This window comes from Rhamphochromis longiceps, linkage group LG5 (assembly GCF_057381845.1).
Source record: "Rhamphochromis longiceps isolate RC_006_pf linkage group LG5, R_longiceps_female_GT1.1, whole genome shotgun sequence".
In the NCBI taxonomy this organism is placed as follows: domain Eukaryota; kingdom Metazoa; phylum Chordata; class Actinopteri; order Cichliformes; family Cichlidae; genus Rhamphochromis; species Rhamphochromis longiceps.
Window position 1 is genome coordinate 23646702 of NC_140561.1, and position 144179 is coordinate 23790880.

Sequence of the window (144179 nt, forward strand, 5' to 3'; positions counted from 1 at the left end):
ATACTATGTTTTAGCACAAATAGTATAAAAAGCAGAAATACTGTAATTTAGCAGAAATACTATATTAGGCACAAATCTTATAAAATAGCAGAAATAGTATTATTTAGCACAATAGTAATAAGTTAAACAGAAAAATTGGAAAAGCAAAATGGACAGCTGAAAAAATGCTGAACATGCTGAGGGTCCCTCAAATATACTTGTTAAATGAAAAAATCAGCAAAAAAATGCACAGGGAGAGAGAAGTAAGTTTCTAGGTCAGCCTGGGAGCTGCTGAATTTGAATCCACCAATCAGAGAGCCTGTGTACTTTTTCCCGCCAAAACATGTGCCTCTTTTTACACACGCAGCACAGAGAGGCACAGGATTATTGCAGCCTATTTCTCATAGTGAGGACTCCCCTCAAACAAATGACCATAATTTCTAAACCGTAGGGGCTAGAGCGGTCATTCTTACACCGTTTTGTTCAGAAGAGATGGGGGAATCTTCCAGTGTTTACAATTTATCATTAAAATATGAATTATTAAAGATATTTGACTTCTAATGCACCATAACTGAGTAGAGCGAAGCAAAAACTGCCTTGACTTGCCCTCAAACAACGCTTTGTAACTCGAAATCTATTTGGAGTATCGATATCATTCTTTCACCGTAAGAGACAGCAGGCTTTGGTGAACAGTCATGGAAATTTTCAGGTCTCTGTGGAAATCCAAAAAAAAGTTATGACGAGAGAAAAAAGTGGTTCATTTCCAGAGTTTGAAATCTGAAGAAATCTGAGCGAAGGACGAATTTCCTACCCTCAAACAAGTCCAACTCATTTCAGAACGGTAATAGGTGAGAAAGAAATTCTTGAATTGTGAGCGTCAGGGGTGTCTGAAGATATTCGGGGACAAGCCTCATGTCTTAAAGTCGCTTCGTTAAGGAGATATGACGATTCGAATATGCCTCTCATTACAGAAATCCAGCGATGATTTTGAACAAGCTCTCCATTGACTTTATATGGAGAGTTTTGAGACCTTGTGTTGGTCTGAGGAGATTTGCAAAAATTCTATAAATCCCACAACAATGATAGTGACATTTTCTGAAAGCCAGCAAAAATACCTACGTTTTGATGTATAATTTGTGGAAGTTGAGTGAAAATTGAGCAAGTAGCAAGAAGTTGTTCGGACATGAAGTGAAAATTGCAAAACCTTCAGTGGCACACTGGAAGCCAAGAGCATAGCAACCATAACAACGCATGTATTTTGTGAAAAATCACAATTTTGCAACTCAAAACTTTAAGAGGCATAAAAGTAAAACAGTAGAAGATTTGAAAAAGCTGAATCATACCTGAATAGCCCAATAATTTGTGAACATTTTAAAATTTGAATGGTTGTTCTAGGTGAAAATATGAGGAAGTAGTTAAGTTTCAAAAACAAGCAAAATTTAGCAGAATTGCAGAAGTTTCCCATTCATTTCAATGGGACAAATTAAAGGAAAAAAGCTTAATATTTTAAAAAGTATAATAGTTAAAAATAGCAAAAATCGTAGCAGGAATTAGCAAAAATAGCAGAATAGTTTAAAATTTGAACGGTGAAAATCGGCTGAAAATTGTGGAAGTAGTTTAACGGCGAAAAGTGTACGGAAGCAACTAGAATAATAATAATAAAGAACTAGAAAGATTTGCATTTCCTGCGAAAATGCAGTGTGGATGCTTTAAAGCTGAAGCTGTATGCAAAAACTAGCTGAAAAAGCTGAAAAGTTGCAGAAATTGTAAAAACTTTGCAGAAGCAAAGGAACTTTGCTAAAATGGAATAACTTAGCAGAACTGCAATATCTTAGAGGAAACATAATACTTGGCAGAAATACAATAGCATAGCAGAACTTAGCAGAAATATTGTAACTTACCAGAAACATGATAACTTCTCAAAAATACAAGAATTTAGGAGAAATAGTATAAGATAACAGAAAGAATATATTTAGCCAAAAATACTTAAGCATTACAGAAACACTATGATTTAGAAAAATAGTACAACAGAGCAGAAATACTGTGATTTACCAGAGACACTGTGATGAACTATGAATATTGTAATTTTAAATCAATACTATGTTTTAGCACAAATACTATAATTTGACAGAAATACTATATTTAGCACAAATCTTATAAAATAGCAGAAATAGTATGATTTAGCACAATAGTAATAACTTAAACAGAAAAATTGGAAAAGCAAAATGGACAGCTGAAAAAATGCTGAACATGCTGAGGGTCCCTCAAATATACTTGTTAAATGAAAAAAATTGGCAAAAAAAATATAACAGCCACACAATCACAAATATGGACACATATGGAAACACACATGCACAGAGAGAGACACACACAAGATCCAATTCAGTCAACCAGTCTAAATATATTGAATTTGAATCTTACAATGAGATCATCCCATAAAAAGGCTTCCTCTCTCTCTCTCTCTCTCTCTCTCTCTCACACACACTCACACACTCACACACACACACACACACACACACACACACACACACACACAGAAGTAAGTTTCTAGCTCAGTCAAGCAGCCTTGGAGCTGCTGAATTTGAATCCACCAATCAGAGAGCCTGTGCACTTTTTCCCGCCAAAACAGGTGCACGCAGCACAGAGAGGCACAGGATTTTTGCAGTCTATTTCTCATAATGACGACTCCCCTCAAACAAATGACCATAATTTCCTAACCGTAGGGGCTAGAACGGTCATTCTTACACCGTTTTGTTCAGAAGAGATGGGGGAATCTTAAAGTGTTGACAATTTATCATTACAATATGAATTATTAAAGATAATTGACTTCTAATGCACCATAACTGAGTAGAGCAAAGCAAAAACTGCCTTGACTTGCCCTCAAACAACGCTTTCTAACTCTAAATCTATTTGGAGTATCAATATCATTCTTTCACCGTAAGAGACAGCAGGCTTTGGTGAACAATCATGGAAATTTTCAGGTCTCTGTGGAAATCCATTAAAAAGATATGACGAGAGAAAAAAGTGGTTCATTTCCAGAGTTTGAAATCTGAAGAAATCTGAGCGAAGGACGAATTTCCTACCCTCAAACAAGTCTAACTCATTTCAGAACGGTAATAGGTGAGAAAATAATTCTTGAATTGTGAGCGTCAGGAGTGTCTGAAGATATACTGGGACAAGCCTTATGTCTTAACTTTGCTTCGTTGAGGAGATATGACGATTCGAATATGCCTCTCATTACAGAAATCAAGCGGTGATTTTGAACAAGCTCTCCATTGACTTTCTATGGAGAGTTTTGCGACTTTGTGTTGGTCTGAGGAGATTTGCCAAAATTCTATAAATCCCACAACAATGATAGTGACATTTTCGGAAACCCAGCAAAAATACCTACGTTTTGATGTATAATTTGTGGAAGTTGAGTGAAGATTGAGCAAGTAGCAAGAAGTTGTTCGGACATGAAGAGAAGACTGCAAAACCTTCAGTGGCAGACTGGAAGCCAAGTGCATAGCAACCATAACAATGCATGTATTTTGTGAAAAATCACAATTTTGCAACTGAAAACTTTAAGAGGCATAAAGGTAAAACGGTAAAAGATTTGAAAAAGCTGAATCATACCTGAATAGCCCAATAATTTGAGAACATTTTAAAGTTTGAATGGTTGTTCTACGTGAAAATATGAGGAAGTAGTTAAGTTTCAGAAACAAGCAAATTTTAGCAGAATTGCAGAAGTTTCCCATTCATTTCAATGGGACAAATTAAGCTTAATATTTTAAAAAGTATAATAGTGAAAAATACCAAAAGACATAGCAGGAATTAGCAGAAATAGCAGAATATTTTAAAATTTGAACGGTGAAAATCGGCTGAAAATTGTGGAAGTAGTTAAGTGCCAAAAAGTGTACGGAAGTCCCAAGAGGAACTCAATAGTGTGGATGCTTAAAGCATCCACACAATAAAGAGAAACAGGAACTCAATAGTGTGGATGCTTAAAGCATCCACACAATAATAATAAAGAATAAAGAGAAACAGGAACTCAATAGTGTGGATGCTTAAAGCATCCACACAACTAGAAAGTGCATTTTCTGAAGAAACTGCAGTGTGAATGCTTGAATCTGAATGTATGCACTGAAATGAATTAATTGCTGAATTTTGAGTTAAAAATTTTGAATGAGATAAAAAAAAATCCGAATTTAACGTGAAAACAAAAGTGCTGAACTGCTAAAAGCTGAAGGTTACACAGAAGAAGAAGTTGGAAAAAAGCTGAAAATGTTTTAATTGTAAATTAGAAAAACCTCAGAACTGAGAAAAGAAAATTCAGAGTCAGAAAACATCTGAAAGAACATTAAAAGTTCATATTCTTTGAATCACTGAATGACTAAAATGTGATCCCTCCGCTTGGATCCACACAGTTTAAAAAATGTAAAAGTCTGAGCTTTGAAAGACAATGTTGGAAAGAGAACAACGATGGTGACATTTTGAGGGTAAAATGATGGCTGTAACACTGTGGACACAGCAGCAGTTGAAAGAGAAGTGTTTAAGATGAATCTTGGCAGAGTGAGAGAGAGAGCTCGTTAAGCAGGCAGGTGTGAGCCTGGTTGCTATAGTGACCGCACCCAATGGCTCCATACACACGTACACAGACATGCGCCTCACTTTTGCTGCTTAAAATGAACAGAAACGTCAGCCCTAAACAAATCGCTCCCAAATGAAAAGTATAGGTCGTATTGACAAAATTCTTTCACCGTGAGCGGCAGCAATGTCCAGTCTACCAAATTCTCAGTTTTCATGCCTGTGGAGTTTATTATATGGACGTGGTGACAGTGGAAAGACACCATGCTCTTCTGATTTTCAAACGAACCTTCTGAGCCATTTTAACATTAGAGTCTATGGAAGAGTTGGAGGGAGGAGGCTGTGCATTGGTGACATTTATGAAAGAACCATAACACCTAGTACAATAGTAAACACATTGGATGAAAGAGGACAGCGATGGCTACGTTTTGAGGGTAAAATCATACCTGTAGAGCAAACGCTGCGGACACAGCAGCAGTTTTAAAAAAGATTTTAAGATTAATTTTTTTGCTCCTCTCACTCTAGCAGTTGAGCTGTCTCACTCTAGCCCCAACATTCCGTCCCATACACACCCATTATAAACTTTGAAACGGGTGAAAAAACATCATGAAACTTAAACTGGAACTGAAGAAAAAGTATAATAGATATTGAAAAGATAAATACAAGTTGAATAGTTGAATGTCTTGTCTTCGTTTTAAAGTTTGAATGGAGGCTCTATGTGAACGTATGTTGAAGTAGATACAGTTTAAAGAGGAGGAATTTGAATGAGAATTTGAAGGGTCTCTCCATTGAAATACATTATAAATTTTTGTTAAATAAAGTTGAATAAAATTAAAAATATAAATGTTAGAAATGAGAAAAATAGAAGCAGTCATGTCCAAAAGAATAGGAATCTAACGGTGTTTGAATGGTTTTTCTAAGTTGAACGGTTTTGAAGGAGATAGATTACAAAAAACGTACGGAATACAGAATAATAAATAAAATAGAATAAAGATTAGAAGAACAATACTGTGAATGCTTTTCAAGCATTCACACTAATAAAGATTAGAAGAACAATACTGTGAATGCTTTTCAAGCATTCACACTAATTAGTTGGACCTTATAAATATAACAGCTAAGCACCGACAGTAAAGAAAACATTTTAAAAAAAGTATATTTTCCTATGGGGAAAATAAAATACAATAACTTTATTTTGAGAATAACAAAATAAAGCTACCATAGCTTAAAAAACCTTTTTATTAAGATGAATAAACTATGAGGTACATAAAAAAATGTAATGTATTTCTTTATTTGTCTGTTTTATTTTAGGCACCATGCACAAAATACATTCATCACATAAAAGGAAAAGATGCATTGTAGCAGATCAGCTCATTTCCAAATTTCCAAATTCCTGGGCAGATACAAACAAACAGATACAAACAAACAAACAAACAAACAAACAAACAAACAAACAAACAAACAAACAAACAAACAAACAAACAGTCAAATCCAGTTAGAAAAGGTAAAATACAGTTAAAACAGTAAAATGTAGTTTTAAAAAATCAGTAAAATGCAAAACAGGAAAACACAAGAAAAACAATAAAATGCACTTAAAAACCGCAAAATGCAGTAAAAAACAAACAAACTGTAAAATACTTTAAAAATAAAAATATTTGTAGACAGCCCAAATCTTGTTGTGTTCCAAGAAAATCAGAAACTATAGAAACAATCAGTTCAGAATGTTCAACAGCTTTGACCTTTGACCTTTAACCTAGGCATATTTCTCATTTTGACCTGTCAAGGCTGGAGAAGCACAGCTGCTAGTAACAACATTAACAGTGACTTTTTTTGCGTAAAGCGTCTCTGGTAAAATGTGAAAGAGCGACAGTGAGTGAGAAACCTAAATAGCAAGACTTTAAAATAGCTACATGGAATTCAGCTATTTATGTCCAACTGACATTTTTCCTACTGTGACATGTCAGAATATCCTGTGCAAAAATGTACTCTCTCTGCCTTTGTCCTCATTTCTTTTAATCACCTAATCTTCACACCCACTCGCTACCTGTTTTTAGTGACCTTATCATCAGTTCCTCATCATGTAAACCAGTCCCGTCTCCATTGTTTCCACCGGACCATCTGTTAGCACGTCAGCTTTCATGTTCTGTCCTGTCCTTCCTGTCGGGCTTCCTTCTTTCCTTTCTCGGTATGACCTTTTGTCTGCACTTTAAGATTTATACTTGCCTTTTCCTCTTGCTTAACACGCTGCTTTTATCCAGCTCACTGTGAACTTTGCTTTCACCTTACCCATTTTCCTCAGAGTTGTACATTTGAGCCCCCTGCCTCCCACCTACCTGGTAAATCTGTGCAAATGCTTTTGAAAATCAAATGCAAATTAAAGACCTCAGCAGAAAGAAGAGCACATAACACCAATGTGCTCACAGTGTATTCACAAAGTGGAAAAAAAAAAACAACCTCAGTACAAAACAAGCTGCTGGAAGTTATTTTATTAGTGAATAATTAGGAGGTGATTATTTTTTAATCATCTGTTATTTGATCCATGTCCTCGCTTTATTCATGAGTTGCTCCTCATTAACCGTTTGAAATAATCAATGGAAAAAAAATCAGTATCTTTTCAGTCATTATTGACTATTACAGCATCAACTACTTATTTTGTCTCAAGTTAAAAAGCACCATACTAAAAACCTTCTCTGCCACTCATCATTTCCTATCATTATTATTAATATTTATATCCCAGCTGATATACAGTCATTATTTATTGTAGTAATGGGGCAGGAATTAAACAGCTCCAGTGACCCAATACAGGGTCAGTAGAGCTTACTACAGCTATCACAGCCGGAATAGACCATCAACAGGTCACCAATCTATCGCAGGGCTAACAAACAGAGACACTTCACACTAATATTCACACCTACAGCCAATTAAGAATCACCAATTAACCCCATGCATCTCCCTGCAGGGCAGGGATAGCTCAGTAGGTAGAGTGGTGGCCCCATGATCAGAAGGTCGGGGGTTCGACTCCACTGAACAGTTACCCTGAGGTACCCCTGAGCAAGGTACCGTCCCTACACACTGCTCCCAGGGCGCTGCATTGGTGGCTGCCCACTGCTTCACTGGGTGAATGGGTTAAATGCAGAGGAACTATTTCCCTATGGGGACTAACACGCACACTTTACACTTTAGACTGTGAGAAGAAGCTGGAGTACGGACAGAACCCACACAGACATGGGGAGAAAATAAATTCAGATTTCACACAGAAAGGCCCAAGCCAGCATTTGAACCCAGAGTAAAGTGCAAATTTGTCAGTAAAGGTAATTTCCATCAAAAGACAAGCCTAGACTCGACTTGAGAAGTCGTGCTTTGAAGCGCTTTGGGTATTTCGCTGCCAAACCTAACCATATTTGGACAAGTTATCATGGTGCATTCCATTTGAAGTTGGAAGTTTACTACGGAGCAAAACAAATGCTATTTTTCTTCCCTTTTCCGACTTCACTCAGGAGTGACGTAAAGACATGAAGCATCAGTCAACAGTTGCAAGCCTGGTTTAGAAGGAGGCATCAATTTAACTCACCAAAGCATAAACTTCTTGGACAGGCTGTAAAAAACGGCAGGCCTTACTATTCGCCTGATAATTTCATTAAAAATCCACCAAAAGGCACCGACGGCACAAACACAGTCAAGAGGTCCAGTTCCAATTAGTCACAGAGAAGCATAGGAGTCAGAAACCTAATCATGAAAACTTTAATCCTTACTAAAATTAATGGGTGAGTTATAAACCCCCCACCCCCGCATGTAGTTGTCAAGGTTAGAGGTCCTATATTAATTTTTAGCACTGTCACGTTGGGTACATTTGGTTTATTCCTCTTTTTTTCTTCAAGTTTCTTATTGTACGTGAGAACGTTTTTGCATGATTTAAGATTTGTCGTTACAGTGTTGAACAAATATAAGACTCCTTCACCCATTGCGCTAATTCCCAAGGTCAGCTCTCAACTGGTTAATTCAGGGAGAGAAAATGAGTAATTTTTGAGTCAGTGTGGTCAGAGTAATTTTTAGTCTGGGGCTCAATGGAAAAGAAGCTCTTATTTGATGCGTAGGTGTTCATCAGACCTATTTCTGGCTTGAGTGCCGACAGACAAGCTCAAGTGTTTCCTCTGTTTTGTCATTCACACACACACACACACACACACACACACACACACACACACACACACACACACACACACACACACACCAGTACTGAAATCCTTGCATATCAACACTCACTCGGGGTGAAGTGTGACAAAATGCACACACACATACAAATACAGAGATCAGTTCTGTCACTATGGCAACTGGGGCTTGGCAATTACCACTGTGGTGAAGTGTGAGCGTGTTTATGTGTGAGAGTACCTCTCCACACGTACATACTTGTTTGTGTACATAAACATGTGCTTATTCGTTTATGTGTCTGCGCATGTGTGATGTCAGGATTGTCCTTTGTGAACGCACACTGACATCTCACCTCTCAATGGGAGCTTTTCAGTTTTCATCAGATACTCCCGCAGCTACTGCAGGAATCGTTTGAGCTCTACCAAGAGTACAATGATGAGAATTTGCAACATCTGCAGTTTTTTCTTCACAGATTTTGAGGTTATTAGATATGCCCCGTGCCAAAGATAAGCTTAGAAACATTTTCGTTAAAAAGGTCTTAACTTTTTTCCTGCATGTCAAAAACTTAAGTGCATCATTTTTTTTAATTGAATGGTCAGTGGATGCTGTTTATATATACTCCGAGAGTTTCCACTATAAGCCACATTAATCCATTCACAAAGCACTTTTACTACCACACAGAAACTGTTTTCACACGTGTTCTGAACCCCTGAACTTTTTTGGACATTACCCTCTGACATTACGTGAGAACACGGCTGTCTGGCACGGTTAGAAGTTGGTCAGAGTTCACAGCGGCGAGTGGGCGTCATGTCCCCGGCCTCCTGTGCGCTCTAATCAGGCAGCTCCTTTGCTGAATACAGAATTTATGGTCCCCTGTTGGGGTCTGTTTTATGCAGATTTACATAGAAAGAGGGATTGTTGGAGTCTAACCTGTGCATAGGCAGAGATGCAGTTTTATGTAGTCTTCCAAACAGCCAACAATGTAGAGTAGAAAGCTGACTGGTTAAAAAGATTCCTTGGTCTTAAGTGTAAAGTGTAATTTGTGGTCTTGCAAATGTGTCTGTCTGCACTGACATTTCTTTTCGGAAAGGGGGAATAGAGGTGGTTTTCACCCACCCCAGATGTGGGCCTGAAATGGGAAGGGTGTTATAGCACAGTTCATCTTGAACAGGAGCACCTGTTCTGAGTTACCATATTTTTTGATAATTTATTTTGTGACTATTTTCTGATTTCTGTTGCACATTTTACATCAATAATTTCTCTCAACTTTCTTTCTTCCTGTAGACGGTGTTTATAATCTAACTGTACTCTTGCTTATTAAAATTAGATTATTAAATTACCTTTATAGAGTATTTTACAATTGATGTCACTGAGAACAGAATTTACATAATTTCTTCATCACCTGCAAGATATTTTTGACTAATGGTGACTATACCTGGCAAACAACAGCATGTTAGCATTAAGATTGTGAGCATATTAATCATTTGGGTCAAAGTAAATCTGATAAACTTTACTAATCAAAAAGGGAATTCATCAGCCAGTGGCAGTTGGCTGTTCACATGCACAATAAATGAAACATTTGCTCTATAAAAAGAACAGGAGGTTAAAAAAAGAGGTGCACTGTGGGTGATGTAGTCACCAGCTCCTGAATGGAATAAACAAGAAAATATATTTGTATTTTCATTCTGTTTGATAATAGACAATAATAGATGCTTTATACACACACTACTGTCAGAGTTTGGATGTGCCCTCATGTAGCATCACCATTTCTCAGAGTTAGTCTTGCATGTAATATGTAATAGATCTAAGTTAGTCAAAATTTAAAAATACAGCCATTAAATAAATGTTTCTTAGTCTGTCTGTTCCTTGATTGCATGAATCTTATTCCAAGTGGATGATTCTCAGCATTTGCAGGACTTCCTACAAGCAGTTCAGAGGACAGCTACCTCATTTTTCATGAGGTCTCATATTACACCCATCTTGATTTCCTTGTATTTACTGATTTAAAGTGAAATAGCACCTTCACTCAGGGCTGCTGCTAACCCATCCAGTAGCAACTAACAGCGTTGCAGCTCAAAAGTCGAATCAGCATTACAAAAAGAGACAACTGTAAATCTGTTGACTTGTAGTAGTTAGTAATAATAGTTACTGTTCTTCCTCTGTTCTCATAGAAGCCATAGTTTTATGTAACAAAGCAACTTTATAAGCATGAATTGAATGGTAAATTATGTCTTCCTGTTGTAAAGTCTATGATTTCAGAGATATATTAGTGCAGTGTGTTCACAAAAAAGTCTTTCAATCCCATGCCACACAACCAAGTGTCCATTTCTATGCTTCAAGGAGATTTTCTTGCACTTTGGAACAGTAAGGTTATACACCAGTTCGGATGTGCACGGATCATTAAAGTTAAAATAGGTGAGAGTACTGGGTTGCAAGGGGCTCTCCCTGCTTCGTTAATAATTCACAAGAGACCAATTCACCTCCAGACGGCAGGAACACTAACTAACCTCAGCCGTCTTCCTCTCACCATTCAGAGTCTACCTCTCGATGCCCATCTCACATGTCTTTGGGTGTTTGGGTCTACATTTTGCATCCTTGTGTGTGTGTGTGTGATTTTCCTTCCATAAATGACCTCCAGACAAGATAGGATGTTTCGTCTAGAGGTCGGCTGTGTGAGGTAGAGAATGTCTCCTGTTTGTTATTTGCTTTGCATTAATTAGAGTGAGGCTGCTGTTTGTGGCTTTACTTCATTCATGACACATTTAATTTTCAAATATGTATGGCTGTTTGAAAAGTATGTCATGTTTATGGCATTTCTCAATGAATGAAAATTAAATTTTGTTGGTCATACCATTATCCTGGCCATAGGCAGGCATTGGTGGTCAATGCAGTAGCAGTACAAATCCAGGACTACCGGTAGTAATAAAAATAACAAATGTGGCAATTGTAGTATTACGGCTATAGCTGTGGCATTAAAGAAAGTAATTATAATTGCAGGGACCTAAATTAAGCCAGAGACATTTTTGGTTTCTGTAGCTCATTTCTTCATGACAAGTACAGAGGGTTTGAGTATTTTTTTTGTATTGCTATTTTCAGGACATTTTTACTTAGTGCTAATTGACATGTGTGTCCATGTGATTCATTCATAGTCTGTGACCAAGATCACGCTCTTATATTCAATCTATGACTATTAACCATACAAGAAGTACCAAAAGTAGTGAAACTGTTTTGAAATAGTACATACAGTTTACCTGCAGCTTACATTATTGTTTCAAAGAGTAAAGTCTCCACCCAGTACTTCTGTTCAGCCAGGTAGATTGACTGTCACTGAATGAGATTCAGCTCAATTCAATTTATATGCAATTTATATAGCACCAAATCAGAGCAGTAGTCACCTCAAGGCACTTTATATTGTAAGGTAAAGACCCTACAATAATATTGATGAAACCCTATGATCACACGATCCCCTTTGAGCAAGCACTTGGTGACAGCGCGAGGAAAGCAAATTCCCTTTTAACAGGAAGACAGACCCAAGCTTGAGGAGAGGCATCCATCTACCAGTTGGGGGTAATGATAATTACAAACTGAGCCTGCTAGTGGGTTGAGTGGCAAGGAATATGGGACTGATAAACTTTCAGTCATTTTTTTGTCATTAAATTAATTGAAAATATTTGAAATCAATTAACTTTGGTTAGGTGAAAGTGATATGGCTCTGCAGTGGTTCACAGATTTGCCTAACAAATTTAAGCTTCCCAGTTTAATCCTGGAAGGAGAGACCATTCCTTTTGGGATTATGTCAGGAAAGGCATCAGATGTTAGCTACCCCCTGTGGTGACACCTGGTGAATAAGGGAGCAGCCGAAAGTAGCTTGTGAGGAGGTGAATGCTGAGGTTCTGTTAGGATTTGGGGCAGACTTGGTGTGTTCTCTGTTTTCTCAATCTCTTTGCTCTCAGGTGGTGAGGTGGGCAGATTACTTGGGCCTGCCCTGTTCAAATCCTTCTTCTGTAAGTTCTAGTCAGTAACCCTTATGTGTTGTCTGCTCTCTGGTATCTGCCTGGAGTTTCTGCCCCATTTTCTGAAGAACTTACCTGTTTCCTACTCTGGAGTCAAAAACTCATCGTCAGTATTCAAGTTTTGGGATTTTCTGTGGAAAGAAAGACTTATCTGAAACTCAGCTCCCTGTGCACTCTCCACTGAGCCACCTACTTCATCTGGAAGCTCCAGCTTGTCAACCAGCTACCGGTCTCACGGCTCATATATCCACAACAAATTAATGGCAGTTTAGTCTGTAGGAACAAAAACTATATTTGAATAAGAAATAAAGGCTTTTTCTTGATATATTTAAGGATTTAAATCACTAGTTATTAGCATTATTACTTCCAATACAACTACAAATAATAATGTTGAAGGTAAAATGCCATCCAGAGTGATAAATCTAGACTGACAAGCTATAATATTACAATCAAAAAAGTTGTAAGCTACCAGAGTGCTCATGACACAATTAAAAAGAATAACTTAAAACAGTTCCTTCTGTCATAATCGATGGCTCCATTTCATTGAATTAGATTTTTACAAAAGCAGCATTTAAAATCAGTTGTTGTTGTTTACAAACACATTGCTTGGTTTGAAGGTGCCCTGGTCTGTAACATCACACTGGGCTGAACCACTGCGGAGGCATGGGTGAACGGATGACATTAACGATTAATGGCCCGGGGGTTGGTTGTTGTCGGTGGCAGATCGCCTGATGTCTCTCCAGACTGGCAGAACGATGATGTCATGCTTTAGAGTATTGATTAAACTCTCCCCTCTTACACATCACTTTGTCTCTCTCTTTTGCTGTTGTTCCCCACGTTTTACTCTTCACAGCTGCCTCCTCTCTTGCCATATGGAAAAGCAATAGTGAAAACTTATAAAAGACTTGCATAAGATGTGGCCTACTTCATAGAGGGAATCATATAAGGCTTATATGATTTACTCATGAAAGTGGCCACTTTCTCATTACTTTCATATATTGTTTTAGTAAGTATCCAAAACATACACGTTTCATTTATATACTTTTTAAAGGGATCTTATATCTGTTTTCACTCTTGTATGCTTTTCATACAAGTTTTACACAAGACAGGTACAAACTTTATAAGATTTATACAGTGGGGCAAAAAAGTATTTAGTCAGCCACCGATTGTGCAAGTTCCCCCACCTAAAATGATGACAGAGGTCAGTAATTTGCACCAGAGGTACACTTCAACTGTGAGAGACAGAATGTGAAAAAAAAAATCCATGAATCCACATGGTAGGATTTGTAAAGAATTTATTCGTAAATCAGGGTGGAAAATAAGTATTTGGTCAATAACAAAAATACAACTCAATACTTTGTAACATAACCTTTGTTGGCAATAACAGAGGTCAAACGTTTACTATAGGTCTTTACCAGGTTTGCACACACAGTAGCTGGTATTTTGGCCCATTCCTCCATGCAGATCTTCTCGAGAGCAGTGATGTTTTGGGGCTGTCGCCGAGCAACACGGACTTTCAACTCCCGCCACAGATTTTCTATGGGGTTGAGGTCTGGAGACTGGCTAGGCCACTCCAGGACTTTCAAATGCTTCTTACGGAGCCACTCCTTTGTTGCCTGGGCGGTGTGTTTTGGATCATTGTCATGTTGGAAGACCCAGCCTCGTTTCATCTTCAAAGTTCTCACTGATGGAAGGAGGTTTTGGCTCAAAATCTCACGATACATGGCCCCATTCATTCTGTCCTTAACACGGATCAGTCGTCCTGTCCCCTTGGCAGAAAAACAGCCCCATAGCATGATGTTTCCACCCCCATGCTTCACAGTAGGTATGGTGTTCTTGGGATGCAACTCCGTATTCTTCTTCCTCCAAACACGACAAGTTGACTTTATACCAAAAAGTTCTACTTTGGTTTCATCTGACCACATGACATTCTCCCAATCCTCTGCTGTATCATCCATGTGCTCTCTGGCAAACTTCAGACGGGCCTGGACATGCACTGGCTTCAGCAGCGGAACACGTCTGACACTGCGGGATTTGATTCCCTGCCGTTGTAGTGTGTTACTGATGGTGACCTTTGTTACTTTGGTCCCAGCTCTCTGCAGGTCATTCACCAGGTCCCCCCGTGTGGTTCTGGGATCTTTGCTCACCGTTCTCATGATCATTTTGACCCCACGGGATGAGATCTTGCGTGGAGCCCCAGATCGAGGGAGATTATCAGTGGTCTTGTATGTCTTCCATTTTCTGATGATTGCTCCCACAGTTGATTTTTTCACACCAAGCTGCTTGCCTATTGTAGATTCACTCTTCCCAGTCTGGTGCAGGTCTACAATACTTTTCCTGGTGTCCTTCGAAAGCTCTTTGGTCTTGGCCATGGCGGAGTTTGGAGTCTGACTGTTTGAGGCTGTGGACAGGTGTCTTTTATACAGATGATGAGTTCACACAGGTGCCATTCATACAGGTAACGAGTGGGGGACAGAAAAGCTTCTTACAGAAGACGTTACAGGTCTGTGAGAGCCAGAGATTTTCCTTGTTTGAGGTGACCAAATACTTATTTTCCACCCTGATTTACGAATAAATTATTTACAAATCCTACCATGTGGATTCATGGATTTTTTTTTCACATTCTGTCTCTCACAGTTGAAGTGTACATCTGGTGCAAATTACTGACCTCTGTCATCATTTTAAGTGGGGGAACTTGCACAATCGGTGGCTGACTAAATACTTTTTTGCCCCACTGTATATATCTTTTCCATATGGGTTGTGTCCTCTTCTCCCTGCTCCTCTTCCCCCTACAGTGACCTCATCAGGTCCATCATCAGAAACCAGAAGTGGCCACTAAAACAATAAAGCTCCCCTCCACAGAGTCATAAAACACATCATAATCAGATGGTACATGCCAGGATCAATATTTTCCAGCTAGACCCAGTACCCTAGAAGGCTGTTTTGGAAGCTTAGTAGGATGCAGAGGGGGCTGATGATTGATGGGGGCTGGGAGTTGGGTTACAGTTAAAGTGCACCAGAGAATCGATAGTTTGTGGAGGCCCTGGCACGCAGTCAGAGTTATGGACCGGTCTCTGGTGGGATGGTGAGCACACAGGCCCTGACAAAAACAACAGATTGTGTTTCGCTTTCAAAAAGCATTACACGCGTCATCAATTTGGAATCAGCAGTATTGTTATACAAATTGTGTGCACCTGCTTTTATTTATTTATTTATTTTTGTTATGGTCAGTGGTGGAAAGTGTAGAAATACTCTCATACAAGTACGCAGATTTACCATAAGGATGCACTGTAAACGAAGGTGCGTGTTATGGTGCGTTGGTCATTTCAGAATAATGTATTGTATTTAGTAGAACACACTTCTACACTTTAACTGTGATTATTTTCATTAATTTCCATTTATATGCTTACAAAGCTTTTGGATCAAGAAAGTCTTACCTCTTAATATATAGTACATTGCATTGTGTCTTTGTACTTACTTTTAATCACTCCACATCTTGTGATAATAGGAGCTCAGCATTCTTGAAAATTTCCAATCTAGCTTACGCAGAAACCAAAACAGCTATCCTTAGAGCACAGGTGTCGAACTTCAGGCCTCGAGGGCCGGTGTCCTGCAGATATTAGAAACAGGGTGATATCTAAAACCTGCAGGACACTGGCCCTCGAGGCCTTAGAGGCTCCAGTGACACTTTGATGTGAGGCGATGCAGGCAAATGTTCTGCTTTTCTGATCTTGGACATGACCTTTCCCTTTGATACTGTTTACCATAGGCTCAGATACTAGGTGGGTGTAATAGGTTGTATTTTGGAGTGGTTCTCATTTAAATCATCCTTTTCTGTGGTTGCTGATAAGTTCAGATCCTCTTCTCTTGCCTGTGGTGTGCCACAAGGTTCTATTTCGAGTCCCTTTAAATTTCTGTTGTGTCTGCTCCCTATATATTTAAGGACAATTCTTGTCACTGCAGATGACATTTAGTTATATATCTAAGCTACAGAACTCACATAAGTTCCTAGACTCTAATAAATATTGAATTGCTGATGATGTAATCCATCTTAAAGAAGCAAAATCAGAAGTCCTTGTTTGTGCCCCCAACAGCTTTGACCTATGATAATGGAAATTCTAGGTCCCTTTGCCACATGTGCTACATTTTCTATCAGGGACTCTAATGTCTTTTGACTGATCTTTCACTCTAGATAGAAACATTTAATCCATGGTTTGCTTTTGCTTTTATCACTTAAGAAATATTGATAAGTTGAGTTCCATTTTACGATTCTCTTGATTTGGAAATTGTTTTTCATCTTTATTTTGTCAAGTCTGGATTATTGTAATTCATTGTTCACTTGTCTTAACAAAACTTCTTTGGAACACCTACAGTACAGGTTGTTCAGTATATCACAGCACTTCTGACAGTCTTGTCAGGCCTCATTTAGACTTCTGCAGTGAATCTGTGTAGCACCTACATCATAACCTATAGAGAAATAAAGGAGACCAAGCTTTGGCAACAGTGGCCCCCACTGTGAGTGAAACTCACTACCAGTGAGCCTGAGATCTGTGCACTCTGTGATCCCTTTTCAAAAACCGCTAAAAACATTTTAAACTTGCTTACCTGTAATGTTTTTGTTTGTTTCTTTTGATGTTCTGGCATTTTTTTCTAAGCACTGGGATCTTTATCTTGAAAGGTGCGATATAAATAAAATTTATCTTACTAATATTAATTTACTGATAGCTTTTTAGCCTGTAGCATTGTCCTGTCAAAAGCCTCTTGTATCAATAACATGAAAGTGCCAAAACAGGAGCCAAATAACTGAACTCCATTATATATAGCCACTTATCTATCTAAAAGGCTACAGGGATGACACACAGAGTGACACAACCAAAAGATTCACACTTACCGGCAGTTGAGCCACCAACTAGCCTAGCCTGGATATCTCTGAACTATGAAAACTGAAACAGGCAGTGGAAACCTATAGGCAGAACAAACTCTGCATTTAGTAATGTTTACATACATGTAGAAAATTGGTGCTTCAATGCTCAATTGATGCCTCAATATTTATGGAAATTATAAACAAAGATTGTCATAATATGATATAATCATTGACCAATGTTTTTACTATGTAGGAAAAAAAATTAGATCATTATTACTCATCGGAATCAAGGATTTCCTAAATTGCTTCTTTTACTGTAATTTTTACTAATGTTTCTTCAGTTAATTAGGTGAGGCATGCAAACATTTGCACTTAAAAATCCTTAACTGCATAAATAATTATAATTAATTATAATTAGTGTTTTCTTGTGACAACACTGCACTGCACTGAAATAAAAATAAAGAATAAAGAAAGAAATGACAATTCTTTATTTAGGCCCTACCAGGGAGAACAAACTCCCTGTGAAATGTTTGTGCTTCAATCTTTGCAGTATTTATTATTGAATGAAAGATTATTGCACACTAGCGGAAGCTTCTTAGTCACTTTGGCCAGTTCTATTAGGGTATGTTGTTTACCAATTTTTTATTTTTGCCATAAACCTGCACCGAAACAAAAAGACAAAAAAAAAGAAAAGAAAATGTATTATGTTTTCTCCCATGTGAAGGACTATGGCCTCAGGAAGAAAATCTATCTCTGTCCATATTTCTCTCACATTCACAGTTTAACCTCTAAAAACACACCAAAACCCAACACTGTAGCCTTGCGAATTTTGCTATCCCTGAAAAATACAATTTCTTTAGTTTTTTTCTTCAGTTCAGAGGTTAAACAAACAAGGTATCTGCTCAAGGTCTACTTGGATCCTTATAACTGAGACCAAGTTCAGGAGCTGGTCTGGTTCCAACCAGCATGCCTCCTTTAGTTCTGAGTGTGCCACGATGACAATGCCCCAGTGGTTGTTAGTGGACTCAGTTCTGGTTAATTTTTTTCTAGTGAACATCACAAGATCACAGGATGTTTTGTGAGACAGAGGCAGTGCCCAGAATTTCTCACTGCTTACTAAATAATTCACGACATTTACTCCCTGCCATTATATCAGTGTTAGTGTCCAGAAATAAGAAAAACATCCAAAAGCTCAGGAAAGGACAAAACAAAACTGTACAAAACAATAGAAAGCTAGGTAGCACTTTCTATTACAGCTCAGTAATAAAGTGGTAATAGTAGGATAACAAGGAAAACACAAGGACATAATAATGTAAAAAGGTTATTATCACTCAATTACCCATGGTAGTTTCTGTGCAGGAAACAGAGCTGCAAAATGCAAAAATGCCTGTTTCTCTTTAATAACACATTAATAACCTATGAAAGCTAATTTAAAGAAATGTGGTTATCACCTGGAAATATCTTGGGTAGTTTCTGTGTAATAAGCATGTCCACAATTTTACCCATGTATTGTGGCCCCTATTATCCTATTACATTACATAAATCTTAGGGTAATATTACTCAACTGTAGCCACCATACCATACCATAATATTACTTAGGATATTACATGGTTATTACTTTGGTAATAGCAAAGTAATAACTTAGAAAGGACCACATTATTATCCTCTTGTTTCACCCTTGTTACCCTACTCTTACCCCTTTATTACTGAGCTTTAATTCTAGAAAGTGCTACTGAAATCTATTCTTTAAAGTTTGTCTGAATTTGCTTAAATTGTAAAGCCTTTTTCTTTTTAATGTTTTCTCACTCTGGCCTCTGCTGGAGTACCAACAACTAGTGTGCGTTTGTCAAGGATTCAAGGAGGATCAAGTGATCATGTGACTTTTCACAGATCACTGTGTTTCATTGAGGATGTTTAGACACAGCCAATGATTCTGCTCGACCACACATACACTTACACTTATACACCCTGCCCTGCACTGTCGATCGAGCTCCATTCATAGTTAATCAGTGAAGAGGAAATGTTGATGGTAGATTTTAATTATTATTTGAAATGGCCTATTTCCTCGTAAATCCTCCCCTGTTTTCATGATCTTTTTTATCCTTCACCCACCTCTGTCTCGACACTCCGTTTCCCACTTCATTTCACCGCCTCTTTCATATAGTTTTTCTTCCAAATTTATCGCATATCGCCTCACTTCATCTCTGTCAGCTTCACTTTTCTGCTTCATTCCCTGTCATTCTCCTCATCCCGCCATCTCCACCACCAAGACACAATTTTTGGTTGAATGGCATTCAAACAGTAGCTAGCTGCTGAATGGGAAGGCTTTGCTGACACCGCCTCTCCCCTGCTCTCCTTCTCTATCTCTCTCTCTCACTCGCATACACATATACGCCCATCCATATATCACTGAGTAATGTGCAAGAGGGGATCAAAGGGAGCATTAATTCCGCAGCACTCAAAATATACACACATTTGCGCACACACACACACTCACTGTGCTGAGAGCTATTCATTCATTAATAGAGTCACATGCTGCACATCTCAGTTTCACACATCGCTGGCTGTTAGTGGAAGAGAGGGAATGAACATGCCTGTGTTCATGCATGTCCGAGGATACTCTCAATGTGTCTGGTTTTTGTTTTTTTGGTACATGATCGTGATTTTGTCTGCACAGGAACATAAGTGTGTGTATAGCTACAGTAGGTGCTAAAGACTGTTCACTCTCACACTTCGGGAGATACATTAGCAAATCATAAATGCATGTGTAATTATGCATGCATACTCTTGTGCATTGTTGTCTATGCACTTGCTTTCTGTCGCCTGCTTGCCTAGATCTGCTGTCACATGGCTTTAGCTCACTATCACACGAGACAAAAGCGGTGCACAGGAAAATAATTGTGCCTCACATTGCTAGGGGTTTTTTCCACCTAAATTCTGCAGGTTGGAAACATTTTAGTGTTAGAAGGCTCTTGAGTTTAGCTCTGAAACAGATTTTCTTTGACACTAACCATGAGATATTTTTTTCAGTTGTGTGGTTTTGATAATAAAACAAATGAAAACCTCATCAACCATAAATGTCTTGGCTATTATATACCTTTTATTTTAAACAGTCCCGCCTGATTTTTGATCAGCCCTAAACTCTTGCAAATGTGTCCCATCCACAACACAGTGTTTTCTGTTGGAAATCTATCTGCCTGTAAGAAATTACACACATGCAGCCCTTATGGATTACTTTCTGCTACGGGACCTGAAATTGGATAAAAATGTCCCTGTTTCCTCGATAGTTTGTATGGTTTCCCTAGCAGCAGATACAAACCACATGGTAACATGTCTGATTTCCGAGAAGCAGTGATAGGGTTACTCTTTACAGATCAGATGTGGATAAGAGATGGCAATTTATTCGGTCGCTGATATTTACCAGCTGCAACAGCCTGGCTGGTATTGCTTTCACCTCACATGTATGTATGTGTGTGTGAGTGTCTGTTTCTGTCTGTGCGTCATCAAGGCAAAATGCGGTCCCATGGCACCTACTGTAGCAGGAACTACAACAAAGGCAGTTTAAACGGGACAGCGTTTGTATGTCTTTCTGTGGACAGATTTTTTTCATATAATAACGTCACAAGTCACAGGTGAGTGTGGTTGAGAACAAAGCACTATGTTGCAACCTTACTGTAATATGGTTCTTAAAACGCCTTGAGGCGACTGTTGTCGTGATTTGGCGCTATATAAATAAAATTGAATTGAATTGAACTGAAAACTTAATTTTAAGAAAGATAGAATGTATACATTGTTACTGTATATAATGTACATATGACATTACTTTATATATGGTTCACTGGAAGGGTATGAACAGATTAAGCTACGACCGTCATAGCTGAAAACTGAAGCAAACGCAAAACAACAAAAAAACTGCTGTTTCTCTAGTTGCCACTTGATGCCAGAAGTCAGTTCCCAAACACTCCAATGTTAAAATGCCAAACTTTACAGCATTAAAAAGCATGTTTACAGCTTTGGTGAATTTTTTAATATTGTCATTCACTTTCCTGGATAATTGACTCAGGGGCATGGCCCTGCTGATAACCAGATGTACCCTAAAGTCTGTTAGGCCCCATCCACTACTTTGATTCATTAAATTGGACCTCTTCACTGTGTGTGTGCTGTTTAACCCTTTTGGAGCATTTGTATTGGATTTTCTGACTGTGGCGTGCTCTGTGATACAGACCATGGGGTGACTGTAGCTCAGGAGGAAGAGCAGGTTGTCTACTAATTGGAAGGTTGATGTGTCAGTCCATGGCTTCTCCAGCAGAAGCTGCTCTGATGCGTTCAGCTGTGAGTAAATGTTAGCCACTAAGTATTGAAAATAGTGAGTGTGTGATTGTGGCATGTTGTATAAGTGCCTCATAAGAACTATTCCATTTATCATGCAACAAATTTGTGTTTCATTTTTGGTGATTGAAATTCTGATATTTTATTGATCTGATACTAATTAGCTGATATGTGCGTCTAGTATATAGTTTGTTGGGTGCAGTTTGCTAAACAAGCTTAGATATCTATAGCCACCTCTCTCTTTTTTTACTCTCTCTGGTAGAGACACCGCTGTACTTAAGTGAAATCTTTGGCACCGCCACCAAAATGTTACTCAATCATTTCTGGACATTTCATCTAGGAAATATGTTGTCAGTTTTCAGTAAAATGCTTTATCACCTGTCTGATTTTTTTTTTTGCATCATTGCAAAAACCCAAGTTATAATAAACATCACTCATTCTTTAAATGTGCTCTACAGATACAAGATTCCTAGAAGATACAGAAATTCAATAATGACACAGGAGCCTTTATTCCTCTGAATATTGAAAAGTTGAAGTAGACTACAGTATTACTAAATATAATTTTCTGGGATATATATAAGCATAATATATATATTTCAGTTATAACATTGACACTTCAAGTTCTCAGACAACACCGCCATTGTGGGCCGGATGTCGGAGGGAAACGAACTGAAATACATCAATGACTTTGTCAGCTGGTGTGAACAGAACCATCCTTGCATCAATGCCAGCAAGACGAAGGAGCTGGTGATTGACTTCCAGGGTTTGGACATTGAATTATTGAATTATTGGATTATAAATACCTGGGTGTTCACCTCTATAACAAACTGGATTGGTCCACAAATGCCCTTTACAAAAAGGGCCTAAGTCGTCTTCACTTGCTACAGTGTTTGAGATCCTTTGGGGTGAACAGGACTCTTCTAAGGACGTCTTACGACACTGTGGTAGCGTCTGTTATGCTGTGGTCTGCTGGAGTGGTGGAATAGCAGAGAGGGACAGGGGGAAACTTAACAAATTGGTCAAGAGGGCCACCTCTGTCCTGGATTGTCCACTGAAGTCCATCGAGCAGGTTGGGGAGGAGAGGATATTGTCTAAGCTAACATCCATTCTGGACAACACCTCCCACCACCTGCATGAGACTGTACGAGCACTGAGCAGCCTGTTAAACTGTAGACCTTTACACCCACAGTGTAGGAAGGAGCACTACTGGAGGCAGCTTCCCAGCACCTGTCAGAATCTATAACACAGTTTAACATGGTTATCTTACTCATCACCTGTTTAACTGACATATCACATATTTTTAATTGATGCTACTCATTTGCAGCTTGTTTGTATATTTCATCAGGATCATTCCCTACAGGGTGAACCTACAATGGCTACAAATAAACCAGATACACAAGTCTATAAAATAGGAATTATTTTAGGGGTTTAAAAAGAACAAGAAACTATAGGAGAAACAATGGAGTGCAAACAGACAAGTAGACAACTGTAGAAATACAAATATCCAATCCACACACAGGGCTGATACCCGTGTAAATAGGGATTCTTCCCCACAAATGAAAATGGTGGTGTTCCACAGTATTCTGTGCTGGGATCAGTGCTGTGTTAAAACTAAGACCTCTTAAATTCAATTCTAGGTTTTTTTAGTACTTTTGTTTCCGCATAGTTCCAAACATTTCTAACAGAGCACTGTGCTCAGATTCCCTCTACTTTTAAGCTTGAGAGTAAAACTTTCCTTTTTGATAAAGATTATAGTTAAGGCTGTGTTAAGAGAATTTTTATTTTAGTTAAATCATTAAAGTATAATCAAGTAGAAACAAGTATGCCTTATAATCAAGTGTTTATATATTTTCACACGGTAAAGCTTACTGTTGAAAAGAACACAATGTATTCCTTGCTTAAGTGTGTGAGATGTTTGACAAAGACAGGACATATACATGCATTCTTTACTTCAGTGTCTGCGATGTCAGATAAGCATGAATACTGCTGTGTCGTTGTTTTTCAGTTTGTGTGCAGAAGTTAGATAGCTAAGACAATGCCTGAGCTCTCCCCTCTTCAGTTGAAAGAGGAAGTATTATGTAACCCATTTTGCCTTATAAATAAAGCGAGTAAACGGTGCTCGGTGTGTTAGTCTGCTCAGAGACTCTCACCCGTGCGCACGTCTTTGAAACTCTGAGTCGGTCTGCCAGTGTCTCATTTCTCTCTTACTGTGTTTGAACAAATTGTCAACCCTTGACATTTAATTGGTCCTTCGTAGCCGGAGAACTGACTGTTATTTTAACGTCTAGTTTTCCACAGACGGTCTCCATCGGATCCTGACGTCGTGACGCCTGCGCTGGAAGAAATCTGATCAGTAAAACGAAAAACCCGGGAACGTGAATTCGATCTCCGGTCAGCGTTCGGCCTTCACGGCTCCAGGACCCGATGAGCACCGGATCTTAAAACGCAGCGCCACAGTAGAGGTGAATATGACACGCATTCCACCAAGCGCTAAAATACGTTGATATTGAGATTTTCCTTTAAGTAGTGTGTAAACCTAGGTACGCCGACAGATCTCAGTGTCCATGCGGGACCAAGAAGACGACAGGCAAGAGCGAAATTCTAGAAAAATCGCTATTAAAAGTTCCGGTCGCTCTGGGAGTGGCTGCAACGGAACAGGTTTCCGGTCACTCAAGAAGAGTGGCTGAAGGTGAAGGTGTTACACAAATAAATAGGCCTACGGAAAATCTCAATAAAAATCATAGAAACGCGCTTTGTTTGTGAGGAGTGAGTTGTTTTTACGACCCAATACGCGGTCGAACCACTTCTCAAACTGTTTTCCTGTGTACACTCACGTATTGGTAAAGGTGGAAAAAAGGGTTGTGCTTCATCACGTAAAATTGATAACCGCTCTCTCAATTAGTGGGAGAGTAGAAGGCTGTTATCGAAAACCCATTCTCACTTTTTCATGCCAAAGAAGGTGTCACAGTTCTGACGTAATTAGTTCAAAATGGGTAACTCTAAAACTAAAGTAAAATTAACAGCAGATGAAGGATGGTTGGAAAAAAACTGTCCAAATGCAGGAAGAGTCAGTGCAAATAGGTGGAGAAATCCACATAAAATTTATTGCCCAGCCTGGCAAGGCAAATGCAATCAAGAATCAATAACTGCTTTAAAGGCTGCTTTACAAAAAGAATTATCTGAGGAAAAGAGCCAAAAGAAAAAAGCAAAACGCTTAGCAGAATGGCACCTTTTCAAGGCGTGGATGGTAGAAAACGATAAACGCATTGCTAAACGTGCCCAAAAGCAGGAAACTAAAGATAAACAGAAAACTGCAGGAGAAGAAAAACCGTACCCCCCCTCCTTATGCTCTTCAGCCTGCACAGCCTGCAGCAACTGCACCTAACCTTACGTCAGCACTTCCTGTAAGCTCTCCTCACAAACCTTTTGTTTCAAATCCCTATATGGAGGCCAGACAACAACTTGATCTTATGACTAAGCATGGTCATTCCAAAAAAACAGAAATTGTAGGTCAGTTTCCAATGGTAGCCTTATCTAACCCCAGGTACGGTCAACCCACTGGTCCCCCAGACGCCCAAGGAGTCATACCAGTAGACGGTGAGCCTTTAATTTATGCATTCCGACCCTGGTCTCATAAAGACAGAGAGAATGTACTAAAAGATGTGCCACCCCTTAAAGAAGGCTTCCGGCCGTGGCGAGATGCAGTGGAATTGATCCGTCAGGGGTGGGGTTTAAATGGTCATGAGATGCATCAAGTTTTTCAAGATTTATTAGGTTTAAGTCTTCCTAGAGCTAGAGGTCAATTTACAGGAAATGATTTAAACGGTGACGTGTTGGGGCCAGACACTCCCCAATTAATACAGGAGCTTAATAACTTGTATGGCAGAATAGAAGTTATTTTAGCCCCAAGGCCAGATTATGGAAAGATAGGAGAGTGCAAACAAAAGGAAGGAGAGACAGCATCAGACTATTTGGATCGCCTACGCCCAGTTTTCAGACAAAACTCAGGGCTAAATTATGATGCCGATCCACTGTCTGCTTTTCAACAACAATTAAAAAATGCCTTCCTAAATGGTCTACTGCCTAAGATAAAAGCACATGTAGACAAACACTGGGTCACTCAAAATACAGGAACCTTGCCTGAAGCCCTACAATATGCTGAGCATGCAGTCAAAATTCAAAAACAAAAAGAAAAAACAGAAGGAGTTTTCATGATTGATCCAGAGACAGGCTTTATAGCCTTCTCAGGACAGCAACACACGGCAGGTTTTAAGCAAAGTAGGGGAAAGCAAAAAGCAGGACAAAGAAGAGATAGAAGAGATATGAGATGTTATAACTGTGGTAAAATCGGGCACTTTGCTCGAAACTGTAGAAATGTAAGCCAAGAACAGGAAGGTGGAGATGACAGGCGCAGACGCCGTGATGAATGACTAGCACAAGAAAAGGGAAGTGAAACAAGTGAAGGGGAAGTTTACAACATTGAACAACTGCTGTTAGGCTCAGAAGCAAAGCCCACCGTTATAGTGCACGTTAACGGGGTCCCAATAAAATTCCTTTGCGACACAGGTGCTTGTAAAACTGTCCTAACAGTAGAAGTCCCAAATTTAACCTCTTCAAAAGATACCTTAATCGTGAAATCAGCCTCAGGACATGTGACAAAACAGCATCTAACCGACCCCCTTTTTATGTCACATAGAGATAGTGGCCGTGCCTGCAAAAATCAGTGCATCTATGATCCATCTTGTCCACTAAATTTGTTAGGAAGAGATGCTTTAACAAAATTAAAAATAGGAGTTTTTCCTGAAGAAAGTGGCATGAAAGCCAGACTCCTACTCTCTGAAAGTCAGAGCCAAACTGAAGATATTTTTGTTTGTGAAGGTTTAGGTGAGCCAAATTATTACTGGGCCTTAGATTTACCAAAACTTGAACCATTAGAGGCCAAAGCTAATATGTACTTACCTGAGCACTCACATAGACAGGACCCAGCAAAATATCACAACACCTTGTGGTATAAATATGTCCCAGGTCCAGACAAAATTTATGATCAACAAGTGCACAGACTAGGACCGCAAAAACTAGTCCTACAACACCTGTATGTGACACAGAGTGGTAATGCAGTATGCTCAGTGTTACAGACAGATGCAGTGCAGCGCTTAAATAAGATATGCAACCCTCATGTATCTGTTGCACGCAACGACCAAACGCCTTGGTCTGAGTTAGGCACAGTGCTGAGAAATGTAGAAATGGACAGATATGACAAAATAGAGTGTGAGGACTGGCAAAAAGGCCGTAGAACTGGGTGCATGAGGCTAACGCTGTGTTGGCCGGTGACAGCCACACCAGCCACACATTTAGCCACAACAGAGCAAGATGAATGACAAGTATTAACAATTGAAGCACATCCAGAACTAGAGAAGCTGCCACAAACATTATGGTCTCAAGGACCCACGGATGTAGGCCTAATAAAAGGAGCAGATCCAGTAGTGGTGAAAACTACAACCTCATATAGGCCTGTAAAACCACAATATCCCTTGAGTGCAGAGGCAAAAGAAGGTATCAGACCAGTCATAGCAGAGATGCAAAAAGCAGGTATTCTCGTGAAAACTAATGAAGCCACGTGTAATACACCAATTTTTCCAGTAAAAAAGGCTAATACAGGAAAATATCGCTTAGTTCATGATCTAAGAGCAATAAATGAGGTAACAGAGCAAATACCTCCAGTGGTTGCAAATCCACACACAATTCTAAATCAAGTAACACCAAAAGAACGGTGGTTCTCTGTAATAGACTTGTCCAATGCCTTCTTCTCCGTACCTCTGCACCCTGACTCACAGAAGTTATTCGGATTCACCTTTGACAATCAAAAGTATACTTATACAAGGTTGCCTCAGGGATTCCAGAATAGCCCAACTCTGTATGCAGAGGCTTTGAGAAAATCAATGTCATCTTGTACGCTCCCTGCCCCAGGGCAGTTCTTGTTGTATGTAGATGATATATTGATCACAGGCCATACAAAAGATGAGTGCAAAGAAAACACATTAACAGTTTTGCAACATCTCGCAGAGCAAGGCCATAAAGTGTCACAGCATAAACTGCAATTGTGGAGCCAGGAAGTAACATACCTTGGCCACAAATTGACAGGACAAGGCAGGCAGCTGTTAGAGAGCAGAAAGATAGCAGTCCAAAATGCCCCAAAACCAGTAACTAAACAACAAATGATGAGTTTTTTAGGACTGTGCAATTTCTGTAGATGCTGGATTCCAGAATACGCATTACTAGCTCAACCACTACAGAACCTCATTTATGGTAAAGATCTAGCATTAAAAGACAAAGTACAATGGATTCCAGAAGCAGAAAAAGCTTTCGTTGATTTGAAAATAGCACTGCAGACATGTACCGTCTTAGCATTACCAGACTATGGAAAACCTTTCGTTCTCCATGTTGATGGTGCAGGAGGGTATATGAAAGCAGTCTTAACTCAAGCTTTTGGAGAAAAACAACGTCCATTAGCTTTCTACTCATGCAAACTTGACTCTGTAGCTGCTGGATTACCTACCTGTGTTCAGGCATGCGCAGCAGCAGCAGAGGCAGTTAAAAAATGTGCAGACATTGTTCTAGGACATAAATTGATCATCAAAGTCCCACATGCAGTGACCTCTATTTTGCTCCAAGCGAACCTCTCTTTCCTCACGCATGCAAGACAACTTTCTTATGTGGGGATTCTACTTACACAATCACACATAAAAATAGAGAAGTGTGGCCAGCTAAACCCAAGTACACTTTTGCCGACTTCTCTGGACGGAGAACAACACTGTTGCATTCAAAAATTAGAGGAAGATACAAAACCTCGCACTGATATATACAGCTCCCCCCAGAGCAGTTTCAGTAATGTTTTTGTGGACGGCTCAGCGTCAAAAGACATTCACGGTAGAAATTGTGTGGGTTATGCGGTCACAACTGTTGATAAAGTGATAGAAGCAAAAGCTCTCAGCTCCTCAAACTCTGCTCAAAGCGCAGAACTAACCGCAGTCATCAGAGCATGTACTTTATATAAGGGTCAAAGTGTTAATGTTTACACAGACAGTCAATATGTCTATTCAGCAGTTCATCATTTCGCTAAAATATGGCATAACAGAGGAATGACAACTTCCTCAGGCAACACAGTTCAACATGCAAACCTTCTAAAAAAGCTATTAGAAGTAATAACGTTGCCAAAAGAATTAGCACTATGCAAATGTGCAGCTCATCAAAAGGATGACACAGAAATTACGAGAGGAAATAACTTTGCTGACAAAGCAGCAAAAGCAGCTGCAGAAAAACAAATTGATGTTTTAACAACAGAAACCATAGATCTAATACCTTTAGAAATACTAGCAGATGCACAGAAAACAGCATCGCTGAGTGAACAAAAATCTTGGGTGAAAGATGGAGCAGAATTAAAAGACAACCTTATGATGTGTAATGGCAAACCAGTGCTTCCAAAATCTTTGCATAGAACTGCTGCTTTAGTGACACATGGGAAAACTCATGTGTCATCAGGAGGGATGATTAATATTCTTAATAAACAATTCTATACAAAAAATTTTGAAAGTTCAGCACAAGAGTTTATCAGAACATGTATGATTTGCCAAAGACACAACGCACAGGGAAATCTACGTCCAAAGCGAGGGCATTTCCCTATACCACCGCATCCATTTCACACTGTCCACATGGATTTCATAGAATTAAATGAATCACAATCCTCCAAATATGCACTTGTGATAATTGATGTATTTTCCAAGTGGCCAGAAATATACCCAGTGAAAAAAGCAGATGCAATATCAGTAGCAAAATGTCTATGTAATCATTTTATTCCAACGTACGGTATTCCATCTCTGATAAGATCAGACAATGGCACACATTTTGTAAATGAAGTAATAAGTAAAGTTTCTGAAGCTTTAGGCTTCAGCATAAAACATCACTGTTCTTATCATCCACAAAGTGCAGGATTAGTCGAGAGAACTAACGGCACAATTAAACAAAGGTTGAGGAAATGTATGGAAGAGACTAAAAAACCTTGGCCTGAATGTCTAAGCTTGGTTAAATTATGGATGAGAATAACTCAAGGAACAGGTGGTCTAACGCCATTTGAAATCGTACATGGCAGACATTTTCCACTCCCCATAATGAGTGAGCCAATTAATAAATCTATTGCAGAAACAACAATGGCAGAATGGATGACAAAACTATTTGAGAATAAAGAAGTGAGATTAAGCAATCAACTGCCGAGTGACTTTTCTTCAGTTTCTTGCAGGTTGAACCCCGGTGATTGGATTCTGATTAAAGTCCTCCAGCGGAAAAACTGGAGTGCTCCAAAGTGGGAAGGTCCCTTCCAGGTGCTACTTACCACACCCACAGCGTGTAAGATAGCCGAACGAGTTTCGTGGATTCATCAATCCCACGTGAAGAAAGTGTTTGCACCACAATAAGACGCCGGTTCCCCTGACTCTTACGTGAACCCCTGCTGGAGGACAGGGCTGAACGGGTTTCCCGCCCTGTGCTTCCTCGGCAGTGCTACTCACGTGGGAGCTCGGGTGTGCCTGGTCGCCCTGAAGATCAGACTGACCTATCCCACCGAAGAGCAGAACCAATAATAACACCAGGGACGCCTGAATAAAATCTCAACAAGATGACTGAGGAAAACAACCTGATAAATCCAGAAGAAGAACCAGCTTCAGAATCAATGCTAGCACCAGTTCCAGCCCCAAAGCTGTTGTGCTTGGGCGCTTGTGACATCAAACGAAAACTACTCATGTGCTACATATTCTGTCTAATGGCTATCCTCCATGCCACAGTGTATGGAAAACCCCCAACCAAGGCTGAAGCACTCTGCATATATGACAAAGCCATTACCGGGACCTGCTCAACACCAGGAAAACCTGTGATGGTGATAGGTGGATCCATAAAGGACCAAAACAGCAACACATGCCACAACACTACACAATATATAGTCCCACAGAGTGTAAAGTCTTTAATCTACAACATAACAAACTGCACCCACCAGTACCCAAATATAAACTACACCTGCAATGAAGCCTACTGGGTGCATATAAACGTCAGCCATAGAAAACTGAAATCATTCTCAGTTGTTTTGCCACCTGACATACAACACCCAGTGTGCTTTAACTTCACAGGAGCAACCGGACAAACAGGTACGCCCCAGGGTCTGAAGAAATTAGGACAAAACCGAAACTGCTCCATGATCCTGGCGGCACCAGATTGGGATGGCATCGGCTCATCGACAGGTACATACTGGGTACAGGGCGCAGCTTGGGCGTGTGGCCTGAAAGTCTATTTCATGCTGCCACCAAACAGCACCGGACTCTGTGCCCCTGTTCTGGTATCTGACCACACCTTTAAGATGTCAGTGAACAGCAACACCAGAGCTAAACGTAGCACAGGCCTCAAGCCCCATGATCCATATCTTGGTTCTGATGTACCAGATGACTTCAAACTCTGGACCAAGAGCCAGAAGGTAATACACGCTTTGTTTCCATGGATAGGAGTAGGGAAACACGCACTACGGATAGAAACCCTGGACTATCGTTTTGGATTATTTTTAAATGCTTCAACCCGCATTAATCAAGGACAGAATGAAGAAATTGATGCAATTCGCATCACTGTCATGCAGCACCGAGTGGCTTTAGACATCATTCTCGCAGAGAAAGGTGGTCTCTGCGTATTGTTTAACACTACATGTTGTACCTACATACCTGATAACATCCATTCATTAAACATGACAAATGCTTTGAATGTTTTGAAACAACTGAGAGACGCTCAGCAGCAGGACTACGTTACCGATACTCAAGGTTGGTGGGACTGGCTGCTGAGCGGCTCTTGGAAATCTCTACTGATTAAAGGCCTGTTGGCCCTTTTCAGTGTGATGTTACTATTTTGCCTTTTCATTGCTTGTATTATCCCATGTCTGAGAAGCATAATGACAAACATGTTCAAGCGTATGTTAGGAAACCATGTCTTGGCTCAGTCAGTTATGGAGGATCCCTATCGTCAGTATGGTATGCTGAGTGTGGGAGAGAGAGAAGAAAATCTCTATGACAATCTTGACAAGCTTGTTGTTTAATTATTTCACTGAATGACGTGCAAGTTGAAAATGTGACTAACAAGTGACTATGCATTGAGTAAAACATGTGAAATATATTAACATCAGGAGGGAATGTTAAGAGAATTTTTATTTTAGTTAAATCATTAAAGTATAATCAAGTAGAAACAAGTATGCCTTATAATCAAGTGTTTATATATTTTCACACGGTAAAGCTTACTGTTGAAAAGAACACAATGTATTCCTTGCTTAAGTGTGTGAGATGTTTGACAAAGACAGGACATATACATGCATTCTTTACTTCAGTGTCTGCGATGTCAGATAAGCATGAATACTGCTGTGTCGTTGTTTTTCAGTTTGTGTGCAGAAGTTAGATAGCTAAGACAATGCCTGAGCTCTCCCCTCTTCAGTTGAAAGAGGAAGTATTATGTAACCCATTTTGCCTTATAAATAAAGCGAGTAAACGGTGCTCGGTGTGTTAGTCTGCTCAGAGACTCTCACCCGTGCGCACGTCTTTGAAACTCTGAGTCGGTCTGCCAGTGTCTCATTTCTCTCTTACTGTGTTTGAACAAATTGTCAACCCTTGACAGGCTGAGTCAGGTAGCTCTGAACCCTCTCTTCCTTATGCTGCTACAGGCTCAGACTGTGCTACATTGTTTCTTTTTCACTCACCTCTTTTAAGTATTAATATAACATTGCTGCATGCACCGTGCTGTCTCCTGAATCAAAGGGAACCAAAACTGAAAAAATGTTTAACAGAAATGATGGAGTTGCAATGATGGAGCTGACCACAACCTCAATATCAAAATCCTTGAACAGGCCTGTAGCTCCTGCTTTCCCCTTTTTACCAATGTGCTTAATCAACACCTTCAACTTGCAGTGAACTGCATATGTGTGATTAACCAGAAGAGAGACCTACTTTTTCCTCATCACACAGACAGCACCGGGGTTTCAGCTGTAAGCACTGGTCTCGCTCTAAATCCAGTGTGTGTGCTTCGACATGTATAGGCCAACCGCTGAACAGCTTCCACTGTAATTAGACACACACTTCCAGAAGATTAATTCATGCTATGAAATCGGACAGAGAAATGAAGGGAGAGAATAAGAATGAATCAGCCAGAGTGGAGTGACTTAACAGGTTATGGCTGTGTTTCACAACTAATATGTTTATTAAGGTGTAAGCCATTATAAAAACTATGTAGACCCTACTTCTATGAAGTGTGTGTAAATCTTTAAGTGATTCCCTGTAGATTTTGTAAAAACTTGCCTATAATTGTTATGTAATTGCCTACAAACACGCATGAATCTTCTGAGACACATTTCTATAATAGTAATCATATGAAGTAGCTATAAAAGAGAACAACAATGATGAAAACATATGTTTCCAAACATGGGCTTTATGTCATGTAGAGCAGCTGTCTAAACAGGTTTGCCCAGACCTCCATCTCCCCAGCCAACGCCTCCGGCTCTTCCAGGGGTCACCAAGCCATTACCAAACCATCAGAGATATAATCTCTCCAGTGCATCTTGAGTCTGCCTCTTAGGCTCCACCAGCTTGGACTGAAAGCCTGAAACATCCTAGAATGCATTCTGGTCACATGTCCAAACTTCATCAATTGGCCACTTTCCAGGCGTATGTGCAACAGCTCTACCAGAGAGCCTGTCCTCATGCTACCTGTAAAGTGTGCAATCCAAAATGTTATATTTTATGTTATACAGATTTAAATATTCTTTTATTTTATCTCCTATATTATCTCATATTATCTCCTTAAAGTTCGTAGTCAGTAACATTTACTGTATATGATGGTCTACTTGGGCTACTTTATTAGTAATGCTTGTTTAGTTTTGTCATATCTGGCTCTTTAGCAGCTATATGCAAAACTATGTTCGCCAGCCAGCTGCCAACTTTGTTTGTAGGGTTGTGCTGGTAATGACGCTCCAGTGTTATTGGAGCTGTAAAACACTGATGCTTAAAATAGCATAGAGTTGGCCGGCAATTTTCTGTAAGTTCACCAATATGCAAAGGTAGTTTCTGACTAGATAAGTCAACCCAGGCTTTCTCAATCTGATATGTATAAACTTTCACATAGAAGGAGTCGGGTAAAAAAAAATACCACCTGCAAACAGTGACCAGTCCAACAGTAGCAGCTAATTTTAGCAGCGATAATGTGAAGAGGTTAAACACATAATACAGGTTAGAAACAGCACAGCTGCTGCAGCTAAAGCAACAGTGTGAGTCTAATTGGACAACCACTTAACACCTTATCCCTATACTACTAAAAAAAACAACTCTATGAACATGTGTGTGTTTTGGTTTGTCAGTAATACAGGAAAACTCTAGTCCAAATAAAAAAACCTGACAAACAAATGCAGCATATAGACTTATCAGTATTCCTGCCCCGTCATTAAGACACAGATGATCTGACTACAATTAGACCTGCATATTCTGTTAGACAACTGTGTTTTTTAAATGTATTTCTAATCTCCTGCAGTTTTCAGCTTTTCTTTTATCTGAAGTCTTGTTGGTGTTAAGAAGTCCAAGGAAAAAAAATAGTACAAAGTGTTTGTTAAGTTTAACAACCAGGAATAAAAATGCTTTAAAATTGCTTGCAGAAAAAACAAAGGGTTTTTCAGTAGGTGGTAGTACCTGGTCCCAGGTACTTTTTAAGTACCTATTTGGCTGGGGCTGGCCAGACTGCGTACCACCAATTGGCCAGTCACTGACATCTCTCGGTGACTCATGAGCAACTCCTTCAAAAAAATCAAAACCATAATTTTTGAAAAGCAGCAACGAGGGAAATAGCTACACGAAAACCATCAAAGTGGTCCCAGAGCCTAACAAAAAGCCACAGATCGAGCAGCAGGTATACTATTACCTGTTGTGTTGGGTTGTGTTTGTGTCACATACAAATGACATCATGAAATATGACCCCATGCACATGGACGAGGTTCTCAATTGCAATGGAAAATGACTGAAACCAGTAGAGTAGATCTCACAAAGTTGATTCTGTTAATCTGGACGCAGCGTTTTCAGTGGGAGAAATGTTTCATCACTCATCTACGTGACTTCTTCAGTCTCAGCTGACTGCAGGTTTCCCTAACATTATAAACAGTACATTTGCACAATGACTGACACTAGCACCACTGACTAACAATGGTCTCTGAGGTCAAAGACCATTGATCAATGCCAACTGATAAATAACCATGAGTGCCATTCACAGAGAGTTGGGAATGGCTGCAATCATAGCATTGTAAGATGGTGAAAGATGTACCCTTAGGCCTCCTTGACTCCCCGCTTAAATCACCGTTCCTCCTTGTCCAGGGAGGAATTGATCAGTTGACTACTGATCAATTGTAATTGATCAATGGCCTTTGATCAGTGGTTGTTGATCAATGGTCATGCCAATTTCATAATAATGATCAAGAAACTAACATCAGAGCTCATTGTTTGCCAGTGGTGCTACTTTCAGTTTCTCCCCCTGAAAACGCTACGTCCAGATGAACAGAATCAACTATTTGGGGATTTCCTTACCTGGATGACTGAGCATGCATCAAGACAATTAAAGTGGAGTCACGTTGAGTAGGTACTAGTGGAAAAGAGGCTTACGGTCTGAGGGATCTTCCAGGAATAGTGACACTCTTTTCCAGAGAACTAATTGGTGAGCAGGTGTTTCCTTTGTGCATAAGATCTCTTTTGTTCAACTTAGTCTGCTCTGGAGCAGAAACTTTCCAGTACTAGTTACTCCTAAAAGACTCAGGGTTACATCTGAAATCACCTTGGAGCGCTCTCTTTTATGCTTTTGGTTTTGCAAACAGTGACACACAAAGCTGATCAAAATTAGTTTAAAATTGAATGCTGTGTACAAATGAAAAAAACAACAGATGAACAGCTTCCTGGCACAAATAAAACTATTATATCTATTTATGTTTAATTACCTTGCTTTTCCAGAGTATTGTTTTTCTCCCTGAACACTGATGTTTTTCTCCCTTACATAAATAATGTTTGGGGGGCATTCAACCTAGATAAGACAACATTTGTGGATTCCCTAAAAGCCAAGGTAATTGTGATTCGTTTCCACAGTGGTTTGAACAAATTAATTGGAAAAGGGTTCAGTATGTAAGTCCTCATTGATGACTAAGATTAAATTATTTGAAAACCACAAATATACAGCTGACCAATCACGGGTGGTTTGGTCCAGCCCTGAAGAAAAGAAGCAGGATAATAATCAGAACAAACCCAGAGCAAACAAGTGCATCAATAGACATGACTCAACCCTCTTTGGAGCCTGTCCCTCTTAGACCACTGTGTGTTTTAATATTATTATTATTACACTGTATCTCTTTACAGGGCTTCAACAAAAAATACTCAAGGTTAAAAACAACCAAACAAGACCATCATAGATTTCAATATTAGTGCTGTTTTTCCAGTGCAGAAAAGTAAGGTACGGTCTCTACATAGAAACTGAAAGTGAACAACATTTAGAGTAAATGAAAGTGATTCATAGTATTAAAGCTGTACAGAGGCTTAACATTCATCCCAGAGCATGAAACATGAATTTATTTTCAGTTATCCAGCCTTTTGGAGCACGACCTAAGTCAGCCATTTTCTGTGTAAAGCATGATCATGACAGATGAAATAACCTTTAGGATTGAGAAAAGTAGGTGGTGAGTTGAACTCAGCCCCACTCAGCTTTCTGGCCAGTGTAGTACTATTGACAGCCATGATGGAGTGGTAGCTCTGAATGTTCAATACTCTGACCAATAGTCAGCTACAAACAAGTGTGCGATGAGCATTATGGGGACTGGGTGTCAGGATCTATTAGAAGAAAGTCAATCTGCTGATATTTAAACAAATAAACAAACAAAAAACTGTGGGAAGCTCTGTGAAATGTAAGTAAAAACTGAATGCAAATCTCGTGAAACAATATTTTATTCACAGCAAAACATAGAAAACACATCAAATGTTTAGAGAAATATTTTCCCATTCTCGTCTGCTCAACAGCCCTGGGTCTTCTTTGTAGTAGTTTTCACTTCAAGATGCCTCAAATGTTTTCAGCTGCTGAAAGATCTGAACTGCTGTTCACCATCTGGACATTTGTCTTCAAAGGCCATGCTGTTTGACAGATGCAGTATGTGGTTCAGTGTTGTTTTGCTGAAAGGTCCTCCCTGAAAAAGACTTATAGATGAGATCATACATTGCTCTAAATCCTGTATATGCCATTCAGCATTGATGGTGCCTTTCCAAATGTGCAAGCTGTCAATTCCATAGGCATCAGTGCATCCACAAACCATCAGAGATGCAGACTTTTAACGTGAGCATTAGATCGTCCCTCTTCTCTTTAGTCACATTTGCCAAAATAATTTGACATTTCAATTAGCCTGACCACAGAACAGGTTTCCACTGTTCCTCAGTGAATTTTAATAAATATGCTTTGGTGTAGTGAAGACATCGGTGTTCCTCTTCTTTGCGTGATAGAGCTTTAACACAGTGAACTGTGTTCGCAGACAATAATTTAACAAAGTGTTCCTGAGCCCATGCAGTGATTTCCATTACAAAATCACGCCTGTTTTTAATGCAGTGCTGCCTGAGGACTCAAAGATCACAGGCATCCAATACTCATTTTCAATTATTTCTCTGGCTCACACAATTTTCTCCAGATTCTCAAAAACATCTGATGATATTTAGTATTGCAGATTATTAGATATCCAAAGTCTTCACAATTTTACATTTGGGAACATTCAGCACAAAATCCATAACACATATCCAAATGTTACGACCCACAAAAGTTAACACTGATGCAGAATAGATACAATAAATGCATCACGCAATATCAGCTGTTCACTTGGATCAGCTGTTCACTGCAAAATAAACATGTTTTTTATTGTGATCAATGTCTGTGAAGGTTCTCAGTCATCCAGGTCATCGTAGTCTAAGGAACTTGTAAAGAAAAGCATCTGGACTTCTTTAAGTAGCTTGAAGACGTTTCATCTCTCATCCGAGAAGCTTCTTCAGTTTTAGGGTCAAATGGTGGAGAGTCCCAGATTTAAGCTCTGTGGGAATAACCCACTAAGAGGGACAAAGGACTCCCTAATGATCCTCTACCTAATCACAACAGAGGAACCGCCTCTGAGTGTGTTGCTGGGTCTGAAGTATACTGGGATGTCGTGTTTGAGAAAACGCTCCTGAGTTACACCGGCCACATAGGGGATGACGACGAAGAAGCTTCTAGGATGAGAAGTGAAACGTCTTCAAGCCACTTAAAGAAGTCCAGACGCTTTTCTTGCCAAGCTCCTTAGACTATTATCTTCAGGTAAAGAGCTGTGCCAGACATGCAACACAACATCTTATTTTGTTATCTGTTTTCAATTGCACACATGATATTTGCTGTTTGCTCAATTACCTCTGGCACCTCTCATTTTTCTTTATATTACAGTACTTTGCAAAAGTCTTGTGCCAACCATTTCTTTACATTTTGCTAGAAAAATGGGAAATAGGTAGAAATACAGTATATGAGGCAAAAATATAGCTTGTACACTTTCAATACAGAAATTTGGTATGCCCACTTTCATTCTTCAACACAGCCTGAACTCTCTTAGGCAAGCTGTCTGGAATTTTCTTTAAGTAGTCTTCAGGAACATTTTTCCAGGCTTCTTGAAGGACATTCAAAGCTCTTCTTTGGGTGCCGTTTCTTTCATTCTCTATCAAGATGATCCCACACTGCTTTAATAATACTGAGGTCTAGGCTCTGGGGAGGCTGATCCATCTTTTTTTTTTTTATCCTTGTATGCTTTTACTGCACTGGCAGTGACTTTGGGATCAATGAAGCCACTGCCAACAGAACATTTTACAGATGGTATTGCATAGTGGATTAAAATCTTACTGCACATTTCTGCATTCATAATTCGGACAAAATCCCCAGCACCACTGGCTGAAATGCAGCACCAAATCGTGCCAGTGCCTCCACCGTGATTTCAGACGGCAGCAGTCTCTCCCTGTTGTACCTCTTGACCTGTTGCCACTGATTTTCAGTCCACTTCTAGTTTAATTTGGCATACCCGAGCCTTTCTCATTGTTTCCCTCCCTTAACAATGGCTTCTTGAAAGTCATCCTCTCACTGAGACCATTTATTACTATTTTATATTCTTTTTCTGACGAGACTTTTGGCAAACAGTAGATGGATCAGCTGGAAGTAAAGATGTATCTCTTATTTCCCGCGTCAGGTCTTTAGTCAAGGAGCTGGATGGGGTTTTTTTTTCCCACCTTACTCTACAGGAAGGGTTTATTATTTATACAGATCTCTCAAAACAGTACACAGAAGGCTTGGTCTGTGTTGGGAAGGGAAAAGGTGGCTTTTAGCTGGAGTTAAAAAACTGCTGTGATCAAGTGTACTTTTTTCATATTAATTCTTTTACATGTTTGACTGATCAAACTTGTGTTCTGCCATCTTGCTTTTGCATTCACTTTCACTCTCTCTGGTCTCTCTATAAATACAGGAGGGGCCGACAGTTTTGAAAGAGACGACTCACATGAATGCGTTACTGAACCAGCCACCAAAACATAAAACAGAGAACAGTGCTTGTTTGTGAGGCTAGTATCTTCCCAATGAGACAGAAATCAGGTCAGTTTGAGACTGACTGTCCATGAGATGCATATTGTATAACAGGCTACCCAACAACACTGTGTCCTAAAATACCCAGTGCTGAGCTGTAAGGTGTCCAAGTGTGTGCATGTGTAGGTGTAGGTGTGTTGCGAAAACGCAAGCGTGTGTGCGTGCGATAAATATGTGTGTGCTGAGTGGATAAAGAATGAGTGAGTCACCAGAATATGATTAATACAGTTTCTTTGCTTCACATTTATTGCCTCTGATTTAACCAACGAACTGCTTCAACTGTTTCAATTCACTGATTGATGAATCGATTGAGCTGTGCCACCTATGATTACAAGGAGGCGCTTCTTTTGATACAGGTGCTCCAAATAGGAAAGATTAAATCCTGATTAAACGATCTACTGAATCACATCTGTCGCCAAGATAATCAGTAGCTTTCAGCGATGAAGTAGCTGGTTGCTGAGACTGGCATTTCAGCTCAGCCACAGGTTAAAGTATGTGAACACTCATAATCTAATAAACCGGGGTGCTGAGCTCAGCTAGAGTTGAATAGTGCTGGTGTTTTATATGCTATTTTTATTTTGATTTAATCTGTCAGTTTGGACTACAAACAGACGCTACATATTCCTAAACTAAAATGAAGCAAAAATCAGTGATAATCTAAAATGGGATGTGGTCATTTATTTTTGCACTGATGACAGATCACAAATATCGGTTCCAAGACTTGCACTTCCTTAGGTGGGTCGTTGGTTTATTTTTACAATATAACTATGGTTCTAAAGACAGCAAACAGAGGAAGGATCTCCACCTCTGTTTATGCTCAACTAGCAGGGCTAGAGGCAGAAGTTATAAGCAGAGAAAGATGGTGGGTGACATTACTATCCGGTTGTTCAGTGATGACGCGACGAATCCTACTTCCGGGTCTAAAGTAGTCTGCGTTTAATATGGCTTTTGTGTTGTTAACATGTTTAATGTTATGTATTTTCTTCTATTTGATCTCAAAAAGCTCCTAAAACAGTCAGTAATCCCTGTTGACCTCCCTCGGCTTTTATTACCACTAATCATTTATTTAAGCTCAGTTTTTAAAACCTTAGGATGTAACTACAGCCCAGCCCATGCAACAGTATATGAATGACTAACCTCGTATTGTGGATGGATTATCTCAGTTGTTCTCCTGGCTGAAGTTTGGTCCTTTTACAGCATCCTGCCATGCGATTACATTTGTTTCTGACCACCGAGAACACTCACGTTAACTTTTATCGAGTGGAAAAAAGGTTAGCTTGTTTATATTATGCTAACATAGCTGTGTCGCTAGCGGTCACGTAGCACATCATTATACCAGCTAGCCCAACTTCAGTAACCCTACAAGCGTCACTGCTGTTTAGTTTTCTGTCTTCATTTATGCTGGAAGTGATAACAGAGCTGTACGTTTTAATTTGTTTCCAAAACCCCGCAGTCAGGACATGCTATATTGTATTTAGATAGAAGCTAGCGAGCTAACTCCCTGCTAACTTCTAACTCCGTTAAATGTCATAAATTCCGTTTTCATGGATGCCTGGATGTTAAACTCAATTGTTACACCTGGTAGAGCAGAACGCTGATCATTTTATTAAAGATGAAAGACTTTAGACAGTTTTTCAACTCTCAGTAATGCCACAGTGATCGTTTGATATATGGACCTGCAGCGGAGTTTAGACCCAGACACGGCTAGTGACGTCAGACTGAACAACCGGATAGTGATCCCAGTCTAGCTCCATTACATTCAATAGTGACTTGTGTTTGTGCTTCTGAGTCACTTTGTCTTTCATTCAGGTTTAAGTTAGTTTAAGGATCAATGTGTGGTTTTCACATTCAGGTATGTTTACTGCGATTTTTTTTTTAACATATTTAATATAGTTTTTTATGCTTTGCATTAAAATTTCATTCCTCATACACTTGCTGTATACTGAATGAAGGAAAAAGTCTGCCTTTACCCTCTAACCTTAATTACTGCATAACCATGACAAAGACACTCTAACCTGAAGTGCTTTTTTAAACCAGGTGTTGTCAATGTTTTGATGACTGAGTGACAATTTAGGAAGCTAGTATCCAGGTGAGAGTGGGGAAAGAAAAAGCAAACATTTACTTTTTGAACGTTAAGCTTCCAGAGAAGCACAATTGAACCTTTAGAGTGGCGGTCACATTCCTAACCTGGCAGCGAGGTGTCACATTGTGCTTTTTAACACCATAGTAATAAGCTGGCTGTAGTGGCCCATCTTTCCCATCATGCCTGAAATGGACTGAGTGGACTGTACTCCACTGTAATCTGTTTCAGGTTTCTGTTAAGTTAAAGTTACTTTTAATTAAAGGACGTTGAGCCAGTTTTTTTCCACCCATCTTAGCATTGCACATATCCTTAAGATACTTGAATTACTGCCTGTGTAGCAGCGTTGCAACGATTCAAAAATCTTAGAAACGAATATAATAATTTTCAAATTTTATAGATTCAGTGAACGAACAATTAGGTGAAGTTATTACAATTAACATCTGTAGCAGCAGCGCTTTACTGTGTGTGTATTTTAAAAATGGTATACATACAAATGCAGTTATTTTCATTCTCACAGTATTTTCCTGTATACTTACAGTTATGTGATAGTAGAGAGCCGAGCCAAAGTGAGTCACGGGACTAACCAAGGACAGATATTCGTAATTCATGTAGAGTACATTGGTATGTTTACATATACAGATAAATGACAAATATTCGAAGGTTAAGCTTCTCAAATGTGATGAATTGCAATTTGTATCATAAAAGATAAGTAAATTCAGTAAAATACTGTCACCTGTGTAAATCTATGAATGCCACTGCTTTTATTTTCACTGATAAAATAATTAAGCTAAAAACAAACTGGTTAATAATAATGTAATAGCACAGATATAAGCTCAATGAAGTCTTATCTCTGTGGCTGTCCAAATAGAGCCAGAAGTAGCCGAATTTACCTGAAATAGGAAGATAAAGCACTCCTTGTAGGGAGAGCTCAGATAACCTTTAAGCTGGCAAAAATAAATTGGTGTTGAGTCTCAACTGAGTTTCCAATAATGAGATACCCCGTTTGATACCCTGACATTGCCAAGAAGCTACGATATAAGGCTCAATGAGCATGTATCCAGTGCTGAAAGTTGATATATTGTGCAGCGATGCAGTGCGTGCTTTGGTAGTTAGAGAATAGAGCCAGTGACCAGAAACAGAAATACTGCCTTCAGTTTACTAATATTGATTTTCTGGCTGCTGTGCTTTGAATTAGTTTGAGATCAAAAGCACTTAAGACAGCTATATTGGCAGGGATAGTAACATGTCTTTTCTAGGTCACATAAATGTGGTGGTTCAAAAAGAAGACGACTCAAAGTCCACGACTTTATTAACAGTATTGAAGTAAACAGAGGGTGAAGGTTTCAGAAACCAGAGAGCAATTAAACTACCAAAGGCAAAGATCCAGAAAAAATGAAAAACCAAACAAGAAAACATAATAGGAAAAATTAGATAAGGAATGGTCAGGAGTTTATATATTCAAGGGAACAACTGGATGACTGAATTCAAGTGATGCATAAAAGAGAGCAAATAAACATAGAAGAGAAATTTCAAAATACAACAGGAAATGACTTAAAGAACCCACTAAATATCCAGAACTGATCACAGGTATATTTCTAAGAATATAGTTTAAAAAACTGATATTTGGATAGTGATCATGTGTTCCCTTAATGTTCAAAAACATGAACATTAAGGGAAATAATAAATATAATGTGATTTATTATCAGATTACATAAGGATAATGCAGAATGAGAGCTTTCTTTTCCACATCTCCTCACTGTTTATCTTGACTTTGTTCTGTTTGATTTCCATGAAGGTTTTCATTGTTGCAGGATTTTATGGCATAGATAGTACACTTACTGGCATTTGCATCTCTCTGATGCCCTGGCCGACTGATTAATGCAGACTGATGTCTGTTGATTCCATTTGCCAGAAGCAAATGGATGCACAAAGTCAAAAATTTATGTCCAAAGTCAAAGAAACAATATGAGTGATGGGCAAAGAACATAAATTTAAACAAAATTAAAGGGTAATATATGCTACTCTACATTTAAAAATATGTGTTTTTCATTACATTATTGGCAAAAATATAGAATGCAAGGCTCCTAGGAAGCAATCACAAGCTACATGCTAACTTTCTAATATAGACAGACAGACAGACAGACAGACAGACAGACAGACAGATAGATAGATAGATAGATAGATAGATAGATAGATAGATAGATAGATAGATAGATAGATAGATAGATAGATAGATAGATAGATAGATAGATAGATGGATAGATAATGACCTCCCTCTATCTCACTTCCCTTCTCCTGTCATCCCAGTGCTATTTCATGCTCTAATTCCTTGTGACATGTGGTCTTCATTCAAATCTGTGCAGTTTCATTCATCACTCCCCGTTAACCAATAGGAAAGCTCGATGTTAGCAATGTCTGCCCACCTCTCTCCTCTGTCTCTCCCAGAGCAAATGCATACACTCTGCTGCCGTCGACTCCTTTCTCATTCGTGTATTTTGCCTTTCATTTTCATACACTGGTCTGTGCCCTTCAACCACAGTGAATGAAGACAGCGCTGCAGAGCGAACATGGTGTCAGGAGCCGTATGAGGAGAAAGATGAATAGATGGAGAGAGCAACAAGGACAGTATGTACAGAGAATAATTGGCCGTGCTGCAGGGCAGGCGAAAAGGAAGCTCAAAAACTATATCTGCATTAAAACAGGGTTTGACGGACATTTAGGACACACACACTGATGCACATAGCAAAGCTGAAAGAACCACTTAGTGAGTCGTTGTCAATGGCAGTTTGAAAGGGACAGACTTTAGTGTAATGTACCGGCGATGTTCTCTGGTGGAGGACGGAGTTTTGTGGCAAACTAACACATGTCTTTTTTAATGTGAAAGAGGACTTTCATAACAGTGTGCAGTGTTTTGGAAACTGAGGCTTCACATAAATGCACACCACAACTTCATCACATTTCTCTTACTGAGCGGCTCCACTTGAGCAATCAGTTGTCTCATTGTGCTGCTTAAGATATCCTTTCTATAGAAACTGAAAATACTGAGAAATACAGGATATTAGTATTTTTTTTGCTAAAGTTTTGAGCCACGCTTCATGTCTTTGTATTTCACTTTCACAAAACCAGACTGTCTTGTAATAATTTAAAGTGGTTATGGGTAATATTTCTCCGGCCTTTGTGAAGTTCTTTCAACTGGCTGCTTTTTCAACTTTTTTCAGTCCAGCATGCCACGTCTGCCATATTCAACCTAATCACAGGAGTGTCATGTCATTAAAATGCTGCAGCACAGAAAAAGTGACAGATTTACTATCACACGCTCAACTGTACAAGCTCTTTTCCAAACAGTCAGGGCAAAAACTGAGATCATAGAAAAGCCAGTTTTTGAGTGAGGAAAAATGTAATAATTATTAGAAAAACATTATATAAATATATATATTTGCTATGAACAACATCAAATATAGTTATAGTCAATTATAGTTAGGCATGCTCAAAATTCTTATGTAATACATCTAATTTTGAATTTCAGAGTACATTTTCTGAGATACTTACAGGATATTACGCCACATTGTACAATATTGTGCAAAAGTCATGAACCACCCCTCATTTCTTTGTAGTTTGCTTCAAGGATTCTGAGTTTCTTGTCATTTTTAAAAGTGATTTTTTGAAAATCTTTCAGAGTTTTTATTTGCACACCGGCTGCTTTTTCACTCGTTTTTATTTAACTTCTCGCACCTGATCATTTTCAGAAGAAAGGACTCATATTTATGTGCTGCAAATTCTCATTTCAAACCAAAATAAAGCACACATTACATTTTCACAACCAGCAGGTTTTTGTCTGTTTATTATATTCATTTGCACAGATGTATGTGAAAACTAATGGATCATGCACTCTATTATCCTACATATAATACCTCCAAAATCCAGAGATATAATGAGCCGCCTCTTTCATGTGTTGAGCTGAAGTGAGCCCTTGGAGCTTGGGGGTGAAAGCAAGATTAAATAAAAAGAACAGGACAGTGGACGAGAAGGAGGGGAAGGACATTCAGCAAAAATGAATGCAAGTAAAGAAGGAAGGATGTTATATTTAAAAAGCAAAATACAGTCAATCAGCGATCAGATTTTATTCATGCAGCAACATCACTGTGTGGAAATATCACAGTGTTGTGGGAAGTTTGCCGAATCTCTTGACAGATTTTCAAGTACCTGCTTTTCTTCTCTACCCCTCCAGGTTTAACATTTGTAGTTTCTAGTGAAGTTACTGAGAAAAATCGATTATACATTCATCGAATGCTATAACACAAATATCTGAAAATATGACTTTTCCAAATATTTAAATGAAGACAGGATTTGCTTGTATTGCAGGCTTTTTTTAATGATTTGCACATTGATATTAGCACATAGCTTAAATTTGCCCTATTCCCATAAAACCTCAGTCATGCAGGCCTAGAGACCAGTTATTGACCCTTTATGAGAAATTAGAAATATATTACATATAATCATTGTACTACAAGTACTCTACCCAGATCATGCTAAATGCTAAACTTTCTGTTATGACAACATATTTCTCATAACAGCATTTTAAATCAAGATATCCCATATAAATGGATCATGACTTGATTGGAAGAAGCAAAAGTAATAGATTTTCATCTGATTTTTTCAATATCAGGAAACCAATATAGCACCATGTGTAATAAACATAAACAATTATAGTAGTGCATATGTGGAGATTTTTTGCTCATAAGGGGAAAACACTTCCAATTAGACCCTCAGATAAGATCTAATGTCTCTGATTGGGTTAGACGGCAAGCAAGAGCTTCATATCCTGTAACTGTAACCAAATTGGTGTGACTGTTTTGTGGTTGTTGCTGTTGTCTGCGTATTTGTAGGTGTCTTTATAAAGAAGACACATATTTTTCAGCAGTTAAACAAATATATACATAGAAAAATTCCAGTATGAACCGCACAGTTCTCATTCCAAGCTGATAAAATAATGCTGACTGTCAAAGCTGCTTTATGTCTCAGTTTCATACAAGGTGTCCTTTATGGCTTCACTGAGATGAAGCCGTCTCTCTGAACACCTCGTTTTTTAACTAAGATTATTGTGGTATAATTTACCCAAGCGTTAATAAATGAGTGGTTATTAGTGCCTAGTGCCAGGTGAAAGAAAAAGCAAAATGCCAGTGAAAAAGCAGCTGAACAGTAGGCTGGAAAAAAGCTAAACCAAGTGCAAAACAAATGGCTAAAAGGGAGACAAATCATGGCTGCTGCCATCCCTACAGCCTCTTTAAGCAAACTTTTTAGCTCCCTATAATCGGGCTAAAATCTCTCAGCTGCCAAAATTACTGTAACCAGTGTGTCAAGACACCTTGCTGTACATAACGGTGAGACACAGGAAGCATCTGTGCTTTTCAGTTCTAAGTAAGAGTAGAAACATGCTAGTACCAGTCCATTTAATTTGTGCCATGTAAGTAGCCCTGGTTTTACTTACATGGCACAAAGCTGGGCAGCCAACTGCTCACAGACATGGAGCTGCACATACAGACAAAAAATACTTTAGGGAAGGTTTTTCCTGCAGGGGACACACGAATCACTTTCGAGAGATTTTCTTTTCTTCCAGATGTTACCGTTTGTCGGGGGAATCTTCTCATTTATTCCCTTATTATGATCATTTTGAGTTTCACTGTAGCAACTGCGAGAATATAATCTCATTATTACAGAGAAAAACATTCACAGAAATGTGTTCATTTCACAGTATGAACTCACCACGGCACATAACGTGTTCAAGATAACAGAGGAAATGGAAACCAGTACGCACGCCACCACGATCAGATCAAGAAGAATGTATGAAAGAACACATGTAACCAAATCTGTAATTGACTGAACAGATCTGAGTGCTGCAGAGTGGAGTGTGGGGATTTGTATGATCAAATGGGGGGGGGTGTCTAAATATAGGATACTGCTGCATGATTTCCTCCGCTAGGCCTGGGATTCACCCAGCTGAGAAAGAAAGAGGACAGGAAAGGAAAGGAAAGCTAGGGCCACACATTACAAGACAGATACAAGGAGAGATGTAAGCTTAGTCACATGGCTCTGCATCCATCCCCATCCATTACAACACAGTGGAGTGCCAGCAGCACAGTAATCTCTGAGGATCTGTCTATTAATGCTGGCCAGTGAACAATCTGTCTATGGTCTCACCATGCTATGAGTTGTAGTAATCAGCATCTTCGGCAGGTCTGTCAGAATGAAATCTCATATAATCCTGGCCAGGCTTAATTCCGACTTTTGGCAACTGAGGATGATTTTCTGCCAAACAAACATGTCTTTAAGTGTTTTTTCACAATACTGTTGTCCACTGTTTTCTGATATATGTCTCGTTTTTGGGGCTTTTCCCCCCCATTTTTTGTTTTTCCCTATTAATAGTTAGTAAGTAACTCATGTGTGTTTCATCTTTAATGATAGAAACCCTATTTTTGTAGTGGGGTTTGCAATGCAGTTTCATAAGAAATTCAAGCTCTGGTGCAACCAGGTGCCACTCAACTGTGATCAAAATGCAAATTTTCACAGATCAATACATGTTGTGTAATTCATGATCCAGTTGAAAGCAAGAAAGTTTGAAGATTCAACAGCACAGAGTTACACATATTAACACAATTCGTTTATGTAATACACCAAATTTAAAAAAAAAAAAAAAAAGTCTTATTCAGCAGCTGGTGATAATAGACTCATCAACCAGGTCAAGGTTTTGTATGGGCTTTTTATGTGGGAGACAGAAAGCGGCAGAATAAAAGAGTTTATTCATTTTTTCTTCATATTATGTGCCTGTGGAACTTTTTTTGAAATTGATGCTGATAATGTATTTTAGAGTTGTTTTAATCTAGCGTAACAGAAACCCAGCCTTTTTAAGTTTGTGAAGCTTTAGAATTGAACAATTAAGGCCTTTAACTTACTGGTTGTCTTTTTTTCATTGTAACCTTCATTTTAAGATTTTATATTACAACATGACAAAAAAAAAAGCTTTAGCTTTAAATAACTTTAAGATGGTCTCACATTTGATCCTACAATACTTTGGTATACAATAGAGTTCTGATATTTAAAAGTAAGTAATATTGTGTATTTACTTTTTACCATGTTGGACATTAATTTCTCATTTTTCCTTTTATGGAGAAGATGGAGTTTTTTATGATGTGCAGAAGTACTAAAGGCAAAATAGTAAGTTCACTTAGTCTACTATAAAAATAAGATCAGGTTCAACCAGTGACTGTAGAAAACAATCTTTTATACAGTCATTGGGTACAACCAAAAAGTATACTTACTGAAAAAAAGTGGATTAGAATTAAATAACCTTAAATGTTCTTTCATTTTAAAGCGCCATCTCTGCACTTGCCCAAATGCAATATATCGTATTATTTTATTTGTTATCTTTTTTTTCCTACATCTATCTCTATGGTTTAGCGCCACAATAGACTGGCCACCTCTCCACGGTGTCCAACCTGTCTGCGTCCCTGAAGTGAAAATTTAAGAAAATGGATCGATGAATTTTATTTTGTTTGATAGTCAGTTTCTTAGAAATCATAGATATCTAAAGAACAAAAAGGCCCACATGCAGTATACATCTTTCTGTAAGGCAGGTATGAGAAACCCGTTTTTATACTGTGGGCCACAACAGCCCGCTTTGATTTAATTTATATAGCACCAAATCACAACCGTCACTCCCATTCTGTCGGTATAAGGAGGTTTAACTGCACATTTAATTATTTGAAGATATCATGGTATAAGTATATATCTGTCAGCATGACTTGGGTTTAAGTTGTGGGAAATAAATGTGTAAGCTCACACTCAAAACCATGCAGTGGACAAGACTGGAGTCTTTCCGTGGCTAATTCTGGCCCCTGGGCCTTATGTTTGACACACCTACTGTAAAGGTGTTTGAGATGGTTAACTTAATCTGCAGCAGTGTACGGGAGTGGCTGTACCTCAGGTGGTAGAGCAGGTCAGCTGCTAACCGGTTGGTGGTTCGATCCCAGGCTCCACCAGTCTGCATGCCAAATATCCTCGGGCAAGATACTAACCCCATGTTGCTCTCTGATGCATCCATCGGAGCGTGAATGTGTATGAATGTTAGATAGTAAGCACTTAACAATTTAGAAAAAGTGTTTGTGTGATTGGGTGAATGAATTAGTTGTATAAAGCGCTTTGAGTGCTCAGAGTAGAAAAGCGCTATATAAAAACCGGTCCATATACGACGGAAAAAATACCATGGAGAAAAAGGAAGTGTACATTCAACAAAATTGCATTTATATACATTTTGGCCTGTTTTGTATTTCCGATGCTTTTTTTCCCCTTTTATTTATATAGTTCTGCTCCAAATATATAGTTTCCAAATGCAAAAACAAAAGTGAAAGATTATGCAGAAGAGAATCAGTCAAAATCAAATCAGTGGGTCTTCTAGTTACAAGCAGACCTGTCACGTTTTCATTTGTGGAATAGAAAGGCTGTGAGTGACATCCAGTGGCTTGTCGTAGACTCCAGCCTGTTGTAGAAGGACCCACCAATCAGCAGGAGGCGCTGTCACCATCCACATCTGTTCTTCTGCCGCTAACTTCCTCTCTTGGCTCCACTCTTTATCTTTTTCTGCTCGCTCGGGTTTTCTTTCTCTTCCGGTTGTCGTCTGTTCGTGTGGCAGGTATCTATTTTCCCCAACTCAGGGACTCTTAAAAAATCCTCATCAATCTGAGTGTATTTCATATGTTTGCAAAGAAACAGACAGTGATTTAGATGAGGGGCTTTCTTAATGATGGATCCATGGCAGTATTGTTTAGATGGGATCCCAAATAAAGCCTGAAAATGACGTTCAAGGCGTGTTAACGCTCTGTGTAGCAGAGCTGTAGTTTCGCAGTAGCTTCCGACCACCAGGCAGTCTTTCTAAGCACAGCCCAGCCGCACAGTCATTTTTTAAAATTGTTATTTATTTCATGTGTAGTTTTATATCATAATTCTGTTGCTACCCAGAATTTTTTCCGACGGACACAGCTGGTTGAAATGAATGAAGCATCGTTAGCCACCTGATGCTAATCCAATCCCAGTTAATACTGATGATAACTACAGATTAAGGTCTGATGCGCATTTCTCCCTCATTTTCTCTACTTTTAGATTAACCAGCGTCGAAATGGCCAAGTCTAAGAACCACACAACCCACAACCAGTGTAAGTAACTGCTGAAGTAACTGTAAAGTCGTTTTACCGAGATGTGGTGCTGTTGCGTTAGCTTTGAGGTTTAGCTACTTGCCTGTAGTTAAATATTGCAAAGCTAGCTGCTTTGTATTAATTGTCGCTCCTTTTTATTTGAACAGCTCGGAAACACCACAGGAATGGCATCAAGAAGCCACGATCACAGCGATATGAATCTCTGAAGGGGGTGCGTACTGTTACAATTTTACATGTTTGTATCTTTGAAAAAAACAAAAACAAAACGGGTTTTGTGAACATGATCTGCAAGGCAAGCATGCAGCTCATGGTCAAATCCTCTGTAGTAAAGTGTGCTTTGTATAACTTTTGTAATGAAGTGAGTGGATGTTATTGCCTTAAAATGTAATATGGAGTATTTCTAAATTTAAAACGTTGCATTGGCGCTTGCTTGCAGCAGCATTTACAGTTACAGCGTTTTCTGTCAGCCTTTTCCAGTGTGCTACTGTTACTAGTGACTTTCTAATTTGGAGAATGAATATTTTGAAAGAAAACGACAGCAATAGTATTGATAGCATTATATGCAGTGACATAATTTCAATGTGTGGACAAAAGTAGCCCAGGCAGTGTTTTCCCTGACAATTTCCTGTGAAATTATAAAATGGCTGTTTAACAAATGGTAACTCATCAGGTGTTGTACATCTGGTCAAGCTTTTTAAAGAGTAGTTTAAAGCCCTGTTTTTCCGAAATGTAATCACAATTGTAACTACTTACATCCATCATTTGTTCTTCCTAGAGTTGAGGTATTTATTTACATTTGGATCGCAGATCAGCAGCAGTTGGCGTAGCTTGATTTGATTCAATAGTGCTTTTGCATGAAGTAGCAAATACCAATCAAAAGGACCGAAACTGTGAAGCAAGCTTTTTTTCTATGTTTAGTTGGAATAGTTTTTTGCGTATTTAAGTACTGGACCCTTATTAATTAAAGTTATTAATTAATTAAAGTTATTAATTTATTTATTTTCAAGTTGTTGAAGTAATTCCCTTTGGTAACAAATCATCTCTGGAGCGTGACAAGTGGTTCATGCTCTAAGACAGGCCCTACCTAGTCTCCTTGAGGTTTCTTCCTGTTGAAAGGAAGTTTTTCTTTAGCAGTTTTGCCCAGTGCTTGCTCATAGGGTGTTTGTTGGGACAGTAGGGCCTTTACCTTGCAATATAAATTACCTTCAGGTGACTATTGTTCTGATTTTTGGAAATCCAAGTAAAACAAACATATTGAATTGAAGTATTAGCAACGTAAAGACACACCTTTGCTACAGCTGTGGGCTCGAATCATCAGAATGTGCATTCATCAATTATTTAGCTACCGCCCACCCAAGCTAATTTATTAATTCCTTAAAATGGTTGCGTTCTGGATTGATGATTAATTCAGAGACCTGCTCCCAATCAGGCATAAACACAGTGACATGACAGGCAGGTTGGTTTGAAATTATATAGATAGGCCAGTTAATTGTCATATTTATTTACTTTTTTTTTTTTTTTTTTTTTTACATTAAAGAAATTGGATCACTGCTGAAAGACCTCCTGGTTATTATTATAATCTGGTTATTAAAGTGTGTGTGTGAATGTGCAGAGTAACAGAGAGGTCCTTGGTAATTTTGGATTGTTGGATTAGGTAAGGTTTAGGTTTATCAAAGTTTCATTTAGGTTAGCACTGTTTTAATACATGATACAAAGCTGCTAACATTACTCTGTCTGCCCAAAGCTCTCGCTAACCTGTTAAAATGAAATAATTATTTTTGCATTGTGTTATTAAAGTTTATTTTGCTTCGAAGAAAACTTTCTGAACTTTCAGTTCAGTGAACCTGCTAACTACTTGTTTACTTTGTTGCAGGTGGACCCCAAGTTCCTGAGGAATATGCGCTTTGCTAAGAAGCACAACAAGAAGGGCTTGAAGGCAGCACGGAAGGCCGCTATGGAGAAATAAGCAGCTAGCCCATCACCTCATGTCTGTCAGAGTCCATTTTGTGTTACCATCATCAAAATAAAGCTATGCTTTGTTAACACACCAACATCTGATTGTTCTTTATTGAGGTTCCTGCTTCTCTCTGGTTTTATAGAATAAATTATGTTATTGGTTATTAAGGGTTTATTTCTTTCTAATGTGTCTCTAGTTTGTTCATCGAAACTGAAAGTATGTAGAAAACTGGATAATGGTTGAGTTTGAAATATTGCAAAGATTGGGGGGGGATGGTTTTAATCAGGATAGATGAAGTTTGATTGCACAACCTCAATAGAAATAAGAACTTTCTCTAGATTTCTAAAATCGCTAACAAGCTGTGACAGAAATATATTCTAATAAGGAAGGGAGTTGAATAAATCAAGTTGACTTCTAGCATCTTTTTTCCCCTTTCCTTAATCCCATGCAAAGATTTGAAACACCATGAATGGAAGTCATGAAAGTGTGATATTACCATGTGAAAACACAATCATTGCACAGGTGTTATCACATGGGTAATAACTAAAGCAATTCAACACCAGGAAGTGAAGTGATGGACCTCCTTGCTGCCAGAAAAGCTTCACCTGTCTTGACAATGATATTTACTCATTTCGTGTTTTGATGATGTTGTCAGTCTTTAACATATGGCTGCCCACTGCTTCACTGAGTGAATGGGTTAAATGCAGAGAGGAATTTCCCCACGGGGATCAATAAAGTACACTTTCTTCTTCTTTCTTTCTTTCTTTTCTTTCATATTAGACCCAAACCGCCCATACAGTGGGGCTGAGATCTGATGACTTATAGCATTTTCACATCTTTTGTGCCCTATCCATGGCAGAGAATTGTTATTCCACAAAAAAAACCTGTAGAGGTGGAGTCAACTAGAGCAAATACCCCCCCCCCCCTAAAAAAAAATGCATAGAGGCTGAACATATAGTGTATAGTGTTTGTATCTTAGGAAGTAAGTTTACTGAAAATATAGGGTAGTCAAAATGTTTTAGTTTTTTTTAATTGAAAAAAAAAGTTTAAAACTTGTGGTCGATTTTTAAACCTTTAGTAGATGGCATATAGTCATAGGAATGAACAGAATAAAATATAAAAAGAAAGAACCAAAGTGGGAACAAAATATAATTTAGTCGTAGTAAAAGTTAGTTAGTAAAACAAGTAGATTAATAGTGTTTTTTAAAAACACGAATTTCGTTATTTAAAAAACAAATCACTGAATTTGAAGATAAGATTAGGAGATGTTTTTGTGGAGTTTTGTTTTTGTTTTGTTGTTCTTGTCTATGTAATTTAGCGTTTTATTTTTATTTTCATGCAACAACGTTGTTTGCCGTCCATTAGTCGTCACTTCCGCTCACGCTCTGACTCCAGCTTGCATCATTTCTCGTGTCTTGTCAGCCGGGTTCGGACAGCATGTGAGTACCTGCATTCAAACTTAGTAATGGCCTTAATATGAAGGTTTGGTCGCAGTAACACTGCGCTGTACGGCTGTCAGTGTGAGTGAGCGACTGAACGTAATTTTTAATAAACTTTGCGTTTCCTTCAGCTACAAGCTAACTAACTGAAGCGCCGACTTACTAGCTTAACCTTCCAGCTAACAACAAGGAGGCGTCATTTCTCGGATGCGAACTGACTGCTGTGGAAAATTGATTTATCAGATTTAATTATCACTTTGGTCAAATTTAGAGTGATTATATGTCGGAGGTAGAAATAACATATATCTAGGTTTGACTTCAGGGTTAAACATGATTCCTAAAAAAAAGGGACAGCATGTTTTGCTAAGAAAGTATTGAGCTCTGACAGGTTTTTGGCACATCAAAGAATGAGAGTCAGAGTTATTATAATTTTTTAGGTTTTGCATTTAGTTTACAAATTGGTTTTGCCAGTTTCAGTTTATTGTTTGAAAATGTGCTCGGTTTTAGTCCTTTTAGTTAGGGAAGTCAGTACAGGGTTACAATAAAATACAGAAGTCTGTGAGAGAAGTTAACTCACAGTGTTGCATACCTCCAAAGTCTCAATAAACATGACTCATCAGGCAAATTGTGATTATTATTATTATTATTTTCTTTTTTTTACTAATCTAACAAATACTAAAACTACTGTAGTTTTGTGTTATTATTTTTGTTAACTTTTTTTTTTCGCATGCAGCTTTAGATTTTAGTTTTATTTTTAGTTAAGAACCTTTATCAGAGGAGCGTGAAAGGCATTCATTTAGAAAATATGCTTACAGGTAGTTTCGTTAGGCGTTGGCTCTGTTTAGTTATTTGATCAGAAACTTTTGCGTAGTGGAGTCTAAAAGTTTTTACCTTGAAAGTGAGATTTAATTATTCACTTTTATAAAATAGGCATAACTAGGGATATTTTAATAGGTGATCCTTTATAGTTCTAGTTTGTTAATGCATTAAAAAAAATTGTGCATGTGATGATCTTGGCAGGAAGTACAAACTATAATTCCTGTTCTGTGAGTGTAACATTTGAGTTTTGTTTGTCCTCACAGACGCAATGGTGGAGCGGGTTCCTGAAAACATTAACTTTCCCTCTGAAGAGGAGAAGATTATAAACTTTTGGAATGAAAAGGACTGCTTCCAGGAATGCCTCAAACAGTCCAAGAACAGACCCAGGTAAGTCCAGTTGCAAATTTCCATGTTCTTCTTGTATCTGTATGGGTTTTCTCTAGGTGCTCCCATTTCCTAACGAACAAAACATATTTACACACAAGCTGTGAATAACCTAAGATAATACTGAAATTTGGTTGAAGTGTGTTTAGATTAAGTTAGCTTTTTGCTTGGAATGTGTTGGTTCGGACAATCTCCAGTATAAACGTCTAAAAATCCACCATTTATTATAACTTATTGTAAAACACTTACGAACAGTTCTTTTAAATGTAATAGTCATAGTATAGTCAATATATGACTTATAGCTGCTAACAATCTGTATTTGAGCAGACATAATTTTGTTGTATCGCTTTAATGCTGGGTGTTTTATAAGGATTGGTTTTAAGCGTTCTGGCAGCTGGTAACTATGGAACGCCAGGACTGCCATAATGAATTAATTAAATACACCATTAAATAATTAATTAAATGTGGCAATAATTAATTAAAATTGGAATTAATTAATTAAATAAATAGTTATGATATATGTAATTAATTAATTATTGACACATTTAATTAATTATTTATGTATTTCACGTTTTAATTAATTATTGACACATTTAATTAATTAATTATTGACATATTTAATTAATTATTTATGTATTTCACATTTTAATTAATTATTGACACATTTAATTAATTATTGACACATTTAATTAATTATTTAATGATATATTTATTTATTTCATTTTGGCAGTCCTGACGCCTGGCTCTCATCATGAAATAATTTTATCTGTCAGCCTCACCCATCAAACTCAGGGGGCGGGGTTAACGCTGATCGAGTCAAAACCATTGCTTTGGCCTGGTGGCCATTGTTTCTAGCACACAACAACCGGCATGTGGAAGCTAACAGAACTGAGCTTTGAAAAACCCTGTTTGTGTGTTACCAAATACCGTTTTAATATTTTTTAGCCGAGAATGTAGTGGTTTAATCTTCATGTGTCTGGTCGGTTTGTCAAGATACAGCCTCTTTGCAAAAGTGTTTCGATGATTTCGGAGATGTCGTCCCAGTCTCACGGCAAAGCGTGGGATAGACCCGCTCGCCTCGCAAGCAATCCCACCGACAAAGCGCAGGCCCCGGTACACAGCTGTAGTAACCCCCGCTGACTTCTTTTACTGAGGTTATATTTATCGGTGTTTTATTTCCTGATGTTCTTATGTGTCCTACGTGTTTCAGTCGCCAATTCTGAATTATAACTAACATTAAAAACATGTTTAAGGAGGAGAGAGAGCAAATAAATCTGTTTAACATCTGATCTTTGGGTTTTTGTTCAGTAATCAGCGTGACCTGTGTATAAACACATAAAAGAGATAACGTTGGTGTTTCCGTCATGTAGTAACTGCTGGCTTTAACTGTACAAAGGTTGTTCGACACTATGAAACACATACAGACTTCATGATGTTCGGCTAATATTTTTATTGTGAATATTAATCATGCTGACCTCGCTCTGTACACCACGCAGCGAGGTCAGCATATCCACGATATCCTCAGCTCCATGAGTTAACACAAAGTTTCCCAGCTGACTATCTAACTGCCAACTATTCCAGAGACGTGAAAATATACAGCATCGGGGCGATCGTGGCTCAAGAGTTGGGAGTTCGCCTTGTAATCGGAAGGTTGCCGGTTCGAGCCCCAGCTTGGACAGTCTCGGTCGTTGTGTCCTTGGGCAAGACACTTCACCTGTTGCCTACTGGTGGTGGTCAGAGGGCCTGGTGACGCCAGTGTCCGGCAGCCTCGCCTCTGTCAGTGCGCCCCAGGGTGGCTGTGGCTACAATGTAGCTTACCATCACCAGTGTGTGAATGTGTGTGTGAATGGGTGGATGACTGGATATGTAAAGCGCTTTGGGGTCCTTAGGGACTAGAAAAGCGCTATATAAATACAGGCCATTTACCATTTACCAAAGAAAAGTGTAAGAGACTCAGCAGCAGATTAGAATAACAGTTATACATTTAATAAATCACCAAATGAATCCAAGAAACGAGCAAACCTGTTCCGACAATTTGAGTTTGTATTCCCTCAGCTGCAGACTCGCTGCTGTTTAAATGTTTGAAAAGGAAGATTAGATATAAACAAACGTCAAACATAGACTCAGTCTGCCTTCACATTTGATATGAGGCCAGCACGTATAGTGGCCTCAGCAGGCTATTACTGAAATACACGTGCTATATCTTAAACTATGATATAAACAGGGAGGTCCTATTAACATGTTTAGTTTTAAAGGACACCTTCCTGCCTTTAGTCTCATTCATGAGCAGTATTCGTTTTCTTCTAACATCCAGAAGTCTGCACAATGTGTTTCATAGTTTGTAACAAGCCTTTGACAGGTAAACATAACATGACCGAAAAAGCAAAAAAAAAAAAAAAAAAAAAAAAGAGAGAGAGAGAGAGAGAGAGAGAGAGTGTTGACATAAGAAGAGAAAATGCTCTCAATTATGGAGACAGGCAAATGGTTCATTTATGTTTGATGTGTGTTTATTCCTCCCTAAATATCGTCGGTGAAGTTCGCCATGCACGTCAGATTTTCCTGCGCATTTTTATACCTCTGCCAACAGAGAGAGAAAAAAAATCACATTCTAACAGACAGCTGGTGCTTAGAATACAGTTGAATAACTATTAAAAAACAGATGATATTTAGATGATAGTTCAGTCTAACACATGTGCCAGTGAACCATTAAACGTCTGTGAAACTATGCAGTTATGAAACGTAACTTTAACCTCAGCCAAACCGATTTGCTCAGTTGTAAATAAAACAGCGAAGTAAACGTGACCCGACAGACAGAACCTGAGTGAATGAAGTCCAGCGTTTAACCACTGAGAGCTAAAACTCAGCTGAGGTTTGAAAGCTGTGTGCCGGTGATTGGACATCAGCCGCTGATAAAGCTGGTTCGCCTATAAAGTGCTCTGTAAGGAAACGAGCTCCAGCAGCTCTGCGCTCGGGGAAAATACTATATTTACTTATCTTGTGCAGTTAAACTGTGACTATCACCAGGTAACTAGGCGTGTTTCTTGAATTAGCAGCAGGTGTTAAACAGCTGACAGATGAGGAGGAGGATGCATGCAGGTAAACTGAGGGTCTGCTGAGCTGATCGCTGGTTTCGTGAGAAAAATGTCAGCTCGTTCTTTATGTTACAGAAGCACAGAGACACAAGACCAGGCGGAAAGAGACGATCGTTCGGTGAAAATGAGAATCTGCGAATGCAACATGTGGAACACGGAGAGTGGAATATGTAAACAAACCGGTTAATGTACCCCCTCGGTGCGCTCTGCATGCTAACTGTTAGCAGAGCTAGTGAAATCTCTGAAAACATCTGAGCACTTTTGCAAACATGTTCTATGTTGACAACCTGACCAGACATACGGCGCGACATTCGCGGCTAAAACACTGTTAAAAGTGTAGCTGGTGACAGAAAAACGGGGTATTTTAAAACTACACCACCACCATTGCTGCCTGTGATTTGATCTGCATTCTGGGATAACTGGCTGCCCCAAGTCTACACAAGCAATCGATTATCTAGGATCGACCTGTTTTGACTTACTTTGCACGGCAACCAATCAAATGTTAGAGAAGCTGCATGGGCAGCGTTAACCCCGCCCCCTGAGTTTGATGGGTGAGGCTGACAGATAAAATTATTTCATGACGAGAGCCAGGCGCCAGGACTGCCAAAATGAAATAAATAAATATATCATTAAATAATTAATTAAATGTGTCAATAATTAATTAAATGTGTCAATAATTAATTAAAATGTGAAATACATAAATAATTAATTAAATGTGTCAATAATTAATTAATTAAATGTGTCAATAATTAATTAAAATGTGAAATACATAAATAATTAATTAAATGTGTCAATAATTAATTAATTACATGTGTCATAACTATTTATTTAATTAATTAATTCCAATTTTAATTAATTATTGACACATTTAATTAATTATTTAATGGTGTATTTAATTAATTCATTATGGCAGTCCTGGCGTTCCATAGGTAACAGCCAGAGAAAATAGTTGTATTTCCTGATTGTCCAGTTTTATTTCTTACCAGTGTCTGAGTCATGTGAGGTCCATTGGAAAAAACAAGGTAGCTATGAAAAGTGTGTATGGTGTATGGTAGTATAATATCAGAAAGCACAAATACTGTGTTATCATTGCGTCACAGCTATGATGTTCTAGATTCAAACCTGATTATCAGCTGGGCCTTTTCTGTTAGAAATTTGCATATTCTTCTTGTATCTGTATGTTTGTTTGTTTTTTTTTGTTTGTTTGTTTGTTTTTGGAGTCAGCTCCAGCCCCTCGTTGACCTTGACTGGATAAGTGGTTAAGAAAATAACCTGTTGTTTACCTCAGGTTAAAACTTGGCTCTCAAAAAAAGTGTAATGAAAGTCAAAGTGAAAGTAAAGTGTTACACTTTCCATTATTCTTTCATAGCTTAGGATCATATCTGTGTTATTTTCATATTCATTCTTCAAATTTGACTTGCAGATCAAATCAGGAAGCTTTTCTCAATCTACACTCTTAACTAAAGTTAAAACATTTATTTTCATCAGCAACTGTGAGAAGGTTATTTATGCTTTAATTACATGGAGACTGGATTACTGTAATTCATTATATATTGAATTGAGTAAAAACACTAATATCACAGTTGTTATTACTGGTGTGTCAAAGTGCAGCTCCTAGACTCCTGACTGGTACCTGGAAGGATGATCATATTTTGCCTGTTTTTAAATCGTTACACTGGCTTTTTGTGAAAATATTATTACTCATATATAAGTGATTGTAAGAAAATGATCCAGGTTATGACCCATGTCGTTCACTTAGATATCTCACTCAGATATCCTGTGTCCCACATTGCTCACTCCAGCGATAAGCAGATTTTAGTAATTGCAAATTCCTTATTGTCTCATATTCCTGACCGGAGATTGTCTCATACAGCCCAAGTCCAAAACTCTGGAATTGGGTCATCTACCTACTAATAGTATTTAAATACCAGCTGAAATCATACCTCTTTTTAATAGCTTTCTCAGATTCTGACTTACAGTGTCATTCTCCCTAATGTGTCTCTCTTATTATTTTATGATTTATTATTCTCTAAATATTAAAACTTTGTGCCTTTTCATTTGATTATTTTTATTGGTCTTAAATGATTTGTTTTTCTTTTAAGTATTGATAGATTTATTTGCTGTGTGCTGTATAAATAAATGTATAGCATGTTGCGAGTTTGTTTTACCAGTTAACAAAAATGCTGTTCCACATAGAAGTATTCAAGATTTGCATTTGCTACCTATCTCTCAAACCAGGTACACCTTCTACGATGGACCTCCCTTTGCTACTGGTCTACCCCACTATGGTCACATCTTAGCTGGTACCATCAAGGACATTGTTACTCGCTTTTACCACCAGAGTGGCTTCTATGTGGACCGGCGCTTTGGATGGGACTGTCATGGCCTACCTGTGGTAAGAATTTGCCATAGCTGTCTTTTTAATGTTTCAATTCAATGTTACAATGTGGTCTGTTAATATTTAGTATTTGTCAAATCCTGTGTGTTTTATGTAGGAGTATGAGATTGATAAGACTTTGGGGATCAAAGGACCAGAAGATGTGGCCAAAATGGGCATTGCTGAGTACAACAAGCAATGCCGAAGCATTGTAATGAGATACTCCAACGAGTGGGAGGTGAGTCCAGTGTATCTGACTAAGAGCAAAACACAGTTTACACTAAATAGTTGGGCTAGGTTCATGTTGAATGTTGTGGTGAATTCCTTGCCATTTGTAAGCCTGCATAACGAGTGACCTTCTAAAGTAGTTGTAAATATGTGTTACCTCTAAATTCATATCATAAAAATCTATAACAAATCGCCCTGCATATATTTACCATGGTAATTTGTTCTTTTCATTTTCACGTGCGTTTGTAATTGTATCTAGGCTTCAGTAAAGCGAATGGGACGATGGATTGACTTCCAAAATGACTACAAGACCCTTTACCCATGGTTCATGGAGACTGTCTGGTATGTATGTAAAAAGGGGAAAAAATGCACGTTTTTATAAAGACTTGTTTTGACTGCAGCAATTGCAAAAACATGGTGTGGGGCTATGGAAGGGTGCTTTTGGATTGGCAATGTGCAAATTTCTGAACACAAATGCAGCCAGTTTATTTCAACAATGAGCAGCAGAATCTACCAAGAGCAGTGCAAATCAATGAAATGCACCTGAAAGAGAATCTGTATATTCATGGGGACTAAGTAGGGTCTCTGAGGTTTTGGGTAGCTGTTATCTGGCTAAATCTGACAGCTCAGGCAGAACGCAGGATTTATCCTGAGAGGGGGTGCTTTGTCATTAAATAAGACCAACACGCATGATGTGTGTCAGACACACAAACCATTACTTCATGTTAGGTCCTGACTATTCGGGCATTAAGTTGCAAATACAGTGGGGCAAAAAAGTATTTAGTCAGCCACCGATTGTGCAAGTTCCCCCACTTAAAATGATGACAGAGGTCAGTAATTTGCACCAGAGGTACACTTCAACTGTGAGAGACAGAATGTGAAAGAAAAATCCATGAATCCACATGGTAGGATTTGTAAAGAATTTATTCGTAAATCAGGGTGGAAAATAAGTATTTGGTCAATAACAAAAATACAACTCAATACTTTGTAACATAACCTTTGTTGGCAATAACAGAGGTCAAACGTTTACTATAGGTCTTTACCAGGTTTGCACACACAGTAGCTGGTATTTTGGCCCATTCCTCCATGCAGATCTTCTCGAGAGCAGTGATGTTTTGGGGCTGTCGCCGAGCAACACGGACTTTCAACTCCCGCCACAGATTTTCTATGGGGTTGAGGTCTGGAGACTGGCTAGGCCACTCCAGGACTTTCAAATGCTTCTTACGGAGCCACTCCTTTGTTGCCCGGGCGGTGTGTTTTGGATCATTGTCATGTTGGAAGACCCAGCCTCGTTTCATCTTCAAAGTTCTCACTGATGGAAGGAGGTTTTGGCTCAAAATCTCACGATACATGGCCCCATTCATTCTGTCCTTAACACGGATCAGTCGTCCTGTCCCCTTGGCAGAAAAACAGCCCCATAGCATGATGTTTCCACCCCCATGCTTCACAGTAGGTATGGTGTTCTTGGGATGCAACTCAGTATTCTTCTTCCTCCAAACACGACGAGTTGAGTTTATACCAAAAAGTTCTACTTTGGTTTCATCTGACCACATGACATTCTCCCAATCCTCTGCTGTATCATCCATGTGCTCTCTGGCAAACTTCAGACGGGCCTGGACATGCACTGGCTTCAGCAGCGGAACACGTCTGACACTGCGGGATTTGATTCCCTGCCGTTGTAGTGTGTTACTGATGGTGACCTTTGTTACTTTGGTCCCAGCTCTCTGCAGGTCATTCACCAGGTCCCCCCGTGTGGTTCTGGGATCTTTGCTCACCGTTCTCATGATCATTTTGACCCCACGGGATGAGATCTTGCGTGGAGCCCCAGATCGTGGGAGATTATCAGTGGTCTTGTATGTCTTCCATTTTCTGATGATTGCTCCCACAGTTGATTTTTTCACACCAAGCTGCTTGCCTATTGTAGATTCACTCTTCTCAGTCTGGTGCAGGTCTACAATACTTTTCCTGGTGTCCTTTGAAAGCTCTTTGGTCTTGGCCATGGCGGAGTTTGGAGTCTGACTGTTTGAGGCTGTGGACAGGTGTCTTTTATACAGATGATGAGCTCAAACAGGTGCCATTCATACAGGTAACGAGTGGGGGACAGAAAAGCTTCTTACAGAAGACGTTACAGGTCTGTGAGAGCCAGAGATTTTCCTTGTTTGAGGTGACCAAATACTTATTTTCCACCCTAATTTACGAATAAATTCTTTACAAATCCTACCATGTGGATTCATGGATTTTTTTTTCACATTCTGTCTCTCACAGTTGAAGTGTACCTCTGGTGCAAATTACTGACCTCTGTCATCATTTTAAGTGGGGGAACTTGCACAATCAGTGGCTGACTAAATACTTTTTTGCCCCACTGTATATGCTGTACTCTTGAGTTTTTGGTTTCTTTTTCTCTGCATGCTTTGTGACAGTGCAGTTGTTTGTTTTAGCCAACCGAAGTAATCAGACTGATCTGGTTGCACCAGCTTCTGCAAAATCCCAAAATACATTCAGTGAGACTTGACCATTATGTTGTAGAATTTAAACAATTGCCTGTTGTGTTCTATGTCAGTGTGATCCCACACCAATTCAGTAATGTTGTCTGATATGGTAAATGGATACTTATTATAGTGCTTTTCTACTCCAGTTGAACACTCAAAATATTTTGTTTTTCCATTCTATGTTCAGATTTTTTTTCTATCCATCTATGCTTTTACTACGTGGGCAGTATGTTTGGGATCATTGTAATGAATGAAAATGAAGCTGTTGCCAATCACATGCTTTACTGGTGGTATTGCATGGTGGTGTGACAGTACTTTGCAGCCTTCATAGTTCAATCAATTTCGACAAGCTCTTCAATGCCACTGGCTGAAATGCAACCCCAAACCATGGCAGAACCTCCACGTGTCTTACAAATCACTGTAGACACTCACTGTTGTATCTGTCTCCTGACCTCCTCCATACATATTGATGAGGAGAAATCTCCAGTTTGGATTCTTCACTCAGTCAGACCTGCTGTCACTGATTTTCAGTCCAGTTCTTGTGCAATTTGGCATACCCCAGGCTTTTCTCTATGTTTCCCTTCCTTAAGAGTAGATTCTTGACAGCTATCCTTCCACTGAGAGCATTTCTGATGAAGCTTCAGTGAAAAGCAGATAGAGGGACAGATGCATCTCTCAGGTTTTCCATAAAACTTTACAGCATGCTGAGATACACGATTTTTCATCTAAAATTTGCTCTTTCTCAAAGAATCTGAAAGAATTGGTTCTCCTCTAAGTTTGACATAACATAACATTGACAATAACAGACAACTTGCAGGTGTAAGAAACTACAACTAAAAGGCTTTTTGTCAATTTTTAACCAACAAATTATTGAGTTGACCTTGAATACCTTGGTGGATACAATACATAATTTAACAAGTAACTTTACCCCACTCTACACCCCTACAAAGTTTTATCAGAATTCATTCAAAACCTTTTAAGCTTTTGTGTTTAAAGACAAAAGTGCATGCAAACACTATGAGGTGTGGCTCAAGAGATTTGCACGCTATTGAAAATGAAAGTTATTTATGGATATAGAGCCCTCTGCATGTACACTCAAAATCTTAACAAGTATATTTGTCTTATTTCTAGTTAAAATATCTCATTACACTTAAAATAAGACAAAATCAGCTACAAAGCAACATTCCAGTAAGCTATATGAACTTGTTTCAAGACAGTGAATCTTGTAACTAGAGAAAAACTAAATAATTTTCACTTGTTTCATTGGCAGATTTCTTTTCACTTATTTCAAGTCAAAATATCTTGTATTAAGTGAAAAAAGCAACATGTTTAGCTTGTGTTAGTCAGTTGTTTTCTTCCTTCAGATGCTCAATGTCAAGACTTCCTCTGTAACATTTAAATAGCCATGTTGAGGGCAGGAAATATGCTCTGTTCTACACATTTAGGTTTGTGAACAGTCAAAACAACATTGTGTTCACATAACATTGTGCACAGCTTTCGTAGTTTATTGCATATTAAGATAAATGTAGAAGAGTGCAAGTCCCAGCTTTATGTCTTTGTATGCAGTGCTTGTGCACTGTTATATATTGTAATACTTGCATCAGAATTCACTCTCTGGTGATAATAGATGATGCATTTGATGCAAAATATATCTATGGATTCCCTGTGAGAAGTGAGGATGAGCATCCCTTTGCACTCATATTGGTTATTAATTAAAGGCTTTAGCAGGAAAATAAGTTTTGAAATTCGTCAGTAATACAGCCTGTGGGAGAATATAAAATGGTCTTTAACTTAACCTTCTCTCATTTCTTCTCACCACTGGCCCATGACCTGACTCTTTTCATAAATGCTCTGTCATATTTGATGAATGCTATGTGGGAAATCAGTCTGAACGATTTTTAACTGTTACCAGAGAGATAAAGCTAACAATTTTATGTATTCATGTGTGAAACTGTTGCAATTTAACTTACTAGACACAGAATCTTTGAAACTTGTTGCGTTTTGTGGAGTTGATGTTTTCTTCTTTATTTTAAAATGTTTGTTTTCTTTCTCTCAGGTGGGTTTTTAAACAGCTGTATGACAAGGGTCTGGTGTACCGAGGTGTCAAAGTTATGCCTTTCTCCACTGCCTGCAACACCCCCTTGTCCAACTTTGAGGCCAATCAGAACTACAAGGTTGGCACAGAACATTACCTCTTTACATATTTGCTGGTGTAATGTAACACGGCTATTGTTGCCTCTATTGTAAGTGCAGGTACTGTACTTCTTAAAACAAAGTTGACCTTGTTTCTATGCTTAATGCTTGTCTCCAGGATGTTCAGGACCCCTCGGTGATTGTCAACTTCCCACTGGTTGAGAATGAGGATGTTGCTTTGATTGCCTGGACAACCACACCATGGACACTGCCGAGCAACCTGGCCCTGTGTGTGAACCCAGAATTACTTTATGTCAAGGTCAAAGGTGAGCAAAGAACATAGCACACATCTTGTGCTACAACAATAATAATAATGGATTGGATTTATATAGCGCTTTTCAAGGCACCCAAAGCGCTTTACAATACCACTATTCATTCACTCTCACATTCACACACTGGTGGAGGCAAGCTACGGTTGTAGCCACAGCTGCCCTGGGGCAGACTGACAGAAGCGAGGCTGCCATATCGCGCCATCAGCCCCTCTGGCCAACACCAGTAGGCGGTAGGGTAAAGTGTCTTGCCCAAGGACACAACGACCAGGACAGAGAGCCCGGGGATCGAACCGGCGACCTTCCGGTTACAGATACGCTTCCCAACCCCCTGAGCCACGGTCTCCCCCAAGGGTTGCTGTTTCTTCAAGTCATTGCAGTTATGCACCTCGTTCCTTACAATCAGTGGTTTTACACTTTTTTAACTCAGCCAATTACTAAATGCTACAGTAAAGAGGAGCAGGTCACTGTAACTGTAAAAATGTAAACGAGGAATGCAGCAGAAAATAGTTAATCTTGTAAATTGGTAGATCAGTATATTTATTTTACCACTTAATGCATACTTGGTATTATCATTTATTGATAACATGACATATGTGCTCTTAATGATTGATACAGTTGAGTATAAGTGGAAGTGCATTCAAAAATGATTCTGTTTTATGTGAGGAGTGAGTGATTTCTCCCTGTGATGAATGCCAATAGACGTTAGTTGCTTTATCAGCAATTTAGCCTAAAACAGACTTGGCTAAGGAGAATTAAGAGTCTAAAGAACAAATGTATTCATTTTTTGTATCGTCTACTGTAGTGTTTCCCAACCTTTGGGAGCCACGGCACATATTTCACATTAGAGAAATCACACGGCAAACAAAAATGTCACCAAAAGCATATTGATGATTTTTCTCCATGTACCAGGCATAGCGGTTTGTCCCCAGTATACCTTTTTTTGCTTTCTTCTGACCACTACTCTTGCTAGGGCCTTCATCTGGGTTGAAATTTTCTCCAGGACCCAGGTCAGATTGACTACTTTTTCGTTTCAAATATTTATTTATTGCTATTATGCTCAGTGTTATCTCACTTGCAGCATGTCCTCTTCTGTTTACTGGCAGTTGGCAATCTATTTAATTGGAACAACAGGTTGTACTGCCCTCTAGCGGAAGAGAATGTAATTGTTCTGCCCATTACTCACGCAGGTCGCTTAGAGTACCAGTCAGGTGAAACCACATAATCTTCCACGGTACACCTGATCATTTCTTGCGGGACAGTGGTTGGGAAACACTGATCTACTGAATGCATATAAATTCCAGTGGCACTGTGACACATTTAGTTTATGGAACTGTTAACTGCACAGTCTCATTTTGTGACATTAGCAGTATACGGCATAGCAATTTCAGCATATGTAACCTTCAGCTGAAAATTTCTCTCACTCTTATCATATCGCCATGATAGAATCATGGAACATGGTGATTAAAGGCAGCTAAGGCCAGCTGTGTTTAGTGAAGTTGTTTCGTAATCTAGCCAGGTTAAATAAAGAAAACAAATAACAGCCACCTTTGTGCTGCTGAAAACTCTAGCTTCAGGCTCGACATACCACTCTAACCCATTAATCTTCCTTTGCAGTGCACCACTCAGGACAACTAGTTTTGTTAAATGATAGTGCTTAAATGCTGATGCCTGAGGCAAAACTTTTCTGACTGAAAATCTTGTTTCCCTTGTGGCTTTAGTGTTTTGGACCACAGTATCAGCTGATAGATGTTTGTTTTCTTTTAATTCAGAAAGAACAAACAAGAACAAATTAGCTGAAGAGGAGTGCTGCCTTTGCAAATTGCACCCGTAGGAAATAATGGACCCGTAATGTGTTGGTGTGACTGGAACTTTGTTTTTATCTTCAAACAAAACACACAGGCAGTAACTTGCATGAACATCAGTTATGATCATGCAGGATTTATCCTTAAGTGAAAATACAATCACCCACCTAAATTGCTCCTTTCAGGTTTAAACAACAGAATCTTACATAAGAGTGTTTGTGCTAATGGCCAACATGCATTAAAGTAAAGGCATTAAAGTATTTTTGCAATTTTAAGCAATAACTTTTAAACAGAAAACTTTCCCTATAGTCTGCAAAAAAAGAGAGTACAGCTAGACTACAATTTAATATATTACAGATGTTTTGTTTACTAGTTAAAAGACACATTTTTAACAACCTTAATCCAGTTTTTATTCTGCTGAACAACAATACTGTACACAAACCCATTTTCCAGTTTCTTAATGAAAACTAATGCAGAAGTCTAATTCAACATTCTTACAATAAATCCTGCTTTCTTGAAGGTCACAGGGGTTAATGGAAGTTTCAGAAAAAGTGTTTGTTTTTGTTTGTCATGATTTAGTTTGCGGTGCTGTTATTTTGTTCAGTCCATTCATTTTAATTAATTGCATGGCTGTTGTATAAAGAGCTACACCAATGAAAGCTAGTTGATGAAACAAAGTAGGCATTTTTTCCCAATTTTTTTAAATGCAAAAATACAAAACTTTTGCAATAATTAGAGGGTTAATTAATTATATTTATATAGCCATATACAGTGGGGCAAAAAAGTATTTAGTCAGCCACCGATTGTGCAAGTTCCCCCACCTAAAATGATGACAGAGGTCAGTAATTTGCACCAGAGGTACACTTCAACTGTGAGAGACAGAATGTGAAAAAAAAAATCCATGAATCCACATGGTAGGATTTGTAAAGAATTTATTCGTAAATCAGGGTGGAAAATAAGTATTTGGTCAATAACAAAAATACAACTCAATACTTTGTAACATAACCTTTGTTGGCAATAACAGAGGTCAAACGTTTACTATAGGTCTTTACCAGGTTTGCACACACAGTAGCTGGTATTTTGGCCCATTCCTCCATGCAGATCTTCTCGAGAGCAGTGATGTTTTGGGGCTGTCGCCGAGCAACACGGACTTTCAACTCCCGCCACAGATTTTCTATGGGGTTGAGGTCTGGAGACTGGCTAGGCCACTCCAGGACTTTCAAATGCTTCTTACGGAGCCACTCCTTTGTTGCCCGGGCGGTGTGTTTTGGATCATTGTCATGTTGGAAGACCCAGCCTCGTTTCATCTTCAAAGTTCTCACTGATGGAAGGAGGTTTTGGCTCAAAATCTCACGATACATGGCCCCATTCATTCTGTCCTTAACACGGATCAGTCGTCCTGTCCCCTTGGCAGAAAAACAGCCCCATAGCATGATGTTTCCACCCCCATGCTTCACAGTAGGTATGGTGTTCTTGGGATGCAACTCAGTATTCTTCTTCCTCCAAACACGACGAGTTGAGTTTATACCAAAAAGTTCTACTTTGGTTTCATCTGACCACATGACATTCTCCCAATCCTCTGCTGTATCATCCATGTGCTCTCTGGCAAACTTCAGACGGGCCTGGACATGCACTGGCTTCAGCAGCGGAACACGTCTGGCACTGCGGGATTTGATTCCCTGCCGTTGTAGTGTGTTACTGATGGTGACCTTTGTTACTTTGGTCCCAGCTCTCTGCAGGTCATTCACCAGGTCCCCCCGTGTGGTTCTGGGATCTTTGCTCACCGTTCTCATGATCATTTTGACCCCACGGGATGAGATCTTGCGTGGAGCCCCAGATCGAGGGAGATTATCAGTGGTCTTGTATGTCTTCCATTTTCTGATGATTGCTCCCACAGTTGATTTTTTCACACCAAGCTACTTGCCTATTGTAGATTCACTCTTCCCAGCCTGGTGCAGGTCTACAATACTTTTCCTGGTGTCCTTCGAAAGCTCTTTGGTCTTGGCCATGGCGGAGTTTGGAGTCTAACTGTTTGAGGCTGTGGACAGGTGTCTTTTATACAGATGATGAGCTCAAACAGGTGCCATTCATACAGGTAACGAGTGGGGGACAGAAAAGCTTCTTACAGAAGACGTTACAGGTCTGTGAGAGCCAGAGATTTTCCTTGTTTGAGGTGACCAAATACTTATTTTCCACCCTAATTTACGAATAAATTCTTTACAAATCCTACCATGTGAATTCATGGATTTTTTTTTCACATTCTGTCTCTCACAGTTAAAGTGTACCTCTGGTGCAAATTACTGACCTCTGTCATCATTTTAAGTGGGGGAACTTGCACAATCGGTGGCTGACTAAATACTTTTTTGCCCCACTGTATAAATCATTTTACAGCAACATGTTAACAGGAAATGCAAATGTATAATTAATAACCTCTGGAAAAAAAATCAGCTATTGTTTATTTATGGCATTAACACTTGTTTTTCCTATTTTAATGTATCAAGATGTGTTTTTTGGCTTTAGCTGGTAGGGGTGCGTGTGTGCGAGAGACATTGTGTAGCTCAAACCTGAAAATGTGGCTGAATCTCAAATCAGGCCACTCAAAAAAAGCCTTGTCCTTGTTCAAATATAAAAAAACGATACTCAAGAGAGGTGGCTACTGTTTTTCTGTTACCCTCCTGCTGTAGGTTTTGGTTCCCTATGAGAGAAACTGGTGGGTTTTTAAAAGGATGACCTAGATTCCTTTTACTTTGGCGTAGTGCAGATGATACTGTAGGGGGCAGTGTTGAAGCACAGTCTGTTATCATTACTGCACCGCCTGTGCTGCATGGGAGACCGCCTTGGAATACCAATGAATGTGGTCTTTTTTTTGTATCAGCTCAGTCTCTTTTTATCTCTCCTTGTTCACTCACTCGATCTTCATCCCAGTTCTTCCTACTCTTTTCTTAGCGCTTTCTTTGCTTTCAAATCCACCTGTTTTCGTCCTTCCTTGTGCTTATTCCTTCTCAGTCCGTCTCTTTTAACGTCTGCCTGTTTCCCTCGCTGCTTTTGTCGCTGTTTGAGTTGGGGGCTGTCAGCAGGTCTGAACTGTGCAGTCATTTGTCACACGACTGAGGGGAAGAAACATCTTTTATTGATGCTGCCCTCTTGTCGCTCTTTTTTGTGTCTCAGTGTCTCAGGCCATTTGGTTTTTGCCCTCTTCACAAGTGTCATCTTTGCTGTTACTGGGGACTCGTCTTTTTATGTTTCTTACAATCTGTTTTTGGCTGTATGTAGAAGAAGGTTCAGTTCTCCCCCCTCAGTGATGGCTGTATGACAGCTATCATTATTATTATGATGATGATAATGGACCCTATCAGAAACAAGATGTTACATCACTGTTACTATTATTATTCACAAATGGACCTTCAGACATGAATACAGCACAGCTATGAGACGAATGGATCTGAGCCATGTTGGATGAGTTGCTATTTATCATCACCTGAAATTCAGGTCAATAAAGATAAATCATACTGCTGTGGCTATTTACATGACAGCCTTTGAAAAATCACCAGGATACCCCCCACGCATCACATCATAGAAATCTGCCTTGTCATTCCCCTTTTATTATACATACTGCGAGATTTCAAAACTATATGGAAAAAGGGGAAAATGCAACAGGGACCTGGTTTCATTTTTAGCTATTTATACTATGAGATTGAGCAACTGGAGGACCAGGTTCACTGTCGTATCTTTTTATTATTCATTTATTTTTTTCCCCAGTTCTATTTATCTAATTTATGGGTCTGCTCTGGACTTGCTAAATGTTCAAAGATGGTGTGATGAAGAGCTGAAAACAGCCACGTTTTCATCACAAAAAAAAGGAGGGAATGAGTAATGATGGAAAAAAATAAATAACTAGCTGTTGCACACAGTCAAGCGTAAGTTCTTATATCTGTTTATACATACGTACTTATGTACATTTATTATGAATTTTAGCCAAAATTAAAGATTAAGAGGTTTAAGATTAAGCGATCACAGTGTGGAACAGTCAAAAGGCCCCGAGCTGGTGACTGGTGAGGCAGATCGCTGTAATAAGGTCTCAACAGGTCCGTTAAACATACAGGAGTCTGGCCGTGTAGGGCTTTATATGTAATTAAAAAACATTTTTTAAGTGCATTTCTGAATTTCCTTTTTTCCTTTTAGATGCTAATGAAAAAAAGCAAGAACAGAGGTGATGTGTGGCCATCGGCTAATTTGTTAGCAACCTAGCTGCTGTGTTCTGGACTATTGAGAGGACTGAGCAATGAAAGTAAAAAGTCTGTTGCCATAAGCTAGTGTGAAAAAATGTAATTGTCTATTATGTGTGTATTAATTAGAAGTTATAGGAGTACATCCCCAATGCTCTAAATGACTGTTAAGTAAAAAATAAAGATGTTTATGTTAATAGTGTTATTACACGTGAAGAAAATGCACTAGTTACATCCTCAGAAATCTTTGTTGCTGACCAGCAGTGCACGCCTAAAGATATGAAGTTTGCTGTTATAGGTTCTTTGCTTAATGAATGACCATTTGTGATCCATTTCAGATGTAGACAAACTAAAAATTTGTCAGTGTTGAAAGTGTTTGTGGTTAAAGTGCACCTACATTTAACAGTAGCAAATTTATTGGTAAAAGGAGTCTTTGGTTAATGATTTATCTGGATTGATGCTCTCTATAGGTGTGATGGGGAAAAAAGCAAGAAAATTACAAAAAAAACCCAAAAACCAACGTGATTTTCTATTTTGTCTCTTAGATAATACCACACACAAGACCTACATCATGATGGAGGCAAGACTGGGGGCTCTGTTTAAGTCAGAGAGCGAGTACACTATCCTTGACAAGTGAGTACAAAAGCTATATAAGTGAAGAAAAAGATAAAAAGTTCAAAGGATTAAATTTTTAAAAATGTGCACACTTCAGTCTGTTGGCACCAAAGTGCAGCGGTCTGTTGCTGAGCTACTGGGGAAGTAATTTCCCTTAGGTGAATAATACTGTACAATACAGTCCTACTTTATTAACAAGAAGTCAGCTAGCAACCAGAGCTGTGAATAAAGGGTACACAAAATACGAGCCAGCAGCTGCTGTTTCTTTTTGTTAGTAGCATTTCTAGATTTGTGCCCTGATTGCTGGCGTCATGACTTACGTTAGTTGCCTTAATTTGCTTTCCAAAATTAAAGCTGTTTCAGCTGACAAATGCTTCTGAAAAGCAATAAAGAGAAACAAACCGCGTTGTGTTATGTAGTTACTGAAGCATTTCTAGATTTTTATTTTTTGTTTTTAGTCTCAATTTAATTGGAAAAAGTTGAAGTGAAAGTCTAGATAACAATACATGATTGTTTTGGAAATATAGTTGTTATTATATAATTATAGTTATTTATGTAATGTTAACATTTTGTACTTGAAACCCAGCTGCTGCCTTTTTCAACGAGTAAGAAACTTGTATTTAATGTTTCTTGTCAAAGGTTTTTTGTTGAGTTATGACTTTAAAATTTATAACAGCCAGATTAGGAGAGGTTGTATTTTACCAGCTAAGTGTTGTTCTTTGCAGCAGAAAGGGGAACAATTCCAATTTCTCAGCTCACTGGATGAGTCTGGAGCACAGGGAAAGCACATAGCAGAAAAAAATAAAGCGTAGTGAGATGACGAAAACAAGTGAGTGAATAAAGACTACAGAATTTACTGAAACCTGATGGAGCAAATTTCTAGGCATGATTTATCCCCTCTCATCCTGTATATCAGATAAGTGAACCGGTGATGTAAACAAGACAAAAAAAATGTCCTTCCTCTTCTTCTTCCACAAGGACAAAACCCTTAAACACAGACGCCTTTATTTGAACTATGATTACAGAAACGGTGCATCAGGACTGTCTCAGCTGCCAATATGAACGCAGCCCTTAAATGGAGATCTCACAAAGATCCTGAGGCAATTTCTGTCCTTACCAAGTGAAATCACCTCCCTTTTTAAAAAGAAAAACATTTAACGTCTGTCCTTTACTGTGAGATAAGTTATAAAAATTGTATCGTAAAGATGATTTGTCTGAATTTTTTGGTGTGAGTCTGAGAGGTGAAATTCAAGGCTAAGAACGTCCTCAAATTACTCTCCGCTGCTTCTAAGGCTTAAACACCATTACATAAAGCTACTGCTCACAGTTCTAGCTCAAGGTGACTGAGATAAGTCCATCAACATGTTGTTCTGCTCCTTTCTTCTCATTTATTTTGTGCGAGCTCAACAGTTGGAGGGACACTGTTTAGAAAGATTTTGGTGCGGAAAAACAAACTGGTGTCTGGATTTAAAAAGTGGAATCAATATGAGGAAACGTCTTTTGTCCTGTGAAGCTGTGATGGTACAGCGTTTCTGCTGGTTTGTGTCTGCAGTAATTATGAATTAAAGTTATTGTAGGAAGGTTTCAAGTGTTTTATTTGCTTTTTAGATTTCCTGGTAAGACACTGAAAGGGAAAAAATACAAGCCTCTTTTCCAGTACTTTGCAAAGGTTAGTACAGTTTTTCTTCCTGGTTGTTTCACAGTTATGTCTAATGTTTTTCAGAAACTAAACAGTATGCCTGTCTTTAATTAACACAGCACAGTGACACCTCTATTTACATCTAAATGCATCCATGAGTTTGTATTGTTGCTGTACTACTCACCCTGTCCTCACCCTTCATCTAATATCTTGTCATTTTTTTAATTCAGTGTTCAGAGAAAGGAGCTTTCCAGGTTTTGACGGATAACTATGTCAAAGAGGAAGAGGGCACAGGAGTGGTCCACCAGGCACCTTATTTTGGAGCTGTAAGTAGGATCTTTTCTAAAATCATGCAACTGTGACAACATGCAATGCTCATTACATAAGGGGGAGCTGCAAAAAGTAAAATTAAATGTTAAAGAAGTGTTGCTCTTGGTTTGTAGTAATCATAAAAAGCAGAAAAATTAAAGGTTCAACTGATGAGTTCATAGATTCTTGGGATGCTATTTTAAACAATTATCTTATGAGCGTCAACATCTTATGTGGATTTATTGGGTGTTTTTATCTGATGTAGGATGCTGTGTTTCTTGCCTGATAATTTAAATTCTTTTAATTAAATGTATGCATTTAAGATGAGATGAAATGAGCACACACATTTTCAAATTCATTTCAAGTTGAGGTATATTGTTGTCGAGGAGTGTTTGTTTTGAGTGCTATGGTATCAGTGTATTGAGTCCAATGCAGTAGTGCTATCAGATGTATTGGGTCATTGCTAATAGGTTAGATGGCCTTGCCAAGGGTAGACAAGTGCCCCAGTGGCTATAGCCAGCTTGGAATACCAACCAACTGTCTTAGCTTTCTGTACAGCAATCTCTGAACTGTTAACAACACCCTTGTAGTTAGCATCTCATTTAAATCTGCATTTAATTTTTTAATTTACTTAGTTGTCACAATAATTTTGATTTTCAAAAAAAATGAAAAAGATCTTCTTCAGTTAATAATACCATATCAAAAACAAGCACATTAGCTCTGAAGTTGTACAGTAAAAGGGAAAGAACTGTCAATTTATGTTCTTCAAATTGTATTGTATGACTAGATGTGAAATGACCATGTGACACATCTGTCTTGGGTTTTGACAGGCTGTTTGAATACAAATTACATCTGCAGCCGGACAGTGCTCAGATCTTTCATGCATAGCTGTCACATACCAGCAGTGCTTGTTTCAACACTGCAAAAAAGTATCCAGCTCAACAAGGAATTTAATATGGAGTCATAACATATCTTTACACTGTCGAAACTGGGTTCACTTTTGGTTGCACCTATATGCAGTAATGGAATTGTAAAGTGAGCTTAAGATGAAATGATCAACATTAAGATTGTGTACTCTAATTTATTTCATTTACATTTTCATTACATGTGACTTTGTTATAAGTGGATATTTGTGACACACAGAGAGAGATTAGATGGATGGATGGAAGCATAGATAGATGGATACTTTAGATGATCCCACAAGGGAAATTATTTTGTTACAGCAGCAGGATAAATAACAAAGAGTTAACTTAAAAGTGCCGCAGGCACTGCATAAGGGCCTTATACTAGGCAATGCAAAAGTTTATATATACAGTGAAAAAAAACAAAAGTAAAACTGTAGTTGACATTGTGCAAGAGGGTAGTGCAAATTGTATTTGTAAAATAATAAATAATATGTATACTATAAATCTAAGAAAAACAGCCGTGAAAAGGTTTAATACAGAAGACTGTATTGATAATAAAGATGCCAGACAAACCCATCTCTAAACTGTAATATCTCTCTGTAGGATGATTATAGGGTGTGCACTGAATACAACATCATCCAGAAGGACCAGGCTCCTATCTGCCCTGTGGACGCCTCGGGCTGCTTCACTTCAGAGGTCACTGACTTTGTGGGACAGTATGTCAAAGTGAGTGACACTTCATGCATTTACATGCAGATTAGGTTAGCAAACATTGCATGTATTCTACCCACAATAGGAGCCGCTGATATGATACACATGATAAATATTTAAACATTATTGATAGCTGGATTAATTCAGTGTTTCATTTTCTGCCTTATCAGTTCACACTCCTCAACTGTTCTCGATTTCCTCCATTTGTATCTTGGAAATGCGTCTTTTCTTAATAGACTTTCTCTTTCTAAAAGATTTCATGATATGTGCCAAATTTCTGTTGTTAGTCCTCTTTAGAAATATGCTTTAGATATATTCTCTTTAGCTATACTTGCAATAAAATGTTTTACCTTTAACTAATTCTTAACTCAAACTGTCTAAATGTGAAGTTGAGGGAATCTGTGTCAGAGCAGTCTTCTGGAAAAACTTGCTGCCAAAGCACATTGTCATTTACCAGCGCACTGGATAGCCTCTTCAAGTCTGTCACACCCAACTAGAGTCCTAAGAGAATAATGAGTTAAAAAGAGCATTCATATATGATCTCATCACTATTTCACATCCTGGTGCAAAGGCCAGGGAGTGACCTGCCTGGCCACTAACAATACAGCGTTAGCTAATAAAGAGTGTGCAGCCACAGTTCTCCGAAAGTCAGTCATAATCCACTTTTGAAATGTGTTAAAGTGTAGCGTGAGTTTCAAGGGTGTCTGAGACATTCTTTATTACTGCATAAAAACTCAGAGACAGTCTAGGGGACTGTCAGTCGCAATATTTGCTACACAAGAAGCCAAAAGAGCAGCCACTCTTCTGTAAATTGAAAAACAAAGCCGGTATCTTACACAACATGAGAGCTGCATCTTACAGCCAGAAAAGTCTGCAAGTTAGCAGTGCCAGCAGAGCGAGAGTTCAAAGTCCGTCACCTTCCCGGTGCCGTGGAGCTTCTTATGACAGCCGGGGACGCTCGGGTTATCATGGAACTGCCATCGAGGTGGGCACAGAGATACATCAGCACCATGCCAATGAGAAAGAGGAAATGCAGGAACTCAATGTCAAGTTCGCAGGATACATTCAGAAAGTTCAGGCACTCGAACAGAGAAATGCTTCTCTTCAAGCTGAGCTAACTGCCCTGCAGAGCCGCTATAAGGGAGGCCCCACGGGCATCGGAGAAGAATACGAGCTCAAATTTAAAGAGGTGCGAGAGCTAATTGAGGTCCTGACTAATGAGAAGGGAGCAGCTGATATTGAACGTGGCTACATCGAAGAAGAAGTAGAAGTTTGGAGACTTAAGCTGGAGGAGGAGCTGGCACTTAAAGAAGAAGCAGAAATGATTCTGAAGGAGTTTCGTCAAGATGTTGACAATGCCACGCTGCAGAAGGCTGAGCTGGAGAAGCGCATAGAACAACTGGTGGCCGAAATAGAGTTTCTCAAGAAGCTGCATGATGAAGAAGTGGCTGACCTCATGAAGCAGATTGAGGACTCAAAAATTAGTGCTGAGATGGATGGCGATCGCCCTGATCTGGCTGCTTATTTGCGTAACATGCGTGCAGAGATAGAAGCTGTTGCTGCTCGCAATGTCCAAGAAGCAGAGAAGTGGTACAAGACCAAGTTTGACAATCTCAAGGACCATGCTGGCAAACATGAAGAACACATGAAAACCATGAAAGAGGAGATCACCACCTTCCACAACCAGGTGACAGATCTTCAGAATCAGATTGATGGTCTGAGGGCTCGCAATGCCGCCCTGGAGCAGCAGCTGGAGGACATGGAGATCTCCCACATGGATAAGGTGGGGAACCTAGACAGCGTCATCGCTCAGTTGGAGTCTCAGCTCTGTGATACCAAACTGGAGATGACCAAGTATCTCCAAGACTACCAGGAACTGCTGCACATTAAGCTCAAGCTGGATGCAGAGATTGCAACCTACAGGAAGCTGCTGGAAGGAGAAGAGGAGAGGTTGGGAATTCCCAAAGATGTCTAATTACATGGGAGAGGATCAGCGGCGAGTTTAAAGAATGGTCACAAAGAGGATCCGCAGAGTATCATGGAGTTTCAAGATCAGTTCACTCTATTTCTTACCCTTATTCTTTCTGCGGGCTTTTTAAAAATGTGTTTTTCTGAGCACAGATGCCAACACCTCTCCTGACACTTTGCCTAGACATGACTCCACTAATCAGGTGTTATAAATTTTGGGTACATATTTTTTGACATGAACTCTGCCTGCATCATATAAGGAAGAGTTTTGATCTATTCTTGTAATCTTATATGTATGCTTGTGTAGTTTTGGATTTCCCCTAACAGTTTATTGAGATATAAGACCCAGCCCTTTCCTACTCCTTATTTGTCTGTGATCATATTCTCCTTATGTATTCTCAAAATGATCTTCATTCCTATTCATTGCCTTCCTATAACTCTTGAATGTTTGGGGTTTTTTTTTTTTGGAGTCCTCATTTCTCCTCGTTGCTTTCCTTTGCTCATGCTTATGCAGTACCCCTGCTAAATTTATCTTCTGTCTTTTCCCAGAAAAGACTGTTGTACCTTCTCTGTTATCACTTCCCTTTGCTACAGTTTGTCACTTTTTGCCATCATTGTCTCTCTTTATGAAGGTTTTGGACCCGTCTGTCTTCTAAATGAAACACTCAACTCAAGCAAAGCAATATATAATCGTAGTATTGTGACTGATCTTTACAGCAACTCCAGTTAATTCTGAATGTTTTGACAAAACTGTTGACCATTCACACTAATGTTGACCAATTTAATAAAGATTTAAGTGTGTGCATACAAAATATTAGTAATGAATGTTCTTTAACATGTTGTCATTTCCTAATTTGTCTTTTCCTACAAATAATAAATTGAGTAGACAAACAAATGCCCATTTAATACATAGCAAACCTAATCCCTCACGCAATTTTTCCCTGATAAAATAGCATTCATAAAAAAAGGATAAATTGTTTTTCATAGCAATTCAAAAATATAAACACTACAAAGAGTGTTTCTGATTATTTGCCACATTCAAGTTCTTATCAAAGTCCTAATAGGAAGACTGAGTCTTTTTTTTAATGCATAATTTGCTTTTCTTCTTTTAGTGGATAGGTTTCACATGATTTTTGTTATTCAGAGCATAAAATTTGGTCTGTTTGTTTGGAGGTGTCAGGGCAGGGTCGGGTTAGGACCGTTATCTTGCACTTAAGAAAACCCAGATTTTTACTATGATTTACTACAAATTCAAACGATGCAGAAATAGATTTGGCTCATGTGGTGTTTCTTTAGAAATAATGTTCTCACAGTCCTCCTTCATCATTTATAGCAATCTCTCTATAAAGGTGATAAAATGCAGCATCTGACCAAGTCAAGCCCACTGAATTTGGATTTTTTTTGCTATTTTCTATTCTTCATTATCCTGTAAATAAACTGTAAATACTGTGGGTGTCACAACGGGACTAACTTTTATGCAAATCTAAACTTTCACCCTATATTATTTTTCATCTGTGCAAACTGGGTTTGGTTGTGTAGCTGGGGTAAGTAAGATGCACAAACAGAAAATAAATGAGCGTTTTGGAACCTTAAATCAGATGCAGATTAATTACAAAGAAATCACATGCATGTGAGTAATTTTATAACATACTGCTTAAGTCTTATTTATGTTGAATTGGCCAGGTGGTGAAATTATTTCATTCTCTCAGTGCCAATTTTCCTGTGCACATCACAGGTGTATCTTCATGCTTTAATGAGCATGGGTCAGGACACAACAAAATTTATCCCTGGGTGAAAGAGGGGTGGGAGGCTGGCATGGGAACTCTCTGCAAAGAGGTCACGGCCACCTGCCAAGCACTTGCTGAAAAGTCGTATCTATGAGCATCCTGTGAATTGCACTTGGCTAGAGGGACATAAAATATGGGATGATAAGACCCCATATTAGACTGTTTGCCATAAACACTGAGCTCCATTTTTCATAGTTGTATGGGTAGACTGGCCTTGGTTGCAAAATTACCTTGGATTTTCTGCAAGAAAAGTCATACTCATATTGAAGTTTCCAGAGAATTCCCCTGATCAAGGTCTATTCACCAAGTATTAAAGGTATGGTAGCCCTGAAGTGTACTGAAAATCTTCTAAGAAATAAAATGTAAAAACTGAAAGTTGCTCAGTAAACATCCCATAATAACATGCTATTAGGATATGTGAAATATGTTAGGTAGAGACAGTTATTATTGATATAATACTATGGAGCATAATATAATGTAGCGCTGCAGATATCAGTTATTTCAGTAATAGAGTATTCAATCGATTAATTCTTCAATTTTTCGAGTAATTGGAGAAAAACGTATTTTTGGCTTATTAATGAGAAATAACAGTTGTTCAAAATGAACTATTCACAGGTTTCCATTTTAAAAATACACCAGTGCCTGCCTGAATAAAGGCTCCGCCTCTTTGCTCTTCATCCTTTTTGTGTAGACGGACTCTGGCTCCACATTAAACTGCTCACATGGTGACAACTGAGTGCTATGGAGGTGTGGATTAAACAGATCTTTCGAAGCAAAGAAATTTGCACCGATGACTTTCTATAATGAAATTATTCAAGTTACTCGATGAATTACTGCAGCCTTAATTGATAGAACTAAACTTTAAATTATTTCACTATTGTCCACTGTATGGTGACCTTGACAGTATAAAAAATGGACGCAACTGTCACCTGTCGGTTTGTGAAGTCCAGCTTCGAAGCTGCAGTCATCTTCTTGGTAGCAAACAGTAGATGTGAAGAGGAGGGGAAGAGACTGTGAAACTGCATGCTCAGTAGATCTCCATTAGCCAGTGAGTGGCTCTCATTAGCCAATGAATGCACAGCTTCATAACACAGATAATCCTCCAGTTTGCTGCCAGATATGACCAAGATTTACAAAATTGACTTAATTTTTTTATTCACTATAATCCAAAATGAGTGACTGAGCCCTTAAGGTCAAGAGGAAAGTGTTTACAGAGGCCAGGATAGACAGCTGTTTTCTCGTAGACTTGTATAGGACGAGAAGTTTTGCTGCAACCTCCATCTGGTGGTCATAGATTGATACAATGCACGTTTAAGGCTTTTCCACGGTGACATATATTGTCTTGCCCAGAAGCTATGTCTGTCCTTTATACTCTCTGTGGTCTGTAATAAGATAAGATAAGATAACCTTTATTAGTCCCACACGTGGGAAATTTGTTTTGTCACAGCAGGAAGTGGACAGTGCAAAAGTTATGACACAAAAATTAGAATACAATAAGAATAAATACAGTACACAGCTGTACAGAATAGAATAAAATAATATACTATATACAGTAGAATAAAATAGAATAAAAATATACAATAAGATAAAAATAGAATACGAATGCTATATACAAGAATACGAATGCTATATACAAGGATAAGGATAATAAGGACTCGATTTAATTCTGTCAATTTATACAGTGCATAAAATGACATTGTGCCACTTATTTTTTACTATTAAATGTTTAACAGTGCTGAGATATTGTATTTATGTAATATTTATTTATTTATTGTGGAAAAAAACAGTACTGCAGGTTTTTTTAAAAAGACGATATGACACAAATAGTGTACTTAAAAACACAAAACGTTCACTGCAGTTTTCATTCAACTAGATACAATTATTGCATGATCTGAAGTGTGATTACTGTTAGATGCTTATTCATTAATTGATTAATTAATTTTTGTGCATGGGTGCAAAGAGCAAACCTTACAGTGATTTTATAAAAGTTAACTTTGAAATGAGCTGAAGAGCACTGGCAGATCTCCATGGATTTTTTAACTTCTCACCTTGCAGCTGTGATGTACAGATGTACTACTCCAGACTCTTTCAGTATGCTGTGACATGACAGTTGGCTGTAGTTTAAAGTGTAAATGCGCACATCTGTCCATGCCTAGCCAGCTGAAATCTTTGACCCTATATGACATTGACATGTGGCTCTTCAGCCCTATTCTGTGCTATAAAGCATTCTCTAAACAATGTCTCATGTTTGGTGGTTCTGTTACAGGATGCTGACAAAAATATCATCAAGTGGCTGAAGGAGAACGGTCGCCTCGTCAATGCCAGCTCCTACAAACATAATTACCCCTTCTGCTGGAGGTGAGACATCAAATCAAATCAAAATTTATTTATGTAGCACATATTAAAACAACAGTGTTGACCATAGTGCTTCACAGTCAATAAAACATGAGACAGTTAAAACAAACAATAAAAGAGGACAACAAACAATAGGTAACAACGCAACAAGCTAAAACAGCCAACTAGACAGAATCAAAAGCCAAATTAAAAAAATAAGTTTTAAGACGTAATTTAAAAGACTGGATAGACTCGGCAGTGCGAATATGAACGGGGAGGTTATTCCAGAGTCTGGGTGCCACGGATGCAAAGGCCCGGTCGCCTCTCGACTTCATTCGAGTCCTAGGTTGTGCTAGGAGCCTGTGGTTTGATGATCTAAGTGCTCTGTTGGGATTGTATGAATGGAGTAAATCAGACATGTACAGAATTCAAACTGAAAAGCTAATGTTACCTCCAGCATCCTTTTCTGTGTCACTCAAATTAACAGCTTAAATTTTTGCCTTTCACCACGGGGATTTTAAAGCACCAGTTGAAGAAAAACTCAAACTTCTGGACACAGGAGATTTTTGTCACAGATGTTAAGCCTGACTCAATGAAATATTTTCTCTTTGAGTGCCACTGGCCTTATTTTGTTGTAGAATGTGTGAAGTTAAATGTTTAGTATGCAGGAAAGGGGTGTTCATACAGAGGCTTGAGTGTATTCACTGTAACATTGGCTTTGTTGTGCTCTGTGCAAGTCCAACATCACATACAAACCATCAGGCACATGTAGAAACACACAGCTGTCTGTGGGTTTTTGTTTTTTTGAATTGACTAAGGCACGTTCACACTGCAGGCGAAAGCGCATCAAATCTGATTTTTTTTTTTAACCCTATGCGACCCATATCCGATCATGGTGTGACAGTGTGAACGGCACAAATCCGATATTTTCAAATCTGATCTGGGTCACTTTCATATGTGGTACTGAATCCGATACATATCCGATGTTTTAGAAAGCGACTGCTGTTTGAACGGTCATGTCGCATTAAATCCGTCTTTTACGTCACTGACACGAGACAGACGCCAATTATCAGTGCCGGAGAAGCACCCGATAAGACATCGCAAACGCTTCCTGGCCATCCAGTGTAGATGTCAGTGAAACTGTTGGGAAGACAACGTTGGAGAAACGTGAACATTTTATTTGTACTGTATAATCTGCAGATTCTGACAGAAATCTGCAACTTTGAAGCACAGCTCCTCTAAAACAGCAATAAGGATCATTATTAGGTTATCTACATTATTATGTAAATAACAAAATAACTTAAAGCAAAAATTGGGAAACGTAAAGTCCAAACTCTTTATATTAAGGCCATCAGTCAAACAATATTGTTTGCTCTGGGTCTAAACAGAGCGCGTTGTGTGCGACATCTTCTTTTGCGCATGCGGGCCGCTTTGAGCGTTCACACTACAGAGAGTTTGCTGTCGCATTTTATTTGTAGTGTGAACGAGCAGACAAAAAAAAATCAGATTTGATCAAAAAATCGGAATTGAGCATTAAGACCTGCAGTGTGAACCTAGCCTTTGTGACTTTCTGACTTTGAGCAGCTGCCCTGCGACCTGAGCAAGATTAATTAACCTTTGCAAATATGAAGAGATATTTTCTCTAAGTCTTTAGAAGACACAAGTTTGTAGAGATCAAAGTAACTATTGGATGAACTATTCACTGCCTAAAAGGTAAAACTTGTGCTTTGGTGGTTTTCTGAGCTAGAGGATGAGATCCATGTGGTATGTGCCATAACCTTTGAGCTATCAGGTCACCCAGAGAAATCCAATAATAAATACAGCAGATTATTGTAAAGAAAATGGATAACGAAATACCAAGTAAACCTGTATTTTACAGAAGATTTTTTAAATGTATATTTTTAAGTAATAATAATAATAATTTTAAAAAGATTGATAAATTGTTTTTACATTTTATGGCTTGACAGTAAATATAAATGAGATCAATATATTATCTGTATTGTACAGGATCCTTTTGTTTGATTTAAGACCCTGAAACAGCTTTATGTCTCAACTTCAAAATAAAAATACACTTTCGAGTATAAGTAAAGTTTTCGTTTTAACCTTTGTGCGGTGTTTTGGTCTTTCATTTTCAGTATTTACCAAAAGGAAAATTATGCGATTTATTTAATTTATACAGCACCAAAACACAACAACAGTCGCCTCAAGGCGCTTTACATTGTAAGGTAGACTCTACAATAATGCATACATACATATGTTATTTGTTACGTTGTTCTTTTTTTTGTCCAAACACTGTCACTGTCAAGCGCTCGCACAAGTACAAAAATGAACACCACACAAGGTTAAAGTTTATGTGGTATGCCTCTTTGATCCTTTTTTTTTCTTTCTTTTTTTAAAATCTGCTGTTGTTTTTTCAGATCTGACACACCACTCATCTACAAAGCCGTCCCCAGCTGGTTTGTCCGAGTGGAGCACATGGTGGAGAATCTACTGGACAACAATGGAAAATGCTATTGGTAACTTTTTTTCTGAAAAAATGATAACTGGCTTGGAGGCAGTGAAGTGGCAGCTGCGAGCATCTTGCCAAACAAGTGTTCTTAAAAACCATGCCAGACAGCAGATAGAGTCCCAAAACAATTACAGCCCTCCTCTGCACTACTAAATCAAGTTATTGGACTGTCTCTGCAGAGCAGCTATCACTGGGTATAGTAGTTTTGAATGGCAAAGAATTAGATTTTAAATAGAAGTTGTTTTGATTGTGGTATTTTTCTATATCTGACATGGCGTTAAACTCTTTCTCAAGGAATTTTTAACATGAGTCAACAGGGACTGGTGGTTTCTGTAAAACATTAGCATGATGCTAATTGCAGTGGCAGAACATGGAGAAAACGTAGGCATCAGCATGATGGCTTTGCTAAGTGGTATTACCCCTGGTGCTCCCAATGCTCTTTTCTGAGCCACAGTAGCTGCCTCCAGTAATGGGACTGTCAAACTGAGATGAATGACTAGCCGCTAGGAAGGTGAAGACGCCCAGACACACACATACAGAGAAGCTGAGACAAACGCACACACTACTTTAAAGGCTACGGTCCTTATCTAAGAGGTACTAGTGTTGCAGGTTTTTTAGGAACATCTAGCTAAAGGTTATGTAAAGTAGAATAATCCTTGCTTTGACTACTCTAACGATTTATAAGTTATGGCCAAGATTCTAATAGAAACACCTGTGATTATAGTGTAAAACTATTCACCACACTACAAACTGCAGCCTCCAACTTTATCATATGTCTTGATCAACACGTGTTTAAACCGTTTCAAATATGTACTGAGCATGTTTAAAATGAGAACCCCAACAAAACTAGCATTTATTATAGATGAGCACAACTGAGATAATCGTAAGTGCTGAAGCAAGTGATTTAAAACAAAAAAATTGTTTATTATTTGCATGTTGTTATGTTACTCAGTTATGTCCTCAGAAAATAGTGAAGAATTTGTAAGCCAAGCCTCCATTTTTTTTTTTTTTCTGGTTTTTTTGTTGTTGTTTTTTTTGCAAACATTGTCCCAAAAAGCAACTTAAACAAGCTCCTTATCAAAATTTTCATTTTCTGTCAAATTGTTTTAGCTCTGGAGTAAAAAGTAAAAAGTTAAAAGGTGTTTGAACGACATGCAACATTGACACTAACTTTAACTTGGCTGTGTTAGTGTGGCTGCATTCTTATGCAGATTTCTTATTAGGTTGATATTTTAAATGTATTTTTATGTATAAATACATATTAAAAATATAAATAACCTTCTTATTTTTTTATTATTAGACTCCATTTTCAGACTTGAGTTCTTGTCCCATAAAGGCCGTCTGCCTGTCAGTCAGGGTTGCCAGCTCATCAGCTTCCTAATGAAAGTAAAGTCCTTGTAGAGTTCAATACATCTATATAAAGTTCATATTAGCTGATGAGAGGCTTAAAAAAACTTGAGAAAGCAAAGTTCTAAAGTGCTAGTTAATGTATTCTCCAAGTGATTTGTTCATTTTATCTCAAATGGTGCAGCTCAGACAAAGGCTAAGTGTCTTTTCAGAGAGCTCGGTTTGAATTCTCCAGATGCCCGTCTGTCAGAATAAATGAACGACTAAATTTTTGAATGCTCAAAGGGTGGCTGATTTCTTTTGAGGTTCAAGGTGCAGACAGCTCGGCCACTGACATGTGAATTTAGCACATTATTTCGTAATAGGTAATCAGCTTAGCCTGAAAAGACTTGGGTTAAATACATTAAGAATCAAGTATTATATTTCTAGTTCATTTTTTTCCTTTCTTTCTTGTCTGTGTTTTTTTTGTCTTTCATTTTTTCAGGTATTCTTTGAGTTCATTCATTCATGTGCTCACTGGCACACTTAATTCTTAGTATTTGTCTTTATTGAAAAAATTGATTGCAAAGAAGTCTAGTGTGCTACACTAAAAACCTTGCGATTGCTTTGCTTAATTGCTGGTTGCCACAGTTGCCCATAGTTTGCATGGAATACGACGATTTTACCGATTTCAAAGTAACTACAAATGTATTTGCTGCTGGTGCATTGAACAACTTTTATTTAGGCCAACGTGCTCTGGTTTGTATCACACTTTTGTCAAATTTCAAAACAGCTCAAAGACTAAAGTCTGGAGAGTGTGGGGGACTACCAACCTGTCTCTAGGCCTGTGTGACTGCGGCCTTCCAGTTTAATATTCCTGTTTGTTGATCCATGCATTTTCTTAGCTAGTTATCTAATGAGGATCAGAGGTCCAATAAAGCGTATCCTAGCTAAAGCTGAGTGATAGCCAGGGAACACCCTGAATAGCTCACTCGATCATTTTAATAGAACTTTGCACTATTTTGCATTTTTGTAAACGAGTCAAACCACCAGTTATCAGTATGCTTTTACATAGCTTTGAACTGATTAGTTGAGCCTTGTCCCTCTGTTTTATTTAAGTGGCTCTCCCTCTGTAGAAGAGTTGTTTTTCTCCTTTTCTTGTGTTGCAGGTCTGCCTCATGAGCCGCAGCTGAGGTGTGTTCCAGCTCGTCAGCCACGGCATATAGTCTGCCATCCTAAACTGCCACACCCCCTGCCATTTTCCCCATGTTTGCCAGAGCTGTGAGCTGTAGAGTTTTGGGCAGCGGGCCTTAGTGTGTATGTGTGTGAGAACTTACCCTCTGTGAACTTTGGTTTTTCTTTCTTTTATTGTAAGCAAAGGTGTACCCTTATTGTGTTAATTAGTTTGTCATTGTGGAAGCAGGTAGGGGTTCTCTGCCATTTTTGTTTCAACTGTTTTCTCCTGGTTTGGTTAGACAAGGAGCTCAGCCATTGTATTTTGTTTTGGTTAGTGAGTACTTGGTTTTGATTTCTAGCTAAAGTGGGGTGTTTTGTTTATTGTTTTGGCCTTGGAGACCCTGAAGAAAAGAGCTTCCCTGTGCTTGTTTTACTGTAGTAGTTTTAGGCAATAAATCTTGTATACTGACATCTATTTCTCCAGTAGTTCATGTGTTCCCTTTCACTTTGTGTTACCCCTCGCTCCAGTCGACACTTCGTTCTTAAGTGGGGCGTAACATTTATTTAAAAATTAGCGAAAGAGGGAGAGATTTGGAGATAGTGGCAAAATAAAAATGAAAGAGCAGAAAAGGGGTAGAAAAGAGAAAGATGCCTCGGAGGGGATGTTAACCTTTGCAGTTGAGCTTCATAAAGGGGCAGTTTTAAATTTATATCCTGGGCTGAAAAAAAGGAGTAGTAAAGATGCCAGCAAGGAATAATATTTTCTTGTGAGAGACTGCACAGTAATATACAGGGTATGGGTAAGTTTGTGTCTTGAAGAGTAATGTATACAGTTTCCATATAATAGACCTTAGAGGATATTCACAAGTCTAAAATTTAATTTACACATCTCTTAAAATTTCCTTCCCTGCTGGAGGCCATACAGTTAGTTACAAAACGGATTTGTCTTTGACTGCAGTGTGTCAGGAGGCTCTGTATACATATGATCATCACTTTGACAGGCTACACCATCAAAGTGGTAGAAAACACTTTTATCAGTTTTGCTGGTTCTAGTTGCTGGGAAGCTCATCAACTCAGAGCTCAGTAACTGTTGAATTTTTATCAAAATGTAGGATGACTTAATAATTTTAGGTTAAAATGTCCTTCACAGCTTTTGTGTTCACTTCATATTAATATACATTAGATTATCAAAAGTATTCACTCAGCCATCCAAATTGTTGAATTCAGGTGTTCCAATCATTTCTGTGGCTGCAGGTGTTAAAATCAAGAACCTATGCATGCAGTATGCTTCGTTGCTCTTAAGGCGGTGAATTACAGCATGCTGCCATAATAGGATCCCACCTGTGCAACAAGTCCAGTTGTGAAATTTCCACGCTTCAAAATATTCCATAGTCAACAACAATAACTCAGCCATGGAGTGCTAGGCCACGTAAAATCACAGAAAGGGGTCAGTGGATGCTGAGGTGCATAATGCCCAACCTTCTGCAGAGTCAATCACTACAGACCTTCAAACTCCATGTGGCCTTCAGATCTGCACAAAACAGTGCACAGAGAGCTTCATGGAATGGCTTTCCATGGCTGAGTAGCAGTATCCAAGCCTTACATCATCAAATGCAGTGCAAACTGTCAGATGCCGTGGTGTAAAGCATGCCGCTACTGGACCCTAGAGCAATTAAGATGTGTTGGAGTGATAACTTCTAATGCTTCAGCATGGTGAGAATTTTTGGACAATTTCATGCTCCTATGTTTGTGGGAACAGTGTGAGGATGGCCCCTTCCTGTTCCAACATGATTGAGCACCAGTTCACAAAGCAAGGTCCATAAAGAAATGGATGAATGAATTTGGTGCCCTGCGCAGTCCTCAACCTCAACATGATAGAGCACCTTTGGGATGAATTAGAGCACAGACTGCAAGCCAGGCCTTCTCGTCTAACATCAAGGTCTGACCTCATGTATCTGACCTCAAAAGTATGTTAGGTTGCTGAAGGACATGAGGGCAGCGAGGCAGTGGTCAGATATGCAGGAGGAGTGACAGATGCGTTCATGGTAGGGATGGGACTGCATAAGGCACTGAGTCCAGTCTTGTTTGCTGTGGTGATGGACAGGTTGACAGATGAGGTCAGGCAGAAGTCTCAGTAGGTTATAATGTTTGCAGATGACATTGTGATCTGTAGTGAGAGTATGGAGCAGGTGGAAGAGAGCCAGAAGAGGTGGAGGTATACTCCAGAGAGAAGAGGGGTGAATGGTAGAAGCAAGACAGAATATGTGAATGCGAGGGAGACAAATCGATAGGTGATGATACCAAGAGCAGAGGTAGTGAAGGTGGATGAGTTTAAATACGTAGGGTCAACCATTCAAAGCAACGGACAAGGTACAAGAGATGTGAAAAAGAGCGCACAAGCAGGGTGGAGAGGGTAACGAGTGTCGGGGTCGACAGAATGATAACAGCAAGAGTGAAGAATTGCTTCCCAAAATTAAATCAAAAGAACTAATTTAGGCGTCAATTTCACTGCATTTTTCCTTTTTAATATGCTAATTAGTGTGTTTAATGACGCATTGCCTCATTTGCACATTTTAATATAGTTGTCAGAAAACCTGTTATACAAAGACAACATGTATAATGTCTTAAGTTTCTTGCGATGTCTATTAAGTGTAAAAATGTTATAGTATAAATGTCACAATACATTTTTTTTATTAAAAATGAGTTGTTTTGTTTTGTTTGTTTTTTAATACTCTGAGCCTACTCAAGTAGCAGTTACAGCCACTAGACATTCCCTTTTTATACTCTGACGTTTTTTTTTACAGAGTCTACAGAGGGAGTTGTGTATATATCATTCAGAGCCACAAATGTGTATTTCTTTTTCATCCTAAAAGTATTCAAAATATTATGTTTATTCATTATTTGGATGTTTTCTGTGAAAACATATCACTTAAAATCTATGATTTGCACATCAAAAATGTCTTAACGTATGTCGCAAAGTGGGAAAGTGAGACTTTAGTTTTGGTTAAACAAGGATATGATGGCAGTCTGTCATCTCGAGCAAAAACCCCCATTGTTGGCCATGGAGGCCTAACGGTCCTTGTTTGTTTTATGTATTTCTCTTTAATTATAAAACGTATCTTAATGTGTCTCTGCAGGGTTCCAGAGTTTGTGCGTGAGAAGCGTTTCGGCAACTGGCTGAGAGATGCACGCGACTGGGCAATTTCAAGGAACCGTTACTGGGGCACACCAATCCCCATCTGGGTCAGCGATGACTTTGAGGAGGTCAGGAAAACACATACATGCACTTCTTACTCTTTAATAGAGTACTTAATGCTGATGATAAGTCTTTATACTTTATCACACATTTTGTGTCCTTACCAAATACCAAGATAGTTCTTCTTTTCTAAAGAGGTAGCGCTCAGAGTTCAATCTGGGCTAAGCAACAGAGGCAATAATTGAAAAGTTAAACTGTCACTTTATTTATCATAGAAAAGACTGGGGCTGCAATATTACAGAAATCAGTTCTTCTCAGAAATTGCTTCTGTGAAAATGTTTCTCTGTAATGATTTAGCATATTAAAATATTTGTGTATGTGGAGGCTTGTGTAGCAGAGACTTTTTGGCATGGCAGAGCGAGGTGACCATGGTGTCAAGCCAGAGAGTGTAGCACGACTCCGTGTTGCAGTTAGCTACCCTTAAGCACATTGTAGAGTGCCTCCATAAACTCAACACATGAATAATTCATTAATGTAAACAGCAAATAATCATGAACTAAAATGTCTTTGGTTTCTTTTCATGCCAGTTGAGGTAACTTCAAAGCTCTTTCAAGACAAATGGCTTCTGTTTTTGGGAGAGAGGGTGGTGGTAAAGAAGCTACTGAAAAACACAGCAAGAAAGAGGGGTCAGAATAGAAATGAAAAATGAGAGGTGAAAAAAGGGGAGGATAATAAATGAATGAGTTAAAAGAAGCAGACAGTGAAGAAGCGAGCCAGACTGTAAGTGTCCATTTTGTTATGGACGCTCCTTGCCAAACCCAGCTGACTATGTGAAGTAGACTGAACCAAATAGAGATGTCAGAATTGGGTTGTTTGAGCATTTGAAAAATGAAGTGTTAGTCCCCTGGCTCAAAGAGGGACAGCCAGCGACCTGCTTGCTGGAAATAGCTCTGACTGTTTCCAGAACACTCGCACTCCCTGGTGCCTCCCTCACTCACCCACTGCAACAAATGACACACCCAAATCTGAAGCCGTGAGCGAGCGTTATACGTTTCAGTACAATTTCAGTCTCATCATTGCTGTTTTCTTTTGTTCTGATGCTCTGTGTTCCTGGCTTTTTGGGTATGTTTTTTTTTTATCATTCTGTCTTCTGCATTTGACGGTGGTGTATCTGGGCCATGTTACCTGGTGCTCCAGTAAAACTAGAGCGGAGCCTACAGGTTAGCTCTCTGGGGAGACCAGATAACACACTTTACCATACTTTCGAAGGTAAAGTTACTTGGGAGCTGTGTAGGCCTAGTTTTAAGTTCCGTGCAACAGTACAAACATGTAAAATTTGCTATCAGAGAGGATTGAGAACAGGCACTTGTTACATTTTTAAAAACCAAAGCTCTCAAATTGTTACTTAAAGTTGTTTAACTGTGTCAGCTGTGATTTAAACAAAATGCACTGTATTGTATACTGCAATCAACAAAAATATGTATTTCTCTAACATAATGTGACGCTTGCCAATAGCTGTACTTAATACAACTGCAGTGTTTTTTTTCTTTAATTAAAATTTGTAAGAAAACAAATAAAGGAGTATGCCAAATAATAATAGTCAATTTGAACAGAAGGAGCACGGTAAATAAAAAGTGATTGGGTTGTTTGCTCTATTATCATCAAGAAAATTGCATCTATCCACTTAATCTAATGCTTACATCTGCTGCTTTATATAAATTCACTTTTTTGTTATTTCAGTGGGCTGGTGTATAGGGCCTAAAGTGTGGTTTCAGACAGTGTGAAATATTTGAATTTATTTAGATGAATTCTTTGTCAGACCAAAAAAACAAAAGTAATAATTTTTCATGCTAGAAAAAAAGAAAGTTGGTACATTCTCAAAACAGAGAAGCATCAAATTATGTTTAGTTGGTAAGTGAGATGTTCTTCTGTTGATCAGTTGGTTATATAATTGATTAACTTTCTAATATTTATAAAAAATTTAATGAATGTGGGGTTTTTTGCTTACTGAAGATATGCTCTGTGTGTGTGGATACTCATTAGGTGGTTTGCATTGGATCCATGGCCGAACTAGAAGAGCTGACTGGAATCAAAGTGACTGATTTGCATCGGGAAAAGTAAGTCACAAATGAGCAGCTATCCAGTTGAACACGTACTCAGTGTTACTACTGTAATAGTGAGTCACACCCTTAGACTGTACAGGAATCGACGCACGGTGATACCTTTTTGTGAGGTCGTGTGTGTCATTGTGCAAGTTTATTTTTCAATTCTGCATCAGATTCCCCGAATGTGACCTGTCTTCCTGAACCAGACGGGTGTTGTTGTGCATAGATCACCTTTCTCTTCCGCCCTTCATCTACTAATTGCCTTTAATCGCTTCCACAGGGCTGGCCATCTTTAATTGATGAGTGAGAAAGGGCTTGCTTTCACCAAGCTTCCATGTTTGTTTTTCTATGCAGGGCATGACGTTTGTAACAGTAATCTGAATGATTTTAGCAGCTTTCAAGATTAGAGACTCTAATTAAAGAATATCTGATTAGCCATTTAGCAGTCAATTGGATGTTGTCTTTTAATGTCTGAAAAGTCTGCAATGTTTCTAAAAACTTAAAATCTAGTAGAACCTTAGGCGCACACCTTTAGATAACCTGACTTTTAATACACTTCATCTTTCAAGACCCAAAAACCTGGATCCATGGTACAACTCAGTGTGGGTGCATCATTAAAAACTAGCCCTAGAGGCATACTAAAACAGCTTCAGTGCACCCTGGCATTGATTCTCCAAATCTCTTGAACGCTAATAGATGAATTAACACAGTTTCTCAAAAAGATGTTTTTACTCATCTGGTATTTTGATGGTGGTTGCTGAATTTGTTAGCTTAACATGTTGGTCCAAAATTTCCCATTAGTGTGCACCTGGTTGAGATCCAGTCACTTCAAAGGCCATAGCATATGATTGGCATGTTATTTTTATATTCATCTAACCTTTTTGGAATGAGTGGAGCCAGATGATGCCAAAATGTCCCTTCAGTTTCACCCCAGCCCTTCATGATAGAAATCAAGGTTAATATTTTGCCTCAGACTCATCTACCCAACTGTAGATGATGACTTACACCATGGATGTGACATAGTTCATCAACAGTTAATTCTGATCTAACCAGTCCTTAACATGTACCTTTTAAAGAAATCATTTTCTTTATTTAAAAAACAAACAAACCAAAAACTATGAAAAGATGCTCATGTGGCGTGATCAAATACTGAAGATTATACTTTTGCCTGCATTGCATAACAACCTGCAAAAATAAGAGCTGATGTACTGCTCAGAAAATGTTAACTTCACTTATTTTTCACATCCTTCCTTCAGTAAATTGAAAAAGAGGCTTCTTAAGAATAGAAAAGCACTTTTATGTAACTGCTTAATCCACTTTTCTTTGGACGTCCTGGGTTAATGTTTTTTTGTTCTTGCTCTTATAAATAAATGTTTAACGGGTTTTGGGGCCTTTCTTGCTATCTGACACTTGATAATTAAGACAATATTCAGGTGCATCTGTTTGTGTCAGGTTAGCTTAATTTATCAAAAAATAACCAATTTTATTTATTGGCTGAATCTGACCAGATCAGTAAACCAGTAAAAAAAGAAAAGAAAACTCTATACCCTTTTTTACCCAAAGCTGTAATAAAAAAGCTTAATCCAGTAAGAGCCAGCTTTATATTACCATTGTTCTCCTCTTAAACCTCATTCTCAACAGTGAAAGCCTATAAAATCCTTGTTCTGGTCTGCAGCCCAAATGCCTCAAAACCTTATTCCATGTAATGCACATCTGTTTAAGAAGTGCCTTGTGATGCTAACCAAACTCAAAATGAAACAGAAGTCCAGCTGTAATTGCTTCTTCTTATTTTCTGCTGGTTAATTTTTTTTTTCTGCTTTATCTGCACAGCATCGACGATCTGACAATCCCCTCACGGCGTGGTAAGGGCGTGCTGCGGAGGATCACAGAAGTGTTTGACTGCTGGTTCGAGAGTGGGAGTATGCCTTACGCTCAGGTTCACTACCCCTTTGAAAACAGGAAGGAGTTTGAGGACAGTTTCCCAGCAGACTTCATTGCTGAAGGCATTGACCAGACCAGAGGATGGTAAACTGAAGATGAATGAGTGAACTGATGAGTGACACATAAGAAGTTGACACATAGAGAGCTCCCTGAGTAATTTAATTTAGGGAAATCATGAGAAAAGATCATTGGCAGATGGAAATACAGTTCGGATGAGTGTGTTGCTGAAATATGATGTACATTTATTTTTAACTGTATGAAATTATATTATTAAGAGTGTAATTTTCAAAATCTCTGTCCAACCCAAGAGAACAAATTAATTTTGTGTTATTGTCTCCCTGACCTACTTGTCTTTGTACCCCACTGTAGGTTCTACACACTGTTGGTGCTCTCCACAGCCCTGTTTGGGAAACCACCCTTCAAAAATGTCATTGTTAATGGACTGGTGCTTGCCAGGTAAGTCTGTCTGCTTAACAAAACATCAGTTTACTTACTCAAAACGGTGACCCGTTTTTATTTTCTTCATTATCTGCCCTAAATATGCTGTTACTAATTAATGAAAGTAAACATAGTGCATCTCCTTTAAATGAGCTCGTAAAATGTATTTTAATTAAAGAATAACACCTTTTTTGCATAAGTATTTGGGTCTCCTGATATTTGATAACTTTGAAATACCATTTGTTATATACCAGTTATTCATTTCTTCTTAAAATGTTAATTTTCACAAACTCATCACTAATGTGTAGTTTTCGAGACTTAATGGCAAACTCGTTTGCGCACTTGGGGCGATTTTGAGCTGAAGAATTGTGCACTGAGGAGTAATCATGGCTTCAGGATCGCAAAACTGGGACTGACTCAAATAAACCTCACTATTCATTTTCCCAGTAATCAACGGATATTTCATGTACACAGAGGAGAACTGAGGTCTTTGGAACAGAATAAAATTCAGTAGCAGGCTCATATTTGTTTTCATTCTTTAAGAGGATTTGCTGACAAAGCAAATATTCCGGGCTATTTTTCCTGCACGTTTTGTGCAGAAATTTTCTATTTCCCAACACATATTGTGTTTTGTGCTTTCCCCCCACTAAATCCACTATTTACTTCACCTCATTACCACCATTTTTATTTTAGTTTTCTTCCCCCTATTTATCCCATCTTTGTTTTTCTTCTCCCCTTTTACTCTTAATCAGCGTGATGTGTGTATGCAGCATTTAGGCTTCAGACCCGCTGCTTCTCTGCAGCCTTGGGGTCTAAGTGCAGCTCTATGTTCGCCGGCCTACTGACCTGGAAGGACTTGACTAATTTGAATATTAAGTGCATGGTTTCCAACATACACTTTAATGCATGCGTGCTTTAATAACTTTGCTTGTCTCAATCCCACAGCGATGGACAGAAGATGAGCAAGCGCAAGAAGAACTACCCAGATCCTGGACTGATAGTGCAGAGCTATGGAGCTGATGCCCTCAGGTCAGCTCTGTGAGCGAGTGTGTGTTTGTGAAGCGTGAGTGCTTGTGTGCGCCGGTGGCAGGGTGTGGGCTAACTTCACTTGTGTTTTTGTTTTAAAAAGTTTGAATTGCTGTCTGCTTAAATACAAATGGGCCCACTCCTACATACATTACACACACACTCATGCACATTACATGCATACAAATGCCCCTCTTTATACATTCTTTCTCCTTTGCCCCGAGCAGGAAGAGCACTATGGCCATATGGCCTAATGAATAAACCACTATGCAGCTGCACCATATGCTCACATATACACTGATGGGGAGAGAGCTGCTAAAATGAAGAGGAAAAAGGCAACAATTGGATTCTATTTGAGACCTTCATTTTTCACTTTTCTGGCTTTAATCAGTGCTTACAGTATAACCATTATGGTGTAGTGAGCTTCAAAAGGCAGACTGATGTACAGACTATAAGGACTTTTTTTTAGTACTTTTGAGTAGTGACAACTACGTCTCCTACATATTTTAGCAGTCGGAGATTCTGCCTATTCTGTATTTTTTTTTTCTCTTCCAAATGAATCTCAGTGTTGCTGCTATTAAAATTACTCATTGCTTGTTGCGTGAAGTTTCATCATCATTCAGCTTGCTTACAGAACCCCCCCCAAAAAAATGTCCATCAGTGTGCTGATGCCTGCCAGAGAATATTACACTAATATGCGTTATTTGTCAACTGTGGCTTTAATGGAGGCAAGAAATTAATTTGCACTGTGATGGTTGCTGCTGGTAAAAACAGGTTTTGGGACAAAATGTCCTTGAAGCATTTCAGGATGGACATGTGCAACTTTATATTGAGAAAATGCACACTGTCACATAACTTTATTTTAGTACTTTTCAGAAAGTATCCGATAATGTTTTCCTAGCATTTATAGAGAGTTTTTTTTTTCATTTTTAACTGTGTTTTGGACAAAACTCAGACTCTTTTGTCAGTGCAGCTGGGAGCTGATGGGGCTGCTTAGAGACTTTTGCTCATACCTCCATACACTGATTGGCTGCTGGTGTGTGTTTAATGTGCTTAACAGAATTTTAAAAGAAAATCGCTTGTGTTAGGTTTTAAGAACACACTCTAATCCACAAATATTGATCTTCCAAAGTGGCGTAAGACAGAAATGAACATAAATCAAACTTATTAAACCATAGCTTTGGTTCAGCTTGTAGATAGCTCACTGGTTTCCATAAATCAGCTTTGGCATCTTTGCCAAGATGTACATGAACTAATACACTAAAATAAAAACTGTCACATCATGCATATATTGTTGATGTGAAAATTAATTTCATGCATCATGTTCTATGTAAGTCATAAAGTCATGACCCTCAGCTGTGTAGTGTAATAACAACCATTAGAAAGACTGAATGTAAATGAAAGTCACTGTGTATTTAAAATGGAACTGAGAAAGATAGATTTTCAAAAGTGAAACTCTTTTCATACTTTGGTAGTAACGAGTGGCATTAATGAGGCACTTTCATCCAGAGAACTGTCACTGGATATTTGCCTTCTCTGTAAACCTTCGAGATGGTTGTGAAGGAGTCAAGCCATCAGCAGGGGTTGGTTGGGGTTATCCTTATTCAGTACCTGTATACTCTCTGTTTTCTCTATTGTCAGTCGCTAATATTTGATCTGCACTCACCACCTCCTTCACTTCCACTGTCCCTCTCTGCAGACTGTACCTCATCAACTCTCCTGTAGTGAGAGCAGAGAACCTGCGTTTCAAAGAGGAGGGTGTGCGAGATGTGCTAAAGGATGTCTTCCTGCCGTGGTATAATGCCTATCGCTTCCTGGTGCAGAATGTTCAAAGGTTACAGAAGGTACATTTGCAATGAACAAAAGTCAGACTCATTATCTTTACAATTCCTGCAGTGTTCCTCTAGCTTTTTCTGCTTCACAAACCACAGCACTTTCTCATAATACGTAGGTTTCCTACAAATATCCGCCAATGAATTATTATTTGGTTGTTGCTGGCACAAAAAAAAACTTGTTGTTGTTAATCCAAAGTCTGCAGTAATAACTTGTATTATATATAGTGTTATATTATATTAGTGTTTAATGGATGGCTGGGTATTTCAGCCTAATTTGAAAAACTTGGAAGCTAGATTCTGCTGTGCATATTTATATAAAAAAAACATTATTATTATTCATTTGTATTTGCTCAGTATCTTGACTTACCTAATAATGGGATACTTACTGAGAGTAGCTTTATGTGGCATAGTGCTCCTAAGAAAATAGTAATTACCTGCAACTGCCTTTAAGAAATAACCAAGTTTAAATATAAAAAAGACAGGAGAATTATGCGATTTGCCAGTTCTCCACTTGTTCGTGGTGACTTTTAGATTTGCAGTCCTTAGGGAGAGTCATGGAGTACAGTTTAAATCCAAGTTTAAAACCAGAACCCAATAATGCCAGAAAAAAAACATGAATGAAGGTGCAACTTCAAGCTAGACTGACATCAACAGTGGGTTCTGTGAATTTTTAACTCAGGTGCTATTAAGCTATTGTTAATGGGATGAGTTGATTAAAAGTTCAGATTCAAAAAGATGAAATAGTGCAGCACCTGTGTGTCTTCAAACTTTAGAGCCCATGAACACCAACATATTTGATTAAGAGCAATTGCATCCTCTCACTGCATTTCCCTGCAATCTATCTGCTGTCAAGTCTGTTTAAAAATGCCAAAACGCTTAAAATACCTTAGAAATTGTAAAGAGCAGATCTTAGTTCTTGAACCATTTTAATATCAGGCTGTTTTAGGCACTTTACAGTCAGAAACAAGAGTCTGTATAATACTTGTCCAGAGAAGCAGTTGCCTCTTAATATCTTTCTGATTTGTCAGTGCCAACTGCTGTTATAACACTGTGCATGGAGATGGCACGGGTATCTAAACTACAGCAGCAACTGCTTTCCTTCCCTGTAGATGGTACACATCAGCATGTTCAAATTGATATACCACTATTTTATTCAACTGACTGTGCCACAGTTTAGAAAACAGCACAACTTCTGCAAATCACCCATAAAACTAACCACATCTATGAGCTCTATTTAAGGATTGTGCTCATACGCAATTTATACCTGTTTAAAAAAATGTGGTCCATGATGCTGCTGTTATACAAGAGGTGGAATGGTTGGAGATTGTGGCATGACCAAAAAGTTCGCACTGCGCATATTATGAGCTTTGGTTCTTTTTGCCTTTAAAGTGGTGACTTAAAAAAGGAGGCCAGGTTTGCGACCACTTGCAGTCAGTTGGCATCTTCAAAGTGACTTTGGCACGCCAAGACAGCAATAGAACGATGATGAAACAGCAATAAAAAGGAGTCAGTCATCTATTGGTCTGCTGTTGCAATTGTGTGCAATCTGTTGTTGAGGAATTGGCCAGTTGTATGCACAGAAATTCACATTAACTGCTTAATTCAGATATAACCTTTCTTTTTATAGGAATATTATGGCAAAGAGACATGTTGCAGGCATCTTGCGCTTGTTAGTGCAGGCTCAGATTGTTTGCAACATGTTTGCAGTCTGTCTGCATTTATAAATTAAATAGAAGTTATTTACAAACCTTCACTAGCATGTCAGAGTGTGATTTCAGTCAATCTGAGTCGAGCCAAGATTGTTTGGAGATAGGTTGTCTCCCACCAGGATACTGGTGTGATGACCTTGAACTGCCCAGAGGTTGAGGGTGTGACATGCTCTACCTCTTGGCTAAACTACTTGCAGTTTGTTTTTGACAGCAAAAAAAAAAACACAAAAAAAAAACACACCCAGCATAATCAGTGGGTAACCACAGGTTTTCCTTGGTCACAAGGAGACTCCCATCTTATTTTTATTCTGTGACTGAGTTGTAAGCGTGGCGGCCCAAACTACTGCTGCTTCTACTTTTCTTATTGATGCACGAAGCATATTTTTGGCAGGTTTTCTAATTCTTCACCTCATGCTCTTGTAAGACAACCAAATAGCATTAATTTGCATCTGTGCTTGAGCAATGATTTTATATATATGGCTGTATGTATTTCCGTCTTAGGAGGAGAATATTCACTTCCTATACAATGAAAACACAGCAAAGAAGAGCGACAATATCATGGACAAATGGATTCAGTCATTCACGCAGTCCCTCATACAGTTCTTCAAGGCTGAGATGAAAGGTGAGACAGACGCTCTTAACACATGCAAATGTTTCAGTCATTTTACGTGACAATGACTCATAATTCTCTGGAGACTTATCCTATCCTAACCTTAAACCAGCAGGGGTTGAGTCCCCACCACCATTAATAGATTTATATCTAACTCTTATATCCTTAAGTCTTGCGTGCAACTATTTATGATGTTTCTCTTTCCAGTGTAATTAGACTGACAGTTTTTTCTGGTCACAGCTTACCGCCTGTACACCGTTGTGCCTCGTTTGGTCAAGTTTGTTGACATGCTCACCAACTGGTACGTCAGGACCAATAGACGCCGCCTGAAGGTGAGATCACAGCTCTAAATCTGTTCTTGTTTTTATGTAAAGAAGATGTGGGTGAAAGCAAATGATATATCACTCTTACTAAACTCTAAATGATGACTCAAAATATTACTGTATACAAAAATAGATATTAGATAATAGATATTATTACACTTTGCAGAATATTTTCTTTATTTGGTGCAGAATACAGTCTTGTAATTACTAAATGAATAGTATTAATTATTTATTTAAACTACTGTTAAAAGCATCGTTAACACATCCTTCACCTGTGAACATTTTATAGAAGTGCGTTTTTAGCCATGCTTGTGAACAATTGGTTCATTTCAACTCAGGGCACATGCACTAATGTCAGCGAGGGCATTTTTTAAATCTTTTTACTGTTCCAAGGGGAAAGAACTTATTGATGTGCATGCGAACTTTATAGGGCGAGAGTGGCACTGAGGACTGCTTGTGGGCGCTGGAAACCCTCTTCAGTGTTCTGTTCTCCATGTGCAGGCTGATGGTGAGTCATCCGCTTTCTGTGTTTTAGTGTGTGTGAGACTGAGAGAGAGGGAGAGAGAAGAGATTGCATGAGGAAAATTTCTTGTGGTGAGGTTGTGCTTTTGTGTATGCAAGAAATAAAAGCATAAAGCTGCTATTGTAAAGGTGTGTTTGTGTGCACACTTAACTATGAATAATTCATGAGTAGTAGGAGTTTTTATTTATAACACATTGATGTTTGCATGTGAGGCATGAGGCTTGCTAAGAATCAGTAATCCTAACACAGATCAATACAGATCAGCTGTGTGGTATGCAAGTTAATTAGCCATGGTTGGAATAAAAGAGAATCACATAAGAAGTAAACTCACAGTGGCACAATTCTGTTTGATCTTTAGCGACAGTTAAGGGGGAAAAAAAACTACATAAAAATTGCGCTTCTGACTTTTAGACCTTCTTGTCTGAAAAATGTAAATTAACTACAGTGTCACTCATCCAATAAATTTTCCTCTTTCTCTTTTTCTCTCTCTGTACTTGCTTTCTTGCCTTTTACCCCTTCAGGCTCCTTTCACACCCTTCATTACCGAGATGATGTACCAAAATCTGCGTCACCTCATTGACCCTGCTTCTGTCGAAGAGAAGGACAACAGCAGCATCCACTATCTCATGCTGCCTCAAGTCAGGTTGGAAAAATCCTTTCAGTAATCTGAGAGGAATTTTTTTGCCACTTAATGTGTTTATTATCATTACTGTCAACAGTAGATCACATGGATACGACAAAAACAGAATTCGCAGCCGAGGGGACTCTATTGAGCTCCGCTCAGCTCTGCGGTGTTTTTGTCACTGCTGTTCAGGGAAAAAACAAAAACACCAGGCGAAAGAAAAAGAAAAGAAATCACATAGAATGGGACAAAAGTTGTTCATTTAGTATGTCTATGAAGGTTCTCAGTCATCCAGGTCATCGTAGTCAAAGGAGCTTGCAAGCTCCTTTGACTGTTCATTTAGTAGCTTCAGTTCCAGATCCAGTTATCAATAGTTGTTGGAGATCCAGACAGAGCTAAATAGAGGGTAATTGATGAAAAATCCAAGTTGCTGATATTGTTTAACGATTTGAAATGAGGAACAACCTTTCTTGAATTAATATTAAATGGTACTCTAAATCAGGTTCTCATCTACAGATAATTCAAGTACATTTTCATATAGATAATCAGCTGACCGTTTAGTAATACAGAAGACAGAAGTAACTCTTCTGTCTTGGCAGCAGTAGTCCTTGTTCTGTTGTGCAGTCTTGGTTAGTTTGGCATAGCAGCACATGAACCATGCTCTGGTCAGAGTGGCCCTCCAGCTCACAGCAACTCTCCCAGAAAGCAGAAAAGGTCTACCATTGCTAGTGGCAGTTCATCATGGTGTCATAAAAAGAGGAAGTGCTGTGGGCTAGCAGGTTAGCATGACTTAACTTTTAAAACAGGATTGAAGAATGTGGGGAACCACCTCCAGCTGCAAGTATATTCTGCAATTTAGGTGCATAAGTAAACTAAGAATCTGAATCTGTTCTTCAGCCATTTTAATCTAACCAAGTTCAACTGGGTTCATTGGCTTTTCTTGGCACATGGCACTCAGCAGCAAAAACAAAAAGCACACTTGTGTTAGCTCCTTTTCTGAGAGGATATCCACTGCTTATGTAGTCTAATCAGGGTCAGCCACAGTGTGTGGCTGTACTTTATCACAATTGTACTGAACTCTTAACTCTTCAAAGTAGATTTGGAGAAGTTTTCAGTATTTTCTTTGTAATTTCCAGGCTTTTCTCATTCTGTCCCTTAATTCCTGTTGTTCTTCATCTTCATCCATTTATCTTTGAATGTTTAGATTGTTTACATATTGAACACAGTGACCCTAGTTTTTAAAAAATGTGCCCCTCATTACATTTTAAAAGAAGAAAAACAATTCTTGATCATTCGTAAAATTGCTATTTGAATGGAATAGCCGGCTAAGACTCTTTGATATCGAGAGTTACTTTTTCAATTTTTTGTTCACTGCTGTTTTCTCTAGAAAATGAGTCTAATCCTGTTTGGGGTTTTTAGGGTAATATCTTTTTCTGTCTTTAGACAGTGTTATAGTAGAGATTTTAGAAGAGGCTGAGAAATATTCATGCAGAATTGCACAGACCCTTTCTTGATTTTCGGCCCTGCAGAATGGATATAGCTCACAAAATGTGTTCTTTTCATTTCCTTTCACTTCAATTACTCCAGTAAAAATTGTGGCTTGGCGGCTGATCAGTTTTGTAATGCCTGGGAGGAATTTCTAATTGCCCAAACTTAATTGCATCATCTTTAACTATAAAAAAGTTCTGACGTGATTAAATATCCATTTGATTTAGCATAAGGAAAATAGTTTGTGTAATGGTTCATATAATCTCCCCTGTCACTTAGGCAGCCCTCAGGGCTGATGCTTTATTAGCTGCTTGTCCTTCCTGCTGTCAAATGAGAGTACTTCACCTTCCTCCCAAAGGTCAGCTACCAATCAGCTGGTGGGAACAGCCGCTCGTCAATCACCTCATTAAATGATTGGTTGTCCCTGGCCACCCACTCCTCTTGTTTTACTCCAATGTGGCGTGCACACTGAGAAGACACAAGTCACGAGTAAATGAACAAGCATTGTGCATAGTTCTGTGTGCCTGCAGATAGTTAGGGATAATATTGCTATTATGTGTGATTATTAGTGGCTGAACAGCTCTAATTTGAATTCAGAGGTGGAAGTCTTGTTGTACCTTATTAGTGGAGCTAAATAGATGGTTCTGAACTCTGTCTTTTATATATGCGGTACTGACCCTGCTGTTCTCTAGTGTTTTCCTCAACAGATAATCCAATTAATTTCATAAATCACCATTAACGAAAGATGAGGATTGCTCTTAGCGGTAAAAATGCTGCTGTCCACCCAAGAATTTCCTACACATAGTTTTACAGAATAATGTATATTTATTCTAAGAGGATGTGTTATTGTTATGAGTGGAGACTGACGTCACGTGGCTTAAATGAACAGAGCTCAGTCACTTCTAGTTTCAGTTGATGGTATTCCCATTCCTAATCTCATTCTCTCCGGTGTCACAGAATAGACTGAGTTATCCAAACACTGATTCTCTCACTCGGTGCTGCATATGATAACATGAAAAGTATGACACTCAATATTTTTTTCTGTTTTTACAGGGAGAATTTGATTGACAAGCGCATTGAAGGCGCCGTCTCTCGGATGCAGTCTGTGATTGAGCTGGGCAGAGTGATCAGAGACAGGAAGACCCTGCCTGTCAAGGTAGATTACCATTTTGACCCTATCCACTTCTGTAATCCACTGGGATCTACATGGTATCTACTCTATAGGAAACATGATTTAAAATGTGGCAAGAAGAGTCTTTACTCAATGGTCACGTACTTCATTTCTCCAGGACTTTCACGCACATTTTACATTGTTTATCAGTAGATTCATCCATTGCCTTCTTGTGATGTGATTGAAAGCTTATGAAGAGGGCTCTTTCAGATAAAATGTTGGACTTCATTTGAAAAGCACCATTGGAGCTGCCAAAAACAGAAATGAATTCAGAAAAACAAAGAGACACAATTTAAACACAGTCAGATTCCATCAGATGTGATGTAATATGGACCATGTCTGACTCAGGTGCTGGATCATTTCCTGAGTTACTCCCATATTATTTTTTTGTTTTTCTTGGTAGTAGTATTCTTTATTGAATTTGGGTAAAAAAAAAATCATAGAAGACTCAACAGATGTAATTGTCCAAATGTAAATAATAATAATAATAATAATAATAATAATACTATATAGAAAGTTCTGTTTTAAAAAAAAAAGATCCAATATATAGCCAAACACAGGATTTAAGAATTGCAGTTTTGTTTTTTGTTGCTCATTTTCTCGTAATTGCAGTAGATTGACCCTGTGTCAAAATGTACTTACTTTTCATACTGTAACAAGGTTTATGATGAATTGGTATTTTACTTTACAGCTACATTATCTAAATGTAGCTGAAGGTGTATGCTAGTTTGCATTGTGCATGCTTTTTCTTTAATGTTGGTTTTAGCTTTTTGGTTTGTGTTACAGTACCCATTGAAGGAGGTTGTAGTCATCCACCAGGACCCAGAGGCTCTGAAGGACATTGAGTCACTGCAGAAATACATACTTGAAGTAAGTAAATTAGAAAAAGTAAATAGAACACCCAACCATTCAAACATTTATATTGTATTGTGTATTCATATTGCATTCTTTTGTTTTGTTTTTTGGTAAATTGGGGAGATTGATTTGCTTTTACTCATGCACTGTTGGAGGGGGTATTTTCTTGTCACTTTCTTGCAAAGGTTTTCCCCAGCCTGTAATTCTGTTGCTTTGCTGTGCTTTGATCAGTACTATTTAACTTATAATCTAAAGAGAAACATCCCTGGAACCGTGTTTACACTCCAAAGCCACTGCTGTTGATTTGATAGAGGGGATGAACATCAGAGGGAGTACATGTTCACACACTACTTGGATCTTTAGCTGTAATTGAAATTTCAGTGTCTGTTTCGTGCAAAAAGAGGGGCGAAGCACATGCCTCTAAATGTTATTTAACATTTGATCTACCTTAGTTGCCACATTTCTCAACTGCAAAGTGCAATCACAGGCATGTTTTCTTTTTTAAGAGCATATCATAAGTCTTCTGTGTACCAATGTCAGTGTGTGCTTATTTACTAGACAGTGAGGATCGATTCAGGTGTGAGCTGGATTAATTCAGGTGTTTAACAGGCTTGCAGACTAATCCCCATTGTCTTTAAATCCTTGAAGTCCTTACCTTTTTATTTTTCCAACAAAAGAGGACATTATAGTACTGTCATAGAGAAGAATGTTCTCACCTTTGCAGGATTTTGTACGTCTTTGTTTCTTGAAATTGGAAAATTGATTCAACCCCCCACATGACTGCGTTGACGAACATTAACACAACTTTTACAGAAAAGAGCTTCTGCTGCGTCTTCTGCTGGATCCTCCAAGCTTTATCTTAGTTCTAGCCACTTCTTATCTATCACTCTGTTTTATTTCTGGTGGGGAGGACATTTAACCTTGTCAGCCTCTAGCTTTCCTGCCAGTAAACAAGGTTTATTCAGTCAGAATTGAGAGCAGTGGAGGCCTTGCAGCCCGGTAAACAATCTTTGGAAGCTGAATTTTTCTATTGTTTCTTAATTTCAATAAAACCACATTAAGTATAGATTCATCTTTAAGCACAACAAAGATATTTTATGTTTTAGGTTTGACCTTTTTTGTGGCCAGTGTTCATGTGTCTGACGAGTACTCAGGAGCAAGAGAAAGATTAACTAAGATGCAAAAACCGATTTACATGTTTTTATTGTCCTTGTGGAACAGGTAAACATTTAATATAATTGAATGAATTCTCCTAACATTCAGGGAGGAGAGGTTGGAGTCAGAGTGAGACTGGCTGTTGTGGCCATCTGAATTTTAGCTTGGGTCAGCTTTGCTTTGTTGACAGTCTTGTTGGTGACTCTGTCAGCTTAGTTTCCTCTGAGCTTTATGTCAAATATGAAATGAGTTGCTTTTTTGAGCTGACAGGCTTCCTTCATTGTAATGCACCAGCACACTAAGTCATCACACACACGTTCCCCTACACAGACTAACAGAACCTCAAAGCCATATTTACCCTCAAGATTAAATGAGCTATTTCTTTGTGAAATCAACCCATTGATAGAATCCCATTTTAAGTAAGCTTATATTTTCAACCCCCCAGTGCCCTTGAGGTTTATACATCGACCCTCTACAGTAAGCTTATCTGTGCTCTCTGTCAGCAAGTCAACTGTGCTAGAGCTTGATCTCAGTCACAACCTACAGCATTGTGATTGACTGGACCAATGGATGGCAAGGCCGGGCGGGTGTCAGTATGGCTAAATTAAGTATTGCTGATATGACTGGATCACAGATGCCCCCCCCCCCCCCCTCCCTCTCTCTCTCTCTCTCCCCTGACTGAAAACAGAAATATTGACTGAAAAGTGGGGATGGCTTATTGGAGATTTACAGATTGACTGGCTTACTGACTATTTGATTTCAGGGCTGATGTACTCTTTGAGTGAATGGTGATCATTTTTGACTTGCCCTGTACAACTCTAGTATATAAAGTTTTTAACTTTTGTATTATTTCAACTGAATAGAAGTATCTGCTTGTTTTTCTACATAAATAAATAAACCATAACCATTTTCTCTGTTAACAACTGAAGCCCAGTGAGTTTATTGGCAGGTTCACATTAATGCTCCTTTCCGATCTAATGGGAACAGCCTTTGTAATGGGCAATGAATGAACATTTTTAAAGTAAAGTAAAGAAGGGATTGGACAAGGACCCTTCAGCCATGTTGCACAGTTTGTCTGTTTGTTTGGAACGACAGCGCCAGAAGAGCCAGCTTATCCAAGCAGTCAGGAGATGCATAAATCAATCATCTATCAGTCAACTTCTATTAACAGCAAAACTTGAGTCTATAAATCTTGTACATTGTGAGTGTTCATGTACGTAATCAAATGTGTAGTAGTAATAAAAGTACAGTAACTCCCCTGTAACAGTTTACTTTAGCTTAGGTTTTGCTTGAAGTATAGCAGAATAAGATGTTGGTATGTCATTACAGTGAATTTTATATTGAGTTCCAAGCACATCCATAGTACGAGTGACCTACTGTACACTGTTTTTGTACCTGTATCAGTCTTGGGCAGATGACATTGTATTCCCCAGTGTGAGATATTAACAATTTTGCAGCCAACTAAAAGACAATGACATGGTGTGTTTGACTATTCTTCATTCCCCAGGAGCTTAATGTGCGACAGTTGACACTTTCAACAGACAAGGACAAGTATGGTATCCGCCTGAGAGCCGAGCCAGACCACATGGTGCTGGGCAAAAGATTAAAGGGGGCCTTCAAAGCCGTCACTGCTTCTATCAAGGAGCTCACCAGCGAACAGCTTGAAGCCTTCCAGAAGAAAGGTGACAAAAAATTTTAAAAAGTAAATAATCACAAAATTGTTTCAGCAGTGTTGCTGAAAATTAGCGGCCTTATGTTCTGTATTGACTTAATCTTTATGTATCCTTTTTTTTTAATGTTTGCTTGTTTTCTAGCGGTGTTATCAAATTATTAATCAGCTGGCAGTGATATTGCTAAACAAATAATAAAGTGGTGAAGAACAATCAGTTAGTGTTAACGACGAATCCTCGACGAGGAAACCAGTTTATCCTCTGAATCCAAACACTAGCTGGTCTGGAACAGGGTAGGGATCAAAGCAATGCAAGGTATCTTGTCTCTCCAATTATAGAAAGATGAGGAGAGTCTTTGAGGAAGGAGGCAGAAGAGGTCAGCTGGACTGTGGGAACTTAAAATTTCCAATAACTTGCATGTTTGAAGTCCAGCCAGTTGTGAGGCGGAAAGAAGCGATGCATGGAAAGAGACAGATGGTAGAAAAATGTTGGAGAGAGTGCACAGAAAGAAGAAAATGTTTATAGTACTGCAAAGTTACAGTTCATCAATTAAAATCGAACGCAAGCCATGATGTGAAACTGCTTGCTATTAAACTAAACGGAAGCTATGAACAACAGAAGTGGAGCATTTTGTCTGTCTGAACAGTCAGAGTGAATGAATCTTACCATGGAAAAAAGCTAATGGCTCACACTTGAGTTGAGTCCACTTTTAAACTTTTTGTGTAATTTCCATGACTCTGAAAGCGAGAGATTGACCGGTAGGCTAGAAAGTGATTGTAGGTTGTGGCCAATATTCATAACCTATACCTTTTGATGCTATTACTTTCATGAGGTGGAAGAATAATGGTTAAGATAGAAGATGTAAAACAGCAACAAAGCAGGGAGGGACAAAGGAAATTAAAGCGTGGAAATCTCAGATTAGAGAGAAATGAAGCGACTGTTTCACCGAGCCTCCGGGTGAGGAAAAGTGAAGAGGACAGGAGAACACGGTCATGGTTTTTAGTCAGAACAGAGATATGGGTAATTGCTGCCACTGGCAAAATGGAGATATGAACCTGAGCAGATTGCATTTGCGGTATTGTTTTAAAGCTCAGATCTAGTGCGGATGCAGCTAGAAAGACTTAAGTTTTAAGTAATATTAAAATACAAACAAACATCAGTCCAGACCCCAGAAAACAAGAAAACAAATTAAATTTCAAGTTATAAATGAGAGCACTTTATTCATTGTGATTAAAACTCAAATCTCCTTTAGAAGTCCTGTCAGGAGATGAACTCTTCCACCAAATCATGGGGCACATTTATTTAAACAGAGATATAAATAGGTTGAATCATTTTTAACAGTGTCTGCAGCCAGTTTTGATTCATTCACAACACACATCAGTAATCATTATGGCAAACCTTTTTTAAAACACTTAGAAATAATCCATTATCTCTTGCCAGCATAGTAATCCTTGTAAAACTAGATATTAGAATAGAAATGCAGATATTTTGTTGCATTAATTTATTATCAATAATTTTAATCATACACTAAGTATAGTGTTTAACATGGTTATACAATCCACATGTCATCCTTTTTTTTTCCTTAGGAAAAAAAATAATTACTATTTATTGAGATTAGAAAAGAAAAGATTTGTGGTAACCAACATTTTCTTACTTAAAATACTCAAAAACTTTGTTTATCTTGGAATTGATGAACGTTATATTGCTAAATGTATATATTTATGATGAATTATCTGCTTAATTTGCAGGCTCCATAGTGGTGGATGGTCATGAGCTCCATGAGGAGGACCTGAGGCTGATGTACACGTTTGATCAGAGCTCAGGCTCTGCACAATATGAAGCACACTCTGATGCACAGGTAAACCCAGTGCTCTTGGTATTACAACCCTGTATCCAAAGAATTTTGGCCACCGTGTGAAGTTTAAATAAAATGCAAGGAGGAGGTCTTGCAGCCTCTTTGCTTTGGCTACCTGTCGATGTTGACTATATTCAGGTGCTCAGTGTAATGTGACTAGATCTTAAAAAAAAAAAAGAACTACTCTGCTGCTGTTGCTACACCAAGCTGCCACATGCTGTAAATGCATTTATGTTTCTTTACTGTGAGTGTGATGTATGAAATTATTTCGCAGCTAAGTGGAATCAGTATATATGCATTTCCCAGAGGCCCTCTCTAATCAGTGCTCTTTCAACCGCATACATGCCACACGGCTGCAGCTTAATACCAGTTTACTGAGCTGGCTTTTTAATTCTCTGTTGCTCACTCGCTCACACTGACTCTTCAGGTTCCATCTGTCTGACGCTCTGTTCTCTCTCATATTCTGTTTCTCCATTGTTTTATGTGTACATTCACTCATCTTTCTCTCCTTCTATCCATGATAAAATGAGAAGCAGACAGTATATCCTTTACTGCTGCCTGGATGTTGTCTTACATTTTGACACTGTAAATGTTTGGGCAATAGGATAGCAGACTAACTGCTTAAAGATTGCTCTTGTCAACTCTAAATGTTAACCTTTTCAAAGTAATAGTTTGTAACAATGAGGTAAAGGACTGGATGGTTCAGTTTTAAAGTAATTTAATTACACTCACTGGCGCTTTTATGTATATCTTCCTAGTGCTGGGTTGAACGGCCTTTTGCCTTCAGAACTGCCTTAATTCTCTGTGGCATAGATTCAGCAAAGGACTGGAAACATTCCTCAGAACTTTTGGTTCATATTGGCACGATAGCATCAGACAGTTGCTGTAGAGTCGTTGGCTGCACATCCATGATGATAATCTTTGGTTCCACTGCATCCCAAAGGGCCTCTGTTGGATTGAGATCTGGTAACTGTGGAGGCTGTTTGAGTTCTCCTGTTAGAAGGAGCCATCAGAAGATGGGTACTGTGGTCATAAAGAGATGGACATGGTCAGTAACAATACTCGGGTAAACCGTGGCGTTTAAACAGTTTAAACGATGCCATGCACATCACCATAAGCAGTCTAAATCATTGATAAAAGGGAGGATGGAGCCATGTTTTCATGTAATTTATGCCATCCAAAAGTTGAAGCGGATTCAAAGTCATCTGATGAGGCAGTGTTTTTCCCAGACATTTATTGCCAAAATTTTGTTGAATTGCAGCCTCAGTTTCCTGTTCTAAGCTGACAGGAGTGGCGTGGCAACCAATGCAATATTTTGTTCCTGTAATCCAAGTTTGATATTTTGTGCATTCAGAGATGCTCTTCTGCATACCTTTGTTGTACCAAGGGTTTATTTAAGTTACTTTTGCATTCCTCTCAGCTGGAAACAACCTGGCATTAGCATTTTTGCTCATGAATTGCCAAAAAGTGTTGGCTGATTAGATATTTCCATTAACAAGCATTTGAACATCTGTAGAAAAAAACATGGCCGCTGTATGTGTATATTAGGAGATTAGTAATGCTTGAAGATCTTTATTTTGTGTGAAATACTTTCTTTTTATGACTCGTATTCAGTTTTTGTGGCAGTTTTTGTATGCCAGGACGAGCACATTTCACCTCATTGTTTCTTTCTATTTAAGAGTATTATTGGAAAACACAGCACACAGTTAACTTGCTGTGCAGATAGTGCTATGTACATTTTTCACAGTTATAGCTACATTAACTAATGATCTTCTCACTTTCTGGATCAAAGTACCTGACATATCTTAAAGACATAAAAGCTTGGATTAGAATAAATACTAATGAAATTAATTAAACCTCCAGCTTAAATATTATTCCAAACATCTGTTTTAATCTAAAATAAAATAATAGTAATAATAATGTAAAATGGCTTTTTTATTTTTTACATTTGTTAGACCTGTTTGAAATATTAAGTTATGATCCCCAGAATTTAATCTTGTTTATTAGAGCGCCACCTTCATCTCAAGTCACAGAAAAACATCAGGAGAGTTCTGTCATAAATTTTGCTAAGAGTTTAATCTTCCCCTCTTCTCTTCTGCTCATGATCTGTTATCATTTAGGTCCTGGTGCTGTTGGATGTCACCCCAGATCAGTCTATGGTGGATGAAGGCGTTGCCAGAGAGGTCATCAACCGCATTCAGAAACTACGCAAGAAGGTGGGGCATTTATTTCTGGACCACTACTAGCTGTGGAAACAAGAGGGACACATAACACACCACTCCTGAATTTTACAATCCAGTGTTTAATAAGCAGAACCTGACGTAGTTGCAACAGCAAAACAAAACATGCCACTAAGGCAGTTTGAGTGGTTTTGCTTCAGATGTGAACTTTTTGAGGATGTTTCCTTTATTTAAACAAACTAAACAATCCCCTGCTTTCACATGTATGATCATAGTCCTTTAAACCACTCCCATTTTAGTTAATCTGATGATGTTTCAAGACTGCAGCGTAGAGTCAAAACAGAAACTTTGCTTTTTGTTATATTTCCGTCACCCCAGTCCTCCCCCCGTTCGTCTTTATGTCTCATTGTATTGTCCGGGCAGTTTTGAAATCTTTCCACTGCAGCGTCACAGTTAGAGGTTTCTCCATCATAAGGCAGGCTTAATGGAAGCTTAATTACAGTCTGGCCCCTTTCAGATTCTAATGTTCGAGCTTTGAAGTGGTCTGGGGAGTAAAGACGGATTAGCCAACAGCCCCTTGTTTTCACAAGCAACAAACAGTTTTTTCCGTCCCCCTATAGCAGTGGTGTGCATTGGCTCCCTGCCAGGTTAAATTCCTCCAGTTATTTCAAACTGAGATCTGTCAGGAATTTTCCACCCTGTGGATGGGAATTAATTTTTAGCAATTCTTGTACATGTTTGGTAGTAGTTTGGTGGGTTGCACCTGTTATCACTGTTTGCGTGGGAGGCAGAGTTGAGAAACAGGGGTCACCATTTCCTTATTTTTAATGGACTGTTCCCCAACTGGAGAGATCTGTTGCTTTATTCCCCCCCCCCCCCTTCCCACCACACACACTCATACAGAGGCTCATGTGCACTGTACTAGCCCCATCAGGGTAGGATCAGTTACCTTGACTTGGAGAACCCTTTAAACCTTCTTCCTCTTATGGACTTCTCTGTACCTGGCTGTCTGTCCGCCCTTGAGCCAAATATTGCAAATGGCGTGTTTGCAAGAATGTGTGTGCTACACTGTTGGTACATGTGTGTGTGGCCGTGCATGTGTGTGCCCAGCTGCACACTCAGAATAGGATTAGATCAATGTGTTTGAATATGTCAAGGTTATTGGAAGTTTGCGGCATATGATGCCAAAATAAATGGGCTGTCATCCAGTAAAAATGTCCCCTTGTTTGCTTTCACCTTTATTTCTTCCTGTATGGTCTCTGCTTTTTAATCCAGCTATTCTACTCTTTTGTTCATCTTTTCATTTTGTTTGTCTCGTTCTTCCTTTCAGGTAATCATTTCCTCCAGATGTAATTTATTTATAAAGGAGGAAAAAAAACTTTGAAGAGAGTTACTTGTGCTAAAGATTTTTTGTGTCCTTTGCAGTCATTGGATTTGTGCTGTTGTTTGAAGACCCACTGAAGCAAGACTTTTAGCCTGTTTACTCACCTGCTCCAATAAAGAAAACTCTCACTTCTCATGCCACTTGTCTCTTAATGTCTGGTCTTAGGGGCATTTGGTGCCATCAGATGAGATAACGGTGTACTACCGCTCCCAGCCAGAGGGGGAGTACTTGGACTCTGTGATCAAGGCTCACACTGACTTCATCCTGGCTACCACAAAGGCTCCACTTCTCCCCTTCCCTGTCCCAAAAACTGCCAGCGTTATCATAGATGAAAAGACCCAGGTATAAAAGAATACGTGTAGACCAAGCAGGGTTATATATGACTGAGTTTTGTAGCAGCTTGTAGTCTGACACAACCTTAAAGCATTCATGAAACGTGCTGGAAAGTATTTAGCATATACATAATATACACAAGGAGCACTCAAATTGGTGTTACAGTAATAAAAAAATTTTAACTTTGTGTTTAGTGGTTACCTTCTTGCAAATCTCTTAAGTATATTTGTTGCAGTTGTCATGAGACTGAAACTTATGTGTGCTTTTCTCTATTGACTCTTTCACTCTTTGTTCTATGTCTGTTGCAGCTGAAGGGTTCAGACCTGGAGTTAACCATAGTAAAGGGATCTTCGGCCCCTCGGGCTCCTCTAAATGGACCAGCTTGCACATATGTCAACCTCCAGGTGAAGGTCAACAACAAAGAACAAGGTAGCACATGGGGAGAGAATCTGTTTTTCTCCAGTTTAAGTGGTGTAACAGGAAAACTGTAACTGTCTAATTTTAAATAGAGTTAAAATAAATATTCTCTGCTGATGATTGAGATTATACATAAGTGCAACCAAATTCACATATAATATTAAATACAACTATAATATAAATACAGTAACATTATCTTACCTGTGATTTACTTTTAGTAACTGTTTGGCTATGTTAATAATCCTCTTGAACTGGTTTCTTGTGCAGAGGGTGTAGTGCTGTTGGAGAATCCCAAAGGGGATAACAGGCTAGACTTGGACAAGCTGAAGAAAGCGTGCAGCAGCATCTTTGGAACCAATAACACACAGCTCAAATTCTTCAGTGACGGAACTGGTGAGAACTAAACTCCCTTCTTTTTTATGAGAACATTTAATCATGTTATTTAAAAATGTACATCTTCTTTTTACCTCCAGATATTTAATAACAATGAAAATTCTTCCTTTATTACCAGTCGGTTATTTTATCTGTCATTTATTTCACTTTTCTTTTTATATATTCCTGGGTCCTTTATTTTGGCTGTTTTCGTGCTACACTTTAACCATTTTTAATTTTATAGTTTTTCTGCAGAATTTTGACTGTTTTTCTTTTCCACTTTTCTGATCTTCTTCATAGCTATAATGTCAGTAAAAAATAACAGAAAACACGGGTAGTTACACACAGTGTAGCAAACTTTCGCTGTAAAACTCCACTTTGCAGAGCAGTTCATTTTTAAGAGTAAGGATCATTTAAATTATTATTAAACAACATAATATTGTGCTTTTTTCCCCCAGCAAATTGAAATCAAAGAGAATTAATTAATTAATTATTTAGTCATAAAATGGTTCTTTCTGTTAAACTGTAGAGAAAATAAACATTTCATAAAGCCTTCTGACATAAGCTAGAGCACTTTATCATGCGAGAAATGCCAACAGAGCTTAGTCAGTTTTTTGATTTCATTTATCATGACAACAGTAAAATCAACCATTATCCTGTGATAATAAATCTTAAACTAATTTTATCTTTTAGGCCCCAGTCATGCAGGCCTAGAGACTGGTTCATGACAACCACCAGTCGCTAGGGAAAAATGAGTATTCCACAAAGAGGTCTTCTGTGCTGAGACCTCGTTGTGATTGCTGTGGTTGCCATGGACGTAGTTTGTGCCGACTTGTCTGCAAACACTCGACAGCTACTCACTAAGCAGTAACCGTGATGCAAACCTAAAGTGAATACTGCCTTGCCTTCATTTTATCCAGCAGCAGGCAGGGTGAAACAACCACTGACTAACTGGTTAGAGAATAAGCATTGCTCCCTAGCTACAGGTGGTTGCCAGGGGGTCTCCACCAGATCTCTAACTCTGTGTGACTGAGGACTTGTTGGTTTTTATAGATTTCACAAATCATCATGAAACATATGTATATTTGTAACTGTCTGTTTCTCACAGAGCTGACCAGCAAAACGGACGTGCAGACTCTGACTGGTAAAACTTTGTCAGTGACTGCGGGAACTGCATCACCTGGCCCCGCCCCCTCCACCGACACCATCGCGTGTCCTTATGTAAACCTTCTACTATGCAACGCTCAGCCAGCTGGTGAGAGAAGCAGCCACAGAAACTGAATTTATGTGCACAACACGCTTTTCTCACTTCTAAAGATTAATCTTCGTCTGACCAACGTTTTATTTGAGAGAAATATTGAGAAGATTTTCTTTGTTTTGTTTTGTTTTTGTCCTCTTTATATTTGCATTTATATTCGAGATTGAACTAGTTTTAAATGAAAAGTTTGACATTGATTTTGCTCCAGACCAAATTTCCTCCACTGGGGCTTCAAACATTGATTCATATATTTATTCATTTATTCTGTACTTGTGCCTGCACAGCCACTTAAATTAGCTTACCACCAAAACTAAAAATGGTAAAGTGCTTGCCTGTGGTCATCAGCACCACAGGCAAATGGTCATGGTAAATGGTAAATGACCTGTATTTGTATAGCACTTTTCATCAAGATCATTTTTCATTTTTTTTGTAAGTTAACCAGCTGTTGGTGGAGACAGAGTGGCATCTGTCTCCTCATCGCTACCATCAACTACCATGTATATGGATTTCTTGTCAACATTACAGTTATTCCTATTATTTTAAGTGGATATTGACAAGGAGTAACTGTAGCTGTGTTTAGGTTTTTCTTCCATTTCTTCCAAGTCATGCATGCTGGTTGTGCAGTTATGATGCAGTTTTGCTTCTACTGCAGGAAATTGAGTATAATCCAACTTTATCCTTTGAGTCATTCAGTCTGTCCTTTCACCTTTCCCTTCTACTTAGCCAGGATGTTTTTCCTCATCTTTTCCCAGCTGAAGCTTGTATATATGCCCTCTCAGGACAGAACTATCCCTGCTAATAAAAAACATTGTTAATGATGTAACATGTGGTACAGTTCTCTTTAACACCCTCCCTATCTCTTCTAGAGTGCCAATCAGGAGACGTGGGTACCCTCCTACTGGTCAACCCAGTAGGCCAGAATCGGCTTAACCACGAAGGCTTGCTCTCTGAGACTGCCAAAGTTTTTGGCCTCCGCAGCAGGCGGCTCAAACTCTACCTGGATGAGGACCTTACTCAGGGTAAAAAAAAAAAAAGATCACTAAAACCATCACTGAAACAGATTTTAAGGCAATTAATGGCTGATAGAGATACGGTGATTCCTCCCACACTTTCTCATGAAAAGTTAGTAAAAACATGTAAATGTATTTGCCAGATTTTCCTTAAAATACTACTCAGTACCTAGTAGTACATGCAGAAAAATGGCTTCTGTGACTGGAATAGATTTTGCAAATCTGCACATAGGCAGATTTTTAAAAAAAGATTTTCAGCTTGTAGGGAAAGCTGTAAGATTCTAGTTGTGTATGTTGTTAGATGCTAAGCTGTGTATTCTTTATTGTAACCAGTAGGACGTCCAAATCAAGTATAAAACACGAGTTAGTGCATTGTCATTTTTAAAAAATCGAAGCATTTTCCTGAAAGACACCAAGTTTCTTTTAACTGCTTTGATAAAGCAAAGTAACTTTCCTTAGCTGTAGGGTTTTAAACGTTTTAAAAACTGCTCTTCTCAAATGTAATTTTAGCCATAAATACTTCTGTTTTCCAGAGCTGCCAGCTGATTCTTCAGTCAAATCTCTTGACACCAAAACTCTGTTTGTGAGAGTTCTTCCTACGACCGCTGAGGCATAAATCCACAAACCACCTGAAGAGCATTTGTCTCTGACAGACCACATGTTCCCTAAATGAAGGTTTCTACCACTCAATAGCCCGATTGATGTACGATGGAGTAGCATGGAGTAGCTTCATATGTTTATGATGCTTTTTGAATGCAAATCAGGGGTTGTCTGTCAAATTCAGAACTGTTAAAATGCAGAGTCACAAACAGAAAAGTCTTTGTGTAACATAAACTCAGATGGAAAAAAAAAAGAAGAACGTTTTGGGATGTCTTTATATTTAAATGGGGGGGTCTTTATAAGAGTCGATGGTCTCTCTCGCTCCAGTTTTCTCCCTGACAACCACACAGGTTTTCCCTCCTCATATTATTCTTGTCTGCAACTGTAAGTAGCTGTTTCTGAAAAGTATCTTGTTAGGTCATATTTAATGTCGACCAAGAAGGGATTTTTCTGGGTGATGGTGTACATTCTCTCCTAAAAAGTGGGTTCACCTCTGTAACACAGTGATGGTTCATACATAACCAGCTCTTTCCAGGTTTCGAGGAAACAGTTTAATTTGATTAACTGTCAATTTTACCAGTGGATGATTTTCTTTATTATGATAATGATGCAAGCTACTTCTCTTTGAGGCTTATTTGAAGGCAGCTTAGTCCAGAGTAATTATTGCTTTGTCTCATAATTGGAAAAGCAAATTTGGGCTATTGTGCTTATACACCATTTTGAATTTAACAGATAAACTCATTGTGCTCACTGCATTGAGAATCCTGTGACAATGGAAAAGGCATTTAAAAGGTGAAATGGGTTTTTGGGCTGCTGTACCTGGGGACAAAAAGGTTCTGCAATGAAAAGAGCAACAAATGAATAGTGTACTATTTTAGGTGACTGAATAAATCAAAGGTGACTTGGAATCAGCATGTTTTTTTTTTTTTCCTTGTCTCCTTTCTGTTCACTTAAACCTCTTCGTGGCAGTGAGAGACAGAATGTTTCTGTGGGATCCTGCAGTCTGACATTTTGAATGACTGATGTTACTTTCTTTAGCAGCAAGGTCAGAGAACAAATACATCAAAATGCATTACAGATGCTCTCAGCTGTGGTAAAAGTACACTTTGGCATGTGGACTTACTTTGAAAATGAGTTACAATAAAATCTCTGAAGTTAATTTCCCTCTTTATTTTAACTCCACGTGGGTGCTTTACTTTTTTACTGAACTGAAGTGTTAAAGGTAATGCATAATTTAGACTGTAGCTTCTTATATGACACACAGGTACTCTTAAGGATTTGGCTGTTCAGTTTCTGTTTTCTCCTAGTCCGAAATAGCATCACATTCACTATCACAGTGAATTAACAAAGCAGCCCATGACCAAAATTAGATGACTAGTGCTAGCATAACTCCCAGCTGAACCCTCTGATCCAGATACATTCATCATTCAGTTGACTAAAAACAGCCCAAAGCAAGAAGACCTAATGTGTGAGTTGGACTTCTGTCGGAAGTAACAAGGTAACTGGAAAGCCCTCCTAACCCAACACCACAACCTGCCACGTCGTTGCAAGCTGCATCGATACCATGCATCGTGTTGCAAGTTTCTTGCAGAGATCTCACAATAACTAAGTCCATCTTTTATATATGGTGTAATACTTTGTTTCTGCATTTGTTTCCATTTGAGCCTATGCAAAGGGGTTTTCACCCTTTTGAGTACTCAAAGGCATGTAGCTCCATGTAGATGATCCTATGCTGGGGCTAGGGACAAGCACAGATGGTAGCATCAATGGATGCTTTTCATTGTTTGCAACACTGTTTAATTTCAGCTTTTTGTATGTTATAACTTCTTGGCTCTTCTTAGCCAAAAAGTTATAACTTAGTAAGGACCAAGGGACAGTGCAAGCAAAAGTACTATCCTGAAGTATTATCTTAATCTCAGAAGTATTAATCTTCCCATTAGGTTATTCTTTTGGCTCTATTCCTTATTGTTATGTCTGGGCCTGTTTTTAATTCTGATTACTACAGAGCATGCATTAGACACTGATTTGGATGATTCCACAAGTGGTTTTCATAAGGCATTTACCGGGCACAGTGTGAGGCTGATGTGGCTTTCCAGTGAATGTTTAAATGGGACTTTTATTAATCCGTGTCTGCAAAAACCAGTTTCCCGTTGGTTTGGTTGTTGATTTGCATATTTTGATTATTAAAAAAAGCCAGGAGGAAGAGCAGTCTACTTTGGTAGTTGAGGTAATTCTCAGCTGGGGGCGCTGCTGCAAAACATCATCTTCTCCACATCCTTGCAACGCCATACCATAAATTTACTATTAATTTACATCCAAATTAAATGCATAAATAGTCCATTAATCTTCTACCGTGCAGCTAATGCTCATAAACATTTCTTCACCCTGCACCCTGCTAAGTCATCAGCATCAACACTGTATAGTAAACTGCTTCCATTCACAGTTACCCATAAATACATCGACGTCACTGAGATCCACTGTGGAGCACCTGTGAACACATAATTTCCTCTGGGATTAATAAAGTATTGTGTGATGTGTTATGTTATCCACAGAGTGATTTTACATATTAGCATTCAAAGTTATTCTCATATTAAAGGAACAGTGTGTAGAATTTAGTGGTCACAGAGTACAAACAACCAACTATTCCTCCTTTAAGATAAAAACAACTTTGGCTTATAATGTAGCTAATTCTAAGCTAATAAAAACAATATTCAAAGTACATGTGAATATATACTAATTAAAACCTAATTATCAATATCATAATTAATGTCTGGAAATAGTTTTCTCTAAATTTCCCCCATAACTTGTGGAAGGTGAAGTATAGCTACTCAAAATCTTGGGGTGGGGAACAGTGATGATGTCATTTCTGTTGGTTTTATGTTGTGGGATGGACATTTAGTATGTATTGAGGTTTCTTTAAAATCTATATATCTCATTATTATACCATATGTTATTGTACATTTATTACCATTTATTTGTTAATGAATTGACCTTGATCTGGTTTTTGTATTTATCAGGTCAGCTAACAGGAAAAATGACATGAAAAGGATAGCAGAGAGGAATAACACAGATTTAAGTCAATTATCTTTATTTGGTTGTCAAAACTCAACAGGCTCCACAAAACATGTTTTTGGTCATAACTCAAGAATTCATGCGCAAATCAAAGCGTGATTTCACACAAATTTAGTCAAATTTACTGAGCAGTATGATAAAGTGATGGCATTTTATATTCAAAACAATAAAGGTTAATCTTACTGTGGCATCACATTATGCAAAAAAAAAAAAAAAACTCCAGACAAAACGGTTCACATTTATCTTCATTGTTTCCTCTCAATCCTATGCAGTACATGAAAAAGAGGCATTATCTTCATTAAAGCACCTTTTGGCTAAACTAAATTATACCGAACTACTAATGGCTGGAGACTTGAACTGGGACTGGCTAAATGCAACTTCTGGTGAATTTAAAGAATTCTGCGATTCAATTAATCTTACCCAGCTAGTCTATCTTCCTACCAGGCCAAATCTTAAATGCCCTGAAAAGTCTACATTAATTGATTTGGTTTTAACAAATGTACCTCATAAATTCTCTTCACTTGGTGTTTTCTGTAATGACCTAAGTGATCACTGTGTTGTTGCTGTTTGCAGAAATGCTAAAATTCCAAAATGTAAGCCACGCATAGTGTGCAAAAGGAATCTTAAACAATTTAATGAACAGGCTTTTCATCATGATTTGTCATTAGTTAATTGGGAAAAAATCGGACTATTACCAGATGTAGAGCTAGCTTGGACATATTTTAAGGAAAGTTTTATGGGAATTGTTAATAAACATGCCCCCTTACGGAAAGTTAGAATTAAAGGTCGAGAAAATCCTTGGTTTTCGCAGACACTCGCAGATAGCATACACAAGCGTAATAGAGCATGGGACAAGGCGAGACAAACAGATACTTCCACTGATTGGTCTGTTTTCAAACAGCTTAGAAATAAATGTACTTCTCTTATTAAAAAGGCCAAATCTGAATACTTTTTGTCTGTCACCACTGAGAACCTCAATGATCCACAGAAATTTTGGAAAGTAATTAAGTCTTTTTCCGCCAATAAAATGACTCAAACCTTTCCTAAATCTGTTGTAAAAGATTCAGTCTCAATTAATGATAAAACTGAAATTTTGAATTGTTTTAATGAACACTTTCTATCAGTGGGTTCCTTGTTTGCTTCTGCAGAAACTTTTTTAACAAATACTTGCCCAGAACTCTCTATGTTTTCTGGAGACCGTTTTAACTTTGTACCTTTTAGTGTTTATGAAGTGCATAAAGCTTTAAAGGCTTTGGATCACAGAAAACCTCCTGGTCCAGACTTGATGGAACCTTATTTTTTGAAGTTGGCAGCTGATTTTATTGCAGAACCACTCTCAATTCTATTTAATTTTTCAATTAAAACCAAAGAAATTCCAGCGGTTTGGAAATCAGCTTTCGTTTTGCCTTTATTGAAAGGAGGTGATCCATCGGTGTTGACTAATTATAGGCCAATATCAAATTTGTGTGTTTTATCCAAAATCCTGGAATCTCTAGTTTGTGACCAGTTGAAAGAGTTTTTGTACTCTAATGATATTGTCTCCAAATTTCAGTCAGGCTTCAGGAAAAAACACAGTACTAACACTGCCACTATGAAAGTGATAAATGATATTATTGTGGCACTTGATAAGAAATTGTACTGTGCGTCACTCTTTATTGACCTCTCAAAAGCTTTTGACACTGTTGATCATGCAGTCCTAAAAAACAGACTGCTCAGCCTTGGATTGTCAGAACATGCATTAGCGTGGTTCTCAAATTATCTGAAAAATAGAACCCAGTGCATTAAACTTGAAGGTCTTTGTTCTAAATTTGTTGCTGTCCACAAGGGGGTGCCACAGGGCTCAGTTTTGGGTCCCCTTCTGTTCCTTTTATATATCAATGACTTGGGTCAAAATGTCTCAGACACAAATTTGCATTTTTATGCTGACGACACAGTTATTTACTGTTATGGATCATCTCTTGCTCAGGCCATTGAAACTTTACAGAAAGCCTTTGTTGCTTTCCAGCATTCACTTATTCAGCTAAAATTAGTTCTCAATGCTGACAAGACTAAGCTAATGTTGTTTTCCAAGTCAAAGAAGGTCCCGGAGCCTATTCCAGTGGTGTCCACCCTTGAAGGAAATGTCATAGAGATAGTTCATGAATATAAATACCTTGGTGTCTGGATTGATGACTCCTTCACCTTTAAACCACATATAGAGAGACTAGTAAAGAAACTGAGACTTAAACTTCGTTTTTTCTTCCGTAATAAACAGTGCTTTTCTTTTGCAGTAAAAAAACGTCTTGTCACTGCAACCTTTTTATCTGTGTTAGATTATGGTGACATTCTGTATATGAACGCTTCTTCTTCATGTCTTCTAATGTTGGACACGATGTATCATGCTTCCTTGAGGTTTATTACCAATTGTAAATACCTGACCCATCACTGTGATTTGTACTTAAGAGTAAAATGGCCTTCTTTGGCCATTAGAAGACAGGGGCATTGGTACACTTTTATTTACAAAGCTATGCTTGGATTGCTGCCTCCTTATATTTGTACTTTGGTCACAAGGACAAATAGTGGTTCTTACTCCTTGCGCTCAAATGATCAGCTGCTGTTGTCTGTTCCCCTTGTCCGCACAGAGCTGGGTAAGAAAGCCTTTGTCCACTCTGCGCCTTTTTCATGGAACATGTTACAGAAAGACTGGAAACTAACTGAATTGTTGTCTTTAAATGTTTTTAAAACTAAACTCAAAGGCCTACAGGCTGCCTCAATAATGTGTAATTGTTTTGTGTAATTTTAACTTTGTTTGTTCGTATGTATTTGTCTTGAAATGTGCTGCCTCTTGGCCAGGACTCCCTTGAAAAAGAGGTCTTTGATCTCAACGGGACATTCCTGGTTAAATAAAGGTTAAATTAAAAAATAAAATAAAAAATAAAAGTATACAGTTACTGTTTCCAAGTACCTTACCAATTACCAAAGTAGAATACCCAAACATTATTTGGTGAGGCCATATGTTCAACAGCTTGGCTCAAATCGGGTGATACAACAGGACGGGGCAGCAAATCTACAATAAAGGGTTTATACTGGTCTTTTTGGTGTGTGTGTGTGTGTGTGTGTGTGTGTGTGTGTGTGTGTGTGTGTGTGTTTTAACTAAAGTTTCTTACAACCTAAAAGATACTTCAGTACATCATAATTTGAGTATAGCTCAGTACATGATGCTTGTTTTGAGCACAGTATTTTCTACCTTTGATTCCAGCATCCCTACAATCAGTGTTATTTCATTGTGATCATTTTCTCCTCTCCCCTCCTGAGAGGAGCAGCATGCATCTTCACTGGTTAAATATTAAGTACACAGCTCTGTCTCATCATCCTGTCATCCATCTCGCTCCCATCTGCTCCTGCTGCTCCCTTTGTGCCTCTACACACCTCAGCCTGGGCAAGTATGCAGGTCGACGACCCATCTGCTGATAGGCATTACAGAAATACACTATGCTACACGGATGAATTGAACATGAACCCTGTCGTGTGATTCTAATGACAGACAACAAAACTCATTATAGTGTACTGCAGTGACAGAGAAAAAAGAAGTTGCTTGTGCAGAATAAAAACGGGTGTTCTTTCACGATATATAGCCAATAAGGGTCGCTTCTAACAATCTACCCTGGCAACAAGTGTGCTGTGTAATGGAAAAATCTAAATCTCTGCCAGTAAAACAATTTTCAGTGCTCTGCATGTTGCCAACTTCAGAATGACAGCAGCAAACACTACCTAGTAAGCACAGTAGGTAAGAGGATAAAAAAAGTTGTTACTTTGGATGCAGAGCTTGGTAAGCCAAATGAGGGGAATACACCAGCCACTTAATTTAAAACAAGTTCTAGTGGATGGCAGCATTTTACATGATATGTAGGTATATTACTTGCAAGACTGTAGTAAAATAAATAATAGACTCTCAGTGTGCTACATACTAAATGCTGTGTAATAGTGGGAAGACCACAGCACATTGCTGACATCAATAAACATGTTTCAGATTAGTATTGAAATAATAATATTAAGATAGTACCTTGAAATGTTCTGCACTGATGGGGAAAACAGGCTTCCACACAAAGTCAGAGATGTTTTATGTACGTTTTATTGCTGTGCAGATTTAATTACGGCAGGTCTTGAAAACGTTTTTTTTCCAGAACCTTTGACTGTATAATTATCAAACTGTGAAATCTTCAAAAAATCAGGTTAATGAATTTTGTTACTTTTGTTAGGTGGGTATTTTGTGTTTTCTTGAACACGCCACACATTTCTTTTGTGGTCTGCCTGCAGCCATCTTTATTATGACAAAAAAAAAAAAGACGAAAAAGGGGGAAAGGGTGTATTTTATGAGAAATTAAACATGTTTCTCCTGTGAAGAGTTCAGGGGAATATGAAAATGTCCTAAAATGTGGTAAGTGTTGATTTTAAAGTCCGACTTCTTGTAACAGAGAATAGTTAGCTTTAAGGTTTGTTTTACTAGCTAACAAATGCAGGTAAACCTTAAAGGATAGCAAGAAAACAATTAATTAATACATAGATGAAAATATAAATTAATAAATAAACAAAGAAGATGCATAAGAAAAAGAAATGAAGTATCACTACCCCCAAATGGGTGGTGTGCAGTTTTATGACTAACATTTGGATTCGTTTACATGAATAAACTATAGTATTTGTAGTGAGCCTGACTTGGTATCCTTGCACCTTGCTTCAGCTGTGGTCCACTTTCTGCTGTTTCGTCTGCATCAGCACTGAATAAATGGTTAACTGGTAAGAAGTATCCAATACAAATAAATAACAGGCAGGCTCCGGTAAATTGGATTCAATCTTTTTTTTTCTTTTTCTTTTTTTTCATACTAAAGCAGCTGTGCGTCAAAAGTAACCGTCAAGCACAAAGTGGATAAATGCATTGGCGACGAGCATCGTGACTGTGGAGGGGGCACCAGATCCCAGTTATCTCCTGATCATCTAAATGCGGCATCTATCTACATCCTGATGCGCCTGCTTCTCCTCCTCCTCCTCCTCTCCTCCTTCCTGGAACGGCAGAAACAGGTAGGACACGCTTCCGATTTGAAAACGCATAACCCACATATCCAGCTCGGGGGTGGAGGTGGGAGATAGTGCTTTTACATTCTAGTTTGTACGTTCCCTTTTTAGTTTGTTCATGTCGTGGTTGTTAGGAGACCGCTGTCAGATGAGGAGTCGGTGATAATGGGAGATGTCCTGGCATCTGTAGTGAGATGCGTCGGCAGCAATAACACACTGTTGCTACCCACGCTCTTTTTGCCACAGAGACGTGCGTTCTGCCGCAGGTATGCGGTGGAACAGAGGGGATGGATGCAACCAATTAGTTTGGTCCAGTATAGTTCCACTTTTATTTGCGTGCATTTCTGCTGTACCCCCCCCCCCCCCCCCCCCCTCACATTGTAGAATTTGAAAACATCGAGGCTAGTATAGGGCGACCCATTTTCTGTTCTTCTATCCTTATAAAGAAAGCAGCACAACTCAAAATAGCACAATTTGAGACTCTGCATTAACACACTTCAGTCACATCTAATTGTTTGCTAGCACATGCTACCTAAGCTGCAATACAATGTTTAATGAGAAAATGCTTATAATCTCCGACTTTTCACATTGTTCTATTTATAGACTGACAGCAGAACTTGTGCAGCTCCTACTCTGTAAACTGTCATCAGTTATGAGGCCATATTTCAATTTATACTTTCAAAGGGCATGTTTTGTTATTTTGCATGCATTTACGTATTTCTTTTCAATGGTTTTGGAAATACCTTTTCTTAGTTACATTGTTGCTTTTACTGTACCTCTTATTACTCTTCTGTTATACCTGCGTAGAAGGATTTTTGGTGCATACCAAAGAGGATTTAACCAGAGCCATATCATGGTTATAAACCCTCTATACTTTAATTGTAGTTAACAGTATTCTTCTTTCTTTCTTTTTTTTATTAAATTTTTTTGCTGTGTGCGAGGTTATTTGTCGCTTTTCTCACATGGTATACTTTAGGTTAACTGATTCCCTAGTGCTACAGTCTCACTAATGATGGCAGTGGTTGGAAACCACAGCACGACCAAAATTGTCACTGTGTGCAATAAACTTGGGATCTTGTTGCTTTTGAAATTGTTGATTTGAAGATGGGGACCAGGTCTGCGGCCACTCTCAGTCAGTTGTCATCTTCAGGACAGCGATAAAACAGCAGTAAGTGCTGTTATCGGTTCATGATGGAATGGGATCAGCTTGGCAATTACATGCAATCTGTTTGTGATGATAAAGCGGCTGACTGTGATAAATCAGCAAAAATCACTACCTTCTGTTACAAATTTGTTGCCGTCAGCATATACAGAAATTCACAGTAACTACTTAAATTCAGAATCCAGTTGTGTTTCAAATCCACCAGAATACAACCAGCTGGCAACCAGCTGAGTCGGGTCCCCCATTGTGAAGCGATAATGTCACAGATGAGTTGAGCGATCAGTCTGACTGCATTTACAAATTAGACCGAAGTTATTTGCAAACCTTTTCCAGTCTTTCTGAGAGTGAATGCAGTCAGTCTTCAATAGAGAGACAGGTTACCTCCCAGCAGGCGATCTATGCAATTACTGGTCGAAAGTGATTACCGCAACTACTTGCAATCAATTGCAGATACAAAAAAATGACACTAGCAGTTTTTCCTAGTGCTAAGGAGATTGCTGTCCTATTTTTACTTTAGTATGACTGAGCCAGGAAAACCTAACTGCAAAACATTACAAAGCTGTTACCATCTTTAGCATAACAGAACCCTTTTTATCCTTATACCAGTGGTCTCTTCCAGGATGACAGTGCCCCCCATCTGTGGAGACAAGGTGTCAGTTGTATGATGAGTATGAAAATGATGTGAAACATCTGCTGTGACCTTCACAATCAGCCAGATCCCAGCCTAATTGGAGCATTTTAGAAAAGCATGTTCAATTGTATCAACGTGGTCTGTCCTTTACTTTTTCAAAAGTAATAGATTACTCCTGTAAGGTTATTGTTGTAGTACGTTGTAGCGTAGTGTAGTGTAGTGACCAGTTCACCTGGAAACTACAGGTGAGGGACTGTCTTTCCTTTCATCCTTCCAGTGGAGTGCCATAGATTAGGAGAATTAATGCAAAGGAGCACACAAACTAACGCACCGTTTATTTCCCTGCTAATTTGTCACCAAATTGTCTTTTAAAATTGTACTTTGAACTGCACTGTAATCCCTATTGATCTTCTTGCAAACAGAAGTTCCCTTGGTATTGCTCTTCTGACACTTTCAGTAAATAATGCATATAAATAATGCACTTTGTTTTGGGGGGTTTGTAGTCCAGCAAGAGCACAAATCTATGTGTGTGTGAAATCTCTTGAAGGCTTGAAAAGCATGAGGCTGAAACACCGAGCACCTTGGCAACAGTTATAAGTGATGGGTAATCCATTTGTGGGAATTTGGGCAAACCAATGCAAGCTGAAGAGCAATAGACACTCCAATCAAATAGCATTTAGGTACGTTTGGAGAAAAAAAAATGTGTTCACACAAACAGCCGCTCATAAAATAGTTGATTAGTTAATGAAATCACGAATTGTAATGAGCCATTTAGGACTGTTAATTACTGCTGCACATTCAGTGCTCCTTCTGTCTGTCATTTTCATATCACAGCCCAGTGTTAGAATTAATTTTACCATGACCAATTCTCACTGCAACAATCAGAAACACGACTGCAGGCATAATGGTCCTCACAGAATCTCTAGACAGATGGATGAAAAATCAGACTGTAATTATTTCATGTGTATTTTCCCTCTCTTCTCTCTTCCCTCCCTACTCATCCTCTCTTCATTCCACTCAGCAGCATGATTAAGTGTATTTTTTGTCCGTGGTGTAATCAGTGATAAAGTGGATCATTGTTTGCTCTGTCCAGATGTGCCAATTAAAAACTTGACACCACAGTTATCTGTTTCCAACCATTTTCAGTGCACTGTTTTATAGCGGCAGAGCACGCATGTCTCATTTTTGTCCTTAAAAAGAAAAAAATACATCTTAAAATCAGTGGCTAGGCAATGTGAATTGTGGTCAGTGCTGTGAATGGCATTTTCACACAAATTACAAGCCACAGATTTCCCTGGATGAATACAGCAATTTTCCTTTGATCATTCCTTTTGTTAAAACCCCCAAAGAGAACAACTGTGGAGTGTTTGTTTCTCCGTTTTGATGTAAGCACTTACTGTCTCATTACATTTGTTGGGTTGGTTGCTGTTAAACGTAACAGCTTAAGTTCAGTGGCTATTGCAGCTCCTGTTATACACATCCATTCATTACTCAATTCTGCTGCTAACCTTATTACGTAAGCTGAGTGTTACGCCGTTGTTAACCTGATTTCTGAGTCTTGGCAAAAGTGGACTTTCAGCATTTGCAGTAAGAAAATCTGAACTCCAGGGTAAACTGCACATTAGAGGGCTTACAGTGAGCCGTTTGGATTTGGAGCACTCGGGTCGAACCTTTCGCTCGGCAAATGCTCCAGTGCGACTAAAGGAACTCACAGAATTACACTTTAATGTAAGTGACAAACTTGTACGTAGACAATGGTTCTGTGCTATTGTTGTGTCTCTATTTCATGCGCTCTATAGTGTGTGTAAGTTGTTTGCATAGTAGTATTTTTCATACCCTTACTTTGTAGGCTTAAAATTCCTGCCACATACGAGGCACAGCAGTTACCTCCTTCCTGCTGACTTGCTGTTCTTTGTTGCATTCTCCCAGAAATCAATGTGCTTGTCTTTTGGGCATTAGAAAAAAGTAGAACTTTTATAACTTGCATGGTGAGAGTAGCAGACTTCATATTGTCGGCTTATTGGAATATGCTCAGTGACAGCAGCTAATTTAAAAACTCAAAACAGATGAAATAAACAGTGTTTTTTAATTAATTTTTTTTTTTGAATAAATAAATAAGGTGCTGATATAAAACACAAACTAATTACTCTGAGCTGCTACAATATGATATATGGGTACTTTTTTTTATTTATATATTTATTTATTTGCTACTGGCTATATTCTGAAAAGTTTGGAAACTCATTCTTATTTATTGCCTGCTGTGTTTGGCAGTTTTTTCTTGCCAGGATAATTAAGCTCAAGAAAACTTTGAAGGCCAGTAGGAAGGAGGGAAATGCTTTAATGCCTATGTTGGACAATAGCCGATACAAATATTTCATTTATTTTTAACATTTGTATCTATTTTTGTTGTAGTGAAACAATGAGAAGTACTTAATACCAAAAACAACAGCGACAACAGCAACAAGAAAGATTCTTTAAGGTCTTTATTTGGCTTGGTCAAAATTAATGTCACACAACTGACAATTGTCATAAACCAGTATCAGTTAACTAGGCCGATATTGGGTGATACCAATAATCCCAAAGTAGTCCTCTGATGTTACCCAAAAGCAGTAATCTTATGTTATTATCACAGAAGAAAAATTAAAAGAGAGCAGGAATTAGGAGAAGAGTAGGTATTGATAACCTAGCCACCTCTCACGTCATTGTGGAGGAATTTACACCAGTGTTCTTTATAACATTGCTTCAGTTCACTGATGTTTACAGACGTGTATTCATGCACATCTCTCTAAAGGTCTCACCATCAGGTTGGGGTCTGGACTTTTGACCTTGATTCTCTACATTTTTCAGCCATTCTATTGTGGAGTTGCAGCTGTGCTTGGGATCATTGTCCTGTTGCATTGTCCAAGCTTGGCCGTTAGACACATCCCATTTGAGTCTAGAATACTTTGGCATACAGAGGATTACATTTCGATTCAATGGCTGCAAGGTGCCCCAGTCCAAATCGTCACCCCCCGACTAGTATGGGATTTTTGTGCTGATACAGTGTGCCGTGTTTTGTTTTTGCCAGAGTTGTCACTGTACATTTTGGCAAAGTATTTCCACATTGGTCTGGTCTTATTGCAAAAGTCTTCTCCTAAGAACCTAAGGTGCTCTGCTATGTTTTGTTGTAGATAATATACTTCCCCCTGACAACCCTTCCAAACAAGTCACACTTGCTCAGTGTTTTTTTAATTGTACTTGTTACTGTAACTATAAAATTTGTCATGCTAAATGAGATAATTAGCTAATATTACAAAGTCTATGTAGTATGGGTATTTTCAATGCAATGTCAGGCCGCCCTGTCCTCATGACAGCATTAGTAATCTTAGCAAATACCCAAAACACCATATGTTTCCAATCGAACCAGAAAGACCTCTAGCAGCCATACCGTATTATAAATCATGTCTCCTGGGAGAAAAAGAGGAAATAGTATACTATTTTTATGGTGCCACAGAGTTAGCAAAAGGTCAGGGTGGCAGCATGGGGCAACAGAATGTTGGACAGTAGAGGATCATTGTTTAGTTTCATGTCTCTGCTATGAGTTATACTTTTCTTTACCCCAAAACTGTTCTCACAGTGTTGCATCATGAGAAGTATACATTGTGATTGTGCTGTGAGTGTTTTTTTCTGTATTTCAACCAAAAACCATGAGTTTGGCCTAACATTTCTTGGTTGTTCTACATCATACCTGAACTCTACAGTCTTTTCAGGTTAGAAAACTCTTTTTTAACAATTGAAAGGTAAGATTGTCAAATCAAATTACAAATCATATGTTTTGGTATCTATATTAGATGAGTTGTAAAAATATTTAGTTAGAGAGGGAAACGGACATTGAAGACATATCAAATTGAACTTTTCTGTTTAAGATCAGAGACAGTGTTCGGAGTATACTCGCTGTATGTAACACTAACGTAATGCTGAATGTCATGATGGAGTCATCTAAGCAAAAAGCATGGAAAGTGCGTCTCTCTGCTGCTTTTTGGGGTCAGGCATGGCTGCTCAACAGATGGTTTACCACAGCAGCATGGGTAGATTACAGTTATGACTGGTTTTCTGTAGATCTGAAAATGTGTTGACAGCAAGGTTGAAGGATTTGCTCTTGTTTAGAGGTCACCTCTACCTTATGTTCATCTATAAAGGGCAGCTGCTCATGCTGTAAGTAGCAGCCAGTGTTGAGGGTCTCTACTAGCCCAACATGAACTGGGACATGAAGCATTATGTGGCACGGACAGATACATGTCAGTAATAAAATATGATATATAGAGTTCTTTTAGGTCAGTGTTATGCTACAGTTTTTGAGGTTTCAAAATAAAAATTATTTAGTGGGACTGGACGTATGAAGGAATCTCAGCGTGTATCTATGGGTGGGGACAGGGTGTAACGTGATGCTCATGGTTAAGCGTCAAATTCATTTGTCATTAAATTGTGGCCTTTAGGTTGTCCTTGTATTGTAGCTTTTGTCAATAATTTTACAGAACAACCTGCTCTGAAGCACAGCCAAAGCACACAGGTGAACATGTTACGACATCTTTATTCACCGCCATCTTCCATAAAATTGCATAATATTAATTCAGGTCAGTTTTAGGAGACTTGTATTCCACTAGCATTTAATAATTTTTCATGAAAGCACATTAAGCCCCATGGATGAACCAGTGCTTGCTGAGTGACACAGACTCTCTAAACACCACTAAAGCTGTGCAATGAGATTCCTGCAGGGTGAAAGGCATTTGGAAATCCATCTGTGCTTACAACTCTCCTCTGTGAACATGTTTCTCTTGTATCTTTGCTCTCCCTCTATCCTCCTTCATGTTTTAACCACTTGGTATCAATTACTCATTAATTACTCACTAATAGTAATGTAGCTACAAATACACATACGAAACAAGTTAGGGCGTTGGATTTGAAATAAACAGCGCCCACTTCTAAGCTTGTCACTTGGCCTGGGGTGCTACTTCGGTCTAAAAGGTGGTGACGGGAGGGAAAAGTTATCTGCTAACACAAGCTCCTTATGATTATTATTCCTGAGGGAACAGGCTAAAATCAGAGATATCTGAACTGTTACTATCACTTTGCACTTTTCTTTGTGCTTTCTGAAGAACTAAAAAGAATAACAGAAAAGAAAAGACAATTTCATATCCAATAAAAAGATGAATGATGTGTGTCACTGTAAGCAGTTGAGAGGATCTCCTCTGGGCAACATGCTGTTGCTTTAACTCTGCCTCGATTTCACTGATGTTCTGTCCTCATAATCTAATAGACTAAATACCGTCTGGGTGCTTTTTGGCTGCAGGGATCTGAAAAAAAGAGAAAAAAATCAAGACATTGCAATAATTGTGTGAGTTAGTGCGTTTGTGTTTACGCAGCTTCCTGCGCTACCTAGTCTGAGGCTTTTGTCAACAATTACACCCCTCTGAATGGTAATATTTTAGGCTACATTAATTTACTGTACTTTACCAGAGTGTGCTGCAGTCTTTTATGGTACAGTAATTTACCGTGCAATCTTTGAAGTGGCTTGCTCCTGACAAATAGTTCAATAAAACCTTGTTTGTGTTCTGTGGTATGGCTATTAGACCCCTCCTGACATATCATAAACTATTACTGTGATCTGTTTGGACATTAACGGTTACAGATGTTCCCTGAGCTTGCCAGAGAGCCCGGAAGCTGCACTGCATGCAGGGAAGTCTGCTGCCGTACTGTACTTTATCAAACCTATGCAGGACAGTGAGTGTACAACTTTCCTGAGTTGTACTTGAAAACTGTTCTACTTCAGGCATTTTGTCAAATTGAAACTCCCTGTAGTCAGAGGGTAGACGTGGTTGAGTCTCTGTTGAAAGAGTTAAGCTGAATGCCCCTTCTCACTGTGGGAGGAGGTAGTGTGAGTACATGGCAGCGGACTGAAGTAGGCATCTAAGTATAGTTATGTGTGCGTGTGTGTGTGTGTGTGTGTGTGTGTGCGTGCGCGTGTGTTCATGCATATGTGTTGTGTATGAAAGTTTTTGGGGGTACTGGCTATTTACAGCTCAGCCTGTGGGAGATGTCCAATTCCAACAGAAAGGGCAGGGGGGCATGGGAAGACCTCCACTCTGCCTCATGTGTCATCCTCTTCTGTTAAGACTTGAAGCAGTCTGTGTGTGTTTGTGTGTGTATGTAGAGTTGTGTATTTGTGGGTGTGTACACACTGTGTGTTGTGTCAAGGTTGCTGAAAACAGTCTTGGTGCATAAGTATAAGAATATGACACTTTTGAACGCTCATGCATAGTTGTTCAGGGAGATTTGTCTAACAAGACTTGAAATTTCCTTGTGGCTCCCTGTTGTTTACAAGGCCAGATACTTTCTGTTCAGTGAGTCATTTTCAGAGAGCGGGAGAGAGGGATAAAGAAACAGATACAAGAAACTTTGATTCCACATTATTTTTCATTGAAGTGAAGAATATTTCAGTGCTTACATAAATGCGCTGGCCTATGAAGAAAACAGTTTGTTTTTCTATGTACAGTGGGGCAAAAAAGTATTTAGTCAGCCACCGATTGTGCAAGTTCCCCCACTTACAATGATGACAGAGGTCAGTAATTTGCACCAGAGGTACACTTCAACTGTGAGAGACAGAATGTGAAAAAAAAATCCATGAATTCACATGGTAGGATTTGTATGTCTTTAGTCTTTGACCCCTGTAGAGGAATTATGGACTATCTGTTTTTACAGCACGCCTTCAGTTCTGACTGGTCTGCTCTCATTTGATTCTAGAATACTTTAGTATACAGATGAGCTCGTGGTTGATTCAGTGACTGCAAAGACTCCATGTCCTGTACCTGTAGAACAAGCCCAAATCAGCACCTCGTCACCACCGTGCTTAACAGCTGTTTTGAGGTGTTTGTGCTGATATGCCGTGGGTTTCTCCAAACATGGTGTCGTGCATTATGGCCAAACATCTCCACTTTGGTCTTGTCAGTCCAAACGACATTGTTCCAGGGGACTTGTGGTTTATTCAGACTTTCCAAAGAGTTTATGTCGAAACTTTCTTTTTCACATGAATGTTCGTGTTGAAATCAGAATGTTCGTTTGGAATATTAACAAATTCTTAATTAATAGCAGTAATGTTTTTTTTTAAAGAAGTTGTGTTGGTCTGAATTGGGGTGTAAGAAGTGGGTCCTCATTTTAACAGACAGAAGTGATTTCCATCGCATTTCTAAATCCACATTTCCAAGAAAATGCAGCTTGGCAGGGATTGTTGATACCCTGCTGTGATAAAGTTGATGCCCAGCTGTTTCTAAAAGTGCAGCCTCCCCGGTTATTTTATAAAATGTGTTTAGTATGCGATATCGACCGTTTAGAAGTGCTGTTATTGAATAAAGGTCAACAGTTTTCTGTCTGTTGACTCCTGCATTTAGACTGTTTTTGTGGTTAATTTTTTTAAGAGTTCAAATCACGCTAAGCACAAATAGTCATTCGACTGTTCATGGTATTTAATTGGGATTTTTCTTAGAAAAACATACAACTGTGAGAATTTTACAATTTTTTTAAATTATATTACATTTATTAAATTAATCTTGTGTGCGATGTGGAGATTCAATGACTTTCTGTACTATTGCGAGGATACGAAGCCTGACAGGTGTATGCCTAAGAATTGTTTAACTTGACTGACAGATCCCTCATATTATTTACTTCAGTTGTGAGAATTATTGTTTGCTTGCACCATTAACTCTGCCTAAGCTCAACCCCCCAAATTACGACTTCATTAAAAAAAAGATAATAATGCTATTCAGCTTTCAGAAACCTGCAGGAACATGGCATGCATCAGTTTTTCTATGATCTTTCATCTTATTTCAAAATTTCTAAGTGGAATATATTGAGGAAAGGTTAAGAACTGATTATAGCTGTGGTCCTTTGCATTACTTTTTCATTTATGTGAAAGTGTAGCTTTTGTTTTTGTCTTAGCAGTTAACATAATACATCTTTTCGAGAGCAAAAGAAACCACAGAAATTGCCAGCAACCAGATATACACTCAGTTTCAGAAAAGTTAACAAATGTTAACTGATGTCCAAGATAGAAGGTTTTGACTCTGTGTTTGTGCCAGTGTACATACGCTCTTCACAAGAGGTCATGCTAGCTGGTCCTATATACACACGACACCAGCTCTCTCCCCCGCTGCCTCCCTCTCTTTCTCTTTCTCCATCTCTCCCCTCTCTGCCTCCCTCCCTCCCTTCATTTGTTCTAGGGACAGAGTCCTAGTGTGAAGCTTCTTGTTCTTGTCCTTTCCCTGTACTCTGCAGCTTTTCAGCCATCCAGAATGAGTTTCCTTATAGCAAATACACTGTACATGAGACGTGGAAGAGCCTGGTTTGGCCCACTCTGTGTTCCCGCTACAAGCTCTCTAGGTTATATTTAGCCTTCGACAGGCCACCCTGCTACTACAACTATCATCAGCACCAAAAGGGATATCGGGGGAAGCTGTACCAATTACCGCCAACACATTTTCCTCTCTGCTGTTTCATTGTAAGTAAAAAATCCTTTTAAAATAATGTGTTTGTTGAATTTGAGAGAGCATCAGCATGTCACTGCAGAGAGAGCATGAAGGAATTATTTGGAAGCAGTTGCACTATAAGTGACATGTTGTAACGTACTTCAGCTCTTGTAGTCTTTCAGTGTTATGCCACATAGGCCAGGCTGTCATTGTTGTAGAAATGGTAAACTTGACTGTATGTCCCTGTGTTTAAGTCTGCTTTTGAAAGTGGCTCAATAAGCAGCACAGCTGTGGAAAGATTGCAATGTCATAGTGTATTATTTATTTGTTTTAAGAGATCTGTTTGTATGTGGATCTGTGGATCTGGGTATAGAGCAATACTATTTGGAGCAGGCTGATGGTCCAGTTTGACCTTGGTAGCTTTAGTTTTTCAGCTTGTCACCATATCACTAAAATATCAAATGAAACCTGAGGTATGAAAAAAGTATCTAATGTGATTTTTAGCTCTTGGTAATATTTCTACCTGTTTTTTGGTTGTTTTTTTTTTTTTTTTTGGTCACACACCATCTTTGCACTGTTTCTAAGTAAGGAAATGCTACAGTTAGGTACATATTTGTCTGCAGGGAGAACATTTCTCTTACTCATCAGTTATAGCGGGAAGGGAGGGGGTGGGATTTGGGCAACAGTTATGCTTGCATTTGACTGAGGAAACAGGCAGCAAGACATGGAAAGTTTAGTTTCTCATCCCTGAAAATGGAAATTTAGAGAGTAGGCAGATGCAAAAAAAGGGAGAGAGGGAGAGATAGAGAGACATGGAGACAGGATGGTGGGAACATCTGGAGAAACAAGACCAGTGAAAAAAACCCTGTGACAACACGAGGGGACTGGAAAGTCTCTGAAGAAAGTCTTGAACATAAAGAGTTGTACAAGTGCATTCACTAAATTATATGATAACATATATGATATACATGATTGTATGAACGGAAATGAACTGAATTAATTATTAATTAAGTTTTTTTTTTTAGATTTAAATTACTTAAATATTTATTCTTTTACTTTATTTGTAAAATAATCATCAGTTTAAGCTCAGAGAGCTGTAATGGAAATATGAGGCCTCTCACCTACTGTACTCTACTTTGGCCTTTTTAAGAAGATGCCATGGGACTTTATATTCTTTATAGATTTTTATAATCCAGTTTCACATTTTAATCCTTTGCTACACTCCGTGGGGAATCCTATACAGCAACAGTAAATACATTAAACATGAATAAATTATAATTGTTGCTTATGGGTTTTATCTGACACTTTTTAAATTATAGTAAACAGTCAGCATTACCATTACTGATGGGATTTAAGATATTCACTTATATAATTGCTGCATGTTCTACCAGCAGGTAGAAAATGCATGTTGTTTTCTTTCATCCATCCATCCTTTCGTGACCAGCATAAAGAGTTATAGTTCATGATAAACACCGAACATGTGTGAGGGATGGGGTAGACTGTAGGTTGTGAGAAGCTTTCATAACACCAGTTAGCTGCAGTGAAGATGCTGTGTGCTTCTGTCTCGATGTGTCTAGAATTATTCTCCGCAAGTCTTTTCCCATACTGCAGGTAAAGAAGCAGCATAATGGAGCACTCCCAGCTGGAGAATCACACTTCCGGCATTTTTGATCTAAGTCTTCCTTCCTTTAAGAAAGTAGCTGTAACTGAGGTGGTAGTTAAGGTCATCTACAAATTGGAAGGTTAGTGGTTCGATCCCTGGCTGCTCCAGTGTGCGTGCCCAATGTCCTTGGGCAAGATACTGAACTGCAGGTTGCTCTCTGATGCATCCATTAAAGTGTCAATGTTATATAGGAAAGACCTAAGCACAGAAAAAAGTTGTTGCTTGAATGAGTGAACGGGGCATACATATAAAGTGCTTTGAGAGCTCAGGTACATTAAAAATGCATTATGCAAGAACCTGTTCATTTACAGCTTAAAGGAAGGATGGTGGTGGGTGGGGTGTACATATGCTACAGTATGAGCATAGATGTACAGTAATTATTAGTCGGCCGAGAACTTCACATTTTTTTCCACCACCAGTTGTTGTTCTCAAACTGGACGTGACAGTTGGGGACAGATGTGTCGGTAAAACCGAGCGTTACCGCACAGCCATACGGTAACAAGTTGTCAAATACAAGGTAGGCCTGCGTAGTCTAACAACTGCTTTATCTTCCTCTTTGACTCTAACGTTGACCATATGTTATATAAACAACATATGATATTCAGAATGACTTAATGTTTTGTGACTGAGACTGTAAACTAAGTGTCTCATGTTCAAGACAAACATTTGGCCTCAATTTTAAGACCTGGAACCTACATCAGTCTTTTATATATCATTTATACATATACATATAATGTGCCGAGGTACACTTTTACAGAACATAGTTAGAAGCTGGAAGAATTTTTTAACCAGCAAACATGTAACGTGTAGTATGTAATCACCTATAATGCAAAGAGAAATTTGTTAGAATCATGTAGACTTGCTACTACTTTAATAAAAAACAATTTTTTCATAATTAAAAAAATGTTATGTTATGTTACCATGGATGGATGGATATTGAACTGCTTTTTAATATATATACATCAAAGCACAGTTGATGTGTGACTTCTTTCTCCCTGTACGGCTGCACAGTGTATAGGAAATAATGGAAAAACACAGCTTGCCATATTCTTACACAAGTTTTAAGGAGTCAACGGAAAAATCCTGTTTGGTCAGTGGAAATAGCCCCTGAGAGGAAATAACTTGACCATGCTAATGCTGGGTTCAGAGACGAGTGTACCACGACCATTAAAGTGCCAGGAGAGAGATACAATCAATGAACCCACGCACTCAGTGCACTGTAGAGTAGCACAGGACTGAGCGAGGAGCTACCTGAATGCCTGCGCTCACACAGAGTTGCTGCTACACAGAAAGTATAAGGACTCTGCCGGCCGTCTTTGTTTCTGATGGGGCTGCAGGATTAGTTTGATTCACTGACCGGGCTTTCAAAAATAGCCAGCTGCTTCTTGTGATGATTGCAGCTATGAGAAAAAATAGCATATAAGTAAAAAGAACAGGAGAAATGTATGAAGACCTGGTGATGAAAAGAATATGATGTTAGGGAGGAGCAGAAGAGGTAGAAAACAAAGCCTTGGGAATATTATTAAGCACAACACTGGAATTTTCCAAACAAATTGTGCTGCAAAGTTTACCTTTACTTTTAGTGCAAAGTATATATTTGATCTTCTTTATCATTTTTAGGAAATATGTTGGCATATGAAAATGGCTAATAAGTAATGACTTTAATCTTATTCTTATGTGTGTACATTTACATACCAGCACAGGTTGAAGCCACAGCACAAGTCAGCACGTTGCTCAGTAAAAACATGTATTGATATTAAACTAGAAGAATTGGCTATATTTACATGAGTGTACTAAAATATGGCTGTTTGTTCATTATATCCAACCTAATGATAATGTAAATACCAATATTTACATTATCATTATCTGATGATGATTCTCTGCTATAATTTGTTTTATAATTCAGATGACAACAGTTGGACATAAAAATAGTTTTTAAAATTTCTATTGAAGAAATGATAAAATGATTAATTTGTCTTTAGCTTTAATTACAAGCTTAATATTTTTGTCTTGGTAGAGTTACAAAACAGGTTGTTGTTATTGTTTAAGAAGTATTCGAGTATATTTCTATATCTATTTGTCTATGCTGCTCTTTAGATACTTTGTCATTTTTGAACTGCTTGTTTTATACAAATAAAACAATAGACTAAACTAAAATACTTATTAACTGCACTAACCCATTCAAGCTTTCATCATGGAGGTTACTGACTCTTCATATGAGTACCAAGTCTTATGCGTACTGTTTCAGCTGTTAAAACGAATGGTTTTGCGCATTTTAGCCCATTTAAAACAAATATTTAAGCAGTAATATGTACTTACGAAGCACACAGTGACAAAATCCAAATGGTTTGGTTTTAAAAGCAACACAGAGTTGTTATGAAAGGGAAAATTAGCTATAGAGACCAGAATAATATTTATACCAATGTTCCAGTCTATAAACTTCATTTTATGTTGCCTGTCATGAAACTTAGCATTTAACATGCCAACTGAGGCCTCTAAAATTTGAGCCCTTGGGTTTTTTTGCAGTGCTTCTGGGCCTTGCACACTCTGACCTTAGGGTGAAGTTGCCTTGATATTTACTCCTGGGAAGATAGTGACATTGTGTTAACACACACCTGAATTCTGAATTCACGACTCCACTTCTTTGTGCAAGAGAAAAAATATCGCTCCAGTTTCCCCTACATGCATGTTGAATTAAACTTCTTGTAAATATTAAAACTGCTCTGCTTGACTAAACTACCTGGCAGTTTTTGTGGTAATGATTTAGTGTAAGGAGATGTAAATAGAGAATACAGACACTTAGTACTAAATTGTCAGTTAAATATGCGAGTTTCCTCTGAAATCCATATAATAACCTTTTCTAGTCTTACCAGGCTTTTTCAGTTTTATCTCTTTATAGACTTATTTAGCTAAGGTCAGAGAGACGTGCTATCAGCCTGCTGTAATGCTAAGTGTGATGCTTACATGGAACAGTGGAGGCTTGTTAGCCTAGTTTAATGTCCACATACACAATTTATTTCCAGTGTGAGAGCATATTATAGTTAGAATGTTGTAACCTACTGTAATCTGTAATACAATAGGCTACAGTATGATATAAGTGAATATAATTAATTCTTGTGGGCTTTTTTAATTACTTTTTTATGATAGTTATTTGCACTATTTTACATGTCTGCGATGAAGAATGGTAACAGTATGCTAATAATATTACATTAGTTAACTTAATGCTTCTAGATTCTGTATTAAAAAGTAAACAATCAAAGCAAAGAAAACCTTAATGCTCTGACCTGACTGCTGGGCTTATAATAGGAAGAACCACTGAAGGTGCAAACCACTTACTCCACAGTTTTAATGTGTGGTGACAGTAGAAAAGGCATTCCATTGCACTGAATTTAGGGATTGCAAGTGATACATAAAATGCTTTGTGCACTTGTACAGAAGAAATTGGCCTCTCAGAAACTCCAGGTCGGAAATTCCCAAATGCCCCCTGCAATTAACCAGGACCTAACATCATTTAAATATCGAGTTTGACTAAATTGGGCCAAGTGTCTTGGGAAAATTCTCATTCACCAAAATAAATTCTAAGATGACAGTAAAACAAGTCAGTAATGTGGAATTTATTCGTTTACATGCTTCAGGGTACATTTGCTTTGTTAATTTTCCTTTCTTATTAATTCAGCTATGACTACAAAATAGTATGGTTCATTGATATGCCCAAGACTAAACATGCTTCAGCAAAGCAACACACATTCACTGCAGGTTTAACATAATCATGATTTCGTGCAGTCGCTTGTGCCTTGGCCTTGTCCAACACAAGGACATGAGTTTTCCTCCTATGATGGACAGTTTGCTTCTGTCTTTAAATTCCTATAACACCACAGCAGAGACTCAGCTTTTGAAGAACATTTCCTTTTACCTTTGTGTTGTTGTGCTGTTATTGATATTTAGAAATAGTGTGCATTATTGTAAGAAAGAGCTGTATTATAGCCTACTTTCTTCTTGTACATTGTGAAAAATGTAGTGGAAGGGCATGCATTTCTTTTTGTGATTGATGACTGACATTTAATATGCGTTAAGTTTCCTTGATTTGGTGTCTGGTATTGCTCTTGACAATGAGAAATATTTTATTCATCCCATATTTGGGAAGTAATTTTGTTAGAATATCTATCAGATGATTCCTTTCCAGACATATATATAGTATTATAGAGGGTGATGACATGTGGTATGAAAGATTTCCTATATTTGTCTTTGTAGCAGTGGAGCTGAATCAGTCAGTCAGAGAAAATGTGCTCTGCTGCCTGTCCAGTAAATGGTGCAGTGTGGTCAGGATTATGATGGATAATAGTTTCTTCAGTGACTTCCTCTATACCAGAACTCTCAAAGTGTCCAGGTGACAGCGAATCAAAAACACAGCCATCCTAAACAGTCAATTCAGTCTGTTGGCGCCACCAGCCGTGATGCTGCTCCCCCAGCAGAACACAGCAATGCCCACTGCACTCACCACAACTGAGTGGGAGAAAATCTCCATCATTTTGCTGCACATATCGAAAGATCTCAGCTCAAATAGAGCATGTGCATCCAATTCTTTGGTATACAGCATTGGTCTTCAGGTTCAGCCTATTGTGCATCTGGATGCTATATCAACATCCTGTTCTAGGACAGATACATGTTGTGTAGCTGCCCTCTTCTATATGATGTCAATAACCACCTTTCTGGTCTTAGTTATATCACATCCAGAAACAGATTATTTTGCTCAGGCCAATCTAAAACAAATCATCTCCTAGTATCCTGTACTCCTCCAGTCCATCACGAATATATGTGACTTGTGCAGAATTATTGGAGTATTTCTGTGGGTCACATGATCTAAAGTTGCGCTGAACGATTGAGTTGTACAAGGTGAACAGGAATGGAGACAGCACAATCTTACAGCAAAGTACAGAAGACAACATACAGAATTTAACTCGCCTCACATGTCACTCTGCAACACGTTATAAATTTAAAGTGAAAGATGGTGAGAAGAGTTAAATGTTTCTGATCATAGTAACACAACAGGGGAGAGTTTGAAGTAGGTTTGATCTCAATCTGGATGACACGGCAGAGTAATGTACGCTGAAAGATATAGGAGTGACCCATGCTGATGAAGAAACAAGGTGCGACAAACAGATGCTGTTTCTGCTGGTGAAATGCTGTTGGTGGTTTCCATCAAAGAGGTGTGATCCAACCCATACAGGAGATGAGCATTTGCCATTTGTTTAAATCCCAGCAAGAGTCCCACATGTCTATGATTAGAATCACAATAAAAGAGTTAGTGTAATACTAGCATGTTTCCAGGAGTGTGAACCATCATGCATCACATGTGTTTTAATTACCTCAATAACACCCATTTCCACCAGGTATAGAAAGAGTGAGCCAATCACAGCTTTTTAGGCAGGGTTACATTCATGAACAACATAGCTGACTACAGATCAATACTGTATTCCAGAAAACAACTTCTTTAGAAATGGTGATGAGAAAGAGGAAGATTGGCAGTCTTGTACTGGTTGTTCCATGCAGCACATCCTGTGTATTCTATAAATTTCCTTGAACATTAGATCCTGTATTGACTGAACTGATGCAAGACTGCCAAATCTTTTGCTGCAGTCATAGCTTAAAAAAAGAATGACACCTCTTCCACCTTTAAAATGAAAATTCTCACTGTGCAGCAAAAAGTAAGCAAGGAATAGCCTCTGCAGCTTTCACTGGAGATGTAAGAAATGATTTAATGATGAAACACATAAAAAATTACATTTTTTAGTATTCAACTACTTTTATTAACTTGCATAACTTTTCAGATTGGTGTCATGGTCATTGGTGTGGTAGGTCAGTAACGAGCAAGACTTTGGTTCTTGCTGTCAACTAAGCAAAGATTGCTCTGTGTTGTTGTTTCAAACCGAACCAGTGGTTGTTGATAGACACGAATCCTGTAGGCTCTCTAATGCGGTGGTACAGCATCAACTTGATATCAGTTGATGCAGCTGGTATCAGTGGATGGTTTTAACCAACTGTATGTGCTGGTATTGATGTTAAGATATCCAATGCTCGCTATATACATACAAACAAAACAGTGTATATTTGTATAACGCTAAACTAGTCCCTAGGAGACTAAATACAGCTCCTTTTGAAGCAGCTTTTGACAACGCTAAAAACAACAGACAAACTTTGCTGATGTTTGTCGTGGCTCTTTTCTAATTTCAGAGCACAGCTGGATACATTGTAATGATTTTTGTTACAGAGAACACACTGAACATACAGAGGGCGAGCCACATGGCGACTGTTTCATCAAAGAGATGAAACAGCTGATGACACTGGGTTTCTTTCTTGGGAAAATTTTGTATTCCCTCATGGGAAGCTGTTTCCCTAATGGGTTTTTATAGATTTATTTTGTGTATTTATTTCCTGGTTAATTGGCAAATGCAAGATTTCTTTAGCCATGTTCTGCTTCATTTTTTTTCCTTTTATGTTTTTTTCTCAGTTCCATGTTTTGAACGCTGATGTGCATCTTTGCAGGTACAGCAACAGTTAAACTCCTACATCAAAGAT

At 38.5% G+C, this 144179-nt stretch overlaps 3 protein-coding genes and 1 long non-coding RNA gene across 4 annotated transcripts; all 4 read left to right on the forward strand.

Moving 5' to 3' along the window:
• The first annotated feature begins 23668 nt into the window (after positions 1–23668).
• Positions 23669–30638, forward strand: LOC146670057 (uncharacterized). The gene is made up of 2 exons (XR_014911750.1): positions 23669–24359; positions 30181–30638. It is a non-coding gene; the product is annotated as an uncharacterized LOC146670057 (long non-coding RNA).
• A 19652-nt stretch (positions 30639–50290) lies between these two features.
• Positions 50291–52946, forward strand: rpl29 (ribosomal protein L29). Its single transcript, XM_085406752.1, has 4 exons — positions 50291–50375; positions 50843–50895; positions 51042–51106; positions 52769–52946. The coding sequence occupies exons 2-4, from the start codon at positions 50859–50861 to the stop codon at positions 52859–52861; spliced, it is 195 nt and encodes a 64-aa protein (XP_085262878.1). The 5' UTR covers positions 50291–50375; positions 50843–50858; the 3' UTR covers positions 52862–52946.
• A 1267-nt stretch (positions 52947–54213) lies between these two features.
• iars1 (isoleucyl-tRNA synthetase 1) lies at positions 54214–119123 on the forward strand. Its single transcript, XM_085406750.1, has 34 exons — positions 54214–54291; positions 55374–55497; positions 60825–60981; positions 61082–61201; positions 61451–61533; positions 65737–65854; positions 65992–66139; positions 72719–72806; positions 74397–74457; positions 74658–74753; positions 76245–76367; positions 82374–82465; positions 84859–84957; positions 90590–90716; positions 92692–92765; positions 94584–94778; positions 95064–95150; positions 96078–96161; positions 97858–98002; positions 100204–100324; positions 100553–100644; positions 101066–101143; positions 101680–101801; positions 104322–104424; positions 105226–105309; positions 107957–108131; positions 109868–109977; positions 112095–112190; positions 113704–113880; positions 114180–114300; positions 114556–114681; positions 115769–115915; positions 116785–116937; positions 117462–119123. The coding sequence occupies exons 2-34, from the start codon at positions 55379–55381 to the stop codon at positions 117542–117544; spliced, it is 3804 nt and encodes a 1267-aa protein (XP_085262876.1). The 5' UTR covers positions 54214–54291; positions 55374–55378; the 3' UTR covers positions 117545–119123.
• vimr1 (vimentin-related 1) lies at positions 76481–79149 on the forward strand. The gene has a single exon (XM_085406751.1). It carries the CDS (start codon positions 77194–77196, stop codon positions 78325–78327), a length of 1134 nt encoding a protein of 377 aa, XP_085262877.1. The 5' UTR covers positions 76481–77193; the 3' UTR covers positions 78328–79149.
• Positions 119124–144179: the final 25056 nt, after the last annotated feature.

Coding starts and splice junctions, on each gene's coding strand:
- vimr1 (XM_085406751.1), top strand. CDS start 77,194: ATGAGAGCTGCATCTTACAGCCAGAAAAGTCTGCAAGTTAGCAGTGCC.
- rpl29 (XM_085406752.1), top strand. CDS start 50,859: ATGGCCAAGTCTAAGAACCACACAACCCACAACCAGT. Junction 50,896..51,041: donor CCACACAACCCACAACCAGT/GTAAGTAACTGC, acceptor TTATTTGAACAG/CTCGGAAACACCACAGGAAT. Junction 51,107..52,768: donor GATATGAATCTCTGAAGGGG/GTGCGTACTGTT, acceptor ACTTTGTTGCAG/GTGGACCCCAAGTTCCTGAG.
- iars1 (XM_085406750.1), top strand. CDS start 55,379: ATGGTGGAGCGGGTTCCTGAAAACATTAACTTTCCCTCTGAAGAGGAG. Junction 74,754..76,244: donor AGGCACCTTATTTTGGAGCT/GTAAGTAGGATC, acceptor ATCTCTCTGTAG/GATGATTATAGGGTGTGCAC. Junction 116,938..117,461: donor GGATGAGGACCTTACTCAGG/GTAAAAAAAAAA, acceptor TCTGTTTTCCAG/AGCTGCCAGCTGATTCTTCA.